Here is a 110,206-nt window from a genome sequence, read left to right on the forward strand (position 1 = left end):
GTGGCAACTACAGACACTACTGTGAGAGATAATGGCCACAACTTTCTTTTGCAGATCCTGAGAAGAGACTTCCGTTTAGGACCAAGATTTTGGAGAGAGATGCTGCGCTGCGCTGCGCTGCGCGGCACTTGTTTGCTACTCCAGTCCAGCCAGCGTGTTCTGGCACGCTCTCCCTCTTGCTCTTTTCGCCGTGGGACGGCGCACGGCAGGGGCAAATGGGGCCATTGTGCGTGGTCACGGCAGCACGGGTTTTGCAAAGTGGTTTTGCAAAATGGTTGCGTTTTTCTGCCGCTTTATTCGATGGTGATGGTGATTTTCAGGACGTGTCCTCGTTCTGTACATCTACTCGTACACCGTTTGATGGCACTGATCAGTACGAGTATGACTAGTCTACAACTCCTCTACGAGTTTACAGATGACTACTCTCCATCAGTCATGCTCCCACACGGCTAGAATATGGCCTTGTTTACTTTCAAAAAAATTGCAAAATATAAATAATAGCACTTTCATTTGTTATTCAATCATGACTCAAAAGATTCGGCTCATAAATTATAAATAAACTGTGTAATTAGTTATTTCTTTTATCTATATTTAGTACTTCATACATGTGCTATAAGATTCGATGTGATGGGGAATGTGAAAAAATTTATAAATTATTTTGGGAACTAAACAAGGCCTATTACGTATATGAGAAAAATATAAGCATACTATTTAATAACAACTATGAGAAATAAAAAAACTACTTTGACCCGTTTGGATCTAAATAATTATAATTTAGAAAAAGATTAATTAAACTAATATGGTTGTATATGAATTATATTTGTATATTATTATTAGTCATAGAAGAGAGATACTTAGAAAAGTTAGTTGAAAAACGAGTTATAAGTTGGAGAGTAGAAACATAACATGGTCATTTATAGAATCAATTTTTTTCTCATACCCTATGAATATATATGAACTTAGAAAACTTCCAAACTCATACATTTCCGTTTTTCTCTGAAACGGAATGAGGCTCACCTCGTACGGAAAAACAATTGAACTTAAGTCATGGAATGTCAAATTCCAAACCCAATAGCATAATTCATTAAGTAGATTTTGATTCTTCCCAACGACACTAAATTATGGAATACCTTCTTTATATTAATTTATGTATTTCTCACTTTATTAGTTTTTACCATAATTAATGTGAAAACTTTTTTAGGACCTCTAATTAGTAATAATAAGATAATAATGTATGTGCACTAAGTGTTTTCATGAGAATTTAGTATTCTTTTCTTGATTTTCTTTTTATTTTTTGATAAAGGTTGGATGTGTTAAACAAATGTTGTTAGTCAAATATCGGATTGTACAAGTGAAAACTGTCAATTACTCTGAAAGAATACGCTAAGACATTGGAGTAACAGGATTTGTTCGTAGGCGAATCTTAAAATAATATGAGAAAGAAACCAATGATGGCGTTTCTAATCTAAAATAGTAGTACCCGTGTATCGGAATAATATCGAACCCTGAATATTTAAATCGTACAGATATACGTCGTAATAATCCAGAAAAAAAATGCAGTATTTGATAACAAAAAAATGATGGCATGCAATACAAATTGATTATCAGTGAGCAATGATCATCAGCAGGTGGGTCGCCAAGGTTGTGCTGGCTGGTGAGCTTCCCCTTGTTGCTGAGCGTTGGATTCATTCCACTTCTGGTCCACCCATTGTCCACTCCATTATTCTACATCATTTGTCCCTTTCATCATTAGTTAAACAACCACTGATAAATAGGAGTAATCAAGAACCAGCTTCGCAAAAAAAAAAAAGAACAGGATTATCAAAGATGAGGAGGCATCAGTGCCGTATGGTGTTGGCGTTCATGCACAATCGCCGCATTTTTTTAATTGAAAATAAAAAAAAAGAAACCGGTGGTATTGGGGGTTGGTGAAGCCGGATCGGACGGTCTCCATCGCTCGGTTAACTTTGTCGAAGAGAAACCATTTTCATGCCCCGGTGGCCAGTGCTCGTCGGAGCCGCCGCCGCCGCCTTCCTTTTCCCCAACCCAAGTACGTACCCAACTCCGACCAGTGGACTAGCCATGACGCACGCATCCAAGCTCCGGCCGGCGACTTCACACTCGGGGTGCCGCACGACGTCGGAAACACCGGAGACGCTTGAGGCACAAGGTTTTTACCCGGGTAGCGATCATCGTGCATCATCAGTTGGAGTTTTGACGCAGATTTGACAGGTTTCGGTGCATCTGACGACGGGCCGACTGGACGTTCACATGGGCAGTGACGGTTTACCGACGACGGATTACTGCCGGAGCCTTCGCTTAGGCCTTGTTTACTTTCACCCAAAATCCAAAAACTTTTTAAAATTTCCCATCACATCGAATCTTTAGACGCATGCATAGAGTATTAAATATAAATGAAAATAAAAACTAATTACACAGTTTGATCAAAATTTACGAGACGAATCTTTTGAGCCTAGTTAGTCTATGATTGGACAATAATTACCATAAACAAACAAAAGTGCTACAGTGTCGCGAAAAAATTTCGAAAAGGAACTAAACAAGGCCTTAATTAAACCGCATGCATGAGAATCTTTTTGCGCAATGTTCTTGGACTAGCAACAACAAGGCCTTGTTTACTTCCAAAAAAATTTACAAAATAGAAATAGTAGCACTTTCGTTTGTATTTGACAAATATTATCCAATTATAGACTAACTAGGCTCAAAAGATTCGTCTCATCAATTCTGACCAAACTGTGCAATTAGTTTTTATTTTTATCTATATTTAACACTCTATACATACGTCTAAAGATTCGATGTGACGGGGAATCTGAAAAATTTTGCAAAATTTTTGGGAACTAAGAGCATCCCCAACCGTTTTGCATAATTGGTTTGGCAAATGAGGGAGTTTGACAAGTCTCAAAAAAATATGGCAAAGGTGAAAAGAGGCAATCTCCAATGGTTTGGTATTAATCACTTCGCGCCAATTTCTCAATGCCAAGTGTGAACAGGTTTGGCATATATGCCAATCTTTCCTCTCTTTTTGCCAAGTTAACAAAATTGCAAAGTCTAAATGCCAAACCGTTGGATAAGTGTTTTTAAGACTTTTTTGCAAATACATGAATGCAAAACTTATTTGCAAAACGGTTGGGATGCTCTAAACAAGGCCCAAACATGTTCAGAGTTCAAACCAAGCATGAGAATTCAAAGTGGCTAGCCGCCTGGCCGGCTTGCTTCTATGACATGCCATATCGATATGCAGCACATCATCAGTTGAGTCACATGCACGTTTGCGCACATGAATGTACCAACAACCATCACAGTACAATTGCAGTATAGTTTCTTTCTTTTTTTTTAACAAAAAGAATCATATTTCAGTGTATATATAACTTCAGATACGCGCATGCACACACCAAGGAAGCATGCCTAACCTAGTGCCAATTTTGTATCCATACCGTATTGGTGCCCTTTCAGTATGATTGGTATATATGCCACTAAAGTTGTGGTCATGCATACACATACATATGCTCTTGCAGTCTTTGGCTCTTTGCTAGTATTCATAATCTAGAGGAAAAGTAGCAAGCACTATGAAATGGGGCGTGTAGAGAAAGGGAGCAGAGAGTTGAATGGAACGGCGGATGGTGGATGGGTCGTCTGCAGGTACACTGAAGCTGAGTGGGGGTGTGGGGATAAGACTGCAAATGGAGGCGGAGGAAAACGGAAGTGGTCGCCTTTGCATGATGTGGAGAGAAAGCAACGGCAGCCCTCATCCCGGAGAGGATATGATCAGGCCGGCCTCTCATGTACGGCATGCTTCTCACACGCATGGGACCTGGACCCTCTGTGGCTTGTGCTGGCACGCCACACGGCCACACAGACAGAAAAAATAAAAAGAAAATTCGTGAATGTTCATCTAATATGGGTGCATGTATGCACATTGCACTATTATTGTGTCCCTCCAATAAGGGGACATTAATTTTGGATAACGTCCTTTCCGGGGGAAAAAATTGTATACTGATATAAAAGAGGATAATGTCATGACATGCATGGTAGTAGTAGTAGTAGGCCACACAACCGAAAGAGCGGAGAAAAAGGATCCAGCATTTGTTTAGCGATGCATCAGCATCACGTACTAATCATTTGAATCTGTTGTTTGGGGGGCTGCTGCCTGCTGGTTTATATATCTTCTTTCTTAGCATTGTGTTTCTTTATAGATGCAGTAGCATCAGTCAGTCTCCGTTCTAGCAGATTGGCAGAGACCTAGAAGAGGTGCACATATGGATCAGGATGCAAGTGTGGAATTTCTGAAACTCTTTTGAAAGTTTTTGCCAAGCCTATAGAGGAATTCTCCAGTCTTTGTTTGGGTGCAATGCTAGCTATAGGGATCTCTTATCTCTTATGGGTTTCTAGTATACTGTGAGGCGTGACCATGAACCATGGTGGAATGATACTGAAATAAACGGCCGGGGTAGCATGCATTTCAGTTGCGGTTGACAAGAGCCTAACCACTCCCTTGACCCTTCAATAATGAGCGTGTTGCGTCCGTTATGTGCTTTAGTTTGTTTTATTTATTTATTTATTTATTATTATTATCATCAAGATTCATTTATTAAATTAATAAATAAATAAAATAACAAAGATTATTTATCCTTGAATACACAGATGGCCCTTGTATTCTAATGCATGTATGATGTACCACAATATGCCAGGATCACATCACGGGTGCATTGATTCGCGAATCGTATATTTAGAGAGAGTAATAATAATAAAAGAAAGAGAAAGTACTCTCTTATAGTCTCATGAGAGTCTCCGCACGGCTTTGTAGATAGAGCAAAGGTTTAGATTGCTGTAGCCCTGTAGGCTATTTTGTGGCGAAATATTTTTCATTGAGCGCATGAGTAGATATGTGACCGTGCCCGCCCTAATTGATTTTTTTTTTCTTTGCGGTATGCCGGTATCGATGCCTGCCGACGGGTGCCCTCCGTTTCTTCATATACCCGGATGTCGGACGCAGTGTCTTGAGCAGAGAGAGCATCGTGCACGTCTGTCTTTACACGCACTATTCAATTCCACTGTGACGTACAACACGCATGGTATAATACTAATAACTAACCATACCGCCGGAACGGTACAAACACCACCGCTAGCAGCTCAAGTGCTCAGCCAAGCAAACTCTATTGCGAGCATGCATGCAATGCAAGCATTGCATACGACAGTACGGGACCACAATTCCATCCTCACGGTCGTTCAGCAGTTTTCAACCGTTTTCAATCCAACGAACGATATCCAGTGAACGATCCGACAGCTAATACATGTCGGTTGCCCACCCTCCTTCCCTCTCCTCCCACTTCCCTTTTCCTCTACTTTTGACATCATCATAAAAAGCAAAACATTTATTTCAAATTACTATAACTTTTAAATGATGTATCTATTTTTAATTCCGTCTACACCGGTGTGTTCAGCGTGGCGAGGCGAACAAAACTAGACCCCACTTCTGTATGTTTCGAAGATTTTTATTTTTCTAGTAGCAATTTATGTATATTAACTTATAACATATAAGTTATATTGCTAACTTATTCTGCTAAGTTATGCCGCTAACCTATTCTGCTAAGTTGTATTGTATAACTTCTGTTTGTGTATAATAATTGCGTAACTTTCTATATACACTAGCGTATTAGTTGTGTAACTTATGTACATAAGTTGTATTGTGTAAATTATGTCTCTATCTATTCCAAATTATAAAATGTTTTGATATTTCTACATATATTGATTTTGTTATGTGTATACATATATAGTTGTGTCTAGATACATAGTAATTTAATTTAGAAAAGTCAATATGCCTTATAATTTGAAATAGTGGGATTTTGATAACGACTAAGTTAGCAATGTTGAGTTATTCCTCGAACTTATGTTGTCTAGAAGCACTGCTAAGTTAGTATTGTTAAGTTTATCGTGAAAGTTATGCTTTTTAATTCCGTTTTATAAGTTATGAGCATATGCTTCTTTAAAAAAAATAAAAAAATATTAAAGGACAGATGATCTAGCAAAAGAAAGTAAAAAAGAGAATCGGATGCCTTAAAAGAGAAAGAGAAACGATTCCTGTTTTATCCAAAAATAAAAAGTTATATATACACTTTTTTAAAAAGGAAAGAAAATAGTTGTCGGAAATTGACCGCTGGTTTCGTTTCCGCTGAATGTTCGTGAAATAGTGGCGTCGGTACAGGTCGCTAGAGGCGACGATTCGCACCACCGATCCGATACTCCTTATTCTGAGAATCGTGAATTCGTCACGACATGGCCAGCGAACTGCTCCACTTGCACCCTTTTCTGTACATACAGGTAGCGCGCGCGCGCGCACGGACGCGGGACGCGCAGCGCTGGGCAGGCTCCGTGCGTGCGGGGCGGCCGCCGCCGGGTCCATTCGACGGAGCGAGCGGCTAGGCTGTCAATTCGTGACAGCACGCGCTGGTCTCCCGACTCCTGCCCGTGACGCTACGGGACAAACAAACTCTTGAAGGCGGCCGGCTCTACTCGACTCACCTCAAGGCTCAAGCGCCGTATGAGTCTTTTTTCTGCCCCACACCCCATCCTGCCAAGTGCGAAGTGCAAACGCGGCCTGCACGGACCGGTGCTCTCGCGTTGTCCCGTTCTGTTCACGCCGCGCCGCGTCGTCCTGGCGGCATCAGCCGATCCCGGACGACGACGGATCGCGCAGTACTGCATTGACTCGCGCGACCACGCCCTGATTTCGACGTCTGGGGTCGCCGGCCGGCCGGCCGAGAAACGGCCCGTCGCCTTGTTGCGCGTCGTCTGCGTGCCCGCGCCGCTGCAGCACGCGGATCCTTCTTGAGCCTTCTCAGTTTCCGCCACGTAGGCGTACTGTTCGTACCTCTGCTTTTACGCGAGTCCACATTCATTCGCGGTCGTCGACGTCGTGATGCCTTCCGTCGGTCCGTTTCTCCTTTATTCTGTCGGAGATCGGATCGGAGAAAAAAAAAAAGCTCCAAAAGCCGCAGGCAGCCACCGGCCAGGCCCAGGCGTGCGTGCCATCGCCGAGCGCGAGATCGTCTCGGCGGAGGGCGGCGTCCAGGGTACTTGGCCCGTGCCGTGCCGTGCTACTTGCGTGATTGCGTCGATGCAGCAAAGAATCGGGAACCGCGCGCGAGTGCCGGCAGGCGGCTAGGAGCGGGCGCGCGGCCATGCTTAGGTCACGGTGCGAGACTTGTCACTTGATTCGTGGATGCCGAATCAGACGCACGCACCTGCCTGCCACGAGGCCATGATCACCCGAACCTCGCATGCTTTTCCACGGGCGGATGTCACTGGCGGACTGACCGAACGGGCTGCCGCCACTGAACCTGATGATACAGTTGAGGCTGTTCGTGTCACGGCAGGGTCATCGCATAGACAGATCGCACGTAGTACCCTTAGCAAGCATCACCGTGCTGACAGTGACAGAGATGCTGCTCGTTGGATTCTTAGGCCTTGTTTAGTTCACCCCAAAAAATAAAAAGTTTTCAAGATTCCCCGTCACATCGAATCTTGCGGCACATGTATGAAACATTAAATATAGATGAAAGCAAAAACTAATTACACAGTTTAGCTGAAAATCACGAGACGAATATTTTGACCCTATTTAGTCTATAATTGGATAATATTTGTCACAAACAAACGAAAGTGCTACAGTACCGAAATCCGAAATTTTTTCGGAACTAAACAAGGCCATTATGTTCATTTTTCTTCATCCACTGAAAAGCTGCTGCGGATTCTACTTCTACATGTCACACGTTGTGGGCCGCGGCCCACTAGATGGCAGACTCAGACTCCATCAAGCAAAAAGATGCTCTCCCCTCAAAAAAAAAAAAGAAAAAAAGAAGAAAAAGCTCAACACTGACTGAACGCACAAGGGCAGGGTGTCTGGGTGAGGTAAAAGGATCAGAGCAGGAGCTAGGGCAATGACCTGTGATGATCCGTGCATGAAAATAAAAATTCTTGTGATATAACACTGAAAATTATCGGAAAAAAATTATTTCCTATGCTAATTATTCAAGCCTAGTACAGATGCACTAGTAAACTTTACAGCTTTCTTAAAAGCAGAGGAAACTCCTTTCTCTTAAAAAGAAGGTACAGACGCACTATTATTCCTTCCAAATCTCGTATGAGAACAGTCTATACAGGTCCACACAGCCGATAGGATCCTCAAATTACGAGCATTCTACAATATTGGGGCAGCGTAGAGAATGGCTCCCTGCTCGTGGATGACAACAGTAAACTCGGACATTTTCATAGTTTGGATTTGGATGTGGCGAGCTTGATGAGATCCTTCCTCAGTATCTTGCCGGACGCGTTCTTGGGAATTTCTGTCACAAACGCCACCTTTCTAACCTTCTTATAAGGCGCTACCTGTCAACGTTACATGCACCACAGCAGGTCAGAGAAAATGCAGAAATTCAGTCGGATGAATGCATGCATGTGTATGTATATACAGTGAACGTGATGTTTCGGTTCTTTTTGTTTTTCCGTGGATCATCTGATCATTCAGTCATGAGAACACGTATACCTGTTTGGCCACAAACTCCATCACCTCGCGCTCTGACAAATTGCTCCCCTTCTTCCTCACTACGTAGGCCATTGGGAACTGGCCGACCTCCCGATCAGGAAACCTGCCGAAAGAACCAGCACATTTACTCATTTATTAAAACAGAACTGGTACAGTTAAGATGCCATAAGAAGTTTACTGACACTCACGGTATAACGGCGACATCTTGGATTTCTGAGTGTGTTAGCAAAAGAGCTTCCAACTCTGCCGGAGGCACCTGTCCATATACAAGTTATATTTCGGACACCAAGGATGCAAGGAACACTTTGGCCCTGTTCGGTTGTCTCCGTTCCTGGCCGCTCCTGGCGGGAACCGATCCGACACTATGTAAATTATTGAGGGCTCGTTCGGCACCGGCTGCACCAGGTTTGGTTCCTGGCCACGGTACTCCAGTTTTGAATACCGGTGTCTTCATTCCACCCGGAACAACGCCCCGGAACGGCCCGTTCCGAACAAAACGAACGAGCCTTGAAGGAAACTCGGCTGGGAATCGTTCCCAACCCCAACCGAACGAGGCCTTAATGTTCAGTTCAGGCTACTATTCTCCAAAAAATAATGGTTCAGACTACAGAAGAAGCATTTTTTATCTTTTTTTCATCGAATTCTAGGGACGGAACTGCAGACTGCAGTTGCTATGGGATTGCAGCAGGACCAAGTGTTCAGAGTTTTAGTGTTTACAGCAGAGGTTCAGCCAGGCCTTGCCCAACAAGGCGACAACTATTAGAACGCATTTCAAGGCAAGATATCAGAATGTTTACCTGATACCCTTTGTATTTGATCAACTCCTTCAGACGATCCACCACAAAGAGATACCCATCTTCGTCTATGTAGCAGAGATCCCCAGTCTTGAGCCATCCATCAGGTGTCAATGTTGACTGTGTTGCCTCCGTGTTCTTGAAATACCCTGGGAAGTTCAAAGTTGCATGTTCATAAGGTACTGACCAACCTGTTCTAAATGTAGTAACATGAAATCTACCAACTTGTACTACAGAATTCATGTTTCCAGAGGCCACTACTTATCTGTAACTGTTTGTGATACCCAGGCCACACTTCCCGTTGAGGTTCAAAAATGAAAATGAAACTATATTTTGGCTACTGAATCAACAGAAAGTAACATTAAGTGTTGATGACCCAACTTTCTGAACATTCTAATACATGTTCGGGACAGAACAGAGTCAACACTGCTTCCTCTGCAACCCAGTGTAGGGTGACAGTCAATCCAGAGCATATGAACATTTCAGTTAATACAGCTGTTTTGTACGTGCCTTTTTGCCCCCACTTATGCTGCTTTTTCAGAAAGCCAAACCCTGAGCGCTTGTTCAATATCAAAATATATTAATTAGTCTAACAGTATAAACTCATTGTCTATTTTTTTTTCGAGGTGATACCCTACTTTTATAGAAAACAGCAAAGGTAAGAACAGCTTTAGAGCCACACACCACACCTGCTGGAGTTACCAGCTTACAAGGAGGAGAAAAAGCTAAAGAAGAACAGAACAGTTGAACCACCAAGCAACAGAAACCAACTAAGGCTGAAAAACAGGTGATCAACTCAGATCAAGCCTTCTGATATTCATTAATCAGTGTTTATAAACTGATTGTCTATTACTCTATTTTGTGAGATGTGTTCACCTGAGTACAGTAAATATTTGCGATCCGGAACAAAATGAGCATACCATGATATTCATGCAAAATACATTGGAACTGTGTTGTCTAAACACTGAAGGCAGCAATTCTGCTACTTTCTGAGTTGTGCATGTTGTGTCCTACTCCCTCTGTCCCAAAATTAAAGACGTTTTAGCATTCAAAAGATGTACCAAAAAGCTTGACGTTTTAGCTTCGTTGCAGTCGCAGCAGCCTAGCTAGTGCCGGGGCAGCAACTAGCCAATGCAGGGGTAGCAGCTTTTGCCCTCTACTCATACACATCCGCTCGGTACCCACCACTCAGGTCCAATCGGCAGCAGCTTTTGGTCACGTACTTGATTGCAGTATAGGGGTATCCATGGTCATTTGTTCGTTCCTTGGTAATCGCTCCAGCTGCTAGAACGACTCTCATTTTGGGACGGAGGCTCTATGAAATGGTTGGAATCCATTCCTGAACTATGCTTAAAGGGTGGGACTGTGCAAAAAGCTTCCAGGGGGCACAAATTGTGAGTTGCGATCACAGTTGAGCACAGATAATCCAGCTACTGACATAATGGAGAACATCAAACTGCATCAGATTGCTGACATGAAACAAATGAGGTGGAAGTAGAAGCAAATCTCATACATGCTCAATCTAATGCATGTTCAGGACAGAACACAGTCAACACTTAAAATCTTACAAGTAGTGTGGGTGACAGTCAATGCACAGTATAAACATTTCAGTTTAACTTGTTGTCTGCCTATTCTTATACTTCTACGTTTTCCGGAGGGCAAATCCTGATGAGTAGTCATTCTAGATCAAGGTAGTTAACCAGAAAAACTGAAGTCTGTAATTAAGCATAATCAATAGCATAAAAATGAGGCATGCTCTTTGCCTGAGCATTGCTAGGCAATGATAGGTGACATTAGAGTATTAGACGCTATGGGTACATTATCTGAAACTCATTCTAACATATATTGACTGTATTTGTGAGATGGCCACCTGAGTACTACATATTTTGCGGTCTAGAACAAAATGAGCATACTGATGGCAGCAATTCCATTACTTTCTGACCTGAGCATATTGTGTGCTATTACTCTAAGTGAGTTACTCGATCACAGTTGAGCACAGCTAATCCATCTTACTGACATGAGGTCCCTATATCCTAAGTCAACACTTGAAATCTTAGAACTAGTGTGGTGGCAGTCAATCAGTCAATCCACAATGTATAAACATTTAGTTAAGCTTGCTGTTAACAACAAGAATCAGTGTCAACACTTGCTGTCTGCTTACGCTTACGCTTCTACTTTCGGAAGGGCAAACAGCAAAATTGAATTCTGTGGTTAAGCATAATCAATAACATAGAAAATGTGGCACGCTCTTTTCTTGAGGTGACATTAGATGCTATGGGTACATTCTCTGAAATTCATTCTACATAAACTGACTGTATTAGTGAGACGGGGACCACCTGAGTACATATTTAGCGGTCCGGAACAAAATGAGCATACTGATGCCAGGCGATTCCATTACTTTCTGACCTGAGCATATTGTGTGCTAGTACTCTACTGAAAATTGTTGGGAGCCAATTCCTGAACTAGGCTTGAAAAACTGACACTGTTTAAAAGGCTTCCAGTTGCAGGTGACACCAATATGCAATCACAGTTGAGCACAGACAACACAGATTACTGACATATTGGTGAGCATCAATTTGCAATTAGATTGCTGATATAAAAACAAACTGTAGCAGTAACTGTAGTGTCTTAAAATAGAGGCTAATCTCATAGACATCTTGCATGTCGGAACATATGATTGTTAGTACAAGTACAGAAGTACTTGTGTTATTAAATACATGAAGTTGGACACCAGCATCGAGATCTACAAAGATACATCTTGGTTACTTGGTAACACTGATTTGTTTTATTGCAAGCTAGTATGTACTATGCAAGTGTTATCAGCACATGGTTATCTCTTCTTTTTACAATTTAGAACACGTTTAGTACGCTTATTATCTTAACCCCACACCCTGATCAAAGACATTCGTCGCTGAATGCATGTGCCTAGTCAACTGATCTGAAATAAAATCTAAATAATGCACATACGTGATTCCCGAGCTTTCTTACCTTTCATGACGTATGGCCCCCGGATCCAGAGCTCGCCGGTGCGGTTCACCGGCAGTGCCTCGCCGGTCTCCGGGTCGACGATCTTAGCCTCGGTGTTGGGTGACAGCAGCCCAGCCGTGCCGTACCGACGGCTCTCCTCGGCAGAGTCCGTGGACGCGCCGATAGCCGTGCTCTCCGTAAGCCCGTACCCCTGCAGGATCTCCACCTGCGGGTACTTCTCCTTGAACCCCTCGATGAGCTCCTTGCTCAGCGGCGCTCCGCCGGAGAGCACCTTGCGCAGGTTCCCGAGCGGCAGCGGCTTGGGGTGCGCCAGCATGGCGACGAGGATGGGCGGCACGAGCGGGAGGTAGGTGACCCCGTATTCATTGATGGAGCGCAGCATCTCGGGGAGCTCGTACTTGGAGAGCACGACGATGGTGGCGCCGCAGCCGAGCAGCCCCGTGGCGAAGGCGACAAGGCCGTAGACGTGGAACATGGGCACCGTGCAGAGGAAGGTCTCGGTCTTGTCAGAGCCCTCGAGGCGGAAGCGCGTCATGATGATCTGCACCATGGAGATGAGGCTCCGGTGCGTGGCGACGACGCCCTTGCTGGGGCCCGTGGTGCCCGAGGAGTAGAGCAGCGTGGCCGGATCGTCCTGCGTGACGCGGCGGTCCCCGCGGCGCGCAGGGTCGGGCGGCGTGGCGGAGATCTCCCCGATAGTGGCGACGACGGAGCTAGGGTCGGAGGCGAGGCGGTCGGGCTCGAGGAGCACGACGCGGAGGCCGGCGCCGAGAGGGAGCTTGGGGAGTAGGTCGCGGGTGGTGAAGGCGACGACGGGGCGCGCGTCGGCGACCTGCTTAGCGATCTCGGCGGGCGTGTTGAGCGGGTTGGCGGTGGTGAGGACGGCGCCAAGGGACATGGCGGCGAGCGCGGCGACGGGGAAGTGGATGGAGTTCGGGGAGAGGATGAGCGCGACCTGGCCCTTGCGGAGCGACAGCGGCGGCGCGGCGAGCGCGGTGGCCGCCCCCTCCACGGCGCGCCAGAGGTCCCGGAACGTGACCCGGCGGCCCGTGGCGGCGTCGATGAGCGCGACGACGCCCGCGTGGCGGCGGGACGCGAGGAACCGGACCACGTCCAGGTCCGCGTCGGCGGGGAGCGGGACGTCCGCGCGCTTGCTGCGGAAGGTGCGCGTCGCGGCGCAGTAGCCGCTGCGCGAGTCCACCGCCACCTCCGGCCGGTCCGCCATCGCGATCGCCGGGATCTCCTGGGTCGGAGCCTGAGAGTGGGAAGGATCGCTTGGCTTGCCTCGCCGGGTGCGCCGCCTCTCCGGCCTGTGTGCGTGCGCGCTGCGGAGACGCGGCGGTGGTTGTCAGCTGGTGGTGCTCTCCTGCTCTGACTAGTGGGCTGACTAGTGTACGGGTGGCAGGTCGAAGTAGCCTTCCGCAGGGCAGCGGTCGCTTTCATTTCAAGGCCTCGTTTAGTTCCAAAATATTTTGCAAAATAGAGCTTTTTTGTTTGTATTTGACAAATATTGTCTAATCATATACTAAAAAGATTTGTCTCGTCAATTCCAACTAAACTGTGCAGTTAGTTTTTATTTTTATCTATATTTAGTACTTCATGCATGTGTCTAATGATTCGATGTAACGGGGAATCTAAAAAATTTTGCAAAATTTTTTGAGAAGTAAACAAGACCCAAATCAAAATAATATAAAGGTCGCGTGCGGCATGTGGGGAAAAGGGAAATTTCGCTCGGAAAAGTTGTTGGCATGGGCAAGGCCGGACAGAGTCGTTCACTCGTTCTGTGACGAGCGAGCGGGGCCACCCGTCCGTGTGAACCACGTGTCGGTGACATGGTGCCTCGACTTGCCTCCGATGCTGCTTCTGCCGTGGGCCTAGTGGTACTGCGGTAGTGGATGCTGGTCGGGCCGGAGGAAGTGCGTTGCGTACTTGCGGGCTCCACTGCCGTGCGGGAGAACGAGCTCGTACTGTGTCCTTGGGTGGTTGCAGAGTGGAACTTGTCGACGTTGGAGGATCCTAAAACACAACAGCTTGCCTCGCGTCAGCCGACTTGGACCCAATTTTTTATAATTTGGCTTTTTTTTAAAAAAAAAATCTCTTTTGAATCTTTATTTGACACCATGTTTCTTGGCGTCGAGGTTACACGTCTCGACGCCATAGATCACGGCGTCGAGCTCCCTGGCCGAGCCCAGCGTGGTGTCTCACGTGGTAGAGAGGTCGACGCAGTAGATCACGGCGTCGAGCCTTCAAATACAAACCCGTAGTACACCGTACGTACTAGTCTACGTGCAGTAGACTGGCTGTGGTGATCACCCGTCGTCGTGGAGGATGGATGGTTTGGCCCCACCTGACAGCACGACGTTGGCCATCACGGGATCAGTTGTCTGCTGCTGGCGATTGGGCCGGCGCGGCGGACGCCGGAAACCTGCTGGCCACGGTACGGGGGTTGCTGCGCGCCACGCACGGGGCAGCAGGACCAACGATAGATGGCGCCGCCTTCGGGGAGGAGCAGGAAGGAGGCGGCACAGGAGGCGGCGAGGATGGCGAGGGAGGCGGCTCCGGCGGGTTCCGGCTGGCGCGGGCGCGGTCGCTGGCTGCGGCGGCCGCGGGTGAGGCGACGCTTTCACTGGAAGGGGACGTGGGCGGGAGGTTTTGTTTTCTTACCTCGACGCCGTGATCTGTGGCGTCGACCTCAACGCCGTGACGACCTCGACGCCGTGATCTATGGTTTAGAGCTCGACGCCGTGATCGCTGACGTTGCTGAGGGACACGGAGGCCGCCTCGTCCCGGACGATGTGGTGGCGCGCGACGGGTCGTAGGACGACGGGCCCCCGCCGCCGCCCATCGCGGACGTTCCGGCCGCCGCCGCCGCCGCGGAGTTGAGCATGTTGAAGTGGTGCGCCCAGACGTGGTCCGACGGGTCAGGCACGGCCGCGGACAGGAAGTATGCCTCCTGCCTGGTGGAATGCGCGGCCGCGTACGGTGCTGACGAGGACCCGGACCCTTCCGTTGCCTTGAACGACACACTCCGGCCGAGCTGTTCTTTGCTTGCCACCGGCGGTGGTGGCGGCGGCGGCAGCGGCGGCACTGTGATCGGGCTGCCCCTGCTCGTCGAGCCGCCAAGGGAGTAGGACGAGTCCCTCTGCGTGCGTGCATCCAATCCAACACTTTGTCGAGTTAATTAAAGAGCGGATCAAAACGATGGATGCATGCAGTGTACTGTAGCGATGACCACCATCACGGAGTCGTCGACGGAGGACACCGGAGTGGAGCACCCTTGCTGCCGGCCGCTGAACGTCACCACGTTGTACAGCTCCACGATGCGGTCGTAGTTCTCGCCCCACCACCGCTGCGCCTCCCACTTGTTGAACATCTCACGACTACGACGAGCCGACGACGTAGTTTATATGCATGTGCAAGGACGACACTTAGTTGCAAGAATCAATGATCTCAATAACATGATCACGGAAACAGTGGCCTTGTAACGACGACGACACACCTGAAGCGGATGCACTTGAGGTCGTTGCCGCCGCTCGGGATGGTGCCGAAGGTGATCTGGACGCCAGGCTCCACCTGCGCCGTCCACTCCCTGGGCACGGCGGCGTCCTCCACAACGATGACATCGTCGGCCGCCGCCTCCTTGCTCGGAAGGGGACGCAGGCGGGAGGTTTTGTTTTCTTACCTCGACGCCGTGATCTGTGGCGTCGAGCTCGACGTCGTGATCCGCGGCGTCGACCTCCTTTTTTTTCTGCCACGTAATCGTCACGCTGGGCTCGGCCAGGAAGCTGGCGTCGAGACGTGTAACCTCGACGCCATGCTTCACGGCGTCAACCCCGTGGGTCCAAATCTGGATTTAAGTCATCCAGAAGTCCAAATGTATTTTTTTTTTAAAAAAGGGCCAACTTGGACGGCAGCGGCACCCCCTTAGCTCCGCCTCTGGGCCTCACCGACGACATTCCTCTCTGTCGCCGCTGCCTGACCGGTTAGGCCGGATTACGGAGTGTGGATAATTGCCTACGTTACACAAGTACGGGTACGAGTATCGGATACAATACGTATCGGATACGCGGATACACACTTTCTAAAAACAAAACCCACTAAAATGGTGTATTCGAGTATCCGTATCCGCGTATCCGACGAGTATCGGATACGGATACGTCACCCCCTTGGAGTATCCGTGTAACATAGATAATTGCACCGACTTGCAACGTAGTACTGACTCTGGCGGGCTGTCCACGGCAGGTGGTTGCTTTGTCTCTCGTGCTTCGGAGAGCAAAGGAATAAAGGCCTTCTTCAGTTAAAATATGGTAGCACTTATGTTTTTATTGTAACTAACTAAATTCAAAAAATTCATCTTACGATTTACAGATAAACTATGCAATTAATTTTTATTTTCATCTATATTTAATGTTCTATGCATGTGCCGTAAGATTCGATATGACGGGAAATTTTAAAAAGTTTTTGGTTTTTTGGGTGAACTAAACAAGACCAAAAACCCTCTCCTTCAAATTACTCTCTCCATCCCAATTTAGGCTTTGTTTAATTGAAGAAAAATTTTGGTTTTGGTTATCATAGTACTTTCGTTTGTATTTGTCAATTATTGTCCAATTGTAGACTAACTAGGTTCAAAAGATTTGTCTCTTAAATTACAGATAAACTTTACAATTAGTTATCTTTTTTTCTATATTTAGTGCTCCATATATACGTCTAAAGATTCGATGTAACGGGAAATCTTGAAAATTTTAGGAACTAAACAAGACCTTATAAATCATTTCAAGAATCTTGGAGAGTCAAAGCATCTAAAGTTTGACCAACATTATAGAAAAATTAGAAAGATTTCTGACATCAAATAAATGTTACTATAAAAATATAACTAATGAAGAAACTAATGATATTTAGTTAATATTATAATTTGGTTAAATTTGAGATGCTTTGACTCTCCAAAATTCTTGGAATAACTTATAATTTTAGAATGGAGGAAGTAAAAGAAAATCAAGTCTTTTGCCCATAAGCCAAAGTATATCCTTGTTTTAACAAGAAAACCAAGTCTTTTTCTTACGCCAAAGTAGCTTCCGAAAATGTTAAGCCTCCTAAACCATTTTGCGAATTTTTAGTCACATCGAATCTTATAACAAATACATGCCGTTCCAAATTATAAATCATGCCGTTCCAAATTATATCATTCCAAAAATCTGTTAAATATTTTCAAATTTAATAAAAAATATAGAGAGAAATATAAAGATTTATGTCATAAAATAGGTACACTATAAAAATATAACTAACAAAGAATCTAATAATACTTGGTTGGTACCAAAAATATTATTATTTTGCTATATAAATTTGGTCAAACTTGAAAAACTTTGACTCTCCAAGATTTTTAAAATAACTTCTAATTTGGAAAGAAGGGAGTAATTAATTGCACAGTTTATCTATAATTTACAAGAAGTTCATAGTTAGACAACAATTATTAAATATAAACGAAAATACTTACCAGGGGTGGCAGTATACTTGTTCACCGACCGCGTCACTTCTTATCTTAGGCTTTGTTTAGTTCCGAAAAATTTTCAACATTCTCCATCATATCGAATCTTACGACACATGTATGGTGTATTAAATATATATGAAAACAAAAACTAATTGCACAGGTCATCTGTAAATCGCGAGACGAATCTTTTAAAGCTAATTACTCTATAATTAGACAATATTTGTCAAATGAAAATAAAAATACTATAGCGTTGTTTTCTAAAAGTTTTTGCGAACTGAACAGGCCTATGGACATATCCTTGACCTCACACTTTCGCAGGCCTATGGACACAGCGCATCCGCGGTGACAAATAAGGGATTCTTTAGTTTTCCATAAAAAAAACTTTTCCTTCATCACATATAATCTTTAGATACATGATCAAATATTAAATATAAATAAAAACAAAAAATAATTATACAGTTTGCCTGTAAATGACAAAATAAATTTTTTAAGTCTAATTAATCTGTGATTGACCACTAATTACTAAATAAAACAAAAATGCTACCGTAACCAAATTCAAAACCTTTTGGAACTAAACAAGGCCTAAAAGGACATGTCTACTTCACATTTTGTAAGACCTAATTTAGTTCCCAAAATTTTTCAAGATTGTCCGTCACATGAAATCTTTGTAGCACAGGCATTAAGCATTAAACATAGATTAAAAAATAATTAATTGCATAATTTGCTTGTAATTCTTGTATCTCATCTTTTTTATAGAAGTGTTAAATTCTTGATAGTATCAATAAGACCATAACCTTTCGTTGAAATGGGTCGACCTGTTGCTCTTATAATTGGCCTTCGAGGTATAGGGCCAAGTTGACCCATTCCCATCCCAAGACCCAGGTTTCTTTACATTTGTAGTGATTTAAGGGGATTTAGAAAACCATGAAAAAGGTGAAGTAGAGATTAGAGAAAACCTTTCCAAACAATCCGTCCGACATTTTGCAAAAGTGCTTATCATTTCTACAGAAACGGTGTTTCCAGCTGAAAGCCCGTTGATTGTTCTCGGTTGGGTGATGGGTTGCAAGGAAATGCAGCAAACACCCAATTCGAAAACAAAGAAGGAAACTTGTTTGGGCCAAATGTCCAATTCGAAAACTCTGTGCTGTATTAGGCCCGGTATGATGAATAACGGCCCACGGATCGAAACATGGGTCTTGCCATCGTCACCGTCCAAATCCAAATCGGACGGTCCGTGACGCCCCAGTATCCAGAACCCCATCGCCTTATCCACATCACCACAGCAAACACATCACCGTGTTCGTGTTCGCTCCACACGCGCCAACCAGAGACCTCCCCGCCGGTTACACAAATGGAGGCCGTCCTACGGCATCCATCGCTCTCGCGCCTCAAGCCTCCGAACCCGAACCTTCCCAGAACGCCATCGCCATCCCTTCCTCCCCCATCTCTCCTCCGCCTTCGGGCGCGCCGGCTCATCGCCGCCGCGGTGTTCCAGGACCAGAAGCCGAAGGAGCCAGCAAGCAAGGGAGGCGATGACGAGGAGGCCTACGGCGAGGTGGACCGCATCGTCTCCAGCCGCACCGTCAGCAGCCCGGTGTTCGCGGAGGACGGCTCGGCCAGCGCCGCCGTCGCCACGGAATACCTGGTGGAGTGGAAGGACGGGCACGAGCCGTCGTGGGTGCCCAAGGAGGCCATAGCCGCGGACGTGGTGGCCGAGTACGAGACGCCGTGGTGGACGGCGGCGAAGAAGGCGGACGCGGAGGCGCTGGCGGCGCTGCTCGCGGACGAGACGCTGCGGCGGGACCCCGACGCGGAGGACGCGCAGGGGCGCACCGCGGCGCACTTCGCCGCGGGGCTGGGGTCCGAGGAGTGCCTGCGCGCGCTCGCCGCGGCCGGGGCGGACTTGGGCCACCGGGAGCGCGCGGGGGGAGGGCTCACGCCGCTGCACATCGCGGTCGGGTACGGCCGCGCGGGCGCCGTGCGCGCGCTGCTGGAGCTGGGCGCGGACCCGGAGGCCCCCGACGGGCAGGGCCGCACGCCGCTGGAGCTGGTCCAGGAGGTGCTCGCCAGGACGCCCAAGGGCAACCCGGCGGCGTTCCAGCTGCGGCAGGGGCTTGAGGCGGCGCAGAAGGAGCTGGAGAAGGCCGTGTACGAGTGGGCCGAGGTGGAGAAGGTGATCGACGGCCGCGGCGAAGGCAAGTGGCGGGAGTACCTGGTGGAGTGGCGCGACGGTGGCGAGAGGGAGTGGGTGAAGGCGGCGTGGGTGGCAGAGGACCTGGTGAGCGACTTCGAGGCAGGGCTGGAGTACGCCGTGGCGGAGGCGGTGGTCGACAAGAGGCAGGTGGCGACGGCGACGGCGGAAGGGGAGAACAGATGGGAGTACCTTGTGAAATGGGTGGACATTGAGGAGGCCACATGGGAGCCCGCCGAGAACGTGGACGCCGAGCTCGTGCAGGAGTTCGAGCTGCGGCAGTCGGGGTCTGCAGGTGGTGACTGATGGCGGCAGCACTGCGCCACCGCCGTCGGAGGCGATCGCTTGAAGTTGATTGTGTTTTATTCCTCCGGGTGTTCCTTGTAATGTTCGATTCAAAGCAGTGGCCGGGCAGCATATTAGGATGAAACCTTTTTGTGAGTACTGTATCATATTTCGACCGGAATTTCCAGTTTCAGCAGATTTCAGCCACCCCACTTGGAAATTCTCTGGAGCCTGTTTGGAAATTTTCTTGCCTCCAGAAGTAGGAGCCGATGAAGCCACAAATACGACTTTATCGGCTCTCTTTGTTCCTTAATTGCTTTTCTTTGTAATAAATGACCTCGTGCTACAATGTCAGTACAATAACCCCGCGGTAGAAGCCGGAGTTGAAAGAGTCATGCCAAAGGAGCTCTTAGTTTTCTTGACACGTCTTTCACAAAGCCAGCAAGTATCATTCTTAGGCCTTGTTTAATTGGTAAAAAAATTTGTGTTTGACTACCGTAACATTTTCGTTTGTATTTGAGAATTATTGATCAATCATAAACTAACTAAGCTCAAAAGATTTCTCTTGTAATTACAGGCAAACTATGCAATTAGCTATTTTTAATCTATATTTAATACTTTATGCATGTGCCACAAGATTCGATGTGATTGAAAAACTTGAAAAGTTTTTGGATTTGGAGTGAACGGCCTTGCAATGGTACAGATGAACATCATCGCAGATCGTGCAGGATCAGGGAACGACCTAACACGCAACACCCATCGAACTGCAGAGCATCAGCTACGCAAAACGAAGGAAGAAGTCTTCGAACGTGTACAATGGGTGCTTAGTGAAAAAAATAATGGTTTTTCTTCACCATACCATTAGCACATGACCCTTAGAAGGTGGACAGGATACTTATTGCATATAATGGTTTTTCTTCACCATTACCATTGCTGCATTGCATCATATCTGCTGGAACTCTGAACTCAACATGTTAGGAACTGGTTCATTTAAAATACCAAGTATTTCGACATTAAGAAGCTATCAAATGTATTCCAAGTGATGTTGTGAGCTAAAACTTCATATAAGCGGGTATAGGGACCCACCAGCTTTTGTATTATCATTAAATCGCAATACATTGTGTACGGTCAAATGAACAAGTGCGTTTTCGTAGGATTACACATTTACAGTACAAACTAGACTACAAATGGTTGTACAACACGCTGCCTTGGGGTTTGTTCTCTCTTCTCGTAGAGAAAGTAGAGTTGCTACAAATTACAGTGGTTAGTTGTAAGTAGAGTAAGCAACCTTCGGATGCAACTGTGCTAGTGAACATTTTGGGGTATTGCTATCTAAAGACCGCATCCAGATTATTGGTTCAGGAACCTCCCAACTTCAGTTCAGAATGCTTGAATATCAATTTGGTGATATTTCCGTGGATTGTTCTGTGCCCTCAGCAACGAAGCTTGATGCTTCTGCCAGGACTTCAAGCTCCTGGTCACCGCTCAGAACCTGAATAGGTACATAATCAACTAGTAAACAAACCGGAAGAATCAAATGCGAAGGTAGAGTGGATGCCGGTAGGCGTGTTTCAACTGTAAGGCAACCCTGGCAGTGACCGAAGTTTAGCATCATTCAGTTTGTCCTATACAAAAACTGAAGTAGAGGCATTGCAGGCAAGAAAATATGTTTCAACATAACAGTATCTACTGAAGGAACACATCATGTCTTTCTTTGTGAGAGCATCAAAACTGCAGGGAACTACCTTTCCGTTGATGAACCATGTTGGAAAACCTTCAAGACCAGCAGCGGCACATTCTGCAGTCATTTTCTTTCCCTTACCAGCTCCATTTGGGAAACATTCCACATAGTCCAGGATTTTTGTAGCTTCACGACCAAACATCTGCATGAACATTTGGTTAGATTGAAAAGACCTTTTGGTCGCATTTATACTTCCATTTTGGAATTTTGGTCAGTGCAGCATCAACAAATAAGTTCATACCGTATTAACATTACACTACAAGCACTATAATAGAGTTTTTCAATCAAGTTCGGTATCTACAATCCCTTGCAACAGAATAATGTTCTACAGCTGTGAAATAATTTGGTGTTCAGTTAGGATAAGGTGAAATAGCGTGTACCTGTTTTTGTTCATTGCAATGAGAACACCAGAATGCTCCATACATCTTAGCACCTATAGAGTGCAAATGTCTAGCCAGTGCAATAGCAAATGGGGATGATTCGGTTGTTATCTCTGTTTCATATGGTTCTAATACGAAATCATCTGTGCTGCATAAAATGAACAGGAGAATCTTAAAGTCAATTCTGATGGTATCAAAGAAAAGGAAACATATAGTAACTTCACATAGTGTACTAAGACAACAAAATAGAGCAAAGAATCAAATCAATTTAAGGAGCAGAATATTTGAGACACCAATAAGGAAGCCTCACCCTTTCAATTGAGTAGTAGCAGAACTGTATGAGTTTGTCAAAGCAAGAGCTATAATGACAGCTACAGCTAACTGAATACCAGCGAACTTCTGGATACGTTCAAAACCGAAGTCCTGGAAGTTCAATAGTGATCATGGTTACTTAACTGGACTACATGGTTACAGGTTTAAATGAAGAACACACTGTTTTATTAGTGAACACATACCTTTACTCTGATGAAGAGTAGAGTGAACGAGAGAAATGCTGACAGCAAACAGTACGAACAAGATACCCCAACAAATTTAGTGCTTAGAATATAAAGAAAATAAGCACTCGCAGTCGCCATAGAAGTAGCAACCAAAAGCAATATTAATCTAATATCCAGGTCATCTGATCCCGGGAGCAAGTCCTTTCCATTTTCTTGCAGAGAAAGTGCAGTAACTAAACCATAAGTCACCAGACCAACTAAGGGAAGAGGTATCCCTGTAAAATTGAAGAGACACCAATCGTTAAGTACTTAAATGAAAGGGTATAGAACTGTGCATTTGTGATCCCTTATTTATCAAATTAGACTACTGTAGTAGTTTAGTAAAATCAATCATATAGTTGAGCTGCAAAAGGAGTTACTGTAGTCAACCACTACTTGGAACCACTCCTAGTTCACAAAAAACACATTTGGAACTAAAATGCAGGAATACCATAATGAACCACTACATGGAACTGATTCACAAAAAAAGGGAGTATTTAACTAAAATGCAGCTTAACTTTGTATACAGTCTTATATACTGAGGAGCAAAGCACACGAGATTGCTTATACAAATCTATCTAAATCTCAAGAGCCTAATGCCACAGTTTACTGCACATTTACCAACAAGCTGTCAAACAACACCACCAAGAGATTACCAAAGACGACGGAGTAGTCGCTGTCGAGGACGTCGCCGCAGCCTGCGCCAGTGATGGGGCAGAACGCCTCGGAGCCCGTGAGCTTGAGGTAAGTGAGGTAACCAGTCTCCAGGAATCCCAGCCCAGCGACACCCGCAGTCCAGGTGCTGGTGGAAATGCCCAGCAGAGACGAAGGGGGCGATCTTGCGGGTTTCTCCGGCGGCGGAGCGGGAGGGGCGGCGGAGGTCTCCTGCTCCTGGGAAGAAGACTCCGCGCAGCACCTGAAGCGTGCGGCTCTCTGCGCGAAGATGGAGAACGCTACTGAATTGTCGAACCAAACACCTACCCAGGAGGGAAGGGGGGGGGGGGGGGGGGGGGGGGGGTGAAGCTAGGAGGGCAAAGGAGGAGGGGTCATGGGCCTGTACCTTGATGCGCGAGGAAGCAGAGGGCGTAGTGGCCACGGCTACGCGAGTTGGGGACGGGAAGAAGGAGATGGCGAGGGCAGCGGAGATGGTCGCCATGGGCGGAGGTGAGTGGTGACCGGTGAGAGGCGAGGCGAGCTGACTCCACGCCTCCACCTCAGACTCAGAGCAACACTCCGAGAGCTCTCTCTAGACTCTGTCCACATGGATTGGCAATGGATGGGCCTGCCTACCTTCTAGTGGGCCTATCGTTTGGTCAATAAACAGCCTGGCCCACGAAATGGGTGTGTTTGGTTTATTTTTTAATAAGCCTGGCTAGCAAAACTAAGACAGACTAGCTCTAGCTAGCTTTAATTAATGCAAGTAGCACATGTTTGGTTGCCTGTACTAGCTAAACTTGGCTAAGAATCTGTGTGTTTGGTTGCCTGGTTTAGTTTGAATAGACTCACCTCTTCCTTCACCTAGTAATTTTACCTCCTTTCGGAACTTTAATCGAACATGTTGTGGGCATGGTGGACGAGCACCTCGACAACCAGGGCAACGGGCCACCACGCCGCTGTAAGCTGTGAGCTGCGAGTTGGAGAAGAAGGCCGAGTCGGTGATATGGAAGAGGACCAGAAGGTTCGGAGGTCGAGCTCTCAGCGGATCTGGAAGGGGCGAGGCGCGCCATCCCGGCGAAGGTGTCGGGGGAGGGGCGAGGCGTAAGCAGCGCGGTGGACGGAGACGCCGAGGCAGAGGTCGCGACCGCAATCAGGGAAGAGGCCGCGACCGTCGTTCCGCCATCACGGGAGGGGCGGCGACCGTCGAGCGCGAGAGGGGGCTCGACCGTCGCTCCGTCGTTCCCCGGCGTCAGGAGAGAGCTCGACAAGATCTCCTCCATCACGGGAGGGGCGGCGACCGTCGTTCCGACATCACGGGAGGGAGCTCGACGAGATCTCCTCCCTCGCGCCGTGGCCGCGGAGATGGCATACGGGGCAAAGGTGGAGGTGAGGGGAGGGATAGCGGAATCTGTTGTCGCTGGAAGAAGTGGCCGGGAGGAGGTGACCGTGAGCTTGCCCATCTGCTTCCTCGGCGAGCTACAGGCGGACGTGAAGCCCTGGCCGCACCTAGCTCCACCCATCTGCTTCCTCGGTCAGCTCCTCGGCGTCCTTGCAGCCCCGGTCATGGCGAAGGGGCAGAAGAGGAGCACGTAGGCCTCCAGCAGCACCGCAGCGGCGCCCTCGGCCACGGGCGGCGACGGCAGCAACACGGGCTCCGACACCAGGGAGCAGCGCGTGGGGGAGGAGGTGAGCGCCGTCGAGGAAGATACACCGAGGCAAGGGAGAAGGAGATGAGCGGATGCGGCTGGCTAAGCCAGGCTTGCGGAGAACGGCCAAATCTGCCGTTTCCAGTAAGCCACCCAAATCCTCTGATTTGGGCTTGCTGGAGCCTGGCTAGCAGGCCATCCAGCCAACCAAACAAGCTCAGATTGCACTCCACAAGCCTGGCTAGACCCTTATGCAGGCAACCAAACACACTCTATATGGTTTTCAATATCTATTTAGAGAGTTATATTCTATGAATATTCTCTGTACATATCTCGTGTGCCTTAAACCGTCTAAGTTTCGTTTTCTATTATACTCTTGATAGTCTAACATATATAATAAAATCATGAAATAACTACAAAAATATAAATTTAGAAAGTGACGTAACATCTTTATTAATGGAGAACAAGAGTGGTGGTTTTAGAGAGTGAACAAATGGTGGCCTGATTTTCTGATTTGTTTTCTAAATTTCATGTTAAAAAATGTCAGCATCTTAGCTTTCCCATAGGTCTATTGCTGATTGTTCTGCTACTGCTGCTAATGACGTCATAGTTCCGGTAGACTCTACTATTTAGGCCCTATTTGGCATAGCTCCGTTCCACTAATAAAGTTGGCTTTCTTAAAACTGAGCTGTTTTAGAAAAAAATTGTTTGACAAAACAGATTCACCAATAACTTCATGTATAGATAAAAGAGAGAAATGAGAGCAAGAGGCAGAGAGCTAGGATAAACTACTTTTTTGATAGATAATCTCAAACGAACATGTTCTAAAAAATCCAAAGAAACATACACCTCCTTGGGGGGGGGGGGAGAGAGAGAGAGAGAGAGGTGGGGGGGGGGGTGCGGATCACAATAGAAAGGAGTGGATGTCTGGATTACTTGTTACTTGATATATTTGATACAAATAAATACAGCCACAAATTGCAATGGCTTATTCTGTATATACAGCCCAGGACGTTAGAAAACTGGACACGAATTGACCAATAGGTGACCAAGAATATATTCAGGCAAAATGATGGTACAACAAGCCTTGGATGGCAAACAATGAATTGCAATACCATCCAGCTGCCGGTTCAGAACTAAAGTTTGTTTGGCTAACCGTTCGCACTTCACACTGCTAACTTTTGTTTGGGCGTCCATGTACAACCACGTTATATCCTGCAGTTTGCCGCTGTAGAATGATGCATAAAGACACAAAATATCATTTTATATGTGCACAAGGAATATTTTCGTCTGAAAACTGAATCGAGCAGCTGTGACAGAAACACAGGAAATAGGAACTCACTGCAGTACACGAATTGGTTAAAATCCAAAGTCACTCTTCCTTGCTTACTTGTATCGAATGAATTGAACAGGTTACTGAAAAAAAATGTAGTCGATTAGTTAACCACAAAACTTTACCACAGAACACATGGAAAATACTACTTTAAGAATGCAAATCATGGACAGAATCCAAGAAAATACTCCTCATCATATAGCGGTTAATATAAATCATGAAATGCTAGCAACTTACAAATAAAAAACTTACAAAAAAATTAAGACTGCAGAGGTAGTACTTTTTCCACAAACAATATAACTAGAAAGCACAAGGATTCTAGATGTCAAGGAGAAGATACCGAGCTGACTGCACAAAAATGCAGAGTGATATAAACTCATCCAATTGAATCATCCCCTTCTTGCTCTTGTCGAAGCTCTGAGAACACGCAAGTACGGTATTGAATAAATAATGGTGCTCGAAGGCAGTCATATTGGAATGGAATCTTCAAAGGAGAAAAAAAATTGCCTCACTATGATGTTTAAGCTGTGTGCAAGGAAATTATGTAATAGTGCAATACACAAAGAAAGAACAACATGCTAGAGTACTAGTATTCTTCTTCTGGAAGTAAGTGAATAAGGTGGTAAACTACCCAGATTGACACAAACCGATGGCTTAGTCAGATAAATCATAGGACCTATTTCAGCCTCCTATAGAATGTTGCTGGTACAACAACTCAACTAGGAGGTTGCAACTAAAGCAACAATGGTCCAACTCAACTAGGAGGTTGCAACTAAAGCAACAACCCAAATGCTCCAAATTGCAAGAAAAGACAGCTTAGTACAAAAAATAACTTTTTTGCGTCAAGATTTAAGTTTAAACAGGCTTAGGATGAACTCTCTTAAGCAAGACAGGATTGATCATGGACCAAATTTACAGTAGAAGGCAGTTGAATCCTTTTCCTTACCTCACAAACTGTGTAGAAGGCTGGTGAATCCAACGAGAAACCAAGTTTGATTAATGCCTGTAATAAACATGGAGGTAAGAAAAGGGGTGCAGCAACCACAAGGAACTAAGGCTCCATTTGGATCAGCTAAACTTTTTATAAGCTGCAATAGCTAGAGAGAGTCATCTAATAGCTTTTATAAGCTGGGTGGTTGAATAGTTCAAAATGGGCTATAAGCTAGACTATAAGCTGCGCTGTTTGGATCAGCTAGAACTTTTTTTAGTAGCTTGCAACTTATTTTAGCTGATACAAGGACCTAAAATAGCTGAAGATAACAGGCTACCTAACTGGAGAATTATCATATTACCTCATACACCTCCTCAAGACTTAGAAATCCACGACCCCTGAAGTTAACAAGAAAACCAGGAGTATTAGTAAGATAAATTTGTGCACAGACACATAATATTAAATATATATATATTTAACTTATGGTGTGAGTCCTTAAGAAGCTCCTACCTACAATCTATCATATACAGAAACAACATTTGTCGGTCCTTAAGAAGCTCAGCAACAAGACACTAAAACTCATGAAAATGCAGATCATGAAAAAAAACTTCAGGAAGCACTGGAACAATTTCCGATCTTGACGTTACAGCTGTCAACGATTTTTTTAGGAAACAGGGGGGTTGCCCCAACTGTATGTTGTATATTATAAAAAAAAAAATTGAATTAAAGGGTGTATGTGTGTGGTGTGGGTGTGGGTGTGTGTGTGGGGGGGGAGGGGGGGGGGCACAAAGAAAAGCCAGTTCAGGAAACAAAAGAAAATAAGTGAAATACAGTACCTTTCCAGGGTGGAGAACACACTTTGCACCTGCAAATTGGAAACAATAAGGAAATACCAGCCATTACGATGAGTCACACACAAGAAACTTGCAGTTAGGGAATAGGCATGCAACACAACGAGTCTGTTTCTATTACTCTCAAATATACCTTTCATTGTAAACCATAACTTTTGTGCATTATCATAACGGATTTTCCTTTGTATAACTTAAACGTAAATAACATTCTCACGGGCCATTAGTTGATATGAGACATATCAGGCAGTGTTGATTACGGAACAGAAATTTTGTCACGTTACCTTAATCATTCGACAGCGTTGCAAAAGATGATTGTCTGAGTGAGTAATCCACTAATCCTAATTCCTAAATGAACAACAGATCCAAAGTAGAGAAGCCACATACCTTCTGAAGAAATTTGTTGAGAGCCAGAAACTCTGCGAAGGAAAAAAAGCGACAATAAGAGCCTAGGATAACTCATAACTGGATAAGTAACAATGTAGCGCTACTAGAGCACCATCAGCTCTCTTCATTTATTTACTTATGAAAAATGGTGCGCTAACCTTCGAAGCTCATGGTGCCATTCCGATCAAAGTCATACATCCTGCACCAAAGTCCCGTTCCAACGGAGAAAATTGCTATTATAGGACTCCCAAACATGTGCCTTTGTTAAAATAGGATTTCTAACATTGACATCGCTAAAACGACATTCGAAACGTTTGCACTTTGTTTTCCATGACATTTGGTGTATTAAATCTCTTTTCTCATCTAAATACATGTATTTCTCTTCTCTTTGGACTCTTTTATCCTTCTGTCATCTGGACGTTGGTTACATACGGGAATTTCATAGGTCGTTCTTCACTGGGCTGGCTGGCTGGGCAGCTACCGTGACTGACTTGCTGCCTGCCGTCGCCGCCTAGCTGGGCAGTGCCTTGGCTGGTGCCGGTGCCTTGGCTGGGCATGGCATATATGAAGTGCACAAGTTCATATATAGTAAAAATTAATAAACAATGAGGCATATGCAATGAGGCACCAGGATCGTTGGTTCCATCGACACCAAGTGGAGGCTCTCCATCCATCATCGGCACCAGGCAGGGGAGCGGCATGCGCCAGATTGGAAGGGAAGGAGGGGCGGCAGCTGGGCGGCCGGCGGCATCACTAGGGCGCGGTCATACTCGTACCGGGAGATGAATCGATCGGTGGCCAGATGAAAGACCGATGAAATTCCCGTACGTAATCAACCTCCAAATGACAGAAGGATAAAAGAGTCCAAAGAGAAGAGAAATACATGTATTTAGATAAGAAAAGAGATTTAATACACCAAATGTCATGGAAAACAAAGTGCAAACGTTTCTAATGTTGTTTTAGCGATGTCAATGTTAGGAATCCTATTTTAGCAAAGCCACATGTTTGGCAGTCCTAGAATAGCAATTTTCAATTGCGCTAAGTCAAAAACCAAACCCGAAAAAACTGAGGGAACAAAGCGGAAAGCAGGGGAGGAGGGAAGAAGACCTAATCATCTGCTGCACGACGGAGATGGGGAAGTTGAGGTTGCCGACAGCGAGCGCGCCCTGGTGGGAAGCCAGCCGGTTGGAGCGCGTTAGCGGTCAGCACCTCTAGCGGTAGAACGAATCGGGCGAAGGCTATGGGTTATGGCGAAAAGGGAAGCGAACCTGGAGCTGGGCAGCGGTGATGTTGCCGGTGCGGCCGGCGTCCACGCGGTCGAACCACTCCCGGAGCACCACCGCGTTCTCCATCTCTTGCCTCCGGGCTCGCCGCGCTCCGGCGTGGGGGAACCCGCGAGGACGACGACCGTCGACCGTGGCTATGCTAATTATTAACCGACTCGCAGGCGGGCAGAAGAGCAGAAATGAAGCGACGCATCAGCTAAAGCTCCGGCCCTCGATGGAAATACAACTTTCTGCTTGGATCTTTTTCTGACTTGAAGATCACATGGTTACTCAAACCACGGCACACCCAAATCTTGGTCACTTGCATCTTTATTAGTAATTAATTATTAAACAGATCCATGTTTGTGCCACTCTGTCAATTGTGACTTGATATTTGTAATATTTGAAAATACTATTAGCTGTTTTTTTCAAATATGACTTGCATGTTCGCTTAAGCTTATCTGTCGAATCTGTCAGCCATTCAGCAACGTTCTTTTCTTACAATAAATCAGTGACTAGTATTTTCAACATGACTTTTCTGCCAAGCAAACGAACAAACATGTGGGCATGACTCAAAGAAGTTTTGCCACTCAAAATTGGTATGGCGGCGGCAATAAACATAAGTTTTACAAAGTGATGGCATGGACCATAAGTCTATTGCAAAAAAGCAATGCTAACAATAGAAACCAGAATCGACATGGTGACACAGGCCTTTTTTTCTGTCTAAGTGGTAACGTGATTGATAAGTGCGCACCCCATGTTCAACAAAGGGATTCATGGAAGTCCAGCTACAACTGCACATCTGAGTTCCTCAATAAAAATTCTGAAGTACGTCTACAGCAGCCGTTGTGGTCATTTTGCAACACAAGAAAAAAAAAAATCTAAACAAGTCGATTGCTTTGCAGCACTGACTAAACCCAGAAAAGTCTGCCTAGTTTGTTTCGAGTGACAACCTCTGCTTCACTATGATTAGAACAATGAGGACAGTGGAGGTAGGCTTCTTCCACCAGCAAGATCTGCAGCTGGCTCTACCGTTGCAGCAGCGTCCTCGTCCTCAGTAGATTCACATGGTAGCTTGTCGTACATGGTGTCCATGATCACTTTACCCAGAACAAATCGCACCTCTGCAGGATCCCCATGTTTCAGCGACCAGTAATCAATCCCGCGCATCCCTCTTCTCTCGTCATATGAAAGTAGGTCAGAAGCAAGGCCCTCAAATATGACTGACAACCTTTTCCTATCATTGTTAGATGTGAGTACCTGGAAACAAACACCAGTATGTATGATCTACCGTACAAAATCACAATTAACAGACATGATGTGGTGAAATTAAACTTAGCACAGATCATGGGGGTGGCATATACAAAGAAATACTTACTACTCCTGAAAATTGCGGAGGTTCGGAGAATCTGGCTAGCGATTGCTCCAGACCATGTAGACATGTCAATGTATCTACGGAAGAATTGACTAGTGATGCAAGATGTGACGTTTGTTCCATAAGATCATCCAGTTTGGTCCGAGAAGGCCCCATTGTCTCTGGGGCAAATGAAACTTCAGGTCCAACTTCTTCCAGAAATTTGACTGTGGTTTCCCATGTTCCGAAATACAACATTGCAGCAAAAGCTCTTATTACCAGCGTGTCCTGTGGAGATATAACCAATGCACTGTGAAATACCAACAACGCCAGCCTGCAGAAAAATACAAAATGTCATTGGCGTGGCAGACAAAAACGCTCATACTGATTGCTACGTTATTTGGTTACCACATAAACTGAATGAATGAAACAGCTGGCCTGTTTGATCAAATACGAGGATTGATAACCATGAAAGAGGAACGCTAAGACTGAAAGTGGTATGGAATAGGACTATAGGAGCATGTTTGTTTAGAAATATGAATAAACTGTGTGCCCAGGCCACCATGGGAAAATCGTCAGGTACTTCAGAGTACACGAGCATTCACCACAAAAACACAATGTAGAGTCTGATACAGCTGCAAAGCCAAGCATATGTTTTATAGGTAGTCTAGAAATCAAGGAGATATTTGTTGCATGAGCATGAGCTGATGATACAAATCAGAACAACAACTGGACTACATAAATAAACACATCCAAATCTACCGGAACAGTCCTTAAAGAATAACTTAAATCAGTGTCACTAGTTGTCAAGAGCAAGATTACAACTATGTAATTCCATTACTTTTTGGTAATGAAATTCGGTTTTACCGTGGTGGAAAAACATATCAAGAGCAAGATTACAGAAATAAAGGAACCAATAGCCAGTTCAATGGAACCCAATAAGCTAAACTGCCGGTTTAGCAAGTTAGCATACATAGTGCTCAATATTTCCTGGGAATATACATTTAATAACTAAGTACAGCAATAAAAATGTTATGCGCCAAGTAGGTATTTAAGGTTTCATACCACAAAGAGCTATGGCATGGCCGGTCCGCAGAGAGCAACCTATCAAGATTAGCCAGTAGTTTCTGCAGATGTGAAGTCAACAGCATAAGATTACATAATAAGCCTTAAGTTTATTGTCGCATTAAACTAACCTGAAAAATGACCATAGAACCTCTACTTATACATGGCACTATGGCAATAAAAACTCTAAAAGGGTATCAACAGGAAGTAAACTCTGAAGCAACATAGGGCCTTCTTGGTTCCCAGGCGAGCTGGCCTCGCCTCGCTGGCTCATAGTTCTCAGGCAAGGCAAACCTTGCCAAACCAGGCGAGCCATTTTGGCTCACTCGCGGTGGCAAGGAAAATGACTCACAAAGCTAGCCAGCACAGGCTCCAAGGTGATCGAGCAAGCCAACCAAATGCATCACCAGCTCTAGATCCTTGCTCTGCAAGGCAAGGATAACCTTGCTAGAGAACCAAGCACGCCCATAAATACCATATTGTTCATAAACCGAACAGAAACTATAGACCCTAATAAAATTTTATAATCATGAAAATCTTCAAACAGTAAGTAGGTCAAGAAAAAGATAACAAACCCTTTAGTTCAGACTCAAGATTAGGACACCCTATGCTTACCCAAAAAAAGGAACACTTTGCCCACTGTACACCACAAAAAGAATGCAGTATTTCCCTAATTTCTTTTTAAAGAAGTACCAAACAAAAAAAGGGCAGTAACCATCAGATCTTACTCACCATAAGCATTAGATCTCTGTCACTTGAACCACCCTTCAGCTGATCGGACAAATATGCTGCCTAAACACAAATTGGCATTCAATGTTGATGAGTGGGCTCAAATGTTGCAGGGCTACAACTACAACAAGGAATGTACATTTTTAGCAATAGGCATTGTTAAAATTACCTGGAAAGGCAGTAAAATATCAAGTAGTCCATATTTTCTAAGCAACCTAACAGAAGGCCCTGCTGCCCCATAAGACATTATATAATTCATTTCCATCATCAACCTTGCCTACACAGTAAATGAAGCAAAAAACAGAACTAAGAAGAAATACAAATGAGAACGTGCATACAAGTGTTAGTTTATTTTCAGAGGTATCAAGAAAGTAAACCTTGTCAATATTAATTATAGACGAAGAAAGATCACGTATCGCATTAGAAGTTTCACTGGAAAACTGGAAACCAAGGCGAGCAGCAATTCTGAAGCCACGTAAAATCCTTGCTGAAATATACTGATATAAATTTTACTCGGCGAGATAAAGCAATTTCAATAAGACCATTCCTCAAACACCTACCAGGGTCCTCCATGAAAGAAATATGAGCAGGAATCACTGTGCACACCTGATTTACATTAAGAAGTTAGCAAATAGAAAAGAAAGAGGAAGAGAAAACCAGGACACTGATGAACCTATGCTTAAATAAAGATGGAGCTCAGTGAGTGTTACTTTGTTTTTTCTCATATCCCTTACTCCATTCACGTAATCATAAATTTTGTAGTTCATCGGGTTAAAGAAAAGACTGCCAAACAAGTATTACAACATTGTTATGAAATATCTCCTGTGATACATTAAAAAAAAAGACCATTTGTTGATGATTTGAAGCACTATAATTAATGTGGAGTTTCAAAGATTACCCATTTACTGTGAAGTCTCTTCTCATAGAATCCTTCCAGCGAAGAATATCCCTAACATCAGAGCCATTCAACTCTTCCACATAATTTACCGCTTCACTTCTATTCCCATACTTAGGAACTGTTTGAAAGCTAGAAATCTGTGAGAACAAATAAAAAACAGTGAGTGCACTGCTAGAAAACTCATGTGGCCATGATGATGATATGAAGAACAAACCTCAATTACAGAGTCACGCATTTTAAGAAGACATATTGGAAAGCGTTTGCCTACAATCATAGATCGCCTGAATATATTTTTCTTAAGCTGTAACAGGGAGAAATATGTCAATGGAATAAGGACATCAAAACTTTTAGGAAAAGAAAAAAATAATCATGATGTTTGAATGGACCAAAACCTGTTCGAGACTTGCAGTGGTAATCACGTCAAAATCTTTAGGTACCCTTTTGAGTAGCAAATCTCTCACGCACCCCCCAACAAGGTAAGCTTGAAAACCTGTAATAAACTTTTGCCTTGAATACTGCATACGTTCTTATCCACATTCAACTAGCAAAAACATTATTTTATGAGTTAAATAAGAAAAGTAACACCCTCGCAAGAAAAAACTCAAGTAGCCAGAAGAACTCAACCTTCATGGCCAAGAAAAATCCCTGGACCCTGGCTTTGCCAGCAAGGGGATTTTTTTTATAACGAGCCTAAATTCACTCCCACAAAGAGTTGAACCTAGGATTTGGAGGTGCTACTAAAACACTGTAACCACTACACTACAGGCTCGGAATCTATAACACTCCAAAATTTTTAATTTTGGATTGTTATTAGAAAAACATTAAATTAAATAAGGATTTAAAATTTTTCTAAAATATTACAAGATTTTTATTAATTATTGTTTTTATGAAATGAGGAAAATGTGAAATTTTAAAACTTTTATAAAGATAAGTGATAAGCGAAGGGTGTTTGGTTTTGATGTGTGCTTTGTGCTCTAGTTTTGTTTGTCTAAGAAAAGTAAATTTTCAAAATTTCTAGCGAGCCACGTTTAGGTCCTTTTGTTTTTCGGAGAAATAAAATTTCAAAAGTTCTATTTGAAAACTAATTTATAATTGAGTTGAAAAATAATTTAAAAATGAGTTTTTAACAAGATATGCTTTGTTTCTAAAAGTAGTAAAGAAAACATGCTCCTAAATAATCTCAAATTAGGAATTAAAAGGGTTTTGAAATTGGTTTGGCAAAATAGTTTAGAAATCTTGGTTTACAAAAAGGTTTTTCTTTCCTTTTCGTTTTCAGCCCAGCCTAGCTTCGGCCTGCTTAGCCCCTGGCTACCCCCACCCCGCGCCCCCTCTCAGCCTTGGGCTGAAGCCCTTCTCCCGCGCGCAGCTGCCGGCCCAGCACCGCGGCCCATCTCGTGCCCCAGCCGCTTGAGCCGCTGCCTGGCGGGCCCCGCCTGCCAGCCCGCTCCTGAGCCGCTGGTGCCTCGACCCCACGCGTCAGCGGGGAGGGGTCATCCCCTACCTCCGAATCGCGCGGAGGAGCCCCGCCACCGCCCGATTTCGCGCTCGAGCGCGCGGAACGAGGTTCCCCGGCCTATAAAGGCCCGTAACCCTGTGCACCGCCCGCCCGCCGAACCCTAGCGAAGCCCCGCCGCCATCTCCTAAACCCTGGCCGCGTCGCGCCGTCGCCATAGCCATGGAGCCGAAGTGCCGCCGCCGTCGATCTCCGTATCCTCTCCGTCTCCATCGACAAGAACACCTGCCCGAGCTCCTCCATCGCGCAAGGAACTCAGTGGTGCCCCTGGTTCGCCTCCTCCCCCTTCTCTTTGCCCCGCGCGCGCTCACCGGAGCAAGCCACCGCCGCCGAATCGCTCTGCCGCGTGCGCAGTCGCCTCCGGCCTGCATCGGTGGACGTGGACCCCTGCATCGGGTTCGCGACGTCGAGCCGCACCCGCCCATGTCCTCGCTTCGACCATCCGTGCGCCGTAGGCCCTGCACCGCCCAACTCCGGCGAGCCTCCGCCGCGCGCCACCGCTAGGAGCGCTGCTCCGGCGAACACGCCCTGCGCGGAGATCCCCTGGCCATCCGATCCGAAGCGAACGGCTCAGATCTACCGGTCAACCGAGTCAGCGCCCGCGTCAGCAGCTGACGTGGCGCCACGTCATCGCCACGTGGGCAGCGACCTGGTCAATAGGTCCACACCGTGGTCAGCACCTTCAGTTTTGCGGTAAGGCCCCTGAGTTTTTTAGAAAATAACCCGCAGTCCACTAAAGTTCAAAACTAATTAGATCTAGGTCCTGTTTCTTTCAGTTTAACCCCTGGCGCCACTGGTATTTGTATATTTAATCCAAATTGCATTTTTAATTCTGTTTTAATTATTTAAAATACGAAAATTAGTTCTGCGTAATCACGGTTTTGCCACTGACCTAGTTTTAGCCATAGAATCCGCGTATTAATTCCGATTGAGCCCACTCTTGTCGCGTTAGTTTCATATCGCCGCGCTCTACGCAGTAGTATAAATATTTATCATGTAACTTATTTCTGAATTTATTGATTTAAATATAATTTGATTAATAGCTTTTAAATTAGAAATAATCTAGGGTTGTAATTCGGTTCTCGTTGCGTTGTGACTATATCGGTGTAATCTAAATATTAGCAATGCTATTTTTCTTTATCTTATGTTTATGAGTATAATTAATCCGATTAATGTTTCGAATGCATTCCTATTTAATTAATTTAAAAACACATTAGGATTACACTTTGGTATCTTTATAATCAAATGTGAACTCAAATACTTCTTAATTATAATTTGGTTATTTAAACATGAAGCACATAAATAATTTAAGTAATACTTATCTAAGTCTTTTTGAACTAAAAGTAAATTATGTTTATAATTTTGATCTTTTATAAATAAATAATTAAATGCTCACGTTATTAATATTAACTATAATGTTTCTTTATTAATTATACCTTGATTAGTTTTAACCTGATATATAATCACTTGATTAGTTTCTTTCATATAATCCATATTTCAAAACTATAAATGCTTAATTGGCTTCAGTGGTATATAATTACTTATAATAATTATGACTAAAGTTTAACTCCAGCTTTATAGTTTGGTCGACTCAACTTTTAGACAAAGTCTATCACCTCTTTTCATAAAATACGACCAGCGTATAGTCGCCTTCTCCGTTACTCTTCGAACCTCGAAAGTCGTGTCCGTTTAACGATAGCCCCGTTCTCAATCGTTCTTGCGTTGTCTCGATCGTAGCAACAAGTCGTGTCGTTTAGTGCGCTCTTTCTAAGCTTTTCTTTTGATTGTCGTTTGTTCTTAGTCATGATTGTTGTTTGTCTGTTTGTGTTGCTTGGTTGCTACGAGTAGAAGCGTGGTTCATCAACAGTGAAGATCAGGAGCTGAGGACCGACAGTCGAAGCAGAAGTTGGAGATCAGAAGAAAGAAGTCAAAGAATTCTGAGCAGTTATACACTGGGAATAAAGGCAAGTGCAGGCACCCTTTAATCATATTGTACCTATGAACTTTAAATATATTTACTTTCCATTGCATGTGTCTTAATACTGCAAACCATAAGGACTTGACTAGCCTCCTACTATATTCCTTGTATGCCTGGGTTATACATGGGTAGTATAGTGAACAGTAGATATGCTTAGTTGCTCTACTCATCTAATCTATATAATAATAAAAATAATGATCTTGCTTAACAAATTCTTCAATGATGATTAATGATTAAATGGTGAACAATGGTCACTTCGGTGGTGGAGATGTTGCGGTGCTTGCGAGCATCGTGTTTTGGTTGAGGAAAGGGGGAGCGGGTACTGTTGGTGGTCCGGTTTGCCGGGCGTACCTGTCTCTGCTCTCCGTAAGGACTTAGTCAGGGAGCTGCCCCCTGGGACTTACAGTGCAGCTCCAAGCTATATGGGCTCTGGCTTGACTAATTAGCAGGACCTCCGCTGGTAGGATGTTACTTTCCGGGTAGGCGTAAGGAATGTAGCTTGGGTATTCATATTAAGAGGTCGGTCAGTTCGGGGTCCCATTGCTATGGGCACGGCTGCCGCGCGCCCCGGCAAAAACTTACGAGTGGCATCCTATTAGTTGGATCCTGTGAAAGGTCTCGTAGTGAAACCCTGCCTGCTCACCTTGGTAGTGTTTTGGGGAGTCGCGACCCCGGGCGAATGGGAATCACGACTTGGAGTGAACGTGCACACCTCTGCAGAGTGTAAAACTGATATATCAGCCGTGCTCACGGTCACGAGCGGCCCAGACCCTCACTTGATGAGCAAATTGGATTCACTGGATACTTGGTGGCGAAACTTGGTTGAGGTTGCTACCTCGTGCTTTGGCGGAATGGCTATTCCGTGTTGGCAGGATTGCTATCCTGTGCTCTCAATTGGGATTGCTATCCCATAACCTTAATGGGGTTGCTACCCCAAGTTACTATCTGAGGTTGCTACCTCGGTAATAATTATAATGATGATTAATAAAATTGTTAATATACTTTCATCTAATTAAGGGTTGGGATGCTTCACTCATATTTAGTAATAGGTTGTTTTAATAAAAGAATTGTAATAAAAGTGTACCAACTAAAAAGCTCACCTGCAGTTAAACAGTGTCAGCTTTTCCTTTGATTAAGCCTTGCATGTCATTATACTTTCCGTCTGTACTTGTTGAGTTCGACATGAACTCACCCTTGCTATTACCCCCACACCCCCAGTGTGTAGTAAAGTGCTGCTCAGAAGAAGGACATAGATGTCATGGAGTTTTCTAGAAGCTTATGGGAAGTGCTTGGCGTACGGAGCCCCCAGTCAACCGTCCCTGAGAAGAATGGAGCCTAAGAAGTTTAGCTACTGTTTCCGCGTACTCTGATGTTTGTAAGTGTTAATATAAATATGTTTTCCGCTATATATAACATTGTTTTCTGATATTTCTATTCTTTGTCGTTTGTGTGGACTTCCTGGGCACACATATGACGACTCTGGTCTTATTTTAAAAGCCAGGGTGTGACAGGAATAGTATCAGAGCAATGTTGACTGTAGGACGTATGCCTAGATAGCACTGGTCGATTTCTAAAGCTTATTTTGCTATAAAACTATTTTCTCAACCCTTGTCTCTCTGACTCTGACTATTTTCTCAACCTTGTCATGTTGTATCCACTCCTTGAATAGCTTTCTTTGAGCTATTTCTATTAATCTCCTTGGCTTTTGTTTAGTTGTTTTACTTAAGTTTTCAAAAACTTATTTTATTCCAAAATTCGATGGCCCTTCATCATCTCAGACTTGCCTTTTAGGATGACACCCACTGTTGAAGAAGCACGTGTAGTATCGTTGATGTGATGTGTGCTTGTTTTGCTTGGTTTGTTGTTTGTGTGTTGTCTTTGTTCTAGTGTTTTGAAGGAGTTCTGGAAGAAGACGTTTAGAGATTAGCTCAATCTTTGTTAAGTGGGGTAGTGATCTCTCTTATCCTATCCATACCTATTGTCAATCTTGATCCTCTCCACCTATTTTCTCTCACTTCACATCCTGCTCTTTGTCCATATTACTCTAGCTCATTCTACCATTGCCTTATGTCAGATGATTGATCCAAGAGGTGTCATCAATGGAAAGAATACCAGTGATCAGAGTCAACAAATGCCTTTTGTAACACGACTAAGCAGTGAACAGATGATAGTCTGGCAAGCTCAGATCCTAGAGATGGCAGCTGATCAGATGGCTAGACTCCAGAATCTTTTGACAGTACAATCTCTACTTCTCCAAGGTGACATTAAAGGAGCTTTCGTCAAATATCAGGAGGACCCAGCTATGCCACCCATGTTCCCAATAAACAAGGAGAAGCCCTCGTTTACACAAGATCAAGTACTAAGTGGAGTGGGACCACAAAAAGATTCTCAGTTACATTTAGAAACGAACATGACTGAAACTCAGGAAGAAGCAATGAAGCGACAAGTCGTAGAAGCCTGGAAGAACATGAAAGCTAAGAAAGATGGTATTAATGAGGCACTTGGGATTCAAGAGCCGTGTAATTGCTGCAGATATTATGGTTTACCGTGCCTTCAGAAAAAGTCAAGCGAAGGAAAGGTAGAAGTACCCCAGGATCAACAAACTGAAGGTAACAAGAAAAGGAAGCCAATCTCCCTAGAGCCACTGTTAAGTGTCGAGCCAAATCTGAGATCTACATCACAGTTACCTGTAGCTCCAAACTCTCATCAGACACATTCATTTCTTGAAGAAATAGATACCCCATCAGCTACACTTGCTATGCCAGAGTTATGTCTAGATGGATGGACCATCACCTACACCGAACTTCATCCTCGAAAAAGTAATCAAGCTAAGAAGCGAATAAGTGAAGAGACTCCATTGAAGGAGAACCCTCAGAACCAACAAGTTAGTAGCACTCTGGTTACTCCTGATACATTAACTCAAGGAACTCAACATCAGGATAGCACCTACGTTAAAACGGTTAGCAATGCTTGTTACCAGTGTCACGAAGAGGGACATCACAAGAAGCATTGTCCAAAGAAGTACCCAGTTCGTGACTATGTTAATGGTAGATTGAACCATGTGGATCTGTGTACTGCTCGCGAAGCACAAAATGTGGTGTTTGGATCGATTTTAGTCAACTCAAATCCTGCCACTGTTTTGTTTGACTCAAGTTCTTCACATTCTTTCATCTCAAATAAATGTGTTGCTAATCATAAGATGCTTATGTTGGAAATGAAGAAACCCATACTGGTCAAATCACCAAGAGGGAAGATAAAAGCAACACACATGTGCCCAAAAGTCAGTCTCGGTATAAAAGGTGTAAATTTTGAGGTGAATCTTGTAGTTTTGGAATCAATGGAGATTGATGTCGTTCTTGGAAGAGGATGGTTAACCGCTTGTCATGGAAAGATTGACTGTACCCAACACTCAGTATCTCTAACCACCCCATCAGGAGATAGGTTTATGTATGAAGGTATTCAACTTCACCCCAAGGATTAAAGGACTAATGGAATGATTGTATCGACAACGAGGCAGTTCAAAAGAAATATGGACGTTATACAGAGGCGATATATTCTCAACATCTGATGTGAAGCAAGTTATATTGAGGGACCCAGATAGATTTGAGCTAGTCAATAATGGTCTATGAAATCTGAAGTCAGTTATGTCTATTAGCTTATAAAGATTTTGTATTCAAGTCACTTGTAATTTTCTTTGTAAAAAGAGATGTCTTGTTCATTGGACCTTATCATTCTTAATCTCCTGATATGAGCTATGAGTTGTTTGACCAGATGTTCAGTCTATTTATGGTAATTGATGGAACCTTGGGCGAAGCACATCATGCTATCCCAACATCAAGTTGTAGTGCTTACCTATGAAGTGATCTTAAGTATTTCATACAGAATGACTCAAGATCCTTTGTGTAGTTTTTCCTCACAACTTTTCCCAAACACTTCAAGTAGTAGAGAAATCTGCTTAGAATTCATCTATGGAGACCACAAAGAAGCACTGAGTGATCTAGAAAATGTCATGCCTGTTGACCTATCAAAGCAAGGCAATAGGAAACCGAGGTCCTAAGGTAAGACTTCTTTTTCACCGTGGAATATATGCTGGACTATCACGTGACAAAACGCAGAACCTGAAAGTCAGATGTAAAACCATACCGATATATGGTCAATATCACCGACCCCTTGGTTTGTTTTGCTCGGAAGTGTTCAAGAACTTTCACCTGGATAAACTTCTTGTCTTCTGACTTATGTCTCACACCAGCACTAAGAAAATTAAGAACATCTTAATCTATCTTTTCCAATCATTGTGTTGATTCTCTCCCTGTTCCTCGGAATCTCCATCTGTGCAGCGTGTTGTCGAACTAGTAACCTCCAAAGGAAAACTTTGAAGATTATCTACCGACAAGATGAGTGTTCTTATACAGGATTTTGGAAGATAAGCTAACACTTGGTTTAAGTGGGGTAGCGTCCGCTACGATCATCACTCTCGAAAATCTCTAATCAGAAAGACATGGAGAACTATATATTGATCTTTATCATTCTTGCGATGAGCCCTTATCAATTTTGACAACATGTAATCTTGGATCCTACGTTTCATAGGACTACAAATGATTAAGCGAAGACTTAAAAAAAAAAAATCTCAGTCCTTGTCAAGTTTTGCTAATTCTTTATCCTTTCATCTTCTATCTCATAAATCTTGAATCAAGGAAATTATGAGCACCATAACATGAATATTTATCTCCCATATATCATCCCTGTTAATATTGGCTTCTCGCCCTTGCACCTTATCATAATACAGGATTCAAAGATCAATTCTTATCTCGTACATTTATCTTTCTTTGTCATCAATCTTTACCATACTCTTTACCCTTTATGTCTCTATTTATTCCTTTGATCACGTCTTGAAAGTCTCGAAACAACTTCAATGATCTACTTTATCTTTCTCTCTAGTTTCTTCAAATCTCGGGACGAGATTTATGTTAAGTGGGGTAGATCTATAACACTCCAAAATTTTTAATTTTGGATTGTTATTAGAAAAACATTAAATTAAATAAGGATTTAAAATTTTTCTAAAATATTACAAGATTTTTATTAATTATTGTTTTTATGAAATGAGGAAAATGTGAAATTTTAAAACTTTTATAAAGATAAGTGATAAGCGAAGGGTGTTTGGTTTTGATGTGTGCTTTGTGCTCTAGTTTTGTTTGTCTGAGAAAAGTAAATTTTCAAAATTTCTAGCGAGCCACGTTTAGGTCCTTTTGTTTTTCGGAGAAATAAAATTTCAAAAGTTCTATTTGAAAACTAATTTATAATTGAGTTGAAAAATAATTTAAAAATGAGTTTTTAACAAGATATGCTTTGTTTCTAAAAGTAGTAAAGAAAACATGCTCCTAAATAATCTCAAATTAGGAATTAAAAGGGTTTTGAAATTGGTTTGGCAAAATAGTTTAGAAATCTTGGTTTACAAAAAGGTTTTTCTTTCCTTTTCGTTTTCAGCCCAGCCTAGCTTCGGCCTGCTTAGCCCCTGGCTACCCCCACCCCGCGCCCCCTCTCAGCCTTGGGCCGAAGCCCTTCTCCCGCGCGCAGCTGCCGGCCCAGCACCGCGGCCCATCTCGTGCCCCAGCCGCTTGAGCCGCTGCCTGGCGGGCCCCGCCTGCCAGCCCGCTCCTGAGCCGCTGGTGCCTCGACCCCACGCGTCAGCGGGGAGGGGTCATCCCCTACCTCCGAATCGCGCGGAGGAGCCCCACCACCGCCCGATTTCGCGCTCGAGCGCGCGGAACGAGGTTCCCCGGCCTATAAAGGCCCGTAACCCTGTGCACCGCCCGCCCGCCGAACCCTAGCGAAGCCCCGCCGCCATCTCCTAAACCCTGGCCGCGTCGCGCCGTCGCCATAGCCATGGAGCCGAAGTGCCGCCGCCGTCGATCTCCGTATCCTCTCCGTCTCCATCGACAAGAACACCTGCCCGAGCTCCTCCATCGCGCAAGGAACTCAGTGGTGCCCCTGGTTCGCCTCCTCCCCCTTCTCTTTGCCCCGCGCGCGCTCACCGGAGCAAGCCACCGCCGCCGAATCGCTCTGCCGCGTGCGCAGTCGCCTCCGGCCTGCATCGGTGGACGTGGACCCCTGCATCGGGTTCGCGACGTCGAGCCGCACCCGCCCATGTCCTCGCTTCGACCATCCGTGCGCCGTAGGCCCTGCACCGCCCAACTCCGGCGAGCCTCCGCCGCGCGCCACCGCTAGGAGCGCTGCTCCGGCGAACACGCCCTGCGCGGAGATCCCCTGGCCATCCGATCCGAAGCGAACGGCTCAGATCTACCGGTCAACCGAGTCAGCGCCCGCGTCAGCAGCTGACGTGGCGCCACGTCATCGCCACGTGGGCAGCGACCTGGTCAATAGGTCAACACCGTGGTCAGCACCTTCAGTTTTGCGGTAAGGCCCCTGAGTTTTTTAGAAAATAACCCGCAGTCCACTAAAGTTCAAAACTAATTAGATCTAGGTCCTGTTTCTTTCAGTTTAACCCCTGGCGCCACTGGTATTTGTATATTTAATCCAAATTGCATTTTTAATTCTGTTTTAATTATTTAAAATATGAAAATTAGTTCTGCGTAATCACGGTTTTGCCACTGACCTAGTTTTAGCCATAGAATCCGCGTATTAATTCCGATTGAGCCCACTCTTGTCGCGTTAGTTTCATATCGCCGCGCTCTACGCAGTAGTATAAATATTTATCATGTAACTTATTTCTGAATTTATTGATTTAAATATAATTTGATTAATAGCTTTTAAATTAGAAATAATCTAGGGTTGTAATTCGGTTCTCGTTGCGTTGTGACTATATCGGTGTAATCTAAATATTAGCAATGCTATTTTTCTTTATCTCATGTTTATGAGTATAATTAATCCGATTAATGTTTCGAATGCATTCCTATTTAATTAATTTAAAAACACATTAGGATTACACTTTGGTATCTTTATAATCAAATGTGAACTCAAATACTTCTTAATTATAATTTGGTTATTTAAACATGAAGCACATAAATAATTTAAGTAATACTTATCTAAGTCTTTTTGAACTAAAAGTAAATTATGTTTATAATTTTGATCTTTTATAAATAAATAATTAAATGCTCACGTTATTAATATTAACTATAATGTTTCTTTATTAATTATACCTTGATTAGTTTTAACCTGATATATAATCACTTGATTAGTTTCTTTCATATAATCCATATTTCAAAACTATAAATGCTTAATTGGCTTCAGTGGTATATAATTACTTATAATAATTATGACTAAAGTTTAACTCCAGCTTTATAGTTTGGTCGACTCAACTTTTAGACAAAGTCTATCACCTCTTTTCATAAAATACGACCAGCGTATAGTCGCCTTCTCCGTTACTCTTCGAACCTCGAAAGTCGTGTCCGTTTAACGATAGCCCCGTTCTCAATCGTTCTTGCGTTGTCTCGATCGTAGCAACAAGTCGTGTCGTTTAGTGCGCTCTTTCTAAGCTTTTCTTTTGATTGTCGTTTGTTCTTAGTCATGATTGTTGTTTGTCTGTTTGTGTTGCTTGGTTGCTACGAGTAGAAGCGTGGTTCATCAACAGTGAAGATCAGGAGCTGAGGACCGACAGTCGAAGCAGAAGTTGGAGATCAGAAGAAAGAAGTCAAAGAATTCTGAGCAGTTATACACTGGGAATAAAGGCAAGTGCAGGCACCCTTTAATCATATTGTACCTATGAACTTTAAATATATTTACTTTCCATTGCATGTGTCTTAATACTGCAAACCATAAGGACTTGACTAGCCTCCTACTATATTCCTTGTATGCCTGGGTTATACATGGGTAGTATAGTGAACAGTAGATATGCTTAGTTGCTCTACTCATCTAATCTATATAATAATAAAAATAATGATCTTGCTTAACAAATTCTTCAATGATGATTAATGATTAAATGGTGAACAATGGTCACTTCGGTGATGGAGATGTTGCGGTGCTTGCGAGCATCGTGTTTTGGTTGAGGAAAGGGGGAGCGGGTACTGTTGGTGGTCCGGTTTGCCGGGCGTACCTGTCTCTGCTCTCCGTAAGGACTTAGTCAGGGAGCTGCCCCCTGGGACTTACAGTGCAGCTCCAAGCTATATGGACTCTGGCTTGACTAATTAGCAGGACCTCCGCTGGTAGGATGTTACTTTCCGGGTAGGCGTAAGGAATGTAGCTTGGGTATTCATATTAAGAGGTCGGTCAGTTCGGGGTCCCATTGCTATGGGCACGGCTGCCGCGCGCCCCGGCAAAAACTTACGAGTGGCATCCTATTAGTTGGATCCTGTGAAAGGTCTCGTAGTGAAACCCTGCCTGCTCACCTTGGTAGTGTTTTGGGGAGTCGCGACCCCGGCCGAATGGGAATCACGACTTGGAGTGAACGTGCACACCTCTGCAGAGTGTAAAACTGATATATCAGCCGTGCTCACGGTCACGAGCGGCCCAGACTCTCACTTGATGAGCAAATTGGATTCACTGGATACTTGGTGGCGAAACTTGGTTGAGGTTGCTACCTCGTGCTTTGGCGGAATGGCTATTCCGTGTTGGCAGGATTGCTATCCTGTGCTCTCAATTGGGATTGCTATCCCATAACCTTAATGGGGTTGCTACCCCGAGTTACTATCTGAGGTTGCTACCTCGGTAATAATTATAATGATGATTAATAAAATTGTTAATATACTTTCATCTAATTAAGGGTTGGGATGCTTCACTCATATTTAGTAATAGGTTGTTTTAATAAAAGAATTGTAATAAAAGTGTACCAACTAAAAAGCTCACCTGCAGTTAAACAGTGTCAGCTTTTCCTTTGATTAAGCCTTGCATGTCATTATACTTTCCGTCTGTACTTGTTGAGTTCGACATGAACTCACCCTTGCTATTACCCCCACACCCCCAGTGTGTAGTAAAGTGCTGCTCAGAAGAAGGACATAGATGTCATGGAGTTTTCTAGAAGCTTATGGGAAGTGCTTGGCGTACGGAGCCCCCAGTCAACCGTCCCTGAGAAGAATGGAGCCTAAGAAGTTTAGCTACTGTTTCCGCGTACTCTGATGTTTGTAAGTGTTAATATAAATATGTTTTCCGCTATATATAACATTGTTTTCTGATATTTCTATTCTTTGTCGTTTGTGTGGACTTCCTGGGCACACATATGACGACTCTGGTCTTATTTTAAAAGCCAGGGTGTGACAGAATCCAGCAAAAAAACAAGGCTGAGAAAGTTTCAAAAACATCTTATGGAAATTTGAAACGCTTGCTGCCTTCATCTCAACCATAGATTTCAAATCAATGGATATACATGAATGGATGGTAATGACGACTGAATTGTGATGAAACAAGATGTAATATCATGCATTGTAGGGACATGTAATACAGGGCTGCCTCCTTTTATTTTCCCTTGTGATGTTGGAGTTGTTCTTATGTACTTAAAAAACAGAAGACAGAACTAAATAAACACTAGCATGTTGCCAGATTTTACTAATTCATAATCTATGCAATATAGTACACCCTCTGTACGCTTTCATAAATTGAACTTTTTTGGCTACAAGTTTCCTTGAAATACTCCCTCTGGTTCCAGTCCAGCTGGACTTGTGCATGGAAATTTAAGGTAGATTTTAGAAATTCTGGTACCCATCAATGATTAGCAAAATTGAGGTAGCTAGTACTCCCTCCGCCCAAAATAAGTGTCGTTCTCGCTTCTCGAGGAGTCAAACACTTTTAACTTTGACCGAATATATGCGAGAAAATATTAATATTTATAGTACATAATTAGTATCATTAGATAGATCGTAGAATTTATTTTTATAATAAACTTATTTGTTGATAAAGCTCCAGCACTAAGATTTTCTGGAGCTAGAGCTGTGCAAACAGGCCCTAAACTCATATAATAAGCCTAGATGTTGGTCAAAAGTTACCAAGACTGAATTCTGAAAGGTGTGTGCACCTTACATTCACGGATCAAAGGAGTGTTAAGAAGAAAATGCATGGTCAAGAGAATAGTTACGACATGTTAAACAGGCCCTAAAATCATATATATATATAATAAGGCTAGATGTTGGTCGAAAGTTACCAAGATTGAATTCTGAAAGGTGTGCGCACCTTACATTCACGGATCAAAGGAGTATTAAGAAGAAAATGCACGGTCAAGAGAATATTTATGACATGTTGAAACTATTAACTCACAAATAGAAATGGTCAATAGAATAGTTGTGTACCTTCTCGTCTGAGCTTTCTTAAAACTGCCAATGCATCCCTATGTATAGCATCTGGTTTAATGCCAACAGCCCTTGAGTCAAAATGCGTCCATGATGAAGGGTCCACGAATCCTGCACAAATTGAAACCTTTCAGCTTCACCAAACAAGTCAGCGTAGCAACATTGTAGAACTATGTTTCGATCACAAAACTTTACATGCACCCTTTACTTAAAAAGAATGATTGTTACTGAACAGAGTCATACACACCGGTAGGCGAACACCCATCGAAATTGAATGTTACCAATAGCACTATATCGACGACATAGGACGCAAACGCAAGTGACAGATATGATTTCCACAGGGGGCAGAAGAATATGCCCCCTGTAGCCAGACAAACGCAAGTCACAGATATGATTTACACAGGGGAGCAGAAGAATATGCCCCTGTAGCTAGTGCAGTGCCAATGAAGAAGTATCACCTGGCCTGAGGTTCTTTGGCGCGGAGGAGCCACCACCTTTCGGCTTCGGAGGACCGGTGCCGTCGCCTCCCTTCCTCGTGCTGTAATGCCGCGCCTGAGAGAAACACGACGGCGTCAGCGGAAAGAAGAGTAACGCTTCGACCAAGCGCCCGGCCGGCATGGTGCTCGACGAAATGCTTGAGAGACGGTGCGTGGCAGAGAGGTGGCACGGCGACTGACCAGGAAACTGGAGGCCGCCGAGCGGAGGCGGGAGAGGAGGGGAGGCGGGGAAGAAGGCGAGGGCGAGGGCGAGGGCGAGGGCGAGGGCGACGGGTCAGCGCGCTGACGCGGCGGCGTCATGACATGGGCGCGGCGCGGGGCGGGCGGCGGGGCGGCGCGGAACCAGGTCGCCTGACGCCGGGCGACTCTACTTGACTGTTGACTGTTGTGGCGGCAGTCACTCTATCTGGGCCGTCCCTCAGCGTCCAAGCGCCCACCGTTTGGCTCGCCGCTCGCATCAGGTGATAGAAATACCAGCCCGCCGGCCCAACTAAGCCCACGAGGCCAGTAGTCCACCACGCCTCGCAAGAGCACGCGCCGCCGATGTCTTCCCCGACGAGGTGGGCCGCGCCGCCGCCGTCGCCGCCGCGGCCGGTTCCTGATCTCTCGAGCTATGCGAGCGAGGACTACACGGCAAGGTCACCAAGGGGCGTCGCAAGGTGCTGCAACAACTTCTCCCTGCGCCGCCGCCTGACCGACACTGCTCCAGGCCTCCAGCGGACGCGACGCCTTCTCAAGGGCAATCTGGTGTTTTTGGTTTGGGTAATTGGGTGCATGAATTTAGGAAGGATAGAAAAAGACTGTCCCATTAGCTGAAAAGTCACCGTTTGTTCATTTATTATAAAAAAAATATTATTAAATAGTTAGCAGATTCGATAGATAAGTTTAAGCGAACAAGCTGACACGTACTATACTACATGGCAAATTTATGAAGCCCGTGATAAAAAAAATTTGACATTTTTGCGATGCTAACTTTTACTCAAGATGGCAACGGGTACCCCAAACCCAACTGATTTTTACTCTATTAGGCAGGAATATGGGTCAATTTCTCTACCCTTGGGTTCGTTAATGAGCAAAAATCCAAACCCAATGGGTTTGTGGGTATGGGTCTGGAGATGTAGTACCTGAACCCGTAAACCTGTGGGTTTTTAAAACTCAATCCATCATAGTGAAGCAATCATATCAGTCCACAAGATCTTTTTTTTTCTACTAAACTACTATGTTTAGAGACATATATAAGATGGTATGTTCATTCAAGTGAAAATGAGAAGAATGAATATAATTTCATACTCATGTTCTTTTTTTTGTTGTTGCTATGTGGATACGCCCATAGGTAACCCGATGGGTACCTGTGACCCGATGGGCATAGGTCTGGGCACAAAATTAAACTCGTCATGGGTTATGGGTTTTTAGCATGCAAATTTTATGTTTATGAGTATGGGTTTGGGCTAACAAAACCCAGTGGGTTTATACTCGTTGCCATCTTACCAATATCAAATAGCTAATTTTCTCTGACTCAACAGTGTGATGATTGACTATCTGTCAATTTGAGGGGTTGATTACTGTATATGAATTCAAGACATCTAGGTTCCCGTAATTATTATGTCGATTTTGTAAACTCTGAATGGTAAAAGAGATGCTTCAGCATAACAAAATAGTGTCAAACTTTGTGTATGTGAGAATGGGATGCAAAAAAAAAATGCATTGATAAACTCTTATTTGTAAATTATATATTCTGAATGGTAACAGAATGCATTGATAAATCATCACATGTTTTTTTTCCATGTGGCAAGAAGCATTCATACTTGCAAAACAAATGAATCATCACATGATCTTTCTTGTCTACGGTACGTACTGAACTCCATGCCATGCCAACTTGAGGTAACAAACTAGTTAGCAAACCCTCCCTAGCTACAAGTTTAAAAAATGATTCGGTGCTAAACTCTAGAACTAAAATATAGCCTCTGTCCTGTGAAGTAATTAATCTGATCTCATGAAGAAAATAAACAGTCATGGTATTACACACCGATTTTCTTCCATCTGAATATGAATGTATATATGAATGCATCTTGCCACGTGGAAATTTTTTTGCTTTTATGCGAACAAAAACCCTTTTTTATTTTTAACCTTTTTTTCCGAATAATAGTCATATTTATACCTTTGGATGTCTTAATTGCTATCACGCCATCACGCTTATGTTACATGAATTTTATACAAAATAAGATTAAACACTGATGAAATCACTCACTAGTTTTAGACCGGCACATTTATTTGTACATGCATATTATTGACTGATAATAAACGTACCGAGATACATACACCGTCACACACCGATATGTAAAGGAACTTAAGTACTATGGTGAGAAGACACACTAGGTAGCTGCTGAAACGCATCTCTCTCTATCAATCAGAAGACAAACTTTGCTCTGGTCGACCTTTTACACGCTTTTTAATCGGTATTGGTAGGAAGCAGCCAGAACGCGCCAGACGGCAACTTTGCAAGATCTTCAGAAGGATGGAAGCACACTCTCTCAGTCCTCGCAGCTAAGTTGAATACATGCATCAAATTGTCGAAGGGGTGAATCATGTAGACACAGTCAGGCTCCAACCCAAACCTAGAGGCCGTGCAGCATCCTCCACCATACCCACACCACAGCAGCGCTCGGTCGCCGCCACCACCGATCCCATCTACAACCTCGCACCACCGCCGCCTTCCGACGTCCATCCTGTACAGAGCGATGCCAGTAGTGACCGCCGGCTCCATGTAGAAATACGCAAGCAACTGGTAGTGCTCGCCGTCCATCTCGAAATGGCAGATGTGAGCGCACCACCCCCAGGGGTTTGGCGGCACGACCTCTGGCAGGCCGCCCATCGCCACGACGCGGATCGCCGGGTGCGGGTCGAACTCGAGGATGCCGTGCTCTAGCATCGTCGCGGGGAAGTAGAATCTGCCCTGGCATGCCGTGAGGTGCCATATGATGATCTTCCTCCACACCAGACCTTCAGCGTCGTCGCAATATTTCTGCTGCGTCCCCACGTCGTACTCGTACTTGATCCACTCGGCGGCGTCGGCGGCATCGTCGTTGTTATTCTGCTCGCCGCCGCTGCCGGCGATGACGACACGGCAGTACCACAGTGTCGTCTGGTCAGGATGAAGCACGACCACTATTGTGTTGTTTGTCGTCGTTGGTTTGTCCGACGACAATGCGGCGCTGAAATCTCTTGGGAGTTGAAGAGTGTCGTCGAAACGTGGCAGCTCGATCTTATCACAGGTGTAAGGATCGTAGAGAAAGGATCGGCGATTATCTTCTTGTTCTGAACCTAGAGATAATATCCACCCTTGACAGGTGGCTGCAAGTCTCGTGCTACCCCTTAGCGCCTCGAAGTCGTGGGTGAGGCGCTCGCCATTGGAGTCTAGCAAAATGGCGTGTCCATCTTCAGTAATCGCATTGGGATCGGTGGCGACGAGGAACGGCACCATGGGCAGTACATGGCTCGACGCCTCCTTATTACTGCTTGATGACGACATTATTTGCTCCTCGACCTCGAGTGGTGTTGGTGTATCCGGAGTCCTCACCGGTATATATATAGTCGAGACTCGATCGTGGATAAACAAGAGACCTCTCTCGGTCGCCTCTTAAATAGACAAGAATAAATAAAAGGAATACACCTCTTCCTTATCGGACTTGGATTTGGAGTGTTACCTGTGTTCCGTATATACGTACAAGTCACAAGTACTACAGCGCTTAACACGAACCTTCAGGTTTGGGCTTTGTCTAGATCCAAAAAGTTTTTGGATTTTAATATTGTAGTATTTTTATTTATATTTAATAATTATTATTTAATTAAGCTTAAAAGATTCATCTCGCTGCAATTAGTTTTTATTTTTATTTATATTTAATGCTCCATATATGTACAGTAAGATTCAATGTGACGAAGAATCTTGAATTTTTTTTGTTTTTTTGGTTAAACTAAACAAGGCCCTGGTTCTCTGTCCAAAAAGTTTCCATCCATCACATCGAATATTTAGACACATACATAGAACATTAAATATAGAAAAAAAACCAAGTACACAATTTGATTGAAAATCGCGAGACGATTCTTTTAAGCCTAATTAATCTATGATTAGCTTAAGTGCTACAACACATGTGCTAATGACAGATTAATTAGGCTTAATAAATTTAAACGAGTTATTTAATTAGTTTTTCTACTGATATCAAATACTTCTTCCAGCATCTATAAAACATGTGACGCCCAAAAACTTTTACCTCTTCAATCTATCTACCGGTTACAGGCTCACAGTCCTGAGTCCTGACATGACGGCCCCACCCGCCCCCAGGCCGTTCTGACCCCACAGCACGCAAGGAATCACGGCCATCCATCCCTGTCGCACAGTCATGTCCGCCGTTCAATCGCGTCTCCCCACCAAAGTCATTATTCCTCCCGTCCCGTGTGTGTGGTGTGTCGCCTTCTTCCTCCTCGCACACGCCAGGCACGAGACCAACACCCCCAGCGCACGCACTCCAAATAGCGAGCCGAAGAGGGGCCGAGGCTACGAGTCCTCCACCTCTCCTCCGCCGCGTCGCTCGCGCTCCACGCACGCGCCGAGAGCCGAATCGGAGCCGTGAGGCAGCCGCCCCCGGCGGATCGACCTTAGGGCCAGGGCATGGGCGGAGGGGACGGGGACGCCGACGCCGGCGGCGAGCCCGCGGCCGCGCAGGCCACGCTGCACATCCGGTGCACCAACGGCTCCAAGTTCGCCGTGCGGGCCGACCTGGGCACCACCGTCGGGGCGTTCAAGGCGATCGTCGCCGAGAGCTGCGACGTGCCGGCGCCGCAGCAGCGGCTGATCTACAAGGGTCGGATCTTGAAGGACGACCAAACCCTAGCCAGCTACGGTGCGTGCTTTCCCCTTTCCTCTCCTGAGAGTGCTATACCCTTGGGGGTACGTGGTTTCCCCCTATCCTCTCGTGAGAGTGCTCCTACCCCCTTGGTGGTGCGTGGTTTCCCCTGTTACGTTGTGGACTGTGGTCGATTTGGTTACTCATGCGTGCGAGCTGCGATGTTGCACTCTCGGTTCTCCCTTGCTGGTGTGTTAGATGCAATGTCTGTTAATATATTTCCTGCCGTCAGGACATGGAGGTTTGTTTCTTGGCGATGATGGTCATGGATGATTCCGTACATTCGGAATGCTCCGTGGTAGGTGCAGCATGTAGGCTTAGCGCAAGGAGACTTGCAGGTTCGTTGATAGTCTACGATAGCAAAGATGCAGCAGGAGAGAAATACATGCTGCTTTGATGCCTTGACGTGAATGTAGTTCTGAATATGCTGAAGCCATGCAAGCTTTGAAATGCAAAAGTTCCACTCACCTGATGATAAACTCTACTACCCTAACCACGCAGCAAGGTAGTAGAGTTTATCAGCAGGTGGGTGGAACTTTTGCATTTCATACTGTATATATGCTGATATCACGATTGTATCTTAGTGTTCTGTGACTTGGAAGGATCATCATTTCCATTCTGAGTTCTTACCCATAGTTTAAGTTCGTTGGTAACGGACGCATCTTGTTAACCGTTTTTATTGATCCACGTGTCAGCCGTAAGCATTAGCAGCTACTTTTGTCGTCTTTTAGATGTCAACATGAACCATCCTTTCTATTTAGGGGGCATTGTCCACGTGTTCAATATCCGTCACAAAATGGTTCTAGATGAAATGGAAAGATATGTCTAAAAGATATCACAGAGTCTCAGTGCTTTACAGATTTGATCCATGGCCATCGAAAATTTTTGCACACAACCTATTTTTATCTGCACCGGCATTTACCTGATCATATTTAAATGGTTTATCTTGATGTTACCTTTATACATTGTGCTCTTTATGGCAACATTTAAAACTTACGATATATAGAGAGAACTTGTCTATTTTTCATACAGCAGGTTTAGAAATTGTTGTTTTGTTTTTTGCTAACACAATAGATAATTTAGGGGTTTCATGTTGCATTTCTGATTCACCAACAATCCATGCAGCTGTATAAGTTCAATAAACCAGCAGTTTGAATGTTATGTAGAATTCTCATTTGTCAAAGCTGAGGTAGACTGTTGCCACTTGTCAAATAGTACTAGCCAAACGTGAAACTTAAATTTGTTTATGATGCATAACTGAGTTCTTTGGTAGAACATCAAATATCAATAGTGAGAGCCCATGGGGATTTTATGGAGGAGACCTTTTTTGTGTTTTTTATTTACGCCTATTCGATTTTGATCTCACTTACAAAGGAACTCTATGCTACCAGTTATCACCAATTAGAAATAAAGGACATTCTGAATTTTGTTTATTTTGGTGATGGAAACACTTTCGTGTCTGAATCGTAGCACTTTTTACATTTTGATTTGGCAAGCTGTTGCCTGATTTAGGAGCTTCACCTATCAGTGTGCTCCCTTATTCTGTTTCCGTTCTCTCTTGTAATCTTGTATTGTCTCTTTATGAAGGTGTGGAGACAGACCATACAATCCACATGGTACGTGGTGCTGCGCCACCACCAGCATCTACTGCACCTGCAGCCAACCAAGAACCTACCACTGCTGCTCCTGCCAGTTCCCCGGCAGCAGGATTGGGTGGCTTGTTACAAAGTCTGGGTGCTACAGGGGCTGCTGCTAACAGTGGGGGGTCAGGTTTGTTTGGATCTGGCCTCCCTGAGTTAGACCAGATGCAACAACAGCTAGCGGAAAATCCGAACTTGATGAGGGAAATAATGAATATGCCACTTATGCAGAATTTGATGAACAGTCCTGAACTCATACGCAGTATAATAATGAACAATCCTCAAATGCGTGAGCTTATTGATCGCAATCCAGATCTTGCTCATGTCCTCAATGATCCAAGCATCATGCGCCAGACTTTTGAAGCAGTTCGGAATCCTGAACTCATGAGGGAGATGATGCGGAACACAGACAGAGCCATGAGCAACATTGAATCTTCTCCAGAAGGATTCAACATGCTCCGTCGCATGTATGAAACTGTCCAAGAGCCTTTTCTGAATGCAACAACAATGGGTAGCGAGGGTGATCGAAACTCGAATCCATTTGCTGCTCTTCTAGGAAACCAGGGGTCTAACCAAGCAAGAGACTCAGCTGCAAATGGAACAACTACAGCTTCAGACCCCACTTCAGGCTCTCCAGCTCCAAATACTAATCCACTTCCAAATCCTTGGGGCCCAAATGGTAAGTTTGGATATTCATTTTTTCCCATGTTGGTAGTTGTGTGTATCTTTGTTCTAAGTCTTAAAATCAACAGCTGGCTCTACCCAAGGAGCAGCAAGGTCCCCTCCTGCTAGCAACACTAGGAGTACCACAGCAAGTGGCCTAGGAGGGTTGGGTTCAGCAGATTTGGGAAGTATGCTTGGTGCCAGTGGTGGTGGCTCTGATGCTACCTTCTTGACTCAAGTTTTGCAAAACCCAACTATGATGCAGATGATGCAAAACATTATGTCTAATCCTCAGTCCATGAATCAGGTATGATGCTTGAAGTACTTCTGTTGTGAAATATTTGATAAAGTGCATATTTCTTGTCCTGCTTATACATAAAGTTCTGATACTCTGTTGATGCAGCTGCTTAATATGAATCCAAATGTACGTAACATGATGGAATCCAATACTCAAATGAGAGAAATGATTCAGAATCCAGAATTTCTTCGCCAGTTGACGTCTCCTGAAACATTGCAGGTGATCAATCATACTGCTCTAGCTACATGTGCATAAGAATATACTAAATGTTATTTCTTTTGCAGCAATTAATTTCATTCCAGCAGTCTTTGATGTCACAACTTGGCCAACAACAAGCTGGACAGTGAGCATTTCAACTTTTGATTTCACCTTTTTTTATGGTTATTTAGCCTAGGGAAAGGTTTTTTTTTTTCATTTGTTCTTGTATCGCAATCTCCAACTTTGTGCACCAACTGCCTTTTGAATTCCTTTTGTTGTTTGATCCAGGGAGCGGACACAATCAGGCTCTGGTGCAGGTATCTCCTGAATTTACTATCTGCAGTTTCGAAATGGACTTACCCAGAATTTATTTGCACTATGACTTATTGATGTTTGTTTCTTTACATTCTGTATGGATAAACCACAAGATCAGTTTGAGCATTTCTTCCAAAGGTCATTTAAATATTTAACTTGAGTGAAAATTTCCACACGAGAATAATAATATTCTTTGACCAAGTGACAATCCTAGGAAGAAACATGTGTGGTTTTCCTGACCTTTTGAGCTAATTCAACTCTGTTAGGGTCCCAAGTCTTTGCCAGAACTTGATTTAATTAAACTTGTTTAGACAGTCGACTGCCTTTTTAATTGGATTTACATATGATCTTGCTTATTTAATAACTTTTGGAAAACTTGAATCCTAGGCAATGTCAACCTCAACACCTTGATGAACATGTTCAGCGGGCTTGGTGCTGGTGGTGGCCTAGGTGTTCCAAATGCTCCTAATGGTTAGTACATAGTCTGTTCTGTTAATGCAGAGATTAATCATGCAGTTCAACTAAGTATGATCCCTTGAAGCTTTTCTCTTTGGATGATTTTTTGAAGTCTTCTCATCAACAAAGTAATGTCAAAATTTGCAGTGCCGCCAGAAGAACTGTATGCAACACAATTAGCTCAGCTCCAAGAAATGGGTTTCTTTGACACACAGGAGAACATCCGAGCCTTGGCCGCTACCGCTGGAAATGTTCATGCTGCAGTGGAGCGACTTCTTGGAAATATGGGCCAATAGAATATGATGATGATCATAACTGTTTTGTAGTTGGCGTTGTGAGATTATGTTTGGTTCATTGGTTTTACACCTGAGATTCAGAGGCGGCATCTAGATTCTGTGTTTAAGGATGAATAAAGAGTGTACCGGTAGAACCTTTCATATACATGTGGTCTGGTGTCATGGTTAAAATTGTTGTTGTTGGTACATTGGGTTGCTGTACATACACATTGATCTCTTGCAATGTACATGGACAATGTCTTTCTGTACAAGAGGGTGGGGGTGGGGCAGGGAGAGGGAATATGTAGAGCAAACCATGAGAACTCATAAAAAATTGTATTTCGATTGCTTAAGAAAATATGACATGCATCCATACCCCATAGATGTATTTTGTTGCAATAGTTGGGATTTCCTCAATTTTAGAAGATATGAAAATAATAAAATTCAATGAATTTTGTCATTTTCATATGATTTTTTTATATAAAATGAGTTTGAATTCTAACTATTGTGACAAAAATACATCTATGCTTTTCGAATGTGCATCGCTTCAATTTTTTTTTGGAGCCACGGAAATATGATTTTTGATTGACGTTGCATGTTTGCACCAAGAGATAGGTTCGCTGTACATATTTTCCCCATATCTTGCCTACTGGAGATGACCAAAGTCATGGTTCATCAAAATCATAGTGTGCCATGTTTGTTAATTACTTCTTCCACTCAAATTTATAAGACATTTTGTGTTTTTAGATACATAACTTTTACTATACATTTTTTAGACAGTGACTATGCACTTAAATAGATACAAAATAAAAGTAATAAAAGTACATTTTTTTTTCAAATTATGAGATGTTTTGGTTTTATATTTTTTGTCTACACATTTAGATATGATCACGCGAAGTGGGATCACGTGAATGCGACACTGAAGTTTATTTTAGTGACAAACCAAACAGCGAACTTTATTGTTTAAGGATAGTTGTGTCATTCATTGACAATTCGAGATTAAAGCTAGGAATCATCGTTCCAAATACAGTTTTCCTTTGAATGTGACCAAAGGATTTTCTTCTGCTGGGGTGCTTTTGAGAATTCACAGCTTGGATGGCTGTGAATATGATCCCCGCTACACCCTCGAACTGATCCTGGCCGTCAACTGCGATCATGTCACGCGATCCATCCGTCCACTCGGCCCAGTAAAAGCGCCCGAGGAGCTGCCCATATAAAACCCTTCTCTCCTCCTTTCGCCCTCACCCTCTCGCGGCCCCAGGAGAAGCCGCCGCCGCCGCCGCCGCTGCCGCTGCGTGCGCGTCCGCAGGCCGCAGCCACAGCAGGCGACCGAGATGGCGGTAAGAACCCCAAACCCTCCTCTCCTTTCGTGCTTCTCCAGTGGATTGCTGCGTCTGTGCCTTTGCATCGAGCGTATGGTTTGGGTGGATTTGTTCACTAATCACTAGGGGAGAGTGGGGGAATCTAGGCAAGCCTTTTTCGGGGTAGGGCGTCCTCGTCGAGCATGAGCTAGGGGCTCCTGGGGGATGGGCACGGTGGAGGTGGGGGCGGAGATGGGAGGGAAGACGAGGCGGAGAAGCGGCGGCGGTGGAACCGTGGAAGTCATGTATGGTGCGGCGCCTGTGCCTGTGCTTCTGGCGAGTCCCAGTACCCCAGATGTAGGCTTTGTCACATAACAAGCGTAAACAGACTGAATGCCAACACATTCCCTTGTACTCTTATTCAGTTATTCTGTAATGTTGATGGCACTAAACAAGTGAAAATTCATGGTGCCTTGGGAATGCATCAATCATCTTATTCATAGAATGGATTCAGTAAGGTGATAGTGCAATATTATTGCACCAAGCCAATCTCCGCTCTAAAGAAAGCATATTGCAGAAGGAGAGAATATGGCATGTTCTTTGTGGCTCAAAAAAACTCCATGACAGGGCGACAAAATTTGGGCTTCTAAGTTTTAGGCAAATCTTTATATGTGTCACCACTGTCTTCTCGACATTTGGACCTGTTAGCCTTAGGATGAGTATCCACTGCTTCCTCTAGTAAAGACAGCCTGTCTTACCATTTTCTAATCTAGAGCCACCCTTATTCCACCATTGATCCACCTGGAGAGGAAGGCAATGTGTCCTAGGCATTGTATGCTAGCAAATAATTTTGCTCAAATGTTATTGTTTGTATTGAGTTGAGTGAACATTGTGACAAGGCGAGCCTTGTGGCAACTGGTGGCCTAATATTGTTTGTATTGAACTGAGATTGATGGTACTAGATTTGCTATGCTTTATATTTTCTTATCAAATGCACTAAGCTGCCTGTGGGCTTTATGAGATTAAAATGCATGTTCGCTAAAATATTGTTCGTGCGAAGGGAGGGCATCTGACCCTTACAGCCAAAGGACGCGCTGCTTCTGGCTAGCTCATTTGATTTGGTGATTAGTGCATCTGCTATCTATTTGTGGTTTCATGTTCATGTGGTGGGGAGCTAATGTTGAATGCATGTTACACTGTTTTTTAACTGTCCATGAGTGTTTATGAGTCTCATTTCCTGGTTTGATTAGGATTTGAATTGCTTAGATTGTTAGGTTTAGTAGGTCTGCACTTAGAGTATAGCTGATATGCCTGTGATGACTTTGGTTGATGTTTGTTAATAGACATATTGCAGTGCCATTAGATCTATCTTCAGTAAGGGGGCACTGGTTCATAGACACATGTCAGTAGGATGCTTTTGCCATCTATGTTGTAAACTCAGCTGTGTGACTATTGGTAAGGACATGTTTGCTGCTTAGTTTGCGTGTTTGATCTACTATAAGTCACTGCATATGTTTGATGGCAACTTAGAGAAGTCCCTTGTATGGATGAGTGATAGTCTTTTCTCATATTCAATTGCACCTGTGTATTCATGTGCTTTCTGGTTATGTCTCCAGGGAGGGTTCGTCAAGACCCAGAAGACCAATGCGTACTTCAAGCGTTTCCAAGTGAAGTTCAAGAGAAGGCGTGGTATGCTCTGTTTGCTCTCTGAATTGTTTTGTTATTTTTGCTATTTGCTGTGTTTGATAGTCTACATTTCTATTGTGCTCGTTTGCAGCTGGTAAGACAGACTACAGGGCAAGGATAAGGTTGATTAACCAAGACAAGAACAAGTACAATACGCCCAAATACCGATTCGTTGTGCGATTTGTATCCTTTGAATCTGTTATTTCTGTGCTTTGATCATCTTCTCTCTGCTTATTATTTTCCACATTGAGCATTGGAGGCATTGTATCTCTTAATAAATATCTTTAGACCAACAAAGACATCACTGCACAAATCGTATCTGCAAGTATTGCGGGTGATATGGTTCTTGCTGCTGCCTATTCCCATGAGCTGCCACGATACGGTCTAGAAGTTGGTCTGACCAACTATGCTGCAGGTATATTTTTGTCTGCAAAGAATGTGTAATATCTGTTTTGTTACTAAGCACATTTATGTTGTATTGCTGACTCCTTGCCCCCATCTTGTAGCCTACTGTACTGGTCTTCTTTTGGCTCGTCGCGTGCTCAAGATCCGTGATTTGGATCAGGAGTATGAGGGCAATGTTGAGGTAAAATTCAAACAAATGTTTATATTTATTCTGTTTGCTGTTTTGATGATATTGCATTGGGTGAGAGATGATCTTCTGTTCTCAGGCCACTGGTGAGGACTTCTCTGTCGAGCCAGCTGAAGGGAGGAGGCCTTTCCGTGCACTCTTGGATGTCGGCCTAATTAGGACTACCACTGGAAACCGTGTCTTTGGTGCCCTGAAGGTATATTCCTTATGTATCATGAATGATTGTATACTTGTGAGATGTTTTCCTTGTGATTTGGTTGTAGGTGGCTCATCAAAAGAAGTTTTTCGATATGAGATCAGTATTGCTTAAGTCTTGATAAATGTTTATCACTAGTTCCATTTTCTTCTTGAATTTAATAACATCAATATTCCATTATGAACCCCCACATGTTTCTGAGTCCACACTGAAAGAATGGACACTCCCATTTATCTAATTTTCAGCAAACTATAGTTTTGTTGTATGTTTATAAAGGATATGTTTTTATGGAGAGCATTTTAACACAAAATGCTTGTTGCTGCAGGGAGCTTTGGATGGTGGTCTGGATATTCCTCACAGCGATAAGAGGTTTGCTGGCTTTAAGAAGGATGATAAGCAGCTGGATGCTGATATCCACCGCAAGTACATCTATGGTCTCCATGTTGCTGAGTATATGAAGGTAAGTTGTGCATGTTGCTTGACAGATTATACTTTTTCCCATGTAATGATTTGGATATCAATTTGTAAGTTAATTTTCATAAATATGTAACTATCCCACATCAGGTGCTCTATTTGGGGGCGCTGACTAAATCTCATTGGTACTATTATTCTCGTGAACTATTCCAGAATCTGGCTGATGAGGAGCCCGAGAAGTACCAGGCTCACTTCAGTGAGTACATCAAGAAGGGAATTGAGGCTGATGACATGGAAGCTCTGTACAAGAAGGTCCATGCTGCCATCCGTGCTGATCCTAGCATGGCCAAGTCAACAAAGACGCCACCAAAGGAGCACAAGAGGTATGGCCCTACTAGACTACTAGCTGACTGATGTTTCTAACTTTCTATATTCTATATAGTCTACATCTGAATGTTTCTGCCCAACCTAATTACATAGTTTGCTTGCTACTGAGTCACTGACCTGTGCACATCTTCTGTTTATTTTAGGTACAACCCCAAGAAGTTGACCTATGAGCAGAGGAAGGCTAGCCTCGTGGAAAGGCTCAACGCCCTCAATTCCTCTGGCGATGCTGATGATGACGAGGATGACGAGTGAAGTGCTAGTCGCGTCACAGTAGTGCTATCTTATTTGGAGATCAGAACTTGCGCAATGGTGTTTATTGTTCCCTGTAGTCCTGCAACAAGCATTTTTGTTTGAGTTTTGAGCTGGAGACATGGAGTTGATGGATTATCTTAACTAAAGATGTGGTGTCTGTTGACCTTGCTCTTTTTGTCCCTTGATTTTGTCAGTCCTTAATGGCTTCCCTTGGTTTATAGTGTCAGGATAATTCAGTCTGTGGCTTTCTGTCCTGTTGTTTGGCTTTTCGTTTTATGGTGGATTAATGTGGTGTTCTGTATTTTATTCGAATGCCTCTTGTAGCTGTTCAGGTTCAGAGTATGTTCGATTGTTATCAGCAGTTTAGCCATAAGTTTTTCTTTGTTGCCTGTTGTCCTAAGAGGTGATGAGCCCCGATGCAGCGAGACATATGTACTAGGCGAGTTTGTAAAGTTATGTTTATTCGGGGGTCTAGGTAAGGTTGATCCCACCAGGGCACGGTCTAAACAATCATTTTGGTTGCGAGATGTGTTTGGATGGGGCTGAGTTCGGAAGATTTTATATGGTGCAATGCAAAAATCTGGGCATTGCTTACTGGTAACCATCGTCTTGAGCGCAAGTCGCAACCCTATAATGGATGGGGGTGATGGATGCAGCCCTCCTTTTCACGTGACGGCCCATCGCAAGCAGATTGTTCGAGGAGATTGGCTTGTTGAGCATGGGCAGGACTGAACGGCCTCAGCTGAGGATGCTTGCGTGCGTCACGACGCTCGTCTTTTCTTCATTTTCCCCTCTCTTTTTGGTGCATTATTCATTCGTGACACGGAACCGTCCCGGAACGAGAAAAAAAAAATCGCGGTAACGCCTCCAAAGTGTGCGCCGCTGGTCGCGAAGTAGCCGTGTCATGTTTTACCGCACATTGGCCATGGCCGTGAAAAATCCGAGGGTGCTTTTCCGGCTTTTGGGTAGGCAGATCGGCCACATAGACTCTACAGTAGGATTACTATTTATTACGTCCCGTGCGCATGTGCACCCACACAGATCTTCCCTCGCCGTCGCGCCCGTGGCCATGCGCTGCGCTCGTGTGAACGGCATCTGCAGGAGGCTTTGCTTTATCGAAAATACCCTGCGCCCGTCGCGTTCACACGCCGTCACGCCAGGCACGTCCAGCTCCTGCCGTTTCCTCCATCGTCTTATCTGCCTGACGCCCAGCACCTCCGGCAACAAAACGAGCTGTGTTTTTTCTGGAGGACGGCGCGCGCCGGGGAGCGTGTGGACGAGGCGCGGCCCATAAAAACCCCACCCACGGCCACCCAACCCATCCGGAGGCGCGTCGGCACACGTAGCACTAGAACGTCGCGAGCCGTAGCCCCACAGGAGCACAAACCCCTGGACTGGAAGCTGGAAGGATCGGGAGCGCGACAAAAACCCCCAAGAGCCACTCGCTGCTGCGCTGCAGTTCCCGCGATATATAATATAACCGGCGGTGTGTGGCTGACCTCGCGTACGTAGCCCGCACGGCGCACGCGCTGCACGCCGCCCCGGCCCGCCGTCCGCCCAGCTCGACATCGCCGCCGCCGCCGCCATGGATCCGTACAAGGTACGCCGTGCTCCCCACAGTCCAGAGCCGCACCGCACCGGCTAGCTGCTTATGTTCTTCGTTCATGACTTGATGTGTTGCGTTGCGTGCAGCACCGGCCGTCGAGCACCTTCAACGCCCCGTACTGGACCACCAACTCCGGCGCGCCCGTATGGAACAACGACAACTCCCTCACCGTCGGCGCACGAGGTAACTGCTGCTGCTGCTGTCTGTTCGTACCGCCGGCTAGAGCTACCTAGCGATGCCGCCGTACGTCGCTCTAGCAGGGGTACCTGATGAGTGCTGCGCTAGTAGTGGAATTCAGGTAGCTAGTACAGTAATACGTTGCGGTTGGTTACGTACTTACATGGCGGTGATACTACTAAACGCCTTCGATCGAATAAACTGTGTAGGTAGCTAGCTACGTACGGGAAGTTTCGTTGTGAGTTTAGTAGGAGTCAGCTACGAGGAATGATCAGCAACATGACGAAGCTGCTGCAGAGAGCAGAGCACGTACGCACGGTACCACTAGAAGAATTTCGAAGTAACACCTTTAACTAATACTACAGTACTAGGAGTACTTCATTAATTGAACTCCAAGTATTATCTGGTTACTCCTATGATAATTGATAAGGACAGACAGTAAAAAAAATCTCAACTTAGCTCTATTATTACCCCTCGTAAATATAGATTAATGATGAAATTCACAAAATATATCTAAAAAATAAAGTTCTCAGTCCACCCTACCTTATAAATTTATGTCTAAAATTAGAAAAAGAGCACTAAGAATTCCACTGGGCCAGCAGCGGTAGAGGGGGCAGCAGCCCCTCTAGCCCCACTGTTGGCTTCGTCGCTGACTGTACCTCCAATTCTAGAGTTCAGGAAATCAGGAGTACTATGTCAGCTTAGTCCTGGTTTACTTTACCACTAGTACTTGTGATGTTTAGAATCAAATCATCAAGCAGTCGGAAGTAGCGCACTCCTGAGTCCTGACCTCTCGTGGTCTCGTACGTGTAATTTGACGGTAATGGCAACTGAGCTGAGCTGAACAAGAACACAGTTGAAGAAGCGCTGTAGGATTAATTAGTTAATTAATCATTATATTTGTTCGTCATGGATCAGGTCCCATCCTGCTTGAGGACTACCACCTGGTGGAGAAGCTTGCCAACTTCGACCGTGAGCGGATCCCGGAGCGCGTGGTGCACGCCCGTGGCGCCAGCGCCAAGGGCTTCTTCGAGGTGACCCACGACATCACCCACCTGTCGTGCGCCGACTTCCTGCGCGCCCCCGGCGTGCAGACCCCCGTGATCGTGCGCTTCTCCACGGTGATCCACGAGCGCGGGAGCCCCGAGACGCTGCGCGACCCGCGCGGGTTCGCCGTCAAGTTCTACACCCGGGAGGGCAACTGGGACCTGGTGGGCAACAACTTCCCCGTCTTCTTCATCCGCGACGGCATGAAGTTCCCGGACATGGTGCACTCGCTCAAACCAAACCCCAAGACGCACATCCAGGAGAACTGGCGCATCCTCGACTTCTTCTCCCACCACCCGGAGAGCCTCCACATGTTCACCTTCCTCTTCGACGACGTCGGCATCCCCGCCGACTACCGCCACATGGACGGCTCCGGGGTGCACACCTACACGCTCATCAACCGCGCCGGCAAGGCCACCTACGTCAAGTTCCACTGGCGCCCCACCTGCGGCGTCAGGTCGCTGCTGGACGACGAGGCCGTCGCCGTCGGCGGCGCCAACCACAGCCACGCCACCAAGGACCTCACCGACGCCATCGCGGCGGGGAACTTCCCGGAGTGGACGCTCTACATCCAGACCATGGACCCTGAGCACGAGGACCGCTTCGACTTCGACCCGCTGGACGTGACCAAGACGTGGCCCGAGGACGTGTTCCCGCTGCAGCCCGTGGGGCGGATGGTGCTCAACCGCAACATCGACAACTTCTTCGCCGAGAACGAGCAGCTGGCATTCTGCCCGGGACTCATCGTCCCTGGGATCTACTACTCCGACGACAAGCTGCTGCAGACCAGGATCTTCTCCTACTCCGACACGCAGCGCCACCGCCTGGGACCAAACTACCTGCTACTCCCGGCCAACGCGCCCAAGTGCGCACACCACAACAACCATTACGACGGCTTCATGAACTTCATGCACCGCGACGAGGAGGTGGACTACTTCCCCTCCAGGTACGACCCTGCCAAGAACGCGCCGAGGTACCCAATCCCGGCCGTCCACATCACCGGCCGCCGAGACAAGGTACCCAATCCTCAGTGATCATCATTTCATTTTTACTCTAATGTAGAATGTAGTAATGTCTACTCGATCCATCACTGACTGAGTCTGAATGATCGATCACCTGTTGGTTTGTTGGTGCAGACTGTGATTGCCAAGGAGAACAACTTCAAGCAGCCTGGGGAGAGGTACCGCGCAATGGACCCAGCCAGGTATGGCATTCCATTCATCAAATGCTCTCTTACTGATCACTGAACTGCATGTTTGCTTACTGAGCTGAACCGGACTGTGCTCATCATATCTGCAGGCAAGAGCGATTCATCAAGAGATGGGTCGATGCACTCTCTGACCCCCGACTCACCCATGAGATCAGGAGCATCTGGCTCTCCAACTGGTCTCAGGTAATGTAACTGCAGCTTATTCAGACAATGAGTTGCTTGCTGAACTGAATGAGTTTTCTGAATCGCTGGTTGCCTGATCAATGGATGCAGGCCGACAGATCTCTGGGCCAGAAGCTTGCGAGCCGCCTCAGCGCCAAGCCGAGCATGTAAGATCAGAAAACAGCGCAGGGGACTGAACTCTGCTTCGCTCATGGAAGAAAGGAAGACAGCCTGAAAAAGAATCCCTCTTATTGATCGGCAACACCCAACCTGATGCTCCAGTCATTCTTGCATGCATACTGAGTCTCTTCTTTGTATAAGAGGACATAACATATGGTTCTGTCTCATTTCTGTACCAATCAATCATCATCATGTAATAATCTGTACTTGCAGACGTGTCTCCACCTGATACTACACTGGATTATTGTAAGTGCACCTGCTTGTTGAATTCAGGACACATCATACAATAAATTATGACATGTCTTTGTTAGGATTCTTCTTTGTTATATCCGTAGCATAGGATCGTGACATACAATCGCTGGCGGGAGCATAGCAAGCTGAAATAACTCCTTAAAGAGCATGCAGAAAAAGGAAATCATTCTACAGACAGTTGGTAGCAAGCCAGCCTTCGCATGGTCTAAGTCCTCACCGCCAGAAGCTGTGCTGGGGCCCGGCGATGAGTGTTTGTGATCCAAAATTAACTTACTCTGTTCCTTACCGATGCTCCAGATTGTGTACATGATGACTGCGCGGCCGGCCGTCTTATTTACGCTGATCACCGGAGCCAAAGTAGCATAGCATCATAGCAATCTCTGAAAGTTTGATGATGCAGGATCGACGGCACCTGCACTGCATTTTGCGTCCGAACTCTTGACTGCCTCTCAGACCGGCCTCTCTACCGACGATCAGGATGAGGGCATGTCTTAGGCCGCTTGGGCTCATGTTTTTCAATCCAATAATTTACAACCAATTTACCTTAGGCCCTATTTGAATTCTTAGAATTGAATTTATTTTAATAATCATAATTTAGACACATATTAATTAAGTGGATATAGTTGCATATGAATTATATTTGTATATTATTATTGGCTACACGAGAGAAATTCTTATGTGTTGCATTTCTACCATAGGGGAGTGACTTGAAGAGCATGTTATAAGTTGCAAAGTAGAACTATAAAATGGTGATTTATATAATCAATTTTCATCTCTCGCTCTATGGATTTGAGATAGATTTATACGCGAACTTTGGGAAGTGGTGGAATGTCAAATTCTAATCCAAATAGCCTAATTTATTAAAGTAGATTTTAATTTCTCAAAATAAAAGGATCTATATGTATTGAAGCATATTAGAGCGAAAATTTGACTAACATACACTTCACCATAAGTAAATTGAGATGGATATGAATACAACCAAACAAGCCCTAAGCGGTTTCTAACTCTTTAGATGCATCTTGGAACGCCTTCTTGGACGTCGTTCGAACTTGTTGGGAGAGGGCAGCATGTGAAGAGATAGTCAATGCAGAAACTATCGTGGTTTCTATAGATATTAATTGTAGTGCCACATAAATATTTTGCTGATGTGGCAAGAGAGTTATTGAAGAGAGAGAGCAAAAATCATAGAAACTGGGTCCAAGTTAGAAACCATGTCTACACAAAATCCAAGACATGAAGTGATGTAATTGGCTAAAAATTGAGAGAGAATGAATGTGATTGGATAAAAAATTATTCAAACTATTGGACCATAGTTTCTATTATATAGTGTCTATAAAAATTAATAGGTAGCGTTATGAGTGCCCTAAGGCCACTGGTTATTGGAGCTTGCTCTCAGCTCGGAGACCTAGATTCGACCCTTGCATCTTCTTAATTAAAAAATGGGGGTGCGGTCTGCTCCTTCCATTGAGTATTAACAGTGGGCCATCAATTTGTGGGCCATCATAAAAATTAATTGCGCGGTTCCTATAGCTATTGGGCCATCGAACGGCCTTAACAGTTATTTCCTGGTCCAAAGAAATCGTTTTCTGAACAGTCGGCCCACATGGCTGCATGCAGTGCAAGCTCTGAGCTGAGCTCCTGAGCCTCCGACAGCAAAACTCATCATTTTATTTCTTTCACCGCTCATAACGCAGCGAAGAACTGTAGCAGATCTTGGAGCTACACGCAATGCGCATCCCTCCACACCACACTCCACCATCCATCCACCAGAACGCGTACGAAAGCAAAGCAGCTAGATAGAGCAATAGTTTTTGGCAGGCACTAGCACTACCCGCGCACTGCCACCCATACCCCATATCAATATATCATACATCAGCAGCGCATCAGATCAGTTTTCTTAACGACGAATCCCCACTCCAATCATGCAACAACAGTTAGGCATGCATGTACTGCTATACGCAGGATCGAAACCTATGACGAGACCAAGAGATGAGCAATGCTGCAATAATCCCTAGCTTGGTATATCTCTTTATCCACAAATAGAAGCCCAACACGAGCACCCACCAGTGCATTATTAGTGCCTGATTGTGCTCTGAATGCCTGTCGAGCCTTATTAGATATTTCAGTGCTCTCGCATGTTCGAGAGAGAGAGAGAGAAAAATAATTTACACAGGAGGATCTGGATAGGGGGGCCAGCATGATTGGCACAGCTAATTAACAAGCTAGACGTACAGCTAGCTAGCCGAGAGGACTTCTGGGGCCGGCCGGGCGGAGAAGAATCTGCATTGGCTGACGCCAGCCAAGGAATCTTGCGCCAATGGTAGCTAGGGTTAGACGACGACCCCAACAAACAAACTAAATCATCATGCAGGCATGATCATCGGCGACGACAGACAGAAAATAATACAAGTATACACTGGAGAATCGCAAGTGCTCCTTTCATTAGCGCCGTCAGTGGTGGTGTTGGTGGCTCCTCACGGGGGACACGCCAGCGGCTAACATAATCGCACTGCTGTCTGCTTCGGGCGCCACCACGGCAGGATCTCGTCCGTATCTTCATTGGACTAATTGTACGTAATACTAATTAATCTGGTGGTGTTAGCATAGCATACACTGCGCCAGATATTATTCGTGGAGGGCCAAGCTCCTCCATGAGCCACTCCATTTGTTTACCTTGATCGGTGCCTGCTGTTAGCTTGCTTTTATATTTTAGCTGCTAGTTGCATTGCATGCATTGGGGGTGTCGAGGCCGCTAGCTTAGAATAGAGGAGATGCAGATGCAGGTATGCATGCAGCTATAGTGCGCCTGCACACGCCCGCCATGGGAGCTACAGGCAGGCGCGTACTGAGACTGAGAGAGACCAGTCCTGCTTTCAGGTGGACGACAGGCCGGGTCGGATTAACCGACAATATTTTGATTCTGCACTCCTGCAGGATCTGCAAGCTGGAAGGTTTGTGTAATACAAAAGAGATTCGCGCAGATGCAAATTAATTAAGGTCCCCTTTTAGTAGGATTTAAAACGGTTTTAGCTTATATATATTGTTATACAGTTATAGTGTCACGCACTAAGTCGAAGCTCGCTGATAAAGCCAAAAGAATCGCCAGCACACGGTGTGCGCGAAACAGAGGCAGAACTAGTTTCGCGGTTGCATTTCTGAGCTCTCTGTATTTCCCGGGTACGTCATTGGCATACAAAATTACAAATTCTGGCGTTTTGCGTGAATGCGTCTGCGTCTGAAACTCTGAATCGATGGTGGAAAAGTCTCAAGTCTGAATATTCCATGCTCCCCGTCTGACAAAGTGTAGAAGAGTCGAGACTAGGTAGCGATCCAAGAGAAGTTGGAATCTTGCTCCATGTCACGATTAATTCATTTGACAAGTTGTTATCTCGTTCGATGGTCAATTAGCTAGCAACGGAGGGAATGGGATTGCCTTTGCAATAAGCTGCGTGCGGCCCACGGGTGCTTGCGCCAAGCGCCAACCCTGTGCGTGCGCACGCATCGTGCTCTGCTCACCATTCTGAAAAAAAGCAATTATATATGTTGACATAAAATAATCATACATCAATTTATAGTATATGCAGACGATCTGCCTATCATAAGTTGAAACCTGGCATCATATCACAGGAGCCTTGTTTAAGCTGGAAGGAAGAATGATTCAGATCTTTCTTTTCAAACAAACAAACAAAATGATTATTCGTCACCTTACTAATATCCTATCCTATATATAGATTGCGAGAGAACACGCAGACATTCACTACGAAACCTACAGCCCTTCAATTCACAGTCCAATGCCACCGAAGCAAGTAGCAGCAGTAGCTTTCATCAAAATGGGACGATGGGATCAAAGAGATTCAAACGCACAGCTTCCTGATAACAGCAACGAGAGCGAGCAAGCAACAGCTTACCGTAAACGACTAAACAAATATGCATCCCATCGCATGATCGGCTGATGATGTAGTTGCTCAAAATAAATAACTTCAGTTGCATCGTCATCATCAGCGCCCGGCTCTATCTGAATGAAATTCAGTAGGATTAGTACCTCCAAAAGTCTCCTCTGATCCGATCCCCGGCCACATTCCACCACACGTCCGGTCCATGGATTCCGAGTCCCCATAAAACAAACAAAATTCCTGGCCTTTGGATCTTGGACCATTATGTCCATGTGGTGGTGTGGAACCCTAATGAGAACATCGCCGCAAGAACCCCATCCTTTTCTGTCTTCTGATTACACGTAAATGCAGTACGCCTCCGGTTTCCCATTGATCTTCGACCCAAAACAGTGGTATAAACGTGTTTTTTCAGGGACGACTGCTGGAAGTCCCTCCAAGCATGTGTTTCCTTTTTTTTTTCTGAAAAGATGTGGAAATAAGTTTCAGGCGGGAGTGAAAGTCACCTGTTTTGCTCTCAAATTAAATGAAAATAGATACTAGTCGTAGCTGTGTACATGTTCAGATAACCATCAGGATCATTCACTACTGTATGTGCAAGAAAGGAGACAAGTACATGCGTGCTTTCTGAACGATCAAATTCTATCCCTGTATTTTACTAACGGTGAATCCCGTCAGTTGATGCCATACTTTCCCCTCAACCAATCCCCATGGCAATGCAGACTTCAGTCTGGTAGTTAACTACCAAGTGGAATTAGTGGTACCCAAAGCTCTGTAAGTCTCAACCCAGGATGCCTTTTTCGTCACATGAGTTTGGCTGCTGCACTGGACCACTGGTTCATCATCACCAACCCCTTTTAACTTTTCTTTGTTATTGTAGTGTATATACTTCACCTACCACTCTGCACCATGGCTACAAGGTTAATTTCGGCATTAGAACATTTCATGGTATCAAACCACTGCTATCTTACATTTTCTCCAATCAAACGTTTGTGTCAGCATCAGGCCATGGTAGTATATGTTTGTTCCAGAGTTCCAAACATTTTATATCAGGTAATATAAATTAGTCGGCAACCATCTTGCTTGGGATTAATTTATTCCTCAAGCTGACTTGAGATAGAGTTGAAATACGCAGGAACGACGAAGCTTGTCTCGGGATTCAGGGCAGCAAGACAGAAAATATCAAGCAGTGCTGCACACACGTATACGGGTATTACGTGTACGTATATATAATCCTCGAAAATAGTATCTAATTCCTTGATGTGGATACTATCCGTAGGATATGAGCTACGAGCAGCTTGTACTACTGTACTACTGCCCAACGGACGTACTGTTCCAAAATTCCACGCGAAAAGACAGCGCGCGTTAAGATGACGAGAGATTCGCCAAGAAGAAAAATAGTGTCTCCATCAACCTTGTGCCAGCTGAAATGACATTTCGAGATATTTTTACCGAGGCCTTGTTTTAGTTCGTACCAAAAAAAACCAAAAACTTTCACGACACTTTACATCACATCGAATCTTGTGGCAAATACATAAAACATTAAACATTGATGAAAATTAAAACTAATAATACAATTTATTTGTAAATCATGAGATGAATTTTTTGAACCTAGTTAGTTTATGATTGGTTAATAAAAACGAAAATGCTACAGTACCAAAATCCAAAATATTTTCGAAACTAAACATGGCCCGAATTTAAAAATGCCTTGAGCCATTTCTATGTGCTAGAATCATCGACCGTACGTGCTAGGAGTCCGGTTACCGTTTTGTCAACCATACCTGCAATGCAGCTTAGGTCTTGTTTAGTTCCGAAAAGTAAAAACTTTTCGGAACTGTAGCACTTTCGTTTGTTTGTGACAAATATTATCCAATCATGGACTAACTAGGATCAAAAGATTCGTCTCGTGATTTCCAGCTAAACTGTGTAATTAGTTTTTGTTTTCGTCTATATTTAATGTTTCATACATGTGCCACAAGATTCGATGTGATGGAGAATCTTGAAAACTTGGTTTTCAGAGTGAACTAAACAAGGCCTTATTCGCTTGTGAGCCCTGCCATTTTGGGCCGGAATATAATAGTTTGAAAATAGGGCCGTCTTATCGTCTGACGCTGCAGCAACCCAATAGACGGCTGGAGGATGATTTGAGATTGTGAGGTGTTCCGTAGAATCTGGAGGATGATTTAGGCCTTGTTTAGTTTACCTCAAAATTCAAAAAAATTTCAAAATTATTCATCACATCGAATCTTGCGACACGTATATGAAACCTTAAATATAGATAAAAATAACTAATTACATAGTTTGCCTATAATTTACGAGACGAAATTGAACATAGTTAATCTATGATTATACAATAATTATCAAACACAAACGAAATTGCTACAATATCAAAATAAAAATTTTTCTGAATCTAAACAAGGCCTTATTCGAGGCTATTGTATTCATCTCCACAAGAGATCATGAAGAGCAATACTAACAAAATCATGGTTGTTGGTGTATCGTGATTGGGCGGCTTATACACTATTGTTCTCGTGGAGGTAAGCTCGAGGGCTTATTGAGCTAGTAGAGAGAAGTAGAAATCTTTGGACATGCATGTCACAACGGGGAGTAGGTTGCCAACGAGCAATTCAAGATTATGAAGACAACCGGGAGTAAATTGGTGGTTTACTTCATCGAAGTGCATGTCTTGCTCAGTGTGGTGGTTTAAAAGAATTTAATTGTTTCCACCGGACCTTTTCAAGTCTTTGATGCTGTTAAAAGGTTGAGCCTTCTGGGACAATTTATTGGTGGATGTTTCTTTGCCTCTTTGTTAAATGTTGTCTTCACTTTGGTTGCTTTTTTAGACTTGTTGGTCTGAAAAGTTTGAAAGTATTATTTATCGATTTATTATAAGATAAAAACATTGTTGCTGACAGAAAAAAAATCGACTTATACGACAAGCGAACGAGACGAATTATCAATGTTCTCGTGATTTGTGTTGGTGTTGTAAGTAGGTCGGTGTTGACAAAGTTGCCCTAGTCTTTGCAGTAGTCATTGCGTTGTTTTTTTTTCTAATCTATTTCATAGGGATGTTGTTTGTTTAATTTAGATCTTCTTCTTTATTGATATGATCGGCACCTCTCTTGTTCGATACATTTTAAAAAAACGACAATAGCTGGTATCCCTTGTTGGATATTGTTATATATAAACTTTTCGTTGATCTCAATATATGTCTGTTTAGAAGGATTCATAAAGATTGTACTGTATATGCTAACATTCAGGCCGTGTTTGGCACGGCTTCTTCAGCGGCTTCAGAAGCTGTTTGGAGCCGTTTTATATCAAACAGAGTAAAATAGAATAGCTCCACCAATGAAGCTCCTAAAAATATACTCTCACAGAGCTTTCGAATATGAAGGAGCCAAAAATAGTGACTTCTTCCGGCTTCACCTCATCCTATGTGACATTATGTGAGAGCATATTTTAAGAAAATAGCTATTTTGCTAAACGGTTTAGCAAAATGGCTTCAGCTCCACCGATAGAGCTGTTCAGTGAGCTGAAGCCCTAAAAAATAACTTCACTGGTGAAGTGGAGCCGTGCCAAACGGGGCCTCATTATGCACTGTTTCGAAGAAGGAAAAGAAAACTTGCATGCAAGATTGTTCGGTCGGCGTCTGATACATATCCTGATGACCACGTCATCCCCTCCCTCCCGGACCTGGGGGGAAACGAAATCCCGACCTTGCCCCGCCTTGGACCCACAGGAACCAGTTGACCTCCGGCCCCCACCCGCCAATTCGCCCCTGCGGTCCCCACCGGGACCTGAGGGGTGCTGGACCTGGACCGGGAGATTCCGTCGCCGTCGTGCGGTGCGGCTGCACAAACAAAGATGCAGGCGCAGCGCAGAAAGAGGGCGGCGCACTCCGAGGAGAGGAGAGGAGAGGAGAGGACGCCTGTGATTGCACTACACAAGTACGATTCCACCACCGCACCGCCTGCCTCCGTTTCTCGCCCTTTCAGACAGCAGAATCCATCTGGTGCAGTGATCCTGCTGAAACAGCTGCTCCATCTCCATCCACTGTTCTATTGGCGGGCGCACTGCTTCCGCGACGAGTGATCGGCCTCGCTCGTCGTGCTACTGAGGTGGGTTTGCTCGTTCATGGCGTCTCTGTTGCAGTAAAGCTGTTCCTTTTTTCCTTCATCCTCTTGTTGAATTCTTCCTTCCATTCTCTCCTGTGGGGAAGGGGAGGCGGCAGCACGCTAGCGCTCGTTTTGTCAAGTTGCGGCTGCGGGCAGGGTGGATGGTTGGATGTGGGTGCTGCCGTGTTGAGTTGGGTTGGTGAAAATGGATGCCTGCCGTACTGTGTTTCACTTTGTGTTCTCGCCGTGCATTGGGGACGGACGGGCGGGCGGAGGAGCGTGATGGCGATGTCTCTCTCTCTCCCTTTCTGCAATGGGGATGTTTCGTCCGTAACCTCTGCCTCCCCTTGTTCTAGTCCCCTACCCCGGCTCGTGCCTTGTGGTGGTGCGAGGAGGACGAGCTAGTGGCTTCCGTTGTGGCAGCCATGCGCCCAAAAAGATCGCCAATTGCGTGCTCGACTACTTGACCAAAATTACCATCGTTTTCTTCTTCTTCTTGGTGCCCAGGCTCCTCTCCGCTCGTGGCCCGGCTTCCTTGGCTGCGCTGCGCTGCGGCGCCGGGTGTGCGGGTGGCAAGATTGGCATGCCAAGATTCTCAAGTCTGAGTCAGTGAGCTAGCTGCCTGGTGCTGCTTGTCCGGGCATGGAGAAAGCGCCGCAGACCGACGACGACGGCTTGCTGGCCTGCGGCGTCATGGAGATGGATGACATCGCGGTCGGCGACCTGGATCTCATGGAGGAGCTGTTTATGGCGGCGCCGGGGTTCGATTTCTCCGACTTCTCGCAGCCCGGGCCCGGCGGCGCGTCCCCGGGGTCCTGCTTCTCGCCGCTGTTCGACATCTGCAGCACCACCACCACGGCGACTCCCCCGCCGGCGCCGGAGCCGGCGGGCGACGACGACCAGGCGGCGGCCGCCCCGCCGCCGCGCCGCGGCTGGGTGTTCCAGCCCCGCCACGAGGTCGAGGCCACGGTGAAGGAGCGGCTGCGGCGCGCGCTGGAGCGCATCGCGTCGCTGTCGCAGACGCAGCCCGGGGAGCTGCTGGCGCAGGTCTGGGTCCCCACCGTCATCGGCGACCGCCAGGTGCTCACCACCTGCGGCCAGCCCTTCTGGCTCGACCGCCGGAACGAGCGCCTCGCCAACTACCGGACAGTGTCCATGAAGTACCAGTTCTCCGCCGACGAGACCGCGCGCGCCGACCTGGGGATGCCCGGCCGCGTCTTCGTCGGCCGCGTCCCCGAGTGGACCCCCGACGTTCGCTACTTCTCCACCGAGGAGTACCCGCGCGTACGCCACGCGCAGTACTTCGACATCCGCGGCAGCGTCGCGCTCCCCATCTTCGAGCCCCGCAGCCGGGCATGCCTTGGCGTCGTCGAGCTCGTCATGACCACCGAGAAGGTCAACTACAATGCTGAGATCCAGAACATCTGCAGCGCTCTCAAGGTAGATTGCACCTTCCCACCTCGTCGCCTTTGTTTTGATCCCACCAATCGCTGCTGCTCTGCAGCCTGTTATGCCGTTACGTTTTTAACCTGTTTGATGAAATGCCCTTAGGAAAAGACGTGATAACTACCGGGCACGCCAATCCCCGAAGTAATCAGTCTTTTCACCTTCATTTATCTGGTGATGTTCTTGTCTCAGTAAGATTGTGTTTCCTCAAATGCGCAGGAGGTTGATCTCAGAAGCTCTGATGTTTCGAGTGATCCCCGTGCAAAGGTAAGCTGAATGATATCGAGATCGTAGAGTCATGCCAAACTGTTGTTATCAGTGACAGATGTGACTTACTTCTTGTTAGGTGACTGATACTTCTTACCGAGCAACCATACCAGAGATCGTTGACGTTCTCAGAACTGTTTGTGAGACACACAAACTGCCACTGGCCCAGACATGGATACCCTGCATCTGCCAGGCAAAGAGGGGAAGCCGCCACACTGATGAAAAACTCAAGTATTGTGTGTCTACTGTGGACGAGGCGTGTTACGTCCGTGACCTAAATGTAAAGGGCTTTCACGAAGCTTGTTCTGAGCATCATCTGTTCAGAGGTGAGGGTGTTGTTGGCAGGGCCTTCGGAACGAACGAGCCATGTTTCTCCGAGGACATTACCACCTCCAGCAAGGTCCAATACCCTCTCTCTCATCATGCCAAACTTTTCAGCTTAAGGGCTGCAGTGGCCATCCGGTTACGAAGTATCACCACTGGAAGCCTTGACTATGTCTTGGAATTCTTCCTGCCAGTGGACTGTATAGAGATCGAACAGCAGCGAGCCATGCTGAATTCTTTGTCCATTACAATACAGCAAACATGCTATACGCTTCGAGTTGTCAGCTTGAAAGAACTCGTGGATGAAGGATCAATTGAAACAAGTGCACTAACTCCACCAGAATATGCCAAAACTATGCATGAAAACCTAGATGAGGTTTGTAGTGGCATTGATGCTCCTGCAAGGACAGCATCACTGGAAACTTCTGAGGAGGTGTCCTCATGGATAGCAAGCCTTGTGTGCGCTCAAAATAAGGGAGTGAAAGAAATGGATGGTGACCTGCCATTTGGATTCAGCAAACAAGAGGATGAAGGGTTTAGTGTGACAGCTGGTTGGCATACCACACCAGTAATAGGGCCTGAAGGTAGCATCTTTTCAGGGATTAAGCAGCATGAAGACTACAAGGTCAAGGAGGTAACATGTCTCAGAGATCCAAGCTCATCCAAATTGGGAAAAACTGTAGAGAAGAGACGGACTAAGATGGAGAAAACTGTTAGCCTGGAAGAACTTCGGAAGCATTTTGCTGGCAGCCTGAAAGAAGCTGCAAAGAATCTAGGAGGTAACTTCTGACCCACATATCTCTATAGTTCTTTTCTATTCCTCTTGTTGTACTACAGTTCCTCTCTGTATTGTGAATAGTCAGTAGCCTGTAGACATCCTGCTGAAATACTGCATCATCTCCCAGTAACCATAACTAAAATTTTGTAACTTAAATAGAACTGGAATTTTCTTATAGTTGTTATTGTTGTTGAACAATGTATGTAGTCATGTTAGTCAAGTGTCAGGAGGGACACTTACAATTAAATTTACTCCGTAAATTAAATTTCTTTACTTTTTGCAACAATTACAGACAGAAGGCAGATTGGTTAATGCTCTGTTCACTATTTGTGTAGAAACATCGATGCTTTCCTCTATGTTTACCCATTTCAATCATTTGTTTCAGTGTGCCCCACTACACTGAAGAGAATATGCAGGCAGCATGGAATTAATCGTTGGCCATCACGGAAGATTAAGAAAGTTGGGCACTCCTTGAAGAAATTGCAAATGGTGATTGATTCAGTACATGGTAATGAAGGAACTGTTCAGCTCAGCTCGCTCTATGAAAACTTTACCAAGACCACATGGTCAGAAAGAGAGTTACAGGGGGATGCCTCTTATCCGTTGTCTGAGGAAAAAGGTCTCTTGGAACCTTCTGTTCCTGATCAGCACTGCGAGGGCAGATTCACCTCGCATACTTCTGGTTCTAATTCCCTCTCCCCCTCTTGCAGCCAAAGCTCAAATTCCAGCCATGGTTGTTCCAGTGGTTCGAAATCACAACAACATGGCAGTGCTTCTCAACTTGCAGTAAAGAAAGAAGTTTTCATGGAGGAGAATCAGAGCTCCACACTACTCAAAGCTGCGAGCCATGCGGAACTGCAGATGTGTCCAGAAGAAAGACCTGTTACCCTGCCTAGGTCTCATAGTCAAATGCTTTTAAGTGAACAAAAACCAGTGGAAAACATGACAGGTATGCAAATGTCTAAGCCTGATTCTCTCAAGATAAAAGCCATGTACGGCGAAGAAAGATGTATATTCCGGCTTCAGCCTAGTTGGGGATTTGAAAAGCTAAAAGAAGAAATTCTAAAGCGGTTCGGCGTTGCTCAGGAGATGCATGTGGACCTCAAGTACTTGGATGATGAATCTGAGTGGGTTCTTTTAACATGCGATGCAGACCTGCTTGAGTGTATTGATGTGTACAAGTCATCAAATACTCAAACAGTAAGAATCTCAGTACATTCTAATGGCCAGTAAGTGCTTGTTCCTTCCTTTGGTCAAACCGGTTTGTCCTGACAATGGCACAAAACTCATCAGGATGCAGAAGAAAGCATCCTGTCTCTCTTTGAAGTAAAGAGTTTGTTGACATTGTCCTCAGTTTCAAGTCATAATCATATATGCACAAGCAGCATCTGTAAATACCTATACTCATGTTATCATCCAATGGTCAAGTGCCTAGTAAGTTCTGTCTGTTGCTGCTTGGTGGTTCTATGGCAGAATCGGAGTAAGCTGCATACAGTCTTAACAGAAGATGGGACTTTTGTACCTCTAGTTCAGTTTCTTAACAGTACAGGTAGTTTGTTGAATGTTACAAACTAGTGTACATCATTATAGGTCAGAGGGTGGAACCAGTAGGAATTTGTCGATATGAAGCTTTGGATTAGGTTAAGCAGTCACGACCAAGTTACATCGCACTTGTAAGTTCTTCTGGAATCAACACAAGTATGACCACACCATCATGTGTCGTTTTAGTGGGCATGATGAGATTTCTTCTCGCCAGTGTAAGTATCGATGAAACTGATTCTTTCACCATTTATTTTCCCTTCATTTTGCGAATCTCCCTACAGTGTCACTGTAACCTAATGCTGTTTTCATCCCCATATCCCAGAGCAAAAGGTGTTGAGCAGAGAGCACCTGGAGTGATGACAGGGGAACAATACGAGCTCATATCCGGTCAAATGTGATTTTTGTTGGTTCAAGGTCAATGCTAGTTTTTCATGTTGCTTCAACCACACAGAAGGGATGGTGGTTTTTGGTATCCTGAATAATTCTACAGTTAGAAGGCAGGAGATATCTCAGTCTCCTAGACGACATTGGACCATAGAGATTTTCCTTTGTTTCGCTCTTATTTTTGTTCAGCGGTGGAATTCCCAAGTACTTTGAGGTAGCCTTGTGTGTAATCTGTCCTCAAATTTGCAACATGTATATTTGTTTCATAATAACTCAAATCTGCATTAGCTTCTTTGGGTTCTGATGTTTTGTTACTTTCTGAACTCTGTAATTTTGTTACGTGAGTAATGAAATTCAGTTTCGACGGCATAATCTGCATGTATGTTGCTATGCTATGATTGTGGTCCCTCATTATCCTTGCATCATGTCTGATCCCAAGAACATTACGGAGAACCTATATACTAATAATGAGGGATTAATCGAGTAAGAATGGAAACTCTGGCGATTAGTTGAATGAAGCTGACGAATCAATGCAAGTGTTCTGAATCAGCAGCTAGCCTTAACTTGCTCAAGCCAAGCAACGACCATGCTGCATCAAACGGTGCGGCACTACGAGCGGCGCGCTCCGGGCCGCGGCGGCAGGTCCCGGTGTCCTCCGGCCCCCTGCTGCGGGGCCTCGATGTCCTCGAGCGCGGCGACGACGTCGTCCATGGAAGGGCGGCTCTTGGGGTCTCCGGTGAGGCACTTGCCGGCGAGCCTGGCGGCCCGGAGCGCGGCCTTGGTGTTGTACTGGCCGTCGATCCGCTGGTCCATGAGGCTCTTGAGCTTGCCGGCGCCGGAGAGGTAGGGTTTAGCCCACTCCACCAGGTTGTGCTGGTGGCTCGGCCGGTTCAGGTCGTGCGCGCGCAGCCCCGTCAGCAGCTCCAGCAGCACCACGCCGAAGCCGTACACGTCGCTCTTCACGTACAAGTGCCCTGCATGCATGTGTCAACGTATGTGAGCGCCATTGCCGTCGTCGTCGCGCTCGTGCAGGCGCAAAACCTACATACCGGTGGCGACGTACTCCGGCGCCGCGTAGCCGTAGGTGCCGATGATCCGGGTCGTGACGTGCGACTTGCCGGCGGAGGGCCCGTTCTTGGCGAGCCCGAAATCCGACAGCTTCGCAGTGTAATCCTGAAAACATTCACATGTCTGTGGTCGTCAGTGGACATGTGGTAGCCAATCAGGAGACCTACGCTGCTTTGCAGAAAGTGTACCGAGTCGAGGAGGATGTTGGACGCCTTGAAGTCCCTGTAGATGACCTGCTTCTCCGACGAGTGCAGGAAGGCGAGGCCGCGGGCCGCGCCCGTGGCGATCTTGAGCCTCCGGCTCCACGACAGCGCCTCCAAGTTTCCACCCCCTGCTCAGATCGACAGACATTTTGACTCCCAGCAAGTCAGACACAGGATCACAATCTCATACTGTGTGCACTGTGTACCATGTGGCTTATAATTTAATTATTAATCTGTCATGAACAGCATGCATGACTTGTACAAGCGACTTGCACAAACTAGTCAAACTTGGGCGCCTATGTATCTAAAAGTCAAATGCATGCGATTCTAGAAGGCAAAGGTCAGACAAAACTCATGCATGCATTTTCAAATTATGTTAGGCAGGTGATCAGTGACCGGGAACACACCCTCCCCAGAAGTAAAACCAGTACTCTCTACCATTGCAGTTCGTCAAATCGTATTGAAGTAATCTGAGTGGACCGGCAGGGTTTGCCAATCTGAATATGCTGAAAAGTAGAAATGCCAATCAAACGAACTGCCAATGCTGACGGTGGCAAGCAGGCTGTACTTCTGAAGAGATGGTTTTCCAGGCTGCCCTTGGACATGAACTCGTACACCAGGAGCAGCTCCCTGTCCTCGCCGCAGTAGCCCAGCAGCCTCACCAGGTTGGGATGCGACAGCCTACCCAGGAAGTTGACCTCCGACTGCACTTGCCAACACAAGAAATAACATATGCACACATCAGAGACGCCACTGATGAACTCACAAGTCACAACACAAGTAATCAGAGAGGGGAGGGAGGGAGGACAGCTGGAACGAACATGGATATGAGGGCTAAACAATCCACAAGCAAACAAAGGAGTCATTAGCACACTGATTGGCGCTGCATGTTCTCAAACCAAATGGTCATTGGTTCATCACATAGATGCATTGTACCAAGGATGGCATGACGATAGATTTGGGACGTGTGGTAGTCCCTATCTTATCTAGGGAGGAAACCAAGAAGAGTAGAAAAATGCAACTTCATGGCAAGGGGCCGGCGGCAGAAACTGCAAGAGTTGACTTGTACAGTGTTCCACGAGAAAGGGACTTGTGGAACTGAAGCACAAATTTCATCAGAGTTCTAAAGAAAAGACGCGATTTCATCAAACAAAACCAAAGAAGGGGTGGAGATTTTCTATGTTTTAGAAGCACATAAACACTGATGGAATGGAACGAGCATCCAGACGAAGAAATGGTGCAGAATCGATCAAGAGGCGATGGATGGATGACCTGCCACTCCTGCAGGCCCTGGACGCTCTCCGGGTTGAGCTTCTTGACTGCGACGATGACGCCGGCGTTGCTCTTGGCCGGGTTGAGCGTGCGCTCGTCGACCCAGCCCTTGTAGACCCGGCCGAAGCCGCCCTCCCCGAGCACCATCTCCGGCTTGAACCCGCGCGTGGCCTGCCGCAGCTCGGCCAGCGTGAACTCCCTCAGCCTCGGCGCCTCCAGAACCCGCCCGGGACCCGTGCACGGAGGATCGTCTCCTCCTCCCGTCTCTTGCTTCGCCCCGCCGCCGCCGTCGCTCGGCTTCGGCGTCGGCGGCGCCCATGTCGTCGTCTTCGGCGGCGGCCCTGCTCGTGCACGCGCCAGCAACGGTCAGTCAGACGTCGGTCCAACCATCACGGCGGTCGAGGCGCCGGAGAACTCGATCGGAGCTAGCGTGGGGCAGAGGCGGGCAAACCTTTGGTGGGAGGACGACTCGGCGGCTTCCCGTCTGCGTCAGCGGAGCCGCAGCAGTTCCCCATGGCGTACGGCGCCGAGCAAGCAGCCAACCAACCAACCACGCGTTCCTCTCTTCCTCCTCGCGGGCTCACTCTCAAGGCGCACGCGGGCGTGTGCTCTTGTGCTGCTGCTGCGCGCGTTCTCCGACGGTGTGTGCTGCTGCTGCTGCTACTACTAATTAATCAGGACTCAGGAGAGGAGAGGAAGAAGAAGGGACGTGGACAGCGTGGTGGGAACGGAGAGGAAAAGATCAAAGAAAGGAAGGGATAGAATGGAAATCCAGCAAGGAGATCGATGGCGCGCCAACGCCGAGGGAAGGCAGACGACATGCGGCGCGGCGATGCTATATATCTGGACGTGGCGTGGGCTTGGTCTACGGAGCACAATAGACCCACCCCATCCCATTGTCGCAGCTTCAACTGCGAAGTCGTTTTGGGCACTGGGGCTCCTGGACTCGGTCTGCGCAAGTGTTTCCTGCTGTCACTTCGTCCACGCTAACATTGCGCTGTTTATAATTTGCATTTGCATTTGGGCCTTGTTTAGTTCCAAAATTTTTTGCAAAATAGGAATAATAGTATTTTCGTTTGTATTTGACAAATATTGTCCTATTATGGACTAACTAGGCTCAAAAGATTCGTCTCGTCAATTCCGACCAAACTGTGCAATTAGTTTTTATTTTCATCTATATTTAATACTCCATGCATACGTCTAAAGATTTGATGTGACGGAAAATCTTAAAAAATTTATAAAATTTTTCGGGAACTAAACAAAGCCTTGCATTGCAAAGCTGGACGCTCTCCCCCCCCTTCACTGGAAAGTGGGCTCCATGGTCCACGCGGTCTACTTGTCAGTAGATTGTGGGACCGAGTAGCCGAGTAGGCAGGTAGGTAGGTGGTGGTCACTGGTCCGTAGCCCTGTCAACGCGTGATTGATCTATGGCTCTACTCTCACAATCTTCTTTGGCCTTATTTAGTTCCAAAATTTTTTGCAAAATCAACACTGTAGCACTTTCGTTTGTATTTGACAAATATTGTCCAATCATGGACTAATTACACTCAAAAGATTCGTCTCGTCAATTTCGATCAAACTGTATAATTAGTTTTTATTTTCATCTGTATTTAATACTCCATGCATGCGTCTAAAGATTCGATGTGACGGAGAATCTGAAAAATTTTGCAAAATTTTTTGGAACTAAACAAGCCCTTTGTTAAAGGGCCGTTTGCGTTTGGTATGGTATAGCGCACCGGTCCTCCACCTACTCAAACATATATATATGAGCAATGTCCTTTTCGCAACTCAGCCGTTCAAAAGGTTATCTCGGATTTATTCATTCCGCACACTGCGGCCTTGTTTACTTCCACCAAAAAATCCAAAAAATTTTAAGATTTTTCGTTACATCGAATCTTTAGATGCATACATAAAGTATTAAATATAGACAAAAATAAAAACTAATTACACAGTTTGGTCGGAATTAACGAGACGAATCTTTTGAGCCTAGTTAGTCTACAGTTAGACAATAATTACCATAAATAAACGAAAAGTGCTACAGTGTCGCGAAATTTTTTCCTTCAGAACCTAAACGAGGCCTTGGTTGACATGCAAGAGCCTCACTCCTAAGATGCGAAGGGCAGTGGCAGAACCAGCAGTTTTAAAGAGCCTGGGCCAAACAATTGTCCTCCATGCTATGTATACATACTAAGGCCTTGTTTAGTTCCAGAAAATGTTGCAAAATTTTTCAGATTCTCCGTCACATCAAATTTTTAGACGCATGCATCAAGTATTAAATATAGATGAAAATAAAAACTAATTGCACAGTTTGACCGGAATTGACGAGACGAATCTTTTGAGTCTAGTTAGTACATGTTTGGATAATATTTATCAAATACAAACGAAAGTGACACTATTCCTATTTTACAAAATGTTTTGGAACTAAACAAGGCCTAACTTCCTGATCTTACTTTACTCCCTCCGTTAGCTGCTTGGGTTTACGTATTTGCGGCAGGGGAGCCCGGCCAGCAGCCCAGGGTAGCCGGGCCTTGGCCTTGATTAGTTCCAAAAAAAATTTACAAAACTTTTCAGATTCATGAAGCACATATATGAAGCATTAAATACAGATAAAAAAATAACTAATTATACAATTTTATTGTAATTTGCAAGACGAACCTTTTAAGTCTAGTTAGTCTATAATTGAATAATATTTATCAAATACAAACGAAAGTGCTACAGTATCCATTTTTTTTTTAAAAAAAGAACTAAACAAGGCCTAGGTGTTATCCAAGTCTTACTGTTCATTGCCCCGACTATGCCTGCTCAAAGAGGTGCTTGCTCTGTTTTTGCGGTTGTGAGTCTTGGCGATTTGACGAGTAAAATGGAGTAATCTAGATCGGCTGGGAGCTCGTAATACCAATTTGTTGTACCTTTTCACGGTCTGTCAAGTAGAGTGGAGTAGAGATAGAACTATTGGGAGCTAGACCCTAACTAGATACGTACATCTTTAACACTTTGGCTTGTAATTTACATATTAGCATTCTATAGATATGCAACTTTTTTATGCATCAACAATGTAAAAGGGTGTTTGGAATTAGCTGTAGCGAAACAGAATACCATAATCGATAGCTCAAAATCAACTATCCAGTTAATTTATAAATAGTACTAGTTATTAGTTGGCTGTCTTAACTAAACGTAAACATAACTAACTATTAGACTAGGGATTGAAACGGAACCTTGCAAATAGTCTAGCTAATTGTTGACACTCAAATTTGGCTCGGGCCAATTTTAAGAGGCCCATGATTAGCTTTGGTTTAATCTAAAAGAAAGTATAAAGCGACGTAACAATAGTACCACATTGTCTTTCTAATGGGATAAGACCACCTCTACTCCCTATATAATAGAGGTACATGGCCGATTTAGAAATATCCAACACACAATCGATAATTTTACATTATATTGATTATATATATATATATATATATATATATAAAATAATCTTATGTTGGTTGTTCATCACTTAATCTGACGATGTAGGATGGCGTCCTAGGCTTGCTAGCCGACCTAGGGTAACCCGTCGACATCCTTGCCCCGACGGAGTACATTTGCTAGTTCATCATCACATAAGTGTGATTGGTTACTCTTTGATGGTTTGCTCGTAATCCTCGCTATTCTTCACCATGTAAGTACGATTTTCTCACTGTTTGCTTCTCTCGGTCTCAACCCAATGAAGTCGGCTAGGCCGATGCCTTGGCTAAATCGTGTAACCTCAGTCCGTTTGTGATCCGTACGATCTAGCACTTGACGTGTGACCTATCTTTATGTCAACACTAACAGTAAAAAAGAAAGGTAGCTGATCATAATCCTTTAGATAGCAAAGTTATTGGATGCAAGCAAAGGTGGAAAAGAAATGATGGGGGAATAATACGGCTACTTAATTGGCAGATGGGATTAACTAACGAAAGGATACATTTAAGGCCCGGCAGATGGGATTAGCGAAAGGATACAGGGAGCGGCGGGCACGTCGACGTCGGCGACGGAAAGCGGCGTCACGGCAGCGGCACTTCTCCGTTTCCTGGAAGCGGGCGCCCAGCCCAAGTTCCGCCGCGCGCACTGACGCCAGCCAGCTCCTTCTCTGAAGCCGGCGACGATCGTAGCGGCGTCGCGGTCACCGTCGCTTTCTCGCCCGGGCCAGGCGCCAGCCCTACAATACAACCGATCGCCGATCCGAACCGGATCCCTGGATACCGTCGAGGAGTGTCTCGCCCCTCGCAACAACAGCGGTTGCCCCGATTCAGCTGGCATTGCCTTAAAAAAATGATAAAAAGGGGACAAATTTACCTGCCGACCGTCACGGAACCGTCTCCTTTTGGCACGGTTTTATTACCCAAAAAATTCGCCAGCTGCAGAAAGTGCAGAGGTGAGCCCCCCAACAAATTCATCGTCATATGCGTAATGCGTTGACAGAGGTGAGCCCCCACGATATGCGTAAGAAAAGGTTGAAAGAGCTAGCCGTGATCATCCAACCAAAGCCCCCCCGTCCGCAGTGTGCTAATGAATCGTGGACCATGTCAAAGCAGCAGCAAAGCAACAAACAGTGGACGAAAGCATCGACGTGGCGCCTTCCATGACGTGGCCGTTCTGTGGACCAAATCGTCGTCTGCACCCTTAGCCACGTCAAGGCCATGGGCGACTCCATCATCGCCTGATTGCCATGACCCATGACATGAGGTCGCCGTCCACAAGCACATGGACTTTTAACGGTTCCACGCTACCGGACAGCTGCTGGCATGAGGATTCGAGTCTCAGACGACAGAGATTTCCAAAGAGTTGAGCTAAGAAATATACCACAAATACCCAACATTTGAATCATTTCTTCAGTTAAAACCCTGGTGAATTTCTTATTGCATCTACAGGCCAACATGCACCAGACCATGACAACTCTGTACACGACTGGTAACTTGATGATGAACATCCCAAAAGGAGGCACACACTGTCCCCCACCTCTACCATGGCTGGTGCATTCTTCTTCCCCACACAGGGGCACTGATCCTTCCTATGTACACTGGCTAAAAAATTTAAAACCGAAAACAATGAAGAAGCATATGAAAAGAGCAATAGTCATGCATAGTCAGCCTGAACTCCTACTACCATCAGCCTCACTAGAACTCTCTGTCAAGCAGGTCACTCAGAGACCGCTTCAATCAAAAAGGCTCTGACTAATGGAACTGAACTTGACGGCTTCAATTTCAACAGCCCTTCTACCTGTCTCATCTGACCGAGTTATCTTGCTGCTCTTCGGGACATGCAGTCCCCTAAGCATACTGCGCAGTCCTCCTACCACCTCTCCTTCTGGATGGTGTGCTGACGGGTTGAGGCGACCCGCTGCTCGCTGGGGAGCTCATGGATGCAGGAGGCAGGCGCTCAGCAGAGGTGTATGGTTGGCTTGCGACATGGTTCAGGCCTATCACAACATCAGAGATGATTGGGCGGACATGGGGCTGGTCTTGGAGGCACATGATGCTGATCACGACTAACTGGTTCAGTGCTGATGATGGGTAGCAGCCCAGCAGAGACGGATCAGCGAGCCGGTAGAACTTCCTCTTATCATGCAGGTATGGCCTCGACTGCAACATCCAGAGCAAACAATAAGGCAATGTATGAATGGAATACCTTAGATCTTTTATACTAGGTAACAAGGCAAAGCTGCTTACCCATGTTAACAGGCTCTGCTCTGGTTTAGGCCTTGAGGCATCATAAATCCTCCTTCCTGTGATCAGTTCTAACAGAAGAACACCGAAACTGTATATGTCGGATTTCATGGTAAGCTTACCACTCACGACATAGTCAGGAGCACAGTAGCCATAGGTACCCATAACTCTTGTGGACACATGAGTTCTGTCTCCGACAGGTCCAACTTTTGCAAGCCCAAAGTCAGAGAGCTTCGGGCTGAAGTCCTCACCCAGCAGAATATTAGCAGCTTTCATATCACGGTAAATCACAGGTGGATCAGCTACATTGTGCAAGTAAGAAAGCCCTTCTGCGACTCCAACTGCTATCCTCACACGTGTGTTCCAGTCAAGCGGTTTCTTGCCAAGGGGCACATCTATTCAGAGGTGAAAAGAAACCTCTATGAATCGAATGATAGATAAATAAACAAAAGAAAAATATAGATGTAAGTGTGCAAAGCCACAAGTGGAAATATTTCAAAAGAATAATTTGAGTGGCTTATGCTTATCTGCAGCTTCAGATTTTTATAGTAAACAACAGCTCCCAGAATCCATGCATAACAACACATGCCGTGGGCTACACCGTGATGCAAAGCTCCAAAATACTCAAGCAAAGAAAAAAACAAGAAGACTTGAGGGTTCACATGATGCCCATACCTAGCTCTGCTATCATCAGGAAGAACATGTCATGTTCAGACATGAGACAAGCCATGAGAACCTCAGGACTTCAATAATTCTCTGTGGGGACAATTTGTCTAGCCCTTAGGTATTATGTGGCTGAACAATTTTGGCATAGTCTGTTAGAATAAGGAGGTTTTTCAGGTTTGTCTATAAAACGAACAATTATTATAAATATTTTGTGTTGGTTGCATGATGGTTTGACTACTGTGTTAACATTTCACAGAGTGGTTTACAGTTTTGACTACACAATTATCAAATAAAATTGCTGAGATTAAAAAGTTTGTCTAGTTCTTCAAGTAGTTAAATGAAGCACAATTAATGGACCTCTTAAAAGTATAGACAAACAACAGTAATTTTCAACTCACTTCAATTGAAATTGGCCACAGTTTCGACAGTTTGCAACGCAGACAAACAACAACAAGAAGCAACATCCATAGTTTTGACAGCAAGCAGAACATTGCTTCTAGGAAAGATGAGATGCAAACCAACAGCACAGACATGGTGAAGGAGGCATGCATTTATATGGTTGAAGGATATACCAAAATAACAGTTGCAGCTCAAACAATAAAATACATGAACGTGAAGAGAAATTGCAGCCTTTCCAAAAAAAAAGGAAGATAAGGGGGTACAGCAGTGCCTAACAGATTAAGTATTAGCTTTTAAATGATTCTGGTACAAACGAAAATCTTAGCTTTTAAATGACTTGAAAAGACGTCCTGCATTCAAATAAACAAGGCAACAGAAAGAAAAGAGCAGATGGTGAAACTTCATTACTCTTTTGTTTTTTGCTGGCAGGGCTAGAGCATTACTAGCAATAAATTGCTGGTGCGTTATTTTGCGCTCACTGGCACAATCTGTGCGTAGCTTAAATTAGCAAATAGTAATTTAAAAGATCATACTTCATTGTCAGAAGATTCTTGCCAGTAAAAACAAAAATATACATGTAATAACAGGGTTAATTGGATTAGCTAGTATTGCCCGAGCTTAGGTGTGACCACATATATAGTTCCACATAGGAACTGACATCTGCACTCATTGCGCATGGTGAGGGCAAAAGTGTTTTGGGGCTGCTATGCATAGGTAGACCTGTCGTGCAAGTTGGCCAGGCTTCGAGTGATTTAGGACTAATGTGTTTCAATATTACATTATGAAACAGTAGCATTTTTATTAGAATTCCTAAGTTTAAAAAATAAAAAATATCCGTTGAGCCTTGAGAGTGAACCCAAAACTGAACAACCAAAGCACATATACAGGCACAGACTCACAGTATTCATAGCAGCAGAGAAGTTAAATCATCATCTACCAGGAAGTTTTTAAAGAACAAAGAAAAAAGATCATCCATTTGAACCAAAAAAGGAAAAGCATATAATGGTACTGATTTCTACCTTTCATTTTATCCAATGTACATTAAGTTATGCAATCTCCAAGAGTTATGACATATCCAACTAGTTGCCCCCAAATCTTTTCCCCTTAAACACTACAGCAACTTGCTATCACAAATCAAAAGGGAAAAGGCAGAGAACTGTCATAAATCAAAGGCGAAAAGGTAGGCGAGCATTTCAATTGATGTGTGCAATCGGCGAAAAAAATGGACAGACCCCTGAGATACCAACTCCAGAAGTACACTGCACTGCACACATTAGCAGCTACCCCAACCAAGAACCACAGAGAGCTGAAGAATAAAAGAGTTTACCAAACAGATGGCTCTCCAGGCTTCCGAACGGCATGTACTCGTACACTAGCAGTCTCTCGTCCCCCTGCGCGCAGAACCCGACCAAGCTGACTAGATTGCGATGGTTGAGCACTGTCAGCATGAGCACCTCGACCAAGAACTCGTTCCTCCCCTGCACACCATCTCGAGCGAGCTGCTTCACTGCCACCATCTGCGCACCAAAAAAATAAAAAAAGGAAAACGCAAAGGGTGCCATCTGTCACGGTACTGTCAAATCTTTAGCCATAAAAACTGTAAAAAAAAAACGGAGTTCTTGCTCACCTGTCCGTTGATCTTGCCCTTGTACACCTTCCCAAATCCACCTTCTCCAATGAAATTGGCCTCGTTGAAGTAGCCGGTAGCCACAAGCAGATCCTTGAAGGTGAAGCTGTGCGCGTAGCCGTTGGCCACATCCGGCGCGACCTTCCTCCTCGCATCGGTCCCTGTTTCCCGGTAAGAGTTAGGCACAGCAATCAAAGCCACAAGACCCAACCGAACACACTGCGGATGGGATCATGGGAATCAAGAACGGACCTGACGAGTCGTCGTGCTTGGAGGGCTTGAGGTCCTCATCCACCTCCGGCGTGAAGCACCCGAAGCAACCCAAACCCATCAGAACGTCGCAGGCAGATGCTGTCGATGAAGTTTTTGCTGCCGCAACGCAACCAGACTGGCAGCACTCCCAAGAACAGAGCCGACCAAGGAGACGAGCGAGAGGAGAGAGGAGAGGAGGAGGGAACAGGGAAGGGAGGACGGAGGGAGAGGACTATCACAAGGAAGCGGCTATTAATGCACGGCCAAAGCGGGCAGGGAACGAAACACGGCGATGGGCCCCCAAGAAATCCGTAAAAAGGTTCCAAATCAGGAGCTCGACTGATCAGCGACCGGCGACGGATTGCATTGCAGGGTCAGGCAGGGCATCTCCAGTGCGCGCGCCTACACTACACGGAGCCAAAACTCATTGGATTCTTCCGCCGGGGCGCCTCCGGCGGAGGAGCGGCGGGAGAAGGAAGCGACGCGTGGCCACTGTGGACTGTGTGGAGGGGCGAGGGAGGGGAAGACTCGGGGGATGGATTGCGGCTTAAGAGGCAACGGCGCGAGTGATTTGGCAAGAAATCATAGCGGGCGCCATGAGGACGGGAAGGAAAGGAGGCCCTGCGTTTGGACCTGGCCCCCACGCTGAATCGGGAGGAGGAGACGCCGGAATCATATCGCGCTCCACCGGAGTAATTTCTTGCCTCCTCTGGCTCCACCAAGATTATCTATCTGTACTGCACTTTCTTCCGGCGGGCGGTCAATTTCTACGGGAACATAACGTCAGCCGGACTACGAAGCGCTAGGCGGGCGGTGGATTCTGACGCCGGCGGCCATTCTCGTGCGCGGTTTTGTCCCGTATCGGGGAAAAAAAAAGGGGAGCTCCGGGTTTTCCCGCGAGCTGGGAAAGAGAGGGAGAAGAGCGTGATGGGGAAAAAGTGATGATTTCTTTGGCGTGTCCCGCGTGCACTGTAATCTTGTTGGTTCATACGGTACTTTTTTTTATTTAATCACTGTAGAAAGTAATATCTTAAATAAATCTAATCTAATTTATTTCTAAGATTTTATAATTAATTAACCTATGGTACGGGATTTTTTTATTTATTAGAAGATACTCAATCCATTTTAAATTAAAAGACGTTTGACTTTTTTGTCACCAAATTTAATCACTCGTCTTTTTTAAAAACTTATACAAAATATTATTCTTTTTATCGTGGCTTGGTTTATTAATAAAATTTATTCAAAGATGACTTCAATTTAATTATGTTTGTACAAATTTTTTGAATAAAACGAGTGGTCAAACTTAAGGTTAAAAAAGTCAAACATTTAGAATGGATTGAGTAATATTTTAAATAAATCTAAATCATTAATTAATTTCTAATCTTTTTTAATTAATGAATTAACCTAGGAAAATAAAATAATATCAAATCCCTCTTATCACGGTGGCACGGGAGATCCAGCAGCAGTGCGGCACGGCTCCTTCCTATTCCGTGCGACAGTCTTCCTTTTCACATCCTGCAGCTAGCCTGTAGGTGCTCTTGCGGCCGTGTCCAAAGTTTAGAAGGTTATGCTAATCAAATAATATCATGTTTTTTCCCAACAAAAAGAAATCATGTGATAGTTGCTATAAGTGGAAAGATCTACATTTAATAGATCATACATCTATCAATATGCTTAAGCCGATATAAAGCAAAAACTCTATATATATGTATCTTAAAATTGAAAATATTTGACTTCTTAAAAAATAAAAATAACATTCTTCGTAATCCACGCATTCACTGCAGCCCGTGGATATTTGTCGTCCTCCTTGCAGTCAGTGAATGCACGGCGAGCGGCAAGGTACTGACGAAATTGGAGTCACCATTCACTGCAGCCAGCACAACTGCCATGTTGTTCATCAACCAATCAAAGAAAAACACAACTTCCCTGTGAGAGGAGGGAGACGACGAACATGCACACATCATCCCATCCAAGGCGTGAAATTTTTGCAATTTGGCTTTTTTCTAAAACTTTTTTTGCGAAAAGACCTCTAGCGAAACAATTTTCAAAAATAGACCGTTTCTCGGCGTTTTATGACCTTACGCCGAGGATTCGCGTCTCGGCGTTGTGTCAGTTAACGCCTAGGTTATGCCACGTCATCGACGACCTTGGTCGTCCAAAACATGTGGATGGGACCTCGGCGTCATCTCAATTGACGCCGAGCCGCGGATGTCGGCGTTAGCTCTCGGCACGCCGAGGTCGGGGGCGCGGGGTGGACGGCCCATTTTGGCCTTGCGGCCCAAACAGCTCGGCGTTCTGCCATTTAGCGCCGAGCCACTGACCTCGGCGTCAGACGACTCAACGCCGAGGTCTGGGCTATACAGAGCCGCGCGCGGCCTTCTTCCTCCTCTCTCCATTCAGTCTTTCCTCTTCCCACCTCTCTCTCTCTCCTTACCCCGCCGCCCCCTCAAACCCTAGCCATTAGGGAGTCGCTGAACAAGGAAGGGCATTGATGATCCCTCCAGGTGCTCCAGATGAAGCTAACGAATTACGAGCAGCCCTACAGGTAATCCAACATCGAGCTCGTATATATTTGTTCGCCCGTATATATTTGTTACCCAATTATATTATGTATTCCATGCAGCGTGCAATGCATCGCCTGCGCAAGGTAGCCGCCCGCCTTGGTTGTCGACAACCCACCGGCGTAGTGGAGCCCCAACAGTTTGGTGGAGCAGGCGGCTCTGAAGGAGCTGGCCCGTCTACCACGCATGGAGCTGGGGCTTCTATAGAAGTTGAAGAGGAACAAGGACAAGGAGAAGGCGAGGGTTATGGGGTTGATGACCAAGAAGAGATTGGCATGTCACAGCTGGGTGATGCTCCACAAGGTACGCAGGGTGCCTCTACCTCTGGACGTCCACAAAGGGCGACCCGACCTATCGAGAGGTACACTCCCGGTTCCCATGCGCTGCCAAGGGAAAGGCGTGGTGGTCGGCGTCCACGTTAGGGTAATGAAAGGATCTAATTGGCCTAGAGGGGGGGCGAATAGGCGTATCTTAAAAACCTGAAACTCAAAAACTCAAGTTGCGGAAGTTAAATGCCTGTCGGTACTACCGACAGTTTGGGCCGGTACTACTAGTGTAAGACAGCCAGTACTACCGACGTAACTGCTCGTACTACCGACGCCCTAAGAGAGCTACGAAATCAGAGTATATTGAGTTTTGATTTCAGATCTGAGAGTTACCCCACTCTCCTAGATGTAGTGGAGGATGATGTTGAAGTTCCCTTGGCTCAGTTCTTCTCCAAAATGTAGATCGGCCCTTGTTCACCTATGAAAGGGAGTAGAGAGGAAGAACACGAATAACACAAGAACAAGGGTAGTCGATGCTACCTCCACAGCAAGACAAGATATTTTTCCCGAGGTTCGGCAATCCCCACGAAGGAGTTCCTACGTCCCCGTTGTTGAGGTGACCACGAAGGTCCGACCACTTAGGTCTCCTCCCTCAAGCAACCACACAGGTTAGCTCAAGATTTCCACTAAGAATCAAAGGGTTATACAAACACTTCGGGGTGCCCTCACAAATGAATCAACACGGGCAACCACGAAGAACGCCTAGCCGGCTAGGGTTCCAAGAACCCAAGAGTAACAAATGCAAACCAAACCGGCAAGACGAAGAATCCAAGTGCTCAAGTCACAAATCGAAGCTCCCAACTCTCTAATCTCACTTCTCTAGCTCGAATCTCTCAAGGAGTGAAGTCTAGGAGCAAAGAGGGAGAGAGAGTGGGTGAGACAAAGCTTGGAGACTGATTTCTCAGATGTAGAGTTGAAGGAATGGGAGAGCTAACGGTCAGAAAAGAGGGAAGAGCTATTTATACAAAGGTCCTGAACAACTGCCGGTACTACCGGGGCAACCACCGGTACCACCGGCTACCTCAGATCTAACGGTAAGAAGCCTCTATGATTTGCGAGAAATAAGCCTACCGGTACTACCGGGCTTTTGTCGGTACTACCGACCATTGCCGGTACCACCGGCAGTTCAAATCTCCGCAACCAAAGTCAGCGCAGATTTGGTCTGTCGGTACTACCGGCGTTTCACACCGGTACTACTGGTGCTGGCCGGTACCACCGGCCCGAGCCCGGTACTACCGGTAGTTCATTTTCTCGCAAAACTCAGGAGAAAGGCTGGCACTGCCGGTACCACCGGCCCTGAGGGTTGGTACTACCGGGTCACCCTGGCAGAGAAGAAAAAACCTAGTTGTTTCATGCGTGCAAGTGTGTCTCTCAAGCGCAAGAGCTAAGTTGACCTGAGCACTCTTATCCTCATCTTACCAACTCAATTTGCATCCCTCTTGATAGTGCGGCGTTTCCTATAACTCAAGCAAAGAATAAAAACTTTGTAGCCACTTGAGTCGAAACACCGTTCATCCATTGGAAATTTAGGGGTGCTATAAATCACCAAATGTTTTCGTTCAATTCCATCAATAGACTAACACCTGTAGATTATGCTCGATAAACATGTTAGTCCCTAATTTGGTTGTCATTAATTATCAAAACCCACATCGGGGGCGAATGCACTTACAGGTAAAAACTTAAACCTTTCATCCTACATGTTCCTTCCTTGTCCCATATATGTGTTCCTAAGGTGCCCCCTACATCTTGTTCACAGGTCACAATATGGATCAGCGGCTTATTTTGTCTTCAACAACTTTGTGGATGGCTAGACAATGTCAAATGAACTATGTGCAAACTCTATGTGTGAACGCCAATTAACAATGTGTAATTAACTCATGTATGGACTATGTGTGAACGACTATGTTATGTGTGAGCTACTCTAATATCCAATCAAGTATGGACTATGATTGAACTTGTGCGTTCATGCTGAGCCAAGACCTCGGCGTTTATTCATTTCACGCCGAGGTAGGGGGCCAAACCTGGCCCTCTCTGAGTTGGATGTGCTCAACACGCCGAGGTAGCAAGCTCGGCGTGCACCTAGGCCACGCCGAGCAAGAGAACTCGGCGTTTATTCATTTCACCCCGAGGTAGGGGCCAGCCCTGGACCTTCCTGGGTGCGCGGTGGTGGCCACGCCGAGGTTGCCAACCTCGACGTGCAGCTATATCACGCCGAGCCTGATGACTTTTTTTAACTTCGCTTTACATTAATTTTTTAGTTACCTTTTCTAACATATGGTAATTGGACTCGTTTTTAGTTACTACTATTTAGTAAATTTTAATTTTACTTAAGTATTTACAAATTATAATATATACATATTGTTTAATTAGGTTTTACTTTTTCATTTGTTTGGAGACCAAACTATTAAATTTTCCTTTATAAATTAACTTATTTAATAACTTCAAATTGGACTCATTTCCCCTCAACATGTACCACTAATGGGAGAAGCAATCCATGGCGTCGCACAAAAGTCCTCAACATGCATAGACATGTACCACTAGTTCGGACTAGCACATAAAGAATCCATTACATCCTCAAATATTATGGACCTCTAACCAGAAACGTAGCCAGGTAGCAAATCGTCGTCGTCGGACTCACAAGCCTCCACCACCACTCCTTTTGCCTTTTCCGCCTTTTGCCTGTAGTAAGCAGCCTCAATTTCATCCACGGCTTGTGTTAACCATTCATCGTCCTCCTCCTGCTCTACCACCAAATTCTTTTGGCTATAGTAAGCAGCCTCCGCCTCATCCACGGCTTGTGTATACCATTCCTCCTCCTCATCCTCCTCCACCTGCAACACAAAGTCCGTAGCGCGACTGGTTTCACCTGCATTGTGCACATGTACATTATGCTCTTGTTGAGCCATCTTAGAAGCATCATGCTCAAGCACAAGTTTGGCGAGAGCGTCCAATTTTGAGTTATCCTCCTCATCCATGTTGTCGTCCGCCTCTTTGACTTCATCCTCCTTCATCTTCTCCATAGCTATCTTCTCCAAATAACTTGAACGAGCCACATCAGCGGCCCAATCTCCGGTGCATCCAATCTCTTTAACAATGAAGTAGCAATTGTTAGAAAAACAAAAGACATGAAACAGACATTAAAGTTATTATTACTTACTAGCACACAATCTTTTCTCTAAACCCTTCATTTCGTCATACTCTTGAAGTACAGCTCTCCAAGAGTTCTCCTCTTCTTTTTGCTTGATACCTTCAAGCCTCCATTTCTCCCACATTACTTTTGCGGGGCTGTTGTGACGGCCCTCTCTTGCTTCACGACGTGCGTCTTCTTTGTAGTACTTCACATAGTTGTCCAACAGCTGGTTCCCGCAACGAAGCTTAATGCCTAGTGCTTTCTTTTGCTCGCAGGTTTGGTAGAAGTCTCTTTTCCCATGCCAATACTCCCAGTCACATTTCCTAGTGCTCTAATGTTGAATAAGAAATGATAATTAGTAAGAACACATATTGTTGTTCTAACACTATTGAAAAAACAACAAGAGCTCACCTCATCGTAGTCTACCATATGACCACAAAAATAGCCAACTCCTAGTTCGGAAGGAACTAGGCCGTAGCTAGCCTCAACACCACACTTGCACTTAATCGGAGGCGCTGGGGTAATAATCCTGTCCTTCTTTTTCTTCTTTTCCTCCGGCCAATGAGACTTCGGACCATATAGCCACTCTCTAAAACGACACTTTTCCATAGAATAATCCTACCACAATTGAAAATCAATGGACTTCGAGCATACTATATAAATTACTTGTAAGAAACCAAAAATGGTATACTAGGAAAAGTGACTTACTGGATGCTTGTTGGGACACACAAACTCAAGACCGCGCGTCTGCTCTACCATAGCTCTGTCACCACAAAAGCACTTAGGAGGGTCATCAAGGCGTCTTGCCGTAGCTACTTCCTTCTCCTCACAGGTCATCGGTGGGGGGTTTGGTGGTGGCGGCACCCAACGTTTGAAGCGATCACGTGGAAACTTCCCGTGGCAAATACCCGTAAAAAGCAAGAACCGTGGGTCAAACTTGTCGGGGCCGTCGATCCACTGGAAGAAGAAGCACTTCTCATGGTCCTAGAAAAACAAACAAATAAATCATGCAAAGCGTTGGTGCAACCATAACCTACATTTTGAAAATTCAAACACAATTTCATAAACTTACATTGAATTGGCCATATGTGTAGAAACACCGTGCAGCGGTGTCAGGATGCCTAGATTGCATCACTTCTGCCGGCTTTTGACAATCACAATTTGGAACCGGGAGGTCCGGAGGTACCGGGGCATCCACACAAGAGGCGTCCGCATATAGCTCCCTCGGTCGACCGCGTTTTTTCCAATACTCTACTCGATACAGGTTCATCATCTACATAAACAAGTGTTACTATAACTAATGCCATATTTACTAGCACCAAGACATACAACACTAAGTGAGGACATGAATCGTACTTACTAAAAAGTTAAGTGGCCCAATGCACTAAAGAGTAGCAAACCCTAAACCATAGTCCACAACATACAACACTAAATGAGGACATGAATCGTACGTACTATACCATACTAAACATGCATTTGAGTCAAATACTCATTGGATAAAAGGCATTTCACAAATGACATGAAGCAAACCATTAATGACATATTCCATAAAAAACCACCACTAAAAACAAGATCCCAATGGATAAAATGGAAGAGGGGAAGGAGTAGTACCTTAGGAAACCGTTATAAGCCTCGATCCGACACCTCTATGCTTGGTTTTAGGATTTAGGGTTCGTGGGAAGAGAGAGGAAGAGAAAAAAGGAGATGGGCACAAAGGCAGAATGAAGAGAGGAAGAAGAAGGGCCCTTGGCTCGGGCTGGTTGGCCAGAGCTCGGCGTCGAGTCGTGTCACGCCGAGATATGAGGCTAGGCGACAAAGGGCAAAACGCCGAGGTATGTGGGCCGCCGTGCGAATTGGGCCTCGCTGTTTCCAACCGCTAACCTCGGCGCTAGGTCATTAAACGCCGAGGTATGTGGCTCGGCGCTATGTTATTTCACGCCGTGCTCCGGCCACGTGTTTTCAATGGCCATGGTCGTCGATGACGTGGCACCACCTCGGCGTTGCATCATACGACGCCGAGCCACATACCACGGCGTATTGTATGAGAACGCCGAAATACGGTCTATTTTTAGAAATTGTTTCACGAGGGGTCTAATTGTAAAAATTGTTTTGAAAAAGGGCCAAATTGCAAAAAAAAACTACATCCAAGGCCTTGTTTAGTTCCAAAAAATTTTGCAAAATTTTTCAGATTCTCCATCACATCGAATCTTTAGATGCATGCATGGAGTATTAAATATAGACGAAAATAAAAACTAATTGCACAGTTTGGTCGGAATTGACGAGACGAATCTTTTGAGCCTAGTTAGTCCATGATTACAATATTTGTCAAATACAAACGAAAGTGCTACAGTGTCGATTTTGCAAAAAAATTTTGGAACTAAACAAGTCCCAGGTCAACACTGACACTCCATTTTTTTGCCCTGGGATTCCAAAACCGAAAACGATTGTTACCATGTTCTGATTTGGCACTGTATTTTTATCAGCAAAATCATCAAAAAAAAATCATCGCAGAGTAACTAGAGGGGAGGACGGGACGGATTAATCTGACTGAGGGACAGGAGGAGCAATTGCCACATGAATGCATGGCATTGCCACGCTATAGATCGAGCGCACTGCCATCCACAGTGCAGAGAGTAAATCCGGGTCTGGTTTGTTCGGATCAACACACACCGACTCACAGCTGTGGAGTGGAGACGACAGGGCATCCTGCTGGATCGTTAATGCGTGCCAATACTGCATCGATTCGGCCGAACGTAGTGTACGTGCCTTGCTCCGCACTGTCCAAGTGCATGCATGCTGAGTTATCTTAGCGATTCCTTTTGTTTTCCACCCTGGACGAATCCTTTGGAATCTTGTTTTTCTTTCCCACGGTGTCGACACAGAATGTGCTGCTGAGGTCAAAATGGTCCTGTTACCGTGTGTTTGTTTAGAATGTTGGAGCAGGTTAAACCCTTTTTTTAAGTGTTTGGTTTAGATGATAATGAGTTAGGTTGTCCTCTAGAGGGAATAATGGCTAGATGTGGGTTCAGCTTGCCCTTCTAAATCAAAGAAACCGGGACGACCCACTTCTTATGGAAGCGTGAAGGCATAAGGAGCGCAAGGACGGAGTGAGGGAACAAAGAGCAACGCGGGCACAGGGAGCGGCGCTGGCGTTTATGCCAGCATGGAGAGCAGCGCCAACGGCCTCACAGGTGTGCAGGAAGCGGCACTGGCACACCTCGCGGATGCAGGAGCGATGCTGCTGGCATGGAGGGAGGTGCTCCGGCAGCCTCATGGCGCGGAGGGTTGCCGGTTGCATGGCGGGCGCGGATGAAAGGGGAGTGAGGGAACGGGAGCAACACCAACATCCGCATCTACGCGAGGGCACGAGGAGCACGAGGGCGGAGCAAGGGCATGGGAAGCAGTGCCGACGTCCTCGCCGGCCGAGGGAGCGGCACTCGAGTGGGCACGCACGCGGAGGAAGGGGGAGCGAGGGAACGAGGAGCAGCACCGTGTCTGCATCTGCGCAAGGGCATGAGAAGCATGAGGGTAGTTCAAGGGCACGGTAAGCAACGCCAGCGTCCTCATGGGTCAGGGGAGTGGCATCCGAGCGCACGCGCGTTGGAACGAGCACTACTACAATAATCTTAATAAAGACAGACATTTTTTATTTTTTGAGACGGGCAAAAGAAACGCCTTTGATGGAAGGTCGGAGTAAATCAACTATTAACCGAGGCGGTTTCCTACCCGCCTCGGTTAATCAAATATAAAAACTGGATGAGCCTGCTGAGCCCATCTATGGACCCACTGAGCCCATCCATGGACAGCAGTCGCTGCTCACCAGATCCCCGCCGCCGCTTGAGGATCCACCTGTAGCGCCGCAAGAGGATCCGCGTGGAGGAGGGTTGCCATCGCGGGATCCGTGTGAGGGAGGGGTGCCGCCGGAGGATCTCCGCGTAGGGAGGGACCGCGACCATCGGATCCACGTGCATAGGGGTCGGGGTTGCCGGTTCCAGGTGGGGAGGAACGTCCACGGCCGGATCCACCGCATGAAGGAGGGGCGCCGCCACCGGATCCGTGCGGGGAAGGGCGCCGGCGTCGGGAGGCCGCGTCTGCCTCGTGGAATCGCGGTGCTCGCCACTGGTATTGGATCAGAAGGAGTGAAGGGGAAGGGAAGGGGAGGTGGAGCGATGGTGCACTTGCCCGCTCGGTCAGAGTCACAAGCTGAGGGGCGCCGCTCGGTAGAGGAAGTGAGAAGGAGAGGAGAGGATGAATGAAACCCTAAGGTGATTGTATATATGCAGAGCTTGTGTTAGTGGGCTCATTTGGGCCGTCTGGGCCTCACCTCTTTTATCCACCACGGGCCTTTTAGCAAACCCGCCTTCGAAAAATGAGGCAATTTTGGAGGCGGACACTTAAGGCCCGCCTCGGTTAATTGGTTTTAGAAGGCGGGCTATTTTTAACCGTCACCGTAAATTGATTTTGTGGCAGTCTTTTGTAACCGTCTCGGTTAATAAATGATGCCCGCCTCGATTAATAGGCATTAACCGAGACGGTTGAAGGTGTTGACCGCCTCAAAAAAAATTCTGAAACACCTCGCAAAAGATTTTTTGTAGTAGTGGAGGAGCAGCACTACGTCTGCATCTGAACAAGGGCACGGGGAGCGCGAGGGTGGATTAAGGGCACGGGAGCCAGTGCTAGTGTCCTCACGGGTTGGGGAAGTAATATCCACGCGGGCACACAAGCGGAGGAGGCACGTTGCCCATACGCATCGGAGGGGAGAGGGAAAAGCCCGAGTAAGAAGAAAAGGTCAGAGAATGACATATGGAACCCACATGTTTGTGTCCGGCACTTCAACCAAAAGAAATATGTGACGAACTTGATCCCCAAACCAAACAAGAAATGGATCCAGCTCAATCCTAAAAAACAGGATTAGGTCTAACCCATCCTTTCTGATCCCAGAACCAAACATATGCCTAGGCAGTGAGTGGTTCACACTTCATAGTGCCTTGCGTTGCAATACTTGATGGATTTAGGCTGTGATTATCTTGGATTTAGGCTGTGATTAGTTCATCTTTCAGAAAGTACTTCTACGCAGCCAAAATTCAGAAAAGCTAACTAAACGAAAGGGGTTTTCCAAATCCAAATAGATAGAAATAGAGAGATGTTTTTACAATTGTTTGGTAGGTTTTGTGTTTATTTTGACCAAATAAACTTTTTCATCGCACAGAACTTATAGTATCTTTTTCACAGCCCACAGTTACAAACCCAAAGCTGAACCCAAAAAAGTCTATTTATTTCAACTATGAGCTGTGAAAAAAAGTTGTGAATTGTATAATGTGGAAAAAACTATTGTGGGCTGAGATGTGAAACTTGTGAGCTACGGATAATTTGTTATGAGCTACTCCATTTGTCCTGTAATATTGTGTATTCTATAAATTTTAAGATTAAGATAAATAGAAAATATTTAATGCAAAACCAGTTTGTCTTGTAGAATGTATTATATTTGAGGATAATTTTTTAATGCTAGAATGCACTATATTGCAGGACGGAGGGAGTATATATTATGGAAAAAATTATAAGCTATTTATTTGATTGAAACAAATATGAAACCTACCCCTTTTTACTATCTCACTTAAAACAGTTATGAAACATATTGTCTACTCGTCTATTAGAAATTAGAAAAGCAAAAAGGCCAGAAGTAGGGTTTTAGGTGCTGCGAAAATTGCAATTTTTTTTTTTAAAAAAAAGGTTCAGGCGCAGCTGAAGCACTTTCCATAAGTTGAACCAAAAACAATTTTAGAGTAGGCTAAAATATAAAGTTTAGAAATATATATTTCAGTCTAAATAAGAATAAGATACCTCAACCAAATCCCTTATATCTAGTCACGGATCCGGATATAAAAAAATTACAGAGGTGAAAACTTGAGATGAAGTTGTGATAGGCGAGCCATGTACAAGGTTCTTCAATTGTTGGAAGAGTTAAACGTGCTTCATTTCTATTAAGTAGCAATCATGCAGATGCTAGCCGGAAACTCAGCAAGTGTGCATCCTTGGAAATTAGAATATTAGTTTTTTGAATAACATACTTCAATTTTCTTTTACAGAACGGGAGAATCCGAATATGCTCTTATGTTTCCTGATCTGGGGAATAGGATCATATGGTTAGTAGCAGAAAGAAGCAGGGCTCGAAAGGGTGTTTAGAGACTGTCTTGAGGTCACTTTCAGAGACCAAAGGTGTTGGGATTTCAGTGTACTCTCTGTACGTTTCCAAAATGAACAAAATTATTGGAAATTGTGATTTAGGTAAATGCATCTTCTGGAGCTGGATTCTTCCTGCTGAAGCAAAACACGAATGTCATGGCTAACAATGACAGACTAAAATAAGGATATGATACCTCAATCAAATCCCTTAAATCTAGCCACGGATCCAGATCTACAAAATTAGAGAGGTGAGAACTTGAGATGACCAGCTCCATGAATAGGGAGCTGAAGCTGCGCTAGACGAGCCCTGTGGTTCTTCAATTGTTGGAAGAGTTGCATCGTACATGTTAGCAATCATACAGATGCTGATGCGCGGATGGCCGGAAACTCAAAGGGTGTGGATCCTTGGAAGATGCTGATGCGTGCGTGGCCGGTCATTTTGAAACAACATGCTTCGTCTTTGTTTTCTACCGAAGGATGGAATAACCGAACATGGTCTCTATGGACTATGGTCTTATGTTTCCTGATCTAGGGATAGGATCAAGGTCAAGAGTGGAAGCAAGCAGGGCTCAAAACGGTGGAGAGACTGTCTTGAGGTCACTTTCAGTGACCAAAACTGTTGGGAATTTCAGTGTCCACTCTGATCGTTTCCAAAATGAAGAAAATTCTTGGAAATTGTGAATCGGATAAAATGCATCTTTCTAGAGCTGAAATGCTGAAGCAAACCAAAAATAGACATGCATGGTTTTAACAATGATATACCTCAACCTAATCCCTTAAATTTGGTCAAGGCGACTACTTACAACCTAGCGTACTTAAGACTTAGATGACTAGCAAAGAATTTGGAGCTAAAGCCGTGCTAGATGAGCCCTACACAGCAAGGTTCTTCAATTGTTGGAAGAGTTAAACGTGCTCCATTGCTCTATATTAGTAGGGATCGTACAGATGAGCAGGTGTGCATCGTTGGAAATTCACATTTGGACACTCTTTGTTTTTTTTTTCCTTTTACAGGACGAGCGAATATCCGAATATGCTCTCATGTTTCTTGATCTGGCGAATAGGATAATGGTCAAGAGCAGAAGGAAGCAGGTGCTCAAAATGGTGGAGAAGACTTTCGTGACCAAAACTTCTGGGAATTTCAGTGTACTACTCTCTGTTCGTTTCCAAAATGGAAGACTCTTGGAAATTGTGAACCAGGCAAAATGCATCTTCCTGGAGCTGGAGGGATGCTTCGTGCTGAAGCAAGACAAGAAATGACATGCATGGTTAACAATGACAGTGGAGTGATAACAGGGGAAAGAGAGAGTGTCGGTGCCATCCAGTGCCCACTCTATCCTCTTCCTGCAGTCCAGGGCAGCTTTGGCTGTGTTCAAGTGCTCTAGTCAAGTGTGTGGGGTGGATGGGTGGTGGTCTCCAGCTGCTGCTGGCCCCTGTCAGGAAAAGTGCTCCCTGGAATGCATGCATCCCCGCTATTTATATTATCTTTGATGGACACAAAACAAAAATGATAATTACATAATGTAGATCGGGTCTACAAGCTGCTGACTGCATCATGACTACTACATGAGACATGGGTCATGGACATGGGGGCTATCTACACCTACATGCATGCATGGGGGCATGCATGGCCGCTGCAGTTAGTTAGGCGTCAGCGGCTAATAACGTCTGACATCACATCACACCATGATCCTACAGGGCACTGTACAGAAAACCGTCCTGATCAGTGATTAGATCTGATTATTCAGACATGCGTACTACTGTATGCTCTGAGAAAAACAATTATTTGGTTGGTAAAGAGAACACGACATGCGACATGCCACCCCGAAGAGAACCCAGATCATGCATTTTCCAGTGTGTGACTGTCTGTATGTACACACAAGTACAACCGGTTTTGGAAAACTGATGAACCAAAATGCATGCAACCAACTTCCTGAGAGAGAGACCATAGGAATCACATGCACTGCACTTTCCTGTCAGTTCCAAGAACGTTTTGATGCAACTGTGAAGCCTTGTTTAGTTCTAAATTTTTTTTGCAAAACGTTATTGAATCACCAAACGAAGAGAAGAATGGGCGCTTGACTGAAAGTCGCCGGTTGCATGCGAGGCCAAGGCCCCCCTTTGTTGTTGCATGCAGATGCAGAGCTCAGCTGGACAGGTAAGAGTGACACCTGTACACCATGTCCTTCTCACAGCGTGAAGGTGAGACGATGATGAACAAAGGAGGAGTGCATGGACAGTGGACACCACTGCACGTCTGCACTGCACCATGGTATGGTACCAGCAGCACTAGTGTAGTGATGCCTGCAACGTGGACGCATCATTTGGCTGCAGTAAGGTAAGAGCGAGCGAGGTCATCCGAATCGTCATCAAGTGGCCAGCGGGCAGGCGACGCGAGCAGCCAGGGAGGATGCATGGATGCAGCTGCGTGCGCCATGGGCAGGCAGGCAGGCATCATGGAGGGGAGGGGAGGGACGACGAACAGGCAGGCAGGCAGGGCAGTGCCTGCTGCTCCAGGAAAAGTCACAGTCGCAGTAGTCGTCCTCTGTCCTCTCCTCCCATAATTGCGTCGGAATTCGGGACCAGCTCGGTACGGCCAGTTCCTATACTTATTAATTCCTGGCGTTAATGGAGCCTCTTTCAAGTTTTTTTTTTTAATCAGAGCCATATCGCGGCCGGCCTAATGATTGGCGGTGGTCACGCACACATGGTGATTGCCGACTGGATGATGGAATTTGTTGCCAACGTGACAAACCTAGTGCCGCTAGACATCGATTTTTTAACAAAATATATAAGGAGGTTGTTTTAGTGGCTGTTGAAGCTAGTATTTGCACACAGGAAGCAATAAAGACAATAATGAAGCTGTGTGAGCGCGGCTGGCGGACACTAGCTAGCAGAGAAGACGCGCACGGAGCGTCGAAGAGCTAGCCAGGAGAAGGAACAAAGAATGAGACAGAGAGGTTGTTAACTTGTTATGCAATGCAAGGGCGGCAGCAGCGAATGCATGTCAGCATGTGTGTGCCGATCCGGCGCTCAAAGGCTATACTACTATACTACAGTACTAGTTGCCATCATGTGGTAAACATATACACAGTGCAAACCTAGTGGCTGCTTGTTTATCATGATATGGGGGTCACGAGAGCATGAATCTTGTTTTGGCATGCTTAGACGACCTCTAATTGTGATATTCTCTCCCTACACAAAAGGATACAGCTTAGAGGATTTGTGCAAGTTAAACTTACCAAGTTTTAACTAAGTTTATAGTGAAAAAACTATTTATGTACAACTAGGTTTACTAATATATATATATATATTATAATTAATTCAATGGTACTTACTTTATCATAAATATTAATTAGTACTTTTTATATAATTTATTGGATAATTAAGCATTTTGCAAGACTATATTATGACAGAATAAAATATGCATGCATGACTCTATTAAAAACTAAGTAGAGCATGTTATTCTCATAAAATTAGCATACGTGCAAACAAGTACTACTGGAAGCGATAGAATAATTAAACCAAAATGGAATGGTTAGGAGAAATTGTACTTTGAACGAGACCAGCACCACGGGCACCAGCAGCGTTGTTACTTGGGTCTAACCGAGCCTCACATGTCGAACTCTTGTAACTCGACACAGTGTAGTGACATTCCATATACAACGGCGATGACCACCAAATGCCTATGGATGAAATAAAAAGGAGGGGAAAAGTAATAGACTACCTTATGAGGTTTCGAACCTAGAGGCTCCCATATTGTAGTTTTGTATATGTCTCAAAAAGGGTTGATACATATATATATATAGGGAGGAGAATCTCTGTATCCACAACAACTAACAATACGGTACTAATTGATGTTGCATCTTTCACATTAGCTTACATTAAAGCCCACTGGGAACACAAGCAATGGGCCTTTGAAATTTACTAGCGTAAAATTTTTATATATGGCTTAGAGCGAGGAACTAACTCATATAAATTCTAACTTAAATTTGTCAAATTAAATCATTTGGCTCTTAAAAAGTAAGAATTATATCTTTTTTATAGATTTATGGATGGACAGAGGGAGTATTTTTTAAAGTCTCTAGAAGAAGCTAGCACCGAAAACAAAATGTTGTTACTGCTACTACTAATGCCAGAGAGATCGAGGTACAATTCACGGTGCTTATTTGTCTTTACTAGCAAATATGCCCGTGCGTTGCAACGGGAGAAAACATGAAATGGCCATAGAAAATAATGACATAATATTACATTTCTATTTATATTTATCAGACCTAAAGTAATTGAATGATCCAGTTGACGCAATCAAGCTATTGTGCTGCAAGCTACCAATGTTGACATGGATACAATTTGCATTATCTCTCATCAATCACATAATAACCAGAGGAGAGGACCAGGCCAGCAGAAAATAATCATTCTCAGAGCTCTACATGTCAAACAATCCAGCAAAACTTTTGTATTTAGAATTTCAGCTATTCATCGAACATGGCAATATTTCAGAAGTTTGGCATTGAGATATCAAACAATCGGTCAAACATATTCCGGTTACCAATCAACACGTACAAAGATCTTCGTACATGCATGTAACGCAGAGCTCCCTGTAACGCCACTGCATCACCTCTTCGGGGCGCATGGACGATGTCCGAGCAGCACGAGACGGCTCGTAGCAGAGGAACAGACCCAAGGAGGTGCGCCAGAACGCGCATCCGAGCACGCCAACCCCGGATCCCAGGTCCACGATACCGGCGTCGGCCACGTCCACGCCCATGGTCCACTTCCACGTCCTGGCGAGAAGGACTCGAAGGAGTAGATGTCGTCCCCGATGGGGAACGCGACGTCGATGTGGTAGTGGCGGTAGAACAGCTTGTACCCAGCGTCGGTGTGCTCGGGGTCGGAGTCGCGCGAGTCGAGGTCGAACACGATGACAACTGCGGGTTCGTCCGTCCGTTCGGGTTCCTCCCGTGCGCCGCGCTGCCGTCGGAGGGACTATTGCTGCTTCGGAGGTCAAGTGGGCCCCTTCTCCTCTCCTCTCGAAAGGAAACCAACCACGCGCGGCGCAAGCAAATCCGCATCCCACCCCCCAATAGTACAAACATTTTTTTTATTTTCAATGTGCTTTGATGTGTTACATAAAATTTTGCATTGAGAACCTCAAAAAGCTTCTATTCTTTTTTTTTTTTTCTTCCAGCCGATTCTGGACGGACTCTCCGGAAGTAGGCAGGAGCGGATGAAAGGATTGGCAGACTGAAATTTTCGTGATTAAGTATTAGGGAAAGATTAAACTTTCTGTCTCTAGGAAACTGGCTACTCCTTTTTGTTTTTTTTGGAAAAAAGGAAACACGTGCTAAAATTTTCGTCCAAACATATATACAGTGCGTTTTTAAAAAAATACTCCTATTTATTTTATAAAAATGGTCTTGTCTTATAGATCTTATTATAAAAAAAAGGAGACATGCATGTGCTAATTAAAATTTGAAACAGCCCTTGATGATTAATATAATTCTAATCCGAGATGTGCATGCATGCGTGATGAATTTATCCCGGCCGGGCGCGCGTAGCTAGCGTAACCATCAATTCCGAGATGGATCGCCACTTGCTGACTTGCAATCGTGCGTGCGTGCATGCATGTCGCTGTCATGTCGCGTTTTGTCCCTGTCCTAGGTTCTTTTCCTAGTAATAATCGTCCCTAGCTAGGAGCGGTTAGCGAGCAATCGAGCGAGGCCGGGGCAATGGGGCATGTGTACTCCTAGTTAATTTGCTTGTGCCATGACGCAACAACAACTTGCATTGGGCGCAGTAGCAGGCTAGCAGATGAGCTATAGCTAGGTTCTACGAGTAGCTTAATTAGTTGTAATATAATCCTCCTCACCTAACCCCAGACAGGATGCATGCTGCTTCATTCGTTCCAATAATCCCCCTGTATGTGATCGATCCTGTGAAGTGTGAACCACTCCACTGCTCATTGCTCAAACTCATCAGCCAGCAGGCTGCCTTGCTTTGGTCGCAAGCCACCATCCATCCTCATCCCAATCAGCTAGCTAGCCACGACATTACGAGGCCGGATTTTCCGGGGTGATTGCCTACATACAGTATATAATATACGCCAAATAATCTGGCATCAGTCAGTCAGTCCAATGCAGCTATAGTAATTAACCCACACCACACGGGGTTGTTTCTTGTTTGGCAGACCACAGGTTACGTTCTCTGATGGTACCTGCAGAGCTTTGCAAAAGCTTTCTGTGATACGGGTACGTACGTACGTGTGACAGCGTTTTCTCACGGTGAATGCATGCATGCGTAGGCGTAGCCGTAGGAGATCGATCTGAACGGCTGTGCGTTGCGCTAGTACACTGGAGCTGCAGGGGAGGGGACTGTAGCGCAAGCTGCGCAGGGGTACGGTAACGCACTGTGGGGAAGTAATGGGCCGGCCGGGCCGCCAGGCCGGTACGGCACGAGTGGCGTCGTCCGCGTCGGCGTCGTCGTCGTGCGCGTGCATCCATACGTCCGGCCCGCCATGGCCACAGCCACGATGAGTAATGGCAGTGGCGTGGGATGCGAGGGCGCGCCTGTGCCGTGCCGTGCCGTGCCGTCGAGATGCATGAGACAGATCGATGCATGGGCCGGCCAGCGTGATGGCGTTCAGGGCTTCAAGGGTTCGTCACGGTCACGCGCTTGCCGTCGCGTCCTCACGTGCCGTCACGGCCCCGTGCCCCACGCATCATTCGCCGCACGCCGACACACGGGTGTCGTCTCGTCGGCCTGCGGCATGGGACGCGTGTGCCGCTGCCTGCTGAAAATTACTACTGGTAGTGGTAACTCGTGCAGCGGGCTGTGGGATGCAACTCAGCAGCCGCCGAATGGTCTTGGAGAAAGTTGGACTCTCTCCTCCCCCTCTTGGTGAATCGGATTTACATTTAGGACCTGTTTAGATTAAAAATAAAAAGAAAGATTTGGACACTGTAGCGTTTTCGTTTGTATTTGATAATTATTGTTCAATCATGAATTAATTAGGTTTAAATGATTCGTTTCATAAATTACAAACAAATTATATAATTATTTATCTATATTTAAAGCTTTATATATGCATTTAAAGATTTGATGTGATAAGGAATCTTGTCAGCTTTTGGAATTTTGATGTCATTCCAGGGCTAAAAGGTCATCATATATAAGAGATATGACGACCGACAGGCATCATTGATCTCAGCATAATAAAAAGGGTCAAGGGCTAAACAAATTAAGCTGCGACCGTTGTAGAAAATGTAGGGCATTCGGGCTTGCGCCCTGAAAAACGCATGCATGGAGTCATGCATGGCTCGCACTGTATTTTCTTTTTCCCTTCATAAAGAAAGATATGCATACATTTTAAAAAAATATGCCTGTTAATCTGTTTTCAATGTATTTTAGATAGAGGCCACTAGTTTTTTTTTTAAAAAAAATGAGCAACATTTTTTTTTAGCAAGAAAAATGAGCAACATTTATAGGCCAGCACTAGTAGGCCTGTTAATTCTGCAGTCGGCTCGGATAATGCGTCAAAGCGAAGAAGATGTGCACGTCACAAAACGTGGGCTTGCAATCTTCTTCCCAAGGT

General features: G+C 45.3%; 11 protein-coding genes across 14 annotated transcripts; 5 read left to right on the plus strand and 6 right to left on the minus strand.

Annotated features, from left to right (window-relative positions):
* Nucleotides 7,975-13,742, minus strand: LOC8057422 (4-coumarate--CoA ligase-like 4). The gene is made up of 5 exons (XM_002468526.2): nt 12,340-13,742; nt 9,355-9,500; nt 8,746-8,813; nt 8,558-8,660; nt 7,975-8,400 (listed from the first exon to the last, which is right to left on the minus strand). The coding sequence occupies exons 1-5, from the start codon at nt 13,562-13,564 to the stop codon at nt 8,281-8,283; spliced, it is 1,662 nt and encodes a 553-aa protein (XP_002468571.1). The 5' UTR covers nt 13,565-13,742; the 3' UTR covers nt 7,975-8,280.
* On the plus strand, nt 18,834-20,657 carry LOC8057424 (probable signal recognition particle 43 kDa protein, chloroplastic). Its single transcript, XM_002465875.2, has one exon. It carries the CDS (start codon nt 19,014-19,016, stop codon nt 20,319-20,321), a length of 1,308 nt encoding a protein of 435 aa, XP_002465920.1. The 5' UTR covers nt 18,834-19,013; the 3' UTR covers nt 20,322-20,657.
* Nucleotides 21,360-24,201, minus strand: LOC8085679 (thiol-disulfide oxidoreductase LTO1). Its single transcript, XM_021454405.1, has 7 exons — nt 24,018-24,201; nt 23,614-23,890; nt 22,937-23,193; nt 22,732-22,844; nt 22,422-22,569; nt 22,046-22,183; nt 21,360-21,792 (listed from the first exon to the last, which is right to left on the minus strand). The coding sequence occupies exons 1-7, from the start codon at nt 24,111-24,113 to the stop codon at nt 21,697-21,699; spliced, it is 1,125 nt and encodes a 374-aa protein (XP_021310080.1). The 5' UTR covers nt 24,114-24,201; the 3' UTR covers nt 21,360-21,696.
* On the minus strand, nt 26,167-30,493 carry LOC8059550 (sorcin). Of its 3 annotated transcripts, none has more exons than XM_002468529.2 (10): nt 30,028-30,470; nt 29,867-29,925; nt 28,918-28,958; nt 28,760-28,791; nt 28,361-28,389; nt 27,886-27,922; nt 27,540-27,596; nt 26,934-27,010; nt 26,603-26,676; nt 26,171-26,488 (listed from the first exon to the last, which is right to left on the minus strand). In XM_002468529.2, exons 1-10 carry the CDS (start codon nt 30,109-30,111, stop codon nt 26,469-26,471), a joined length of 510 nt encoding a protein of 169 aa, XP_002468574.1. In that variant the 5' UTR covers nt 30,112-30,470; the 3' UTR covers nt 26,171-26,468. The 3 variants fall into 3 exon arrangements, 2 of the variants coding, with proteins under 2 accessions (XP_021301265.1, XP_002468574.1); XR_002446576.1 differs by having other exon boundaries at nt 26,290-26,488; nt 26,934-27,077; nt 30,028-30,493; XM_021445590.1 differs by lacking the exon at nt 30,028-30,470 and having other exon boundaries at nt 26,167-26,488; nt 28,918-29,773; nt 29,867-29,911.
* On the minus strand, nt 30,783-48,744 carry LOC8061429 (poly(A) polymerase I). Its single transcript, XM_021445582.1, has 14 exons — nt 48,471-48,744; nt 48,252-48,345; nt 47,794-47,904; nt 34,463-34,560; nt 34,285-34,371; nt 34,071-34,207; nt 33,883-33,955; nt 33,733-33,778; nt 33,550-33,659; nt 33,342-33,449; nt 33,176-33,235; nt 32,444-32,505; nt 31,403-31,712; nt 30,783-31,284 (listed from the first exon to the last, which is right to left on the minus strand). The coding sequence occupies exons 1-14, from the start codon at nt 48,588-48,590 to the stop codon at nt 30,994-30,996; spliced, it is 1,707 nt and encodes a 568-aa protein (XP_021301257.1). The 5' UTR covers nt 48,591-48,744; the 3' UTR covers nt 30,783-30,993.
* On the plus strand, nt 52,762-57,389 carry LOC8061431 (ubiquitin domain-containing protein DSK2a). The gene is made up of 8 exons (XM_002465876.2): nt 52,762-53,188; nt 54,779-55,510; nt 55,584-55,801; nt 55,898-56,011; nt 56,077-56,135; nt 56,279-56,307; nt 56,693-56,776; nt 56,909-57,389. The coding sequence occupies exons 1-8, from the start codon at nt 52,957-52,959 to the stop codon at nt 57,055-57,057; spliced, it is 1,617 nt and encodes a 538-aa protein (XP_002465921.1). The 5' UTR covers nt 52,762-52,956; the 3' UTR covers nt 57,058-57,389.
* On the plus strand, nt 58,228-62,170 carry LOC8085680 (60S ribosomal protein L5-1). The gene is made up of 9 exons (XM_002465877.2): nt 58,228-58,376; nt 59,954-60,026; nt 60,115-60,206; nt 60,312-60,438; nt 60,530-60,609; nt 60,695-60,811; nt 61,137-61,271; nt 61,439-61,608; nt 61,756-62,170. Exons 1-9 carry the CDS (start codon nt 58,371-58,373, stop codon nt 61,862-61,864), a joined length of 909 nt encoding a protein of 302 aa, XP_002465922.1. The 5' UTR covers nt 58,228-58,370; the 3' UTR covers nt 61,865-62,170.
* On the plus strand, nt 63,194-66,561 carry LOC110430724 (catalase isozyme 2). The gene is made up of 6 exons (XM_021448587.1): nt 63,194-63,464; nt 63,557-63,653; nt 64,566-65,710; nt 65,831-65,898; nt 65,994-66,087; nt 66,178-66,561. Exons 1-6 carry the CDS (start codon nt 63,450-63,452, stop codon nt 66,235-66,237), a joined length of 1,479 nt encoding a protein of 492 aa, XP_021304262.1. The 5' UTR covers nt 63,194-63,449; the 3' UTR covers nt 66,238-66,561.
* Nucleotides 74,213-79,545, plus strand: LOC8085681 (protein NLP1). 2 transcript variants are annotated; one of them, XM_021461909.1, is made up of 6 exons: nt 74,213-74,506; nt 75,011-75,943; nt 76,169-76,216; nt 76,296-77,319; nt 77,704-79,075; nt 79,183-79,545. In XM_021461909.1, exons 2-5 carry the CDS (start codon nt 75,146-75,148, stop codon nt 78,549-78,551), a joined length of 2,718 nt encoding a protein of 905 aa, XP_021317584.1. In that variant the 5' UTR covers nt 74,213-74,506; nt 75,011-75,145; the 3' UTR covers nt 78,552-79,075; nt 79,183-79,545. The 2 variants fall into 2 exon arrangements, with proteins under 2 accessions (XP_021317584.1, XP_002465923.1); XM_002465878.2 differs by lacking the exon at nt 74,213-74,506 and having other exon boundaries at nt 74,578-75,943.
* LOC8085682 (probable serine/threonine-protein kinase PIX13) lies at nt 79,729-82,681 on the minus strand. Its single transcript, XM_002468532.2, has 6 exons — nt 82,239-82,681; nt 81,788-82,128; nt 81,084-81,219; nt 80,501-80,643; nt 80,294-80,417; nt 79,729-80,218 (listed from the first exon to the last, which is right to left on the minus strand). The coding sequence occupies exons 1-6, from the start codon at nt 82,300-82,302 to the stop codon at nt 79,854-79,856; spliced, it is 1,173 nt and encodes a 390-aa protein (XP_002468577.1). The 5' UTR covers nt 82,303-82,681; the 3' UTR covers nt 79,729-79,853.
* On the minus strand, nt 86,612-91,299 carry LOC8061432 (probable serine/threonine-protein kinase PBL21). Its single transcript, XM_002468533.2, has 5 exons — nt 90,422-91,299; nt 90,170-90,330; nt 89,870-90,059; nt 87,481-87,872; nt 86,612-87,393 (listed from the first exon to the last, which is right to left on the minus strand). The coding sequence occupies exons 1-5, from the start codon at nt 90,498-90,500 to the stop codon at nt 87,082-87,084; spliced, it is 1,134 nt and encodes a 377-aa protein (XP_002468578.1). The 5' UTR covers nt 90,501-91,299; the 3' UTR covers nt 86,612-87,081.

This window comes from Sorghum bicolor, chromosome 1 (genome assembly GCF_000003195.3).
Source record: "Sorghum bicolor cultivar BTx623 chromosome 1, Sorghum_bicolor_NCBIv3, whole genome shotgun sequence".
Lineage (NCBI taxonomy): Eukaryota > Viridiplantae > Streptophyta > Magnoliopsida > Poales > Poaceae > Sorghum > Sorghum bicolor.

Bases quoted from the DNA above. Each gene is read 5' to 3' on its own strand.
- LOC8057422 (XM_002468526.2), bottom strand. From the start codon at position 13,564: ATGGCGGACCGGCCGGAGGTGGCGGTGGACTCGCGCAGCGGCTACTGC. The intron at 9,501-12,339 runs GTAAGAAAGCTC...TGAACTTCCCAG, and splicing joins GGGGCCATACGTCATGAAAG to GGTATTTCAAGAACACGGAG. The intron at 8,814-9,354 runs GTAAACATTCTG...GTATATGGACAG, and splicing joins TCAAATACAAAGGGTATCAG to GTGCCTCCGGCAGAGTTGGA.
- LOC8057424 (XM_002465875.2), top strand. From the start codon at position 19,014: ATGGGTCTTGCCATCGTCACCGTCCAAATCCAAATCGGACGGTCCGTG.
- LOC8085679 (XM_021454405.1), bottom strand. From the start codon at position 24,113: ATGGCGACCATCTCCGCTGCCCTCGCCATCTCCTTCTTCCCGTCCCCA. The intron at 22,184-22,421 runs GTACACGCTATT...ATGTTCATGCAG, and splicing joins ATTGCAATGAACAAAAACAG to ATGTTTGGTCGTGAAGCTAC. The intron at 21,793-22,045 runs GTAGTTCCCTGC...GTACCTATTCAG, and splicing joins CATGGTTCATCAACGGAAAG to GTTCTGAGCGGTGACCAGGA.
- LOC8059550 (XM_002468529.2), bottom strand. From the start codon at position 30,111: ATGGAGAACGCGGTGGTGCTCCGGGAGTGGTTCGACCGCGTGGACGCC. The intron at 27,597-27,885 runs GTAATATGATAA...TGTTTATTACAG, and splicing joins GTCTTGAGGAGGTGTATGAG to GCATTAATCAAACTTGGTTT. The intron at 26,489-26,602 runs GTGAGTTCCTAT...ATCATTCTACAG, and splicing joins TAACCAATTCGTGTACTGCA to CGGCAAACTGCAGGATATAA.
- LOC8061429 (XM_021445582.1), bottom strand. From the start codon at position 48,590: ATGACGCCGCCGCGTCAGCGCGCTGACCCGTCGCCCTCGCCCTCGCCC. The intron at 34,208-34,284 runs GTTTGTTCTTCA...TTGTTCTCACAG, and splicing joins TGCGTGACTCTGTAATTGAG to ATTTCTAGCTTTCAAACAGT. The intron at 31,285-31,402 runs GTAAGTATTTCT...GTTTGTTTCCAG, and splicing joins CTCCGCAATTTTCAGGAGTA to GTACTCACATCTAACAATGA.
- LOC8061431 (XM_002465876.2), top strand. From the start codon at position 52,957: ATGGGCGGAGGGGACGGGGACGCCGACGCCGGCGGCGAGCCCGCGGCC. The intron at 53,189-54,778 runs GTGCGTGCTTTC...CTCTTTATGAAG, and splicing joins CCAAACCCTAGCCAGCTACG to GTGTGGAGACAGACCATACA. The intron at 56,012-56,076 runs GTGATCAATCAT...TTTCTTTTGCAG, and splicing joins CGTCTCCTGAAACATTGCAG to CAATTAATTTCATTCCAGCA.
- LOC8085680 (XM_002465877.2), top strand. The intron at 60,610-60,694 runs GTAAAATTCAAA...TTCTGTTCTCAG, and splicing joins AGTATGAGGGCAATGTTGAG to GCCACTGGTGAGGACTTCTC. The intron at 61,272-61,438 runs GTAAGTTGTGCA...GAACTATTCCAG, and splicing joins ATGTTGCTGAGTATATGAAG to AATCTGGCTGATGAGGAGCC.
- LOC110430724 (XM_021448587.1), top strand. The intron at 63,654-64,565 runs GTAACTGCTGCT...GTCATGGATCAG, and splicing joins CCTCACCGTCGGCGCACGAG to GTCCCATCCTGCTTGAGGAC. The intron at 65,711-65,830 runs GTACCCAATCCT...TTGTTGGTGCAG, and splicing joins TCACCGGCCGCCGAGACAAG to ACTGTGATTGCCAAGGAGAA.
- LOC8085681 (XM_021461909.1), top strand. From the start codon at position 75,146: ATGGAGAAAGCGCCGCAGACCGACGACGACGGCTTGCTGGCCTGCGGC. The intron at 75,944-76,168 runs GTAGATTGCACC...TCAAATGCGCAG, and splicing joins ACATCTGCAGCGCTCTCAAG to GAGGTTGATCTCAGAAGCTC. The intron at 77,320-77,703 runs GTAACTTCTGAC...CATTTGTTTCAG, and splicing joins AGCTGCAAAGAATCTAGGAG to TGTGCCCCACTACACTGAAG.
- LOC8085682 (XM_002468532.2), bottom strand. From the start codon at position 82,302: ATGGGGAACTGCTGCGGCTCCGCTGACGCAGACGGGAAGCCGCCGAGT. The intron at 81,220-81,787 runs GTCATCCATCCA...TGGCAAGTGCAG, and splicing joins AGGGCCTGCAGGAGTGGCAG to TCGGAGGTCAACTTCCTGGG. The intron at 80,418-80,500 runs GTACACTTTCTG...GAATGTTTTCAG, and splicing joins CCAACATCCTCCTCGACTCG to GATTACACTGCGAAGCTGTC.
- LOC8061432 (XM_002468533.2), bottom strand. From the start codon at position 90,500: ATGGGTTTGGGTTGCTTCGGGTGCTTCACGCCGGAGGTGGATGAGGAC. The intron at 90,331-90,421 runs GTCCGTTCTTGA...ACCGGGAAACAG, and splicing joins CAAGCACGACGACTCGTCAG to GGACCGATGCGAGGAGGAAG. The intron at 90,060-90,169 runs GTGAGCAAGAAC...TTTGGTGCGCAG, and splicing joins AGGGCAAGATCAACGGACAG to ATGGTGGCAGTGAAGCAGCT.